Source organism: Salmo salar, chromosome 27 (assembly GCF_965601325.2).
Source record: "Salmo salar chromosome 27, fSalSal1, whole genome shotgun sequence".
Lineage (NCBI taxonomy): Eukaryota > Metazoa > Chordata > Actinopteri > Salmoniformes > Salmonidae > Salmo > Salmo salar.
In genome coordinates, this window is record NC_138317.1 from 14,277,210 (window position 1) to 14,421,388 (window position 144,179).

The 144,179-nt window shown below is 42.0% G+C and overlaps 7 protein-coding genes and 1 pseudogene across 11 annotated transcripts in view; 3 read left to right on the forward strand and 5 right to left on the reverse strand.

Annotated features, from left to right (window-relative positions):
• Positions 1–17,692: 17,692 nt before the first annotated feature.
• On the reverse strand, positions 17,693–35,536 carry LOC123730890 (CMP-N-acetylneuraminate-beta-galactosamide-alpha-2,3-sialyltransferase 1-like; annotated as a pseudogene).
• Positions 35,537–38,694: 3,158 nt separating this feature from the next.
• Positions 38,695–40,998, reverse strand: LOC106588314 (ras-related and estrogen-regulated growth inhibitor-like protein). The gene is made up of 4 exons (XM_014177162.3): positions 40,672–40,998; positions 40,412–40,465; positions 40,213–40,289; positions 38,695–40,039 (listed from the first exon to the last, which is right to left on the reverse strand). Exons 1-4 carry the CDS (start codon positions 40,784–40,786, stop codon positions 39,623–39,625), a joined length of 663 nt encoding a protein of 220 aa, XP_014032637.1. The 5' UTR covers positions 40,787–40,998; the 3' UTR covers positions 38,695–39,622.
• Positions 40,999–53,299: 12,301 nt separating this feature from the next.
• thap7 (THAP domain containing 7) lies at positions 53,300–65,763 on the reverse strand. Of its 2 annotated transcripts, none has more exons than XM_014177161.3 (5): positions 64,665–65,763; positions 63,815–63,915; positions 57,141–57,296; positions 55,812–55,940; positions 53,300–55,630 (listed from the first exon to the last, which is right to left on the reverse strand). In XM_014177161.3, exons 2-5 carry the CDS (start codon positions 63,892–63,894, stop codon positions 54,016–54,018), a joined length of 1,980 nt encoding a protein of 659 aa, XP_014032636.1. In that variant the 5' UTR covers positions 63,895–63,915; positions 64,665–65,763; the 3' UTR covers positions 53,300–54,015. The 2 variants fall into 2 exon arrangements, with proteins under 2 accessions (XP_014032636.1, XP_014032634.1); XM_014177159.3 differs by having other exon boundaries at positions 64,677–65,762.
• Positions 65,764–79,263: 13,500 nt separating this feature from the next.
• Positions 79,264–87,295, reverse strand: s10ae (S100-A14). Its single transcript, NM_001165284.1, is given in 3 exon segments — positions 79,264–80,076; positions 83,751–83,882; positions 87,202–87,295. Coding segments are annotated over 3 exon segments (315 nt in total). The 5' UTR covers positions 87,214–87,295; the 3' UTR covers positions 79,264–79,905.
• Positions 87,296–110,454: 23,159 nt separating this feature from the next.
• LOC106588275 (uncharacterized) lies at positions 110,455–113,487 on the forward strand. Its single transcript, XM_074112243.2, has 5 exons — positions 110,455–110,539; positions 110,713–111,039; positions 111,153–111,452; positions 112,420–112,536; positions 112,697–113,487. The coding sequence occupies exons 1-5, from the start codon at positions 110,500–110,502 to the stop codon at positions 112,750–112,752; spliced, it is 840 nt and encodes a 279-aa protein (XP_073968344.1). The 5' UTR covers positions 110,455–110,499; the 3' UTR covers positions 112,753–113,487.
• A 1,385-nt stretch (positions 113,488–114,872) lies between these two features.
• On the forward strand, positions 114,873–119,660 carry LOC106588274 (Ig mu chain C region). The gene is made up of 5 exons (XM_014177107.3): positions 114,873–115,026; positions 117,306–117,641; positions 117,902–118,204; positions 118,383–118,505; positions 119,450–119,660. Exons 1-5 carry the CDS (start codon positions 114,972–114,974, stop codon positions 119,485–119,487), a joined length of 855 nt encoding a protein of 284 aa, XP_014032582.1. The 5' UTR covers positions 114,873–114,971; the 3' UTR covers positions 119,488–119,660.
• A 1,307-nt stretch (positions 119,661–120,967) lies between these two features.
• Positions 120,968–128,293, reverse strand: LOC106588521 (uncharacterized). Its single transcript, XM_014177636.3, has 7 exons — positions 127,749–128,293; positions 127,098–127,454; positions 126,544–126,642; positions 124,023–124,053; positions 123,894–123,934; positions 123,397–123,440; positions 120,968–121,845 (listed from the first exon to the last, which is right to left on the reverse strand). Exons 1-7 carry the CDS (start codon positions 128,032–128,034, stop codon positions 121,780–121,782), a joined length of 924 nt encoding a protein of 307 aa, XP_014033111.2. The 5' UTR covers positions 128,035–128,293; the 3' UTR covers positions 120,968–121,779.
• A 5,060-nt stretch (positions 128,294–133,353) lies between these two features.
• The window catches only part of sema4ab (sema domain, immunoglobulin domain (Ig), transmembrane domain (TM) and short cytoplasmic domain, (semaphorin) 4Ab), a 50,354-nt gene continuing 39,528 nt past the window's right edge, over positions 133,354–144,179 (forward strand). For 2 of the 4 annotated variants that reach the window (XM_014177152.3, XM_014177157.3), the window contains exon 1: positions 135,010–135,287. The gene's annotated coding sequence lies outside the window, so the exon portion shown is untranslated. Of the gene's footprint in view, positions 133,635–135,007; positions 135,288–144,179 lie in introns of those variants that run through there. The other 2 variants (XM_014177155.3, XM_014177153.3) reach the window with 2 other exon arrangements.

The window sequence follows — 144,179 nt, forward strand, 5'->3', positions numbered from 1 at the left end:
ACCATCACATAAAAAAGCTTTACGTCAATGAAAAGGTGCAATGAAATATTTGATCATACTGTGTGTGAATATGTAATAATAATGACATTTGAAGTGAAGGATCCTTTTTATAAATGTTAAAAGGGGACATTTATGGGCTGCCAGTCAGCTGTATTTTTGTGCTGATAGTGGTAGTACTGCATGTCCACGTATATTACCAACATTTATGCATGCGTGACGTGAATTAGTACGTTTACAGAGCCAGGAAAATTAAAGCAAATGATTCGGTCAACTCGGGCATCTAATGATTCTGTCCGTTTTAACTAGTTGAATTCACCAGACGGCTAATTATTTTGTCTACTTGTAAGTAAATTTGTTTGTCTACTTAAAAATCAATTTGTATAACTCAATTACATCAATAGTATATATTAAGGCCAAGCCATTTGAAGCTATTCAACCAGATGCGAATGGAACTATAATAGATATGTGTACTCAGCTGTCAGACACAGCAGTGGGATAAAGCCAGTCTAACTTTCAAACAGCTCTTTTTTTTTTAAACCTTTGACTTTCTCCTTTATATACAGTGCCTTAAAGTATTCATACCCCATGTCTCACCCATCTACACACAATACCCCATAATGACAAAGTGAAAACATGTTTTTCTAAATCTGTGCTAAATTATTGAAAATGGAATACAGAAATATCTAATTTTCATAGGTATTCACACCCCTGAGTCAATACTTTGTAGAAGCACCTTTGGCAGCGATTACAGCTGTGAGTCTTTCTGGGTAAGTCTCTAAGACCTTTCCACACCTGGATTGTGCAATGTTTGTTCATTGTTCTTTTCTAAATTCTTCAAGCTCTGTCAGATTGGTTGTTTTCATTTCTAGACAAACATTTTCAGGCCTTGCCGTAGATTTTCAAGTAGATTTAAGTCAAAACTGTAACTTGGCAACTCAGGAACATTCACTGTCTTGGTAAGCAACTCCAGTGTCGATTTGTCTTGCGTTTTAGGTTATTGTCCTGCTGAAAGGTGAATTCATCTCCTAGTGTCTGGTGGAAGGCAGACTGAACCAGGTTTCCTTCCTCTCCGGCAACTGAGTTAGGAAGGACGCCTGTATCTTTGTAGTGACTGGTTGTATTGATATACCGTCTAAAGTGTACTTAATAACTTCACCATTCTTAAAGGGATATTCGATGTCTGCTTTTTTTACACCCATCTACCAATAGGTGCCCTTCTTTCCGAGGCATTGAAAAACTTCCCTGGTCTTTGTGTTTTAATCTGTGTTTGAAAATCATTGCTCGACTGAGGGACCTTACAATTATATGTATGTGTGGGGTACAGCGATATAGTCATTCAAAACTGATGAACTTTAGGCTTGCCATAACAAAGGGGTTGAATACTTATTGACTCAAGACATTTCAGCTTTTTATTTTTTATGAATTTGTAGTGACAAAAAAAAATCTCTATTTAATCAAAGGCTGCAACACAACAAAATGTGGATAAAGTCAAGGGGTGTGAACTTTCTGTTAACAGGGCAACCAGAGAATTGTGCTCTTAGTCAGTGTGCCGTTTGGTCTTGTCTTACTCATTCTCCTTGACACACTAATTGTGGACATGATTTCTGGTATGATCTCATCTTAAACTACTTTGAGAGCCCTGAATCACACTGTAGACGTGTAACTGTCGATGATTCATGCTCAAATCGCAGACTGTATAATAATGTATGGTTTTGTAAATCAAATTTGAACAGTTTTGATGAGAATTGGAGCGTTTGTTACAACTATTTTCCTCAGTTTGTGAGGATGTTTTTGTAGCCATGTGAAGATGTTTGAAATCTTGTCTTTATATTAATGTACCACAAGTGCTGAGGCTTGGCCGCTGTGTGGAGAAAATGTTTTTACAAAATAAATGCCTTTTAATTTAAGCTCTGTCGGCTCTATTGTACAAGTGTTGAGGGTTATTCCAATGTTGTTGACTGCTATGACTCAAGCATTTTTACATTTCAGACTTTAGACATTTAAAAGACGCTATTATCCAGAGCCATTTATAAACAGTGAGGACTTTACTGTGCCCTGAGGGACACCAGTAGTGAGACCATCCTTCATTTGACCGATCTTTGATTAGAAAATGAAACGAGCAACATGGTGGATGTTAGAATACCTGTCCAGTTATTAAATCTGTCCAGATCATTTTCAAATCAGTGCAGTCTGCAGATTAAGAAAAAGAGATGAAGAAAGCACGCCATTTCAATATTAACCTGCCCCTAATGGCGGAGGTGTGTGGGAAGGCCATTCTTTGTGTGTAAATGAGAGGCCCTGATCTAATACAGTAATCTGAACATTTCATCCCTGTAGCCTTGAACAGAACATGTTGTGACTGGTCCCTCAACACCACAGTGATATACAGTACTTTCAGAAAGTATTCACACTCCTTGACTTTTTACACATTTTGTTGTGTTACAGACTGAATTTAAAATTTATTAAATTGAGATTTTGTGTCACTGGCCTACACACAATACCTCAATGTCAACGTGGAATTGTTTTTAGTAATTTTGACAAAAATATAAAAAATGAAAAGCTGAAATCTTGAGTCAATACGTTTTCAAACCCTTTTTTATGGCAAGCCTAAATACATTCAGGAGTAAAAACGTGCTTAACAAGTCGCGTAAGTTGAATGGACTGCAAATAACAGTGTTTAACATGATTTTGTAATGACTACCTCATCTCTGTACCCCAGACGTGCAATTATCTGTAAAGTCCCTAAGTCGAGCAGGGAATTTCAAACACAGATTCAACCACAAAGACCAGGGAGGTTTTCCAATGCCTCACAAAGAAGGGCACCTATTGGTAGATGGGTAAAAAAAAAAAAACAGACATTGAATAGCCCTTTGAGCATTATTTATTAATTAGTTATTAATTACACTTTGGGTGGTGTAGCAATAGACCCAGTCATTACAAAAGTGCAGGCGTCCTTCCTAACTCAGTTGCTGGAGAGGAAGGAAACCGCTCAGGGATTTAAGCATGAGGCCAATGGTGACTTTAAAACTTACAGAGTTTAATGGCTGTGATAGGAGATAACTGAGGATGGATCAACAACATTGTAGTTACTCCACAATACTAACATGAATGACAGAGTGAAAGGAAAGAAGCCTGTACTGAATAAAAATATTCCAAAACATGCATCCTATTTTCCAATAAGGCACTAAAGTAAAACTGCAAAAAATGTGGCTCAAAAATTAACTTTATGTCCTAAATACAAAGCGTTATGTTCGGGGCAAACACAATACATTACTGAATACCACTCTTCATATTTTCAAGCTTGGTGGTGGCTGCACCATGTTATGGGCATGCTTGTCATCGGCAAGGACTAGAGAAGGTTTTTTTTTAAATTAAAAGAGGCCTGTAGCACTGTATAGTTAAGATTCATGTGTTGGTGGCACACATGCTACAATAAATGTAGCCTATGCTCCAGTCTTTTGTTGACAAGTGCGATTTTTAATAGACGCACAACTCTGCTAAGAAGCTTCGAGCTTCTGCTATTTGCCCAAACTAACCAGGGAAATAGAGTGATAACGAGCATAGAATGATTTTGTTTAAGCTCAACTGACGCTGAATATACATGTACACTACCGTTCAAAAGTTTGGGGTCACTTAGAAATGTCCTGGTTTTCCATGAAAACATACATGAAATGAGTTACAAAATGAATAGGAAATATAGTCAAGATGTTGACAAGGTTATAAATAATGATTTTTAATTGAAATAATTGTGTCCTTCAAACTTAGCTTTTGTCAAAGAATCCTCCATTTGCAGCAATTACAGCCTTGCAGACCTTTGACATTCTAGTTGTCAATTTGTTGAGGTAATCTGAAAAGAGTTCACCCCATGCTTCCTGAAGCACCTCCCACAAGTTGGATTGGCTTGATGGGCACTTCTTACATACCATACGGTCAAGCTGCTCCTACAACAGCTCAACAGGATTGCGATCCGGTGACTGTGCTGGCCACTCCATTATAGACAGAATACCAGCTGACTGCTTCTTCCTTAAGTAGTTCTTGCATATATTGGAGCTGTGCTTTGGGTCATTGTCCTGTTGTAGGAGGATATTGGCTCCAATTAAGCACCGTCCACAGGGTATGGCATGGCGTTGCAAAATGGAGCGATAGCCTTCCTTCTTCAAGATCCCTTTTACCCTGTACAAATCTCCCACTTTATCACCACTAAAGCACCCCCAGATCATCACATTGCCTCTACCATGCTTGACAGACGGCATGAAGCACCCATCCAGCATCTTTTCATTTTTTTCTACGAATGTTCTTCTTTGTGATCCAAACACCGCAAACATAGATTTGTCTGTCTATAACACTTTTTTCCAACACTCTAATGTACTTGTCCTCTTTCTATTCTGGTTAGAGCCAGTTTGCGCTGTTCTGTGAAGGGAGTAGTACACAGCGTTGTACGAGATCTTCAGTTTCATGGCAATTTCTTGCATGGAATAGCCTTCATTTCTCAGAAGAAGAATAGACTGACGAGTTTCAGAAGATAGTTCTCTGTTTCTGCCCATTTTGTGCCTGTACTCAAACCCACAAATGCTGATGCTCCAGATACTCAGCTAGTCTAAAGAAGGCCAGTTTTATTGCTTCTTTAATCAGCACAACAGTTTTCAGCTGTGCTAACATAATTGCAAAAGGGATTTCTAAAGATCAATTAGCCTTTTAAAATGATAAACTTGGATTTGCTAACACAACGTGCCATTGGAACACAGGAGTGATGGTTGCTGATTATGGGCCTCTGTACGCCTATGTAGATATTCTATTAAAAATCATGTTTCCAGCTACAATATTCATTTACAACATTAACAATGTCTACACTGTATTTCTGATCAATTTAATGTTATTTAATGGACAAAAAAAGAAGCTTTTCTTTAAAAAACAAGGACATTTCTAAGTGACCCCAAACTTTTGAACAGTAGTGTACACCCTACTGAAAACATGTCTACTTCATGCAGGCCCTCTTATCAACACAAGAGTACGCCCCTGTTCAGTTAATGCATGAAGGACAAATTATACAATTGGTTATTGTACACTGTTGCATATCTACTGTTATTTGACATTTATGAGAATCAGATAAGGAATGTCAAGAATGGCGTGACTTCCAACTCATCAGAATAGTATGCGGTCATAGTCAAATAGTGGTTCGGTCATAATCCGAGCAATGTTTGACGACGAGAAGTGTCGGATTTGATGAATAATATATCAAAGTGAGCATGCACGGCGCGTGCGTGTGTGCGTACATGCATGTGGACGTGTGTGCGTGAGTTTCGCCCAGGAATTCTCAGTCAATAGGTGAAAGGTAACTGTCAATATACGGTGATAAGCACTGCATTGAACTGTATTTAACCTCCTAACCCTAACCCGCCCAGCAGTCAGGAAGTCAGGGATGTCTGTAGATAACAGGTTAAAGGTCACAGAGAGGTACTTAGCCATTAGTTAAGTGTATCTGTGTGCCAGAAATAGGGCTGAAGACCTTTTTGTGAAATCACTTGTCAGTATACTATTATACTATTATAGTATATATTATTATTGTAATATTATATTATTATTATGTATAGACAGTGTTGACTGCATAATCAATCAATCATCTGGTTTGATCTGAATGAAGTTATCTTAAGGGATACTAGGGGACGATAAGTCTAAGGTGAAGCTTACAGGCTACCGTGTAGTAACAGGTAGCCAACAATTGTGTTGAATTATTTGAAGCGTGTACCAGAAAGATTCCGTTCCTATCCACGTCATTTTTGCGTAACTGAAATATCCGTTATAATCCGGTGTATTATAAAGTATCAGCTGAAACGGTGTTACAACTCGATGTAATGATGCATATGTGGAGGAGGTTATTGAGGTTGGGGTTTCAGGGCGTTTGACTGAAGTGTTCATCATGACAGTCTTGTACCTGCACCATCCTGACGTTCTTTGAAAGACTTAGCAGGTACAGTGAGTGACCGGTATTTATCCATGGTCAAACATAATGCATTGCTGAGTACTGTATGAACTCTTGTGATGATTAATAACTGTCTGTCTGTCTGTCTGTCTGTCTGTCTGTCTGTCTGTCTGTCTGTCTGTCTGTCTGTCTGTCTGTCTGCGTGCGTGCATTTGTGCGTGTTTTGTCAAGTGTGTACAGTTTATATAAACTTTTGTGACACTAGAACTGAATGCCTTGACAACTTGAAGGAACCAAATAGCAAACAATTCTTTATGTCTTTGGTCACATGTTAGCAGAGCATTGATGTACTCTATAAATTCGTGTTCAGCGTGTCTGGAGGAAGACCCTGAACAACACGCTGCAACCATGAGAGTATTTCATGTTTTTGTTTGGGTACATAATGTGATGTTCTGGGGGACCTTGAACAACATAAGGACAGTTGATGGCTGGCTAAATGGTTTTGTGTTTTGCCTTTTTGTGTTTTTTGTCCCTATGCATGTGTCTGTGGTTCTGTGCATTGTGTTTGGGGGGGGAGGGGGGGGGGGGGTGAGTTTGCTCATGTCTATGTGTGTAATTGTATGCATGTGCGTGATAAGGATATTTGTGTAGCTACCAACCAGCATCTGTTGTGTCTTGCATGTTATCATGTATGAGAGTGTGACATTCTGTGAATTATAGTATAGCACAGGGGGTTGGTGGCACCTTAATTGGGGAGGACGGCTCGTAGTAATGGCTGGAGCGGAATCAGTGGAATGGTATCAAATACATCAAACACATGGTTTCCATGTGTTTGATGCCATTCCATTCACTCCGTTCCAGCCATTAATACGAGCCGTCCTCCCCTCACCAGCCTCCACTGTAATATTGGTGATATAGATGGAGATCCTTAATGTTTCTATGAAGTGCCCATTTACTCTCATGGTTGCATACAGTTTGACTGGCTGTGTTTGAGTGTTTGTGCTTGTATGAATGAGGAGCTCCTGTGTGTGTGTGTGTGTGTGTGTTCCCCCTTCTGCTCTCTTGTTTATATCAGTCTGAATCAGCAGCTGTTGATTACTCCTACGCTCATTCATATTTTTCACTCTCTTTCTCTCAGGTTCTTTCTCTCGCCTCCTCTCGCCTCCTCTCTACTCCTGGTGCGTATGTTACACTCACGTAGAGTGCATGACGACAGAACGGAGGGGGTACTATGCCATTAAGAACAGACTCAACAAGTATGCTGCCGGAAACCATTTTCTTTTGACCTTCTCTCTCTCTCTCTCTCTCTCTCTCTCTCTCTCTCTCTCTCTCTCTCTCTCTCTCTCTCTCTGTCTCTCTGTCTCTCTGTCTCTGTGTGTGTTTAATGTGTCCAAACGCAAATTTCACTTGTATATTTGTGTGTGTGTAAATACAGTACCAGTCAAAAGTTTGTAAACACCTACTCATTCAAGGGTTTGTCTTTATTTTTACTATTTTCTACGTTGTAGAATAATAGTGAAAACATCAAAACTATGAAATAACACATATGGAATCATGTAGTAACCAAAAAAGTGGTAAACAAATCAAAATATATTTCAGATTCTTCAAAGTAGCCACCCTTTGCCTTGATCACAGCTTGGCACACTCTTGGCATTCTCTCAACCAGCTTCACCTGGAATGCTTTTCCAACAGTCTTGAAGGAGTTCCCACATATGCTGAGCACTTGTTGGCTGCTTTTCCTTCACTCTGCGGTCCAACTCATCCCAAATCATCTCAATTGGGTTGAGGTCGGGTGATTGTGGAGGCCAGGTCATCTGATGCAGCACTCCATCACTCTCCTTCTTGGTCAAATAGCCCTTACACAGCCTGGGGATGTGTTGGGTCATTGTCCTGTTGAAAAACAAATGATAGTCCCACTAAGCGCAAACCAGATGGGATGGTGTATCGCTACAGAATGCTGTGGTAGCCATGCTGGTTAAGTATGCCTTGAATTCTAAATAAATTACAGACAGAGTCACCAGCAAAGCACCTCAACACCATCACACCTCCTCCATGCTTCACGGTGGGAACCACACATGCAGAGACCATCCGTTCACCCACACCGCGTCTCACAATTACACGGCGTTTGGTGTCCTTTAGTACTTGTTTCTTTGCAGTAATTTGACCATGAATGCCTGATTCACACAGTCTCCTCTGAACAGTTGATGTTGAGATGTGTCTGTTACTTGAACTCTCTGAAGCATTTATCTGGGCTGCAATTTCTGAGGCTGGTAACTCTAATGAACTTATCCTCTGCAGCAGAGGTAACTCTGGCTCTTCCTTTCCTGTGGCGGTCATCATGAGAGCCAGTTTTATCATAGCGCTTGATGGTTTTTACGACTACACCTACATTTTCCCAGTTGACTGACCTTCATGTCTTAAAGTAATGATGGACTGTCATTTCTCTTTGATTATTTGAACTGTTCATGCCATAATATGGACTTGGTCTTTTACCAAATAGCGATATCTTCTGTATACCAGCCCTACCTTGTCACAACACAACTGATTGGCTCAAATGCATTAAGAAGGATAGAAATTACACTATTTAACTTTTAACAAGGCACACCTGTTAATTGAAATGCATTCCATGTGACTACCTCATGAAGCTGGTTGAGAGAATGCCAATAGTGTGCAAAGCTGTCATCAAGGCAAAGGTGGCTACCTTGAAGAATATAAAATATAACATGTATTTTGATTTGTTTAGCACTTTTTTGGTTACTACATGATTCCATATGTGTTTTTTCATGGTGTTGATGCCTTCACTATTATTCTACAATGTAGAAAATAGTAAAAATAAAATAAAAACCCTTGAATGAGAAGGTGTGTCCAAACTTTTGACTGGTACTGTATGCGTAAGCCCATATCCTCATGCCACCTGCCAGTGTCTTTGTTATGGATTTCAATTAAATTAAATTCCATTCATTCAAAATAAGCTGGTTTGTTTTTCCTCTCATTCAAGCAGCATCCCTTTCCCACTGCTGTAAGTGTTTCAGGGCCTAATTGACTTATTACTCAATGGGACGCTTTTAGCTGAAATTAATTGAATCTCAAAGACAATCAGACATGTGGCATGAGGACAAAGACAGTTCCCCAAAAATGTAAATGGTTTCCATTCCTTAGAAGTGTCCCCAAGTCAAGCTGTGTTTAAATTCCACAATATGTTTCCCATGGATCTAATTAGCACCATGGTAGTCATTTTCCTGTACCATACATAATGCAGTGTTATGCAGGGCTTGAAGCAGCATCCTTGTAGTTACATCCTGAGCCATAAAGAAGCAGACCTCTTAGCAGTACACTTACATAGAGGCTACAATATCTCACATTTCTGTTCTCTGCAAAGACATAATGGACAATAAAGTATTCTTCTTCTCTTATCTTCAGACCTAAACCTCTCTCATCACTGTCCCTATATGTAGTAGTGAGTGTAATTAAGACCTGCTTTATACAACCAAACACTGGCAAAGGACAAATTAGTACAGCGCCTCTTCTGAGCTCTGATTGAGGTCAGTACACTGTGAGCCGACATTCATTTTCTTCTTACATTTAGTACATTATTGTCCAGTTGCTGTGTTTAGATGTGTGCGGACAGAGTGGAAATCCCACCTGACCGAGGCGTGAACTCACAACCTTGTGCACCGTAGTCAAGAAGCACTGTCCATACCACTGACCCAGAAAAGTAAAGGCATTTTTGGATCGGCGACAGTACTTCCAGGTTTCAGAAAGGAAGTCTTTCTTTCTTCCTATTCAAGTTTAGTGCCTTCCCACTGGGCACACATTGGTTGAATCAACGTTGTTTCTACGTCATCCGCATCTGCAGTGAAAGGTGGCAGAGCTACACCTTTCTACACGGTGTTTGTCAGACCATGAGACGTCCTGAAAATCGGTCTTCTCACGGAAACGTCTGTAGTGTCCGAACGGTTTGACCAACAAACTATTGACCCCCTCTATGGAAAGATGAGTGTCACGAACACCATGGTGTTCTCCAATTTGCTCTACGACCCCCAAAAGCATCACGGGACACGTCTGAAGTCGGTACCACCGATATGCCAACTTCTGTCTGTAGCGTCTAAACAGTTTGTTCTACAAACTAATATGACTCACATACACATACATGTAGGACGGCGACAAGGTATTCCAGTACCAGTTTAAAAACTGTATGCAAATATACAGTATATGGAAGTAGTTTAGTGCCTAACAAAATGGGTTAAATGTGTGTCAAAAATGTATAAATCATTTTTATAGATTATGGCTACCTTGGGCAAATGTATTTGATAAATGCAGATCTTCATTACAGGAGAGGGAAGATCAGTGAGTACAGCGAATACCATTCATCAGACACTGTTTCAATTTCAACCCTTTCACAGGCAATCTGATCTTCAAAACGTCACCTGCAGTCCCAGACGTGTGCGAGATGGTAACACGATGCGTACTGTTGATACATAACCCTCAGTGCACCATGTGAATCACCATCCACGGTTTTGCATGTCTGACTGACGTCTTCCTAGAACTCCCATCTCACTGGGCAGATAGGAGTCACCTGTTCTGCAGGTGGCTGCACACTCAAATCCATTATGTTGTGTTTGGACTTCCTCCCAAGGGGACCCGCTTTTTATCGCCAATCCTGAATGAATGTGTTCCAGCGCTGGGATCCTGCTGCTTCTTATCTTCCCAGGCAAACATCGCTATCTAATCGCTGTGGCGACAGAGATCAACAGTGGAAAGAATGGGGTATTTTTGTCCCCGGCGCTCGGTTTGCGCGAACCATACCCCCACTTGTACCTGGTCGATGTACTTGCTTGGGGGTGGCACACAAAGCGAGAGGGGTGTGCGTGTGTGAATTGTGCATGGGTGTGTGTGTGTGTGTGTGTGTGTGTGTGTGTGTGTGTGTGTGTGTGTGTGTGTGTGTGTGTGTGTGTGTGTGTGTGTGTGTGTGTGTGTGTGTGTGTGTGTGTGTGTGTATTGTGTGTGTGTGTATTGTGTGTGCCTGTATGTGTGTGTGTGTGCCATCTTCAAGCAAGGTTTACAAGTATATTGTCACATTATGTGGAGGTAATTTCCTTCAATCAGTTCATCAGCATTTATCATTTCCCTTTCTCTATCAATCTTCCTCACAGTGTATGCTCACTCTCCCACTTAGATTGACAGCCGAAGATGACCTGCAGAGCTGTTAAAGGAAAACCACAGGCCAGTGACAATGTATCCATGGCGACACATTGTACAACATGCGACTGACTCAACCTGGCCCTGTATGGCAGCCTGCCAGGCAGCACGCTTTGCGGATTGGCACCTCCTCTTTAAGTGACAGGGAAGATGACTGGCCGAGAGTGAGAGTGAAATAACGGTTTGTGTAATTGTGCAAATGAGCCATTTGGGTTACATAACGCTCAGGACAGGCCAGGTTTGACCTGAAGCTGTCACCAAGTTGTCGCTGAGCCACCATGTCCTCCCATGGGACCATTCGCGTCACCGATAAGCCTGTAACCACAGCGACCAGATCTCTGGTGACACGGTTGAGAGTGGAACGCCTTAATAACTACCTCAGTCGTCTCAGCGGCAGTCTTCCAATCGAGCCAAGCTGTCATACATGCTCCACAGGATTCCCCGATGTTTTGTGTCCCTTTCTTTTCATTGATACTATCATCGCTTGTTTTCACTGCCTTAATTCCCCTCAGAGTAAAATGAGTGTATTGAATCTGAGAAAACAAGCACTCCTGACAATGTGACTGCATGATAGTTGCAAGATCAGGATGGTATGTACAATTATGGAGAAGTGGAGGCCATTCTGCATCTGAGAGGCCAGACCCGGAGGGGACTCTGAATGCCAGCCAAAACATCTTCTGCCATTTGAGTATTTTCTATTTTCTAAGAGTTCAAAATAAGGCAGCTACGTACCCCAAATCAGGCTGTGTCCTCAGAGTGGTGTGGACATCCTGCCCCAGTTAGGGCTATGTGTGGGGAAGAATTTAGTGACCCCGGGTAGCCAAGGTAGTCATAATGACAGATGAACCCTTGAAGTCCAAGGGTTACCTATTGACTAAGTTCAGGCCTACAGTATATGTGGTTTCAGGATGATTATATTGACATTTCTTTTGGAGAGATCTCTTGCTTGTTATCCAAGCAGCTGAGCTCTATCTGTGTGTTACAGAGACAATTACCTTGGTCCATTTTTATTCATTTTTTATTTCACCTTTATTTAACCAGGTAGGCTAGTTGAGAACAAGTTCTCATTTACAACTGCGACCTGGCCAAGATAAAGCAAAGCAGTGCGACACAAACAACAACACAGAGTTACACATGGAATAAACAAACATACAGTCAATAACACTTTAGAAAAAGTCTATGTACAGTGTGTGCAAATGAGGTAAGTTAAGGGAGGTAAGGCAATAAAGAGGCCATAGTGACGAAATAATTACAATTTAGCAATTAAACACTGGAGTGATAGATGTGCAGAAGATGAATGTGCAAGTAGAGATACTGGGCTGCAAAGGAGCAAAAATAAATAAATAAATAAATAACAGTATGGTATGAGGTAGTTGGATGGGCTATTTACAGATGGGCAGTGTACAGGTGCAGTGATCGGTGAGCTGCTCTGACAGCTGGTGCTTAAAGTTAGTGAGGGAGATATGAGTCTCCAGCTTCAGGGATTTTTGCAATTCGTTCCAGTCATTGGCAGCAGAGAACTGGAAGGAAAGTTGGCCAAAAGAGGAATTGGCTTCGGGGGTGACCAGTGAAATATACCTGCTGGAGTGCATGCTACGAGTGGGTGCTGCTATGGTGACCAGTGAGCTGAGATAAGGCGGGGCTTTACCTAGCAAAAATGTATAGATGATCTGGAGCCAGTGGGTTTGGCGACGAATATGAAGCGAGGGCTAGCCAACGAGAGAATACAGGTCGCAGTAGTGGGTAGCATATGGGGCCTTTGTGACAAAACGGATGGCACTGTGATAGACTGCATCCAATTTGCTGAGTAGAGTGTTGGAGGCTATTTTGTAAATGACATCGCCGAAGTCAAGGATCGGCAGGATAGTCAGTTTTACGAGGGTATGTTTGGCGGCATGAGTGAAGGATGCTTTGTTGCGAAATAGGAAGCCGATTCTAGATTTAATTTTGGATTGGAGATGCTTAATGTGAGTCTGGAAGGAGAGTTTACAGTCTAACCAGACACCTAGGTATTTGTAGTTGTCCACATATTCTAAGTCAGAACCGTCCAGAGTAGTGATGCTGGACGGACGGGCAGGTGCGGGCAGCGATCAGTTGAAGAGCATGCATTTAGTTTTACTTGCATTTAAGAGCAGTTGGAGGCCACGGAAGGAGAGCTGTATTGGCATTGAAGCTCGTCTGGAGGTTAGTTAACACAATGTCCAAAGAACAAGCACTCCTGTGCATGGTAATTAAGTTAGGGCAGATTCTATTTTGATTACTGTGAAATCAATTGGCCCAGGGATTTTCCCACAGGTATATTATTCAAGACTGTATACTACAAACAGGATGTTTCATTCATTAGCAACACACTGTAGATAACAACAACACCTGCTGGAGATGAGCATAACAAACCCCCAAAAATGTACAGTCATGATATGAAGTGCTCTAGTGGGGCCGTGATGTCAACCTATACACTTTCATATTTTATATTGAAATTAAATAGAGTAACCCTTGAGTACATTGTGAGGGTGACCCTCACACCGTACCCAAACCGGCCGTGCGCGTGGGCCATCGTGGGCATCGTGCGCAAATTGATTTTGTCCCCCAACACCAAACGCAATCACGACACACAGGTTGAAATATCAAAACATACTCTGAACCAATTATATTAATTTGGGGACAGGTCCAATAGCATTAAACATTTATGGCAAATTAGCTAGCTAGCTTGCAGTTGCTAGCTAATTTGTCCTATTTAGCTAGCTTAGCTAATTTGTCCTGGGATATAAATGTTGAGTTGTTATTTTACCTGAAATGCACAAGGTCCTCTACTCCGACAATTAATCCACACATAAAACGGTCAACCAAATCGTTTCTAGTCATCTCTCCTCCTTCCAGGCTTTTTCTTCTTTGGACTTTATATGGTGATTGGCAACTTTCATAGCTACCACGACGACCAACCGAACTCAGTTTATCTTTCAATCCCCCACGTGGGTATAACCAATGAGTTGATAGCACGTGGGTATCTGCTTCTATAAACCAATGAGGCGATGGGAGAGGCAAGACTTGCACCGCGTTCAGCGTCACAAATAGAACTGACTTCTATTTTAGCACTTGGCAATGCAGACACTTCTTGGCGCACGCGAGCAGTGTGGGTGCAATAATTGAATAACATGTACGTTTAAATTTATTTTGCAGCGCACGCGATGCGAGCGGTGTGGTCAGCATGTTAGTCCCATCATGTAGTAGGCGGTGGGTGATGATGTGTCTTCTCTCAATCCCAGATGGTCTGGTTGTGCCTACATGAGGCATGGAGCTCCCTGTCAAGGATCGATGACACAGAACGGTAAACAGAGAGGAGAGATGGATAGATAGGAAGGGGAGGCGGCAGGCTTTTTTTTCCACAAACCAAGCATAGAACTCAGTGACACAACATCCTCCCCTTTCACAAACTGTGGTGGCAAAACACGTCCAACTTTAACTAATATGGATCAAAATATGGTGTAGAGCCATTCCCAGTCACAAATTGCCTGCACTCTCTGTCTTTCGCTTTCTTCACAATAGCCCATAAAAACAAAGCGAAAACAGGTTTTTAGACATTTTTGTAAATGTATGAAAAATGTAAAACTGAAATACCTTATTTATATAACTATTCAGACCCTTTGCTATGATACTCGATATTGAGCTCAGGTGCAAACTGTTTCCATTGATAATCCTTGAGATGTTTCTACAACTTGATTGGGGTCCACCTGTGGTAAATTCAATTTATTGGACATGATTTGGAAAGGCACACACCTGTCTATGTAAGGTCCCACAGTTGACAGTGCATGTCAGAGCAAAAACCAAGCCATGAGGTCGAAGGAATTGTCTGTTGAGCTCCGAGACAGAATTGTATCAAGCCAGTGATCTGGGGAAAGGTACCAAAAAATGTCTGCAGCACTGAAGGTCCCCAAAAACACAGTGGCCTCCATCATTTTAAAATGGAAGAAGTTTGGAACCACCAACACTCTTCCTAGAGCTGGCTACCCGGCCAAACTGAAAAATCAGGGGAGAAGGGCCTTGGTCAGGGAGGTGACCAAGAACCCGATGGTCACTCTGACAGAGCTCCGGAGTTCCTCTGTGGAGATGGGAGAACCTTCCAGAAAGACAACCATCTCTGCAGCACTCCACCAGTCAGGCCTTTATGGTAGAGTGGCCAGACAGAAGCCACTCCTCAGTAAAAGGCACATCACAGCCCGCTTGGAGTTTGCCAAAAGGCACCTAAAGGACCCTCAGACCATGAGAAACAACATTCTCTGGTCTGATGAAACCAAGATTGAACTCTTTGGCCTGAATGCCAAGTGTCACGCCTGGAGGAAACAAGGCACGCTCATCACCTGGACAAATGCCATCCCTATGGTGAAACATGGTGGTGGCAGCATCATGCTGTGGGGATGTTTTTCAGTGGCAGGGACTGGGAGACTAGTCAAGATCGAGGGAAAGATGAACGGAGCAAAGTACAGAGAAATCCTTAATGAAAACCTGCTCCAGAGTGCTCAGGACCTCAGACTGTGGCGAAGGTTCACCTTCCAACAGGACAATGACCCTAAGCACACAGCCAAGACAACGCAGGAGTGGCTTCGGGACAAGTCTCTGAATGTCCTTGAGTGGCCCAGCCAGAGCCTGGACTTGAACCTGATTGAACATCTCTGGAGAGACCTGAAAATAGCTGTGCAGCGAGGCTCCGCATCCAAACTGACAGAGCTTGAGAGGATCTGCAGAGAAGAATGGGAGAAACTCCCCAAATACAGGTGTGCCAAGCTTGTAGCGTCATACCCAAGAAGACCCGAGGCTGTAATCGCTGCCAAAGGTGTACATTTGAGATTCTCTCACCATAGGCCTGAATTATCCCTTTAATCTTTGCACTGACACATCTGCATATCCTGAGAGTCCTCGGCTATCGTAACTGTTCTTACAACTAATTGCCTGGTGACGTCATCCCGGCGGATTCAAGCTTCTACAGCCCAACGTAACAGAAAAGCATGGTTCTCATGCGCTTTGGGAGCCATGCTTGACGTCTTCACTGTTTTAGTAGGACCGGAGCCCTGGTTCTTCTCATCATTGAGCAATGACTTGATGTTGCAGACGCGGGTCATGGAGGCTGCTGGCTGCTCTTAACCACATCTTGTCTGTCACTCTTCTTATGTAAGGGCTTGGGCGGTTCCACAGCCTTTATAAAGGATCTGAAGCTGAGGGTGGCCCGATTTAGCGTCAATGGCCCATTTAGTCTGTAGGCTAAAACAACATGTTAATGCATGCTGAAGACATTGTTTTAGAGACTTCCTAATCTACACATATCCAAATGTTGAGTTGTGGTAGGTTTAATCTCTGGGGAACAATCAACAATGTGTGCGTGTACTGTACAGTCCAAAAAGTCACTCTATCATCACAGTCTTCTGTAGCCTAATGTCCTACCACGTCTAAGGGTGCATGTCCCGTTGCATTTGTATCAAGAAATCAGATCTATCCGCCAGAATCTCTGACCATAAAATAAATAATGGAAACTCCGGAAAACCTCTAGCGTACATTCCCCACAACTACAGGGACAACTCAAGTGTCAGCTTTTTGACTCAATTAAATCATTTATGAAGGAGAAATGCTGTGGAAAAATAACCTTAAACCACCCTTCTATCCTATCGTAGGAGAATGGACATTTTTATCTCTCTTGACATTTTCCCACTATGGTGCTGCTGACCCGAACCAAACTGCTTAATCGGAAGATATTATTATTTTAAATGTTCCTTTTAAGCATGGTTCCAGGAACTGGTGGATGCGTAACCAGGTCAGCTCAGTGTAGCTGACTTGGCTCAGCTAAGTTTGGCTCCTGTGTGCCACTTCTGGAACAGAACTCTTTTAAGTAGTTTACCAACCACCTACACTCCTAGACCAGATCCTGAAGGGCACGTACACTGCATTTTGAACCTAGTTGATAAAGCAGCGTTTCTTGTTCCCAAACTTTGCATGACCCCTCTGTCTCCAAAAAGAGCAACACACGAGTAACTTGAGGCCTCGCTCTACCCAAATGAGCTGACATTCCTGAGCTTTATAATTGTTGTTATTTTGACCCACTGACCTCGATTTTTCTATCTGCTACTGTGCCAAATATCTTGGGTACTCTGGACAAAATGTTTTTCCCTTTTCGGTCATCAAAAGCTCGAGCAATGTCAATCTTTCTTAATAGCACTGAGACAGTGCAAATTGGGGTTGTAAGAAATAATCATATGATCATGAGTCCAGATTAAAAGTGTTAGAGAGACAATTATAAATTGTCTCACAAAGTCTCTGTAACCATACTCCAGGTCAATAATGTAGTGAAGTCAGGTAAACCCCATGGACGACTTCTCGGACACAGAGTAATCTATTCCTACCCGGAAGTGGGAACTATGTCATTTTAATTCCAAATGATCCCACTCACTCTTTAACAGCGACATTACTGCCCCTGAAGTCAGGGTTAACTATAGAGGTCTAATGTATTTAACACCCATTTGATTCTGCCATTAAAATATATTTGTAGCAAACACAGTTGTATGCTAGTGAACTAATATGGATGAATTATCAACATCCTCTAAATACGTGTAGTTTGCGTTTTTCAGAGAGCTTCATGATAACATTGTACTCGTAGGCTCCATTGAGCTTGCTTTTTAGTCCAGGAATAGGCTTAATCTGTATCTGGGAAACCGGCCCTTTGTGTTCTTGTCCAGTATCAAACCTTTTGTCAGTTAGTGTTTAATGTAGTGGTGCCAGTTCCCATTTATGTCTTTCCCAAATTCATACACATTCACCTCGTCACAAATGTTTAAAGCAAATATCAAAGCCATGAATCCAGTGGATGTTATAGTCAAGCCAGATTTCATGAACATATTTCATGAAAACAGGATTCAGAACCAATACCAAATCTTTCTTGGCTTTAATTTTGGGTTTAGGATCAGTCACTACGCTGAGTAGCCACTGGAGATCCAGAGTCTTGAAATTAAAGAGCAGGAGACTAGTGGTGCTGTCCAGATCTCTGGCAGTCTTTGGGTACATGACGTGATGGCTGGTCCTGCTCCCCACATCCTCCTCATAGCCCTTGGTAAATGCCTTTTACATTCTGATAATGATATCATTGGAGTTGATGAGGTCTACATAGTTAGAGCATTTGATGTACCCAGTGTTCTCCACCACAGCACATCGTCCACATAGAGGTCAGAAGTACTTCTGAAACTAGAGGTCATCGTCCGGCTGTGTCGTACATTTGAGACAGTGATGTGCAGAGCTACTGTACTGGAAGTCCAGCAACCGGAGGGCATTTAAAAAAATAAATAGGATGGCTGTCCAAGATTAAAAAAACAAAACAAAGATAGTGGTGATGCAGAGTAGAACGGTGAGAAGCCAACCTTTTCTGATCACGAAGAAATGGATTTTGTGGATAGTTTTACATTGAGGTTGCAGCCACATTTTTGGGGTGGTTCTAATTCTCCCAAAGTGCCCACCAGAAATCTCCCCACCACTGACCTAACAATACTGGAAACTCCATCTAGCCAATGCTTTTAAATCCATGATGGGGAGTGTGAAAGTGCACACCCCCAGGAGGAGCATGGAGACCCACCACACCAATCAACGCAAATATATTTGCAATGGATCTGAAGCACAAACAATCTAAGTATACAATATGAATCGTACAGCTACCAAATATATAGCCCTCAAGATCAACACATGACAAAAGCTAAAAGATACCTTCGCTCCCGTTGGAATACAGTGAAAATAAAATTCTAATTATTCCTTTGCATCTTTCCACTCTAAAAATGCACAGCTAGTTACACTAGAGCAGCAGTTTGGGTACGGCATTCACTAATACATTTGACTGATAAAATTCAGCAATTCTACGAATGGTGGTTCTCTAGAGCTTTGGACTGGTAGTATTCTGGTAGTCATTTTCCCCGGAAAAGGAAAAAGTTGGGAACCACTGGTCTAGCAGATCTCTAGCAACAAATTTGTTCATCGAATTGAGTTGTCTAAATATAGAGCGTGGTTACTTTTCACCCACGCTTAACCGAGTTGCCTAATACTGAAGCGATTGGCTGTGGCTACCCATCCCTATCAATTGCTATAAGTGGGTGGAAGGTGGAAGGTGACATCCACAATAATTATTAATAAATGTATCTTCATAAATCTACTCATACAAGTACTTTATTTTTTTAAGTCAAGTCAAACTCAGGAAGCAGTGTAGCGTGCTTAAACCGGAACCTGTGCCCACAGGCTTATTTTGCCTCTACACTCTTAATATCTTCTTCAGGCTTAGTATGGTTACCCAGTAAAAACGGCAGAATGGACATCACAAACAGCGGCAATCTCCGTGTTGCATCAGACGAGTGCCTACAGGGGGAACATAAACAGCGGTAGAGAAGACGGGGGATTCAGAGGGAGTTGTCCTGATCTTTCTACTGGGTTAACGAAGACCATGTTTGAAGCTTTGGTCAACTAGAACTTCTGAGCATTGGGAGAGAGATGATGATGACACCTAAGAAGCTGTAGTGGTGCTCTGAATTTACAGGATATTGACACAGTGAAGCTAGCAACTTGATATAATACTCTGTAGAGTTAGCTGGGCGACTGCCTTCTGATATGAAGAGAACAAAAAACGGTACCCAACTCTCTCAGGTGGCGAAGGCCCTATAAACGTGATGTTTAGATCGGAGTCACGTTACTCTCCTTGGAAAACAGGCTTTTAGGGTTTGCCTAATGTCCAAAACACCCACTTAACCACATAAGACGATTAACGAAACCCATCTTATCCCTCTTCATATAACCCTACCCCTTTAATGGTTTTACATGGCAAAGAATTCCCTAATCTGGCTGCCTCTTTAAAGTTTTCTTTGGCTACCAGTGCCAAGAGCTCGGGACAAGGCTATTTTTTCAGTAGCACGTGAACGACCATGTCAACCCCCTCTATGACCCTGGCCACCATGTTAAGGCTGGTGCACCGGGGTAATGAGTGGCACCGTCATAGGATGCCACCTTTCCAACAAGTCAGTTGGGGAAATTTCTGCCCTGCTACAGCTGCCACGGTCAACTGTAAGTGTTGTTATTGTGAAGTGGAAACGTCTAGGAGCAACAATGGTTCAGCCGCGAAGTGGTAGACCCCACAAGCTCACAGAACGGAACCAAGTGCTGATGTGCGTAACGCGTAAAAAAAAATCGTCTGTCCTTGGTTGCAACACTCACTACCGAGTTCCAAACTGCCTCTGGAAGCAATATCACCATGTGCAATGCCAAGCATCGGCTGGAGGGGTGAATCACGCCTCACCATCTGGCAGTCCGACAGACAAATCTGGATTTGGCAGCTGTCAGAACGCTACCTGCCCAAATGCAAAGTACCAACTGCAAAGTTTGGTGGAGGAGGAATAAAGGTCTGGGGCTGTTTTTCTTGGTTCGAGATATGCCCGTTAGTTCCAGTGTAGGGAAATCTTAACGCAACAGCATACAATGACATTCTAGATGATTCTGTGCTTCCAACATTGTGGAAACAGTTTGGGGAAGGCCCTTTCCTGTTTCAGCATGACAATGCCCCCGTGCACAAAGCGAGGTCCATGCAGAAATGGTTTGTTGAGATTGGTGTGGAAGAACTTGACTGGCCTGCGCAGAGCTCTGACCTCAACACCACAGAACACCTTTGGGATGAATTGGAACCCCGACTGCGAGACAGGCCTAATCAACCCCAACATCAGTGCCCGACCTCACTAATGCTCTTGTGGCTGAATTGAAGCAAGTCCCAGGAGCAATGTTCCAACATCTAGTGGAAAGCCTTCCCAGAAGAGTGGAGGCTGTTATAGCAGCAAAGGGGGAACAAACTCCATATTAATGCCCATGATTTTGGAATTAGATGTTCGACAAGCAGGTGTCCACATACTTTTGGTCATGTAGTGTATGTTTCTGACTGGGGGTGAACATGTCATTTCCACATTTCATTGTTATGTCTTCTTGTCAAAACTCTGTCAACCCTGCTGAAAAAATAGCATAGACCAGCATATGCTGGTGACGAGTGCTGGTTTTGCTGTTGACCAGCCCTCGCTGTGTTTTTGCTGGTGCCTTCGCTGTGTTTTGAACACTGGTGACCAGCCTTCACTGTGTGTTTGCTGGTGACCAGCCTTTGCTGTGTTTTTGCTGGTGACCAGCCTTTGCTGTGTTTTTGCTGGTGACCAGCCTTCACTTTGTTTTGGACACTGGTATATGGTATATGCTGGTCACAAGAAAATCCAGTGTTAAGTCACATTATGATGTTTCATTCCTATTTGAACTTTTATTCACCCACAAATTGCAAGAAAATAATGATTGTCAGGGTTAGAAAATTAATAAATTAGACTACCTAAATAATCTAAACTGGAACAACCATTTCAGTAACGGGTGCAACAAGTCCAACTAACTGATTGAATTGGTTTAGAAAACTGTATGTTATTTATCTTTGTGTAGCATGTGCCAAAACACAGCAAACAAAAACATATTGAAACAAACAATTCTAAAAATATAACTGCAATAGAGCACGCTGTGAAATATGATAATGATGGGTGTGGTTATGAAGACCAACTTGACCAGCTGGACCAGCATGGACCAGCTTGGTCACCAGCATCACCAGCATAACAGCATAAGCTGGTCACCAGCATACCAGCATCACCAGCATTCCAGCATTAGTTGGTCACCAGCTTGACCTGCTAGTCAGCCAGCCTAACCAGGTAGACCATGCTGGTCAGACCAACTTGACCAGTATCCGACCAGCACAGGCCAGCATGGACCAGAATTTATGCCGATCTATACTGTTTTTCTTATGCAAAGAAATTTAGACCGGGGGTATTAAAGTGGCCAATCTAATGAGAACCATGTGTTACAGGTTTCTGGCTCATACTTCACTTTGTTTTGATCATGTGCTTATTTTATGTGTAATGTGTGTGCATGTGCAAATCAAGGTGTGTACATCATGACAGGGGGACTGGTAACTTTCCCCTGTCCAATAACACCCTGTAAGGTGTTCTTCTATTGGCCAGTCACTTTGGGCAAGGTGGTCCTTCCCCATGTGCCAAGTTAATTTACGTCATTTTTAAAGAGCTTCCATAGCCCTAAAACTCTGTTTGGTCGTGCCAGCGTTCCATAGTTTAAGCTGAAGAGGTAGTTTAGACAAACATTGCTTTGTCTAAAAGTATTGGTTTATTCAGCTGAAACTATGGAACGCTGGGGCGACCAAACAGAGTTTTAGGGCTTTTGCAAGCTCTTTAAAAAGGTCTTAAATTAACGTAGGACATGGGGAAGGACCACCTTGCCCAAAGTGATTAGCCAATAGCACAACACCTGACAGGGTACGGTCGATGTTTGGCTTGCAGTATTCTGTGGCCTAACCTGTAAATATACTGTATGATGCAAACGCTTAGTACATCTAGGCCTTACACCAGGCTTCACCAGAGCCCTTCGATGAAAACGATAACTGACACCATGAGAGCATGATTGGTTGGCCTGGTAGAATGTCATTACGGGGCCACCTATGGCCAGTGTTTGAGAACTGAATAGTAATTTAGAAACTTATGACAACGAGCCTCCAATAACCTGTCATAGACCTATAGGCATGGAAGATTTCCTGTTAATATCGATTCAGACGCTTCATGTTTAAGTTGTGACTGTGTGTGTAGGCTGATCTGTGTAAATGAATGTCTGTATGAGTGAGAATATTCGTTTATGTTGTGTGTGCATAACGTTCCTTTTGTTCGAAAAATGCAACATTACAAAAATGTAATATACTTTTTTTGTCAATGTGTGTAGATTAGATATGCAAATATATGTATTTGCTGATGTGAGTGAGCATGTACCTTTGTGTGTTGTGTCACACGTTAGACTAGACTGCCATTCTGCCTTTATATTTCTATTAGCAGCGTGTCTTTTGATTTTGCCATCATCCCCTGTTTACCAGGGCATTTAACTCAAGTGTGTTATTGACCACGATTGCATTCACCTTCTGACATCCTCGCGTGTAAAATTGAATTGCATGAACTATTTGTTTGTTTGCACGGTGTGTCGTGATCTCCCAGATTGGAATAGACTATGTTGACTTGAGGTAGCTGTTGCCAATTCCCTTTCACCTCCTTCCTCCCCAAACGAATTACTATACACCCACTAAGGATGGCAGGTAGCCTAGTGGTTAGAGCGTTGGGCCAGTAACTGGAAGGTTGCTGGATCGAATCCACTAGCTGACAAGGTATTAATCTGTTGTTCTGCCCCTGAACAAGGCAGTTAACCCACTGTTCCTAGACCGTCATTGTAAATAAGAATTTGTTCTTGGCTGATTTACCTAGTCAAATAAAGGTTAAATAAAAAAAACTAGTTGAACTGGAGCTTACTTTCAGAGTGCTGTTTTGGACAGACTAACATCCACCTTGCTGCTGCTGTTTGCATGCTGTGGGAAGAATCACAAATCACAATGCTCTCTATAGCACTACCAAAGGAAAGTGATTGACTCAAATTCAGGGGAGGACGGCTCATAATAATGGCTAGAACGGCACGAATGGAATGGCATCAAACCATGTGATTGATATATTTGATACGATTCCACTGATTCCTCTCCAGACATTACCAGGAGACCGTCCTCCCCATTTAAGGTGCCACCAACGTCCTGTTCTCTAATTGTTGGTCAGTACATGCTCTAATTGTATGTTTTGTGTCCCCTGTGACTGCAGACACTGAGGACACACCTGACGCAGCTGCTAGAGTCTACACCCAACGTTACCACGCCGCCAGGCCAGCGAGGAGCGAGGGACAGCCGGCGACCTGCCATTGACAACCGAACCAGCCATCGACTACTGGACCAGCCATCAACTAACGACCCCTGCTCGGGAGGAAGAGACGAACCCTGGTCGGGTAGAGCCAAACGAACGAACCCTGGTTGGGTAGAGACGAACGAACAACCCCTGGTCGGGTAGAGACGAACAAACGACCCCTGGTCGGGTAGAGCCGAACTAACCCTTCCCAATACACACAAATCTAAATTACTTAGATTTGTGTGTATTGGGTATATGTTGTGAAATTGTTAGATATTATTGCACTGTTGGAGCTAAAAACACAAGCATTTCGCGACACCCGCAATAACATCTGCTAAACATGTTTGTGACCAATCAAATTTGATTTGATTTGATTTTTAGAGCCGAACGAACCCTGCTCGGAAAGAATCGAAGGAATGAACATTGGCCACCGCTCCGCGAGTGAATGAACTGCTGTGTTAGTTTGCCCCGGTGCTCATACAGTTGAAGTCGGAAGTTTACATACACCTTAGCCAAGTACATTTAAACTCAGTTTTTCACAATTCCTGACATTTAATCCTAGTAAAAATTCCATGTCTTAGGTCAGTTAGGATCACCACTTTGTTTTAAGAATGTGAAATGTCAGAATAATAGTAGAGAGAATGATTTATTTCAGCTTTTATTTCTTTCATCACATCCCCAGTGGGTCAGAAGTTTACATACACTCAATTAGTATTTGGTAGCATTGCCTTTAAAAAAATGAACTTGGGTCAAACGTTTTGAGTAGCCGTCCACAAGCTTCCCACAATAAGTTGGGTGAATTTTGGCCCATTCCTCCTGACAGAGCTGGTGTAACTGAGTCAGGTTTGTAGGCCTCCTTGCTAGCACACACTTTTTCAGTTCTGCCTACAAATGTTCTATAGGATTGAGGTCAGGGCTTTGTGATGGCCACTCCAATACCTTGACTTTGTTGTCCTTAAGCCATTTTGTCTTAACTTTGGAAGTATGCTTGGGGTCATTGTCCATTTGGAAGAGCCATTTGCAGCCAAGCTTTAACTTCTTGACTGATGTCTTGAGATGTTGCTTCAATATATCCACATAATTTTCTTCCCTCATGATGGTATCTATTTTGTGAAGTGCACCAGTCCCTCCTGCAGCAAAGCACCCCCACAACATGATGCTGCCACCCCTGTGCTTCACGGTTGGGATGGTGTTCTTCGGCTTGCAAGCCTCCCCCATTTTCCTCCAAACATAATGATGGTCATTATTACCAAACAGTTATATTTTTGTTTCATCAGACCAGAGGACATTTCTCCAAAAAGTACGGTATTTGTCCCCATGTGCAGTTAAAAACCGTAGTCTGGCTTTTTTTTATGGCGGTTTTGGAGCAGTGGCTTCTTCCTTGCTGAGCGGCCTTTCAGGTTATGTCGGTATTGGACTCATTTTACTGTGGATATAGATACTTTTGTATCTGTTTCCTCCAGCATCTTCACAAGGTCCTTTGCTGTTGTTCTGGGATTGATTTGCACTTTTCGCACCAAAGTACGTTCATCTCTTGAAGACAGAAGGCGTCTCCTTCCTGAGCGGTGTGATGGCTGCGTGGTCCCATGGTGTTTATACTTGCGTACTATTGTTTGTACAGATGAACATGGTACCTTCAGGCATTTGGAAATTGCTCCCAAGGATGAACCAGACTTTTCTGATGTCTTGGCTGATTTCTTTTGATTTTCCCATGATGTCAAGCAAAGAGGCACTGAGTTTGAAGGTAGGCCTTGAAATACATCCACAGATACACCTCCAATTGACTCAAATGATGTCAATTAGCCTATCAGAAGCTTCTAAAGCCATGACATCATTTTCTGGAATTTTCCAAGCCGTTTAAAGGCACAGTCAACTTAGTGTACATAAACTTCTGACCCACTGGAATTGTGATACAGTGAATTATAAGTGAAATAATCTGTCTGTAAACAATTGTTGGTAAAAGTACTTGTGTCATGCAGAAAGTAGATGTCCTAACTGACTTGCCAAAACTATAGTTTGTTAACAAGAAATGTGTGGAGTGGTTGAAAAATGTGTTTTAATGACTCCAACCTAAGTGTATGTAAACTTCCGACTTCAACTGTAGTTAGCCTGTATCCCTAAATCCCAGCCTTTTTATACATTTCTAATAGTGATACTCTGTAATGTCATCGTTGTAAAAGATGAATTTATAATAGAGAACCTTTTGATTGTATTTTGGCCTGCCTATGTGATTGTGTTTTTCCGTGGAATTTTAGAACTTTTGATACGTAAGTTTGCTCACAGTGTGTCTGAGCACATACTGTATGTATGTGCGTGGATGCGCTGTGTGTGGTGTTGCCGTCTCCTCCAGCATATGTCCTGTTGTCTCGCTCCAGCTAACGGCCAGGAGGGCTGCGCCTCTACGTCTCCCTGCATGTGCCTCAGAGTTCCACTGTAGTGTTGATGTGGGTGATGGCCCTCACCTGTGGAAAGATATTCCGGCCACAGAAGATAAACCTCAGTCAAGGTCAAAAGGTCAGATGCCCCTCTTATTAGAAATGGCAGAGGGTCGGACATCTCGGCACGTGATTTTAATTTAGCTGCCAGCGTAACGATCAGCTGATCTGAGGCACAGGTGCGCGAAGCGACGCTAGCGATCCGCGTCGATTGAGCCGCTCACCCTTTGGCAGCCCAGGTGCGCCAGGAGTGAGAGGAGGGCTCTGTGTTCCCCTCCTGCGCCCTGTGTGGCATGAGGAACCTGCTATGTGTGGAATGCAGGACCGGAGGGGGCCGACGTGCCCCCTGGAATGCCAGGAATAGGGGACAGTCAGAGGAGCAAGCTGACCTCAGGGCTGTTTATTTGCAAACGGCGTGGCGTGGTTGGTTTCGACCAAGTTGTTTTTCTAAGAGTCCTTCTCTCACTTAGAGAGTCTCTGCCAAGAGGTCACTCTGGTTAATCATTAGCCAACCAGCTCCTTGTTTGTCCCCTGCTGCTGTCCAGGGGGGTGATTTGGAGCAAGGTTCAAGTTGATTGTGAAGTTGGTCTACTTATGAGGATAGATTTTTTAACTGCTGGCTTTCTGTGGCCTGGAGCCAATATGCGGTGACTTCCGAGTTCAACCAGGACAGATATGCAGGCTGGAGTTTGTCATTAATTGTCAGGTCAAAACAATGGATGTTTTTAGCTCATACTAGCCAAGCCAGGGGAGAAAAGTCTTAACTGAACAAGACCGCTGAAGCACGTAGTCTGCTATACCTGCTTTATAAGGAAAAGGAGTGATGAGAATTTTGTCACTCTCAGTATTGCGCAACAGGAAGTGGAGTGGATGGAATGTGCATGACTAAATGTTTTATTTTATCCCTTGTTTAATATAGGTTATCCCTCGTTTAACTGGACCTCAATTTTAATAAAAACGTAACAATAACTCGTATGCACTTAAATCATGTAAACAACTGATGGAATTTGTGTTAACCTTGAGCCAAAAACATACTGTAGTACATTTTTGGAACCCTATGGTTACATCACCTTCCATATTACGAGGCAGTTCATGTAGAACCTTTCACAACACGCAAGCTCCCAGGTGTTCCTCTCATGTCCAAAAGGGTTGTTTTAAAACGGGGAGATGTATTAAGATAATGTAGTGTGTGACAGACTTAAGTTTCTCCATAACACATACAGTAATCTATCCTCCCAGCATGATGATTTGTTTTGGACCACTAAAGAGAGAGTCATGCATTTTTAGTGACTACAAAGACACCCGTTAAACATCCCATCCGAAAGATGTCACCCTACCCAATCACTGCCCTGGAGCATTGGGATTTATTTTTTTAGAACAGAGGAAACAGTGCCTGCAACTGGCCCTCCAGCACCACTTCCAGCAGTATCTGGTCTCCCATCCAGGGACCAACCCCGGTTAGCTTCAGAGGCAAGCCAGCAGTGGGATGTTCATCCTGGTAGATGACTTAGATGACCTGTCTCTGTAAATGCTTTCAACCAAATTACTCTGTCCTGTGTGTGTGTTAAGGTTCAAAGTGTAAATGGGACATTTCAGTATGGGAAATGTCTCTACGGTGGGTGTAGCTATGTTTTGCTGTGAATGGTTTAAATATAGAGGGATCAAAGGATTTACTGTTCTCCCCTCCCACATATAAACACCATCATTAGGTTTGCTGACGACACGACGGTGGTAGGCCTGATCACCAACGACGATGACACAGCCTATAGGGAGGTCAGTGACCTGGCTGTGTGGTGCCACGACAACGACCTTTCCCTCAACATCAGCAAGGCAAGAGAGCTGATTGTGGACTACAGGAAACGGAGGGCCGAGCACGCCCTCATCCACATCGACGGGGCTGGAGTGGAGCGGGTCGAGAGATTCAAGTTCCTCGGTGTCCACATCACTAAGGAAATAACATGGTCCACTCCACACACACCAACACAGTCATGAAGAAGGCACGACAACGCGTCTTTCTCCTCAGGAGGCTGAAATGATTTGTCATGGGCCCTCAGATCCTCAAAGTTCTAGAGCTGCACCATTGAGAGCATCTTGACTGGCTGCATCAGCGCTTGGTATGGTAACCGCTTGGCATCCGACCGCAAAGCCCTACAGAGGGTAATGTGTGTACATGCCAGATAGTGTCAGAGGAAATTGTCAGACTCCAGCCACCCAAGTCATAGACTGTTCTCTCTGCTACCACACGGCAAGTGGTATCGATGCAAAATCTTGAACGAACAGAACCCTGAAGCGCTTCTACCCTGAAGCCATAAGACTGCTAAATAGTTAACCAAATAGCTACCCGGACTATCTGCATTGACCCTTTTTGCACCAACTTTGACTCATCACTGCTGCTAACATTTGTCTATCCTGTTGCCTACTTTACCCCTACCTATATGTACATATCTACCTTAATTACCTTGTACCCCTGCACATCGACTCGACACTGGTACTTCGTGTACAGTATGTTGCAAAGTTAGCGTTACTCATTGTGTATTTATTCCTTGAATAATTTTTACAAAAATTTTTGTCGGTAAGGGCCCGTAAGTTTCACTGTTAGTCTACACCTGTTGTTTACGAAGCATGTGACAAATAAAATGTGATTTGATAAACACCACAAGGTCCTTTCAATCTCAATACCAGACACAGGCAGGAGGCAGACAGTCTCCACTGTTATTTAATATATTTTCTCAGTATTAAAAAGGGGGCTACAGGATAAAATCAATACACAACAAAACACAAGGACAGGCCTGGCACACTCACACCACATATACGCTAGAGTCCATAGGTGGCAGGTAGTTTAACGGTTAAGAGCATTGGGCCAGTAGCCAAAAAGGTTGCTGTTTGCATGCCAGAGCCGGCAAGTTGGACAAATCTGCCGTTCCGCCGTTGAGCAAGGCAGTTAACCCCACCTGCTCCCTGGGTGACATGGACCTCGATTAAGGCAGCCCCATGCACCACTCTGATTCAGAGGGGTTTGGTTGAATGCATTCAGTTGTGCAACTGACTAGGTATCCCCTTTCTCTTTTCTGGAACATTCGTATCGTGGGCATCATGGGGTTCCGATGCAGTAGCCGTGGCCTCTGCAGTCTTGTCGTAGCATGCCACGTCTGGAGGGTGGAGAAAGTGTCACACGTCGTTCAACTATTCATCCCAAGCAGGGTCACACTCATCCGGTCCCCAGACACAGTAGTAGTAGTGGTGTGTGTGTGTGTGTGTGTGTGTGTGTGTGCGTGTGCGTGTGCGTGTGCGTGTGCGCGTGCGCATGCGCGCAGGTAGAAGTACAATAAATCCTGCGATCCCTCTCGTCTTCTCTAGGGGTGAGGTTGTAAAAATATATCTGTACCCAGCAGTAGTACTTCCCAAATAAGCTGAAATAAGACTTTAATAGGTTTCGTAGGTACAGTACATCTCTGCATTCACGCGAGTACCGTGCACCGAATGTCCATACCTAACGGAGTATGGTAGTGAAAATGCAGACGTGTCTAGCAGAGAGCTGTCTGCAGTGTGTCTGTTTTTGGGCCTGCATGTCCGTCCAGCTACCATGAACAAACAGCAGCTACATTTGTTTGTTTCTTGCTGGGTAGTGCATGGAGCTCACGGCAGGGTGCGAGTGGTACCGAGCACATTCCAGTCAATTGAATATGGAGCTTAATGATTAGCGGACTCTGCTAGGGGTCCACCACTCTCCATGGGAGGGTAGCTATTGGGCTGAGTCATCGTCTACCAAACAGAGGAGCTTTCTAATATCTCAGCCAGGGAACACTGAAACAAGGCACCTTACTGCTGAAATGGACATTCTAACACTCAACAGTCTGGATTTCCAACATAAAAGAACGCATGTACAAAAGGACATTTTGACAGTCGTTATCTTGACATAGGCATGATGGATGCCAAGATGCATCCTGGGGGTTGGGCTCAGAGTGCGCTCCTTCAACAAAGAAAGTGAGATCAGCAAACGTGAAGGCCAATCCTACCAGATGACGCAGACACTTGCTACCCGAAACCACTTTCTTGCGATTATGGGTTTTACACAATCAGCGATGCTTCACAAAAAAATGACTCACGCACGTGTCTATTTGTCTCGAAGAAAGTGAGCTTGACAGAAAGGCTGAGGTTACGTATACAGAGGAACACTACACGCTGATGGCAAAGTATTATTTTCTCTCTTCAGCTGCTGAAATCCACATTGAGAAATGAAATTAGCCTACATGAACGGCAATCCAATGGATCCTTGATTAATTATTCATTTGTACAGTAAATGGCAGCAGTACCACTAGACCATCCTCCGACACAGGACCACTTTAACATTTGATAGGGAGAGAAAAACTGCAGAAATTATGGCATTTTCTGACATTTATGATGATTATGATATTATCTTATATTTCAGTACTGTCATCTGCTCTCAGCCAGTCAATAGAGTCAGTATCATACAGTGTACACTGTCCGCTGGGTGACTCAGGCTACATGTAACAAAGTGCCTGTGTAGGTCAGAGGTCAAGGGTCAACCCAGATGCAGATCAGACAGCTCAATAGACAGAGTCACTGAGGTGTCCTGATTGCATCTCAGGAGTCAGACACTCACCCAACAAAGCCTTTTCAAGGAGCCAATCCCTAAATGTGAGAGGTCAAGTCCTGTAAAAACCATGGGTGTGGAGATAAGATGTGTTTGATCAGGGAGGTACCTAACAGGAGGAAGTCAAATAATAGAGTCATAGTAACAGACATGTTCAAATGCTCACACGCACACTCTCACTCACTCTCAGCGGACCTTTCTCTCACACACGTGTAACCGGTGTGAAATGGCTAGCTAGTTAGCAGTGTGCGCTAGTAGCATTTGAATCGGTGATGACACTCGCTCTGAGACCTTGAAGTAGTTGTTTCCCTCCGCAAGGGCTGCGACTTTTGTGGTGACGATGCTTCGAGGGCGACTGGTTCAAGCCCAGGTTGGGGTGAGGAAAGGGATGGAAGCAATACTGTTAGACACACACGCACACTCACACACAGTAAGACACAATCAGAGTACAAGGCAACAAGGACACAATGACACAAGTAGTTCATCTTCTTCGTGCGTCAACAGACCGTTAAGAACCTAATCATTTCATATCCTGCCATCCACTCACCTTAGGAGTGCTCCAGTGTGTGGGAGAGAGAGAGAGAGAGAGAGAGAGAGAGAGAGAGAGAGAGAGAGAGAGAGAGAGAGAGAGAGAGAGAGAGAGAGAGAGAGAGAGAGAGAGAGAGAGAGAGAGAGAGAGAGAGAGAGAGAGAGAGAGGAGAGAGAGAGAGAGAGAGAGAGGCAGCTGAAGAGAGAAAATAAAACCTTGCACATAGAGTGGCAGGGTCTCTATAGACAAATCTGATTTGGAGGGGCATTACAATCTGTGCACGTGTCTGGAGAAAGACACAGATGGCCCTCAGGCACACCGAAGGCGAGTGCTGGAGTGATCCGTTTACTCCACACTGTGTGTGAGCGTCTGTGTACCTTCCTCTTGCACTGTAAATAGGCTTAGTCAGCTAGCATCCTGTTTTCATTCCATTTCAGTTTCCTTTTACCCTTCAAAAATATAAGGCAATATAAGGCAACGTTTTTATGACCCCCTTTCAAACAGCCCCTTGTTTACCACTTTCTTGTAGGTATACAGCTTTTCTACATGTCAGCGGATAACTGGCAAATTGGGAGGGGTAGGGGTTGGGGGCTGCATTTCAGTTTAGGAAGTTGTTAAACAATGGAAGTGTTAATGGATTTACCTGCAAAAAAGCAGAGAACTGTTCACACAGACCAGATTCCTTTATTTTGGTTACAGGTTCTGTGAAAATACAGGAATCATGGCTTTTATTTTCCCTTGTTTTTTATCCCCCACCTCTTTTAGATATACCAAAAAGATGGTATAAACAAGCAGGAATGGTAAAATACGGTGATTTTGTGTATGAAAGGGCTGCTAACTGACATAGGTTTAAGGACACAAGTTACCAAACAGCTCTGTCTAAATCAATCAATCTTTATTCTCTATTAATATAGACAGATGGGTTGACGACGTCACAACAATACTGCATGCACAACTCAGAGGTAAAAAGCTGTATGGTAGATGGCTCATTTCAGCTAGTTTTAACTTGTTCTTGATACCATCTCTTGTTTTGAAGTGTTTTGACTGTTGCCACATCTCTGCTAATATGGCTATGTAAACTCAGCAAAAAAATAAACGTCTTCTCACTGTCAACTGTGTTTATTTTCAGCAAACTTAACATGTGTAAATATTTGTATGAACATAATAAGATTCAACAACTGAGACATAAACTGAACAAGTTCCACAGACATGTAACTAACAGAAATGGAATAATGTGTCCTTGAACAAAGGGGGGTCAAAATCAAAAGTAACAGTCAGTATCTGGTGTGGCCACCAGCTGCATTAAGTACTGCAGTGCATCTCCTCCTCATAGACTGCACCAGATTTGCCAGTTCTTGCTGTGAGATGTTACCCCACTCTTCCACCAAGGCACCTGCAAATTCCTGGACATTTCTGGGGGGAATGGCCCTAGCCCTCACCCTCCGATCCAACAGGTCCCAGACTTGCTCAATGGGATTGAGATCCGGGCTCTTCACTGGTCATGGCAGAACACTGACATTCCTGTCTTGCAGGAAATCACACACAGAACGAGCAGTATGGCTGGTGGCATTGTCATGCTGGAGGGTCATGTCAGGATGAGCCTGCAGGAAGGGTACCCTATGAGGGAGGAGGATGTCTTCCCTGTAATGCACAGCGTTGAGATTGCCTGCAATGACAACAAGCTCAGTCCGATGATGCTGTGACACACCGCCCCAGACCATGTCGGACCCTCCACCTCCAAATCGATCCCGCTCCAGAGTACAGGCCTCGGTGTAATGCTCATTCCTTCAACTATAGACGCGAATCCAACCATCACCCCTGGTGAGACAAAACCGCGACTCGCCAGTGAAGAGCACTTTTTGCCAGTCCTGTCTGGTCCAGCGACGGTGGGTTTGTGCCCATAGGCGACATTGTTGCCAGTGATGTCTGGTGAGGACCTACCTTACAAGTGGCCTACAAGCCCTCAGTCCAGCCTCTCTCAGCCTATTGCGGACTGTCAGAGCACTGATGGAGGGATTGTGCGTTCCTGGTGTAACTTGGGCAGTTGTTGTTGCCATCCTGTACCTGTCCCGCGGGTGTGATGTTCGGATGTACCGATCCTGTGTAGGTGTTGTTATACATGGTCTGCCACTGCGAGGACAATCAGCTGTCCATCCTGTCTCCCTGTAGCGCTGTCTTAGGCGTCTCACAGTACGGACATTGCAATTTATTGCCCTGGCCACATCTGCAGTCCTCATGCCTCCTTGCAGCATGCCTAAGGCACATTCACGCAGATGAGCAGGGACCCTGGGCATCTTTCTTTTGGTGTTTTTCAGAATCAATACAAAGGCCTCTTTAGTGTCCTAAGTGTTCATAACTGTGACCTTAATTGCCTACCGTCTGTAAGATGTTAGTATCTTAGCGACCGTTCCACAGGTGCATGTTCATTAATTGTCAATGGGTCATTGAACAAGCATGGGAAACAATGTTTAAACCCTTTACAAATGAGATCTGTGAAGTTATTTTGATTTTTTCGAATTATCTTTGAAAAACAGGGTCCTGAAAAAGGGATGTTTCTTTTTTTGTATTTGAGAGACAGCAAGTGCTTATTGGGGAAATGTACGTTTTCAGTAAACATTTGCAGACGAACTATAGCTTACATGTTGTCAATAATCCTTAGATTGTAAACCAACTCCGTCTGTTTTGGCCTCGTAATAGTGCACACATCGGTTTTGTTGGTTAACACCCCACCCGTCTCTATAGCATTGTTTGCAAATACATTTGTTACATGCTTAGAACAACAACCCAGACTTAAAGCCCAACTGGGAACACTGTTTGATTTAATGTTGTTTTCACGTCATTTCAATAAAATTATGTTAAACCAACGTGGAATTGACGTTGAAATGATTTCTGTGACCAGTGGGAAGGAAAATCTCCTTTGGAAGGAAGCCATCCTCCTCGGCTGGCTTGGTGGAAGTACAAAGTGCAGATGAACATTCTTATGCATCCCTAGAGCGGTTCATTTTGTGTGATTGCAAGATAAGTTAAGTAATGGGATGAAGCAAGTGGCTCAGGGCCTCCAGAGTGACGACGCTGCAGGCTGACTTCGGTCGTCAGTTGAATGGTGTTTCCTCTGTCACACTGGTGAAGCTGGCTTCCGGATTAATCGGGCGGGTGTTAAGAAGCGCGGTTTGGCAGGTCATGTTTCGGAGGACATGTTTTCGACCTTCACCTCTCCCGAGCCCGTTGGGGAGTTGCAGTGATGAGACCAGATCTTAATTGGATCACAATTGGATATCATGAAATTGGGGAGGAAAAGGGTGTAAAAAAAAATATAAAAGCCAGTGGCTCAGATGGAACTATCCAAGCAGTATATACATCTCCTTTCAAATGTTGATAGTTGGTTGCATTGTCAACCAAACACAATTCAATATTACTTTTGTAATACAGTAAATAAACGTTCTAAATGGATTTCACCCAGTGACGTTTGAGGGGCAAGGCTGGACATTGCTCTGTTTTACTACGTGTCCGATAGTATTGACATGGCTGTCATCCATGTTGTTGATGCCTGTCTGCCTTCTGGTCGTTATTGATTGGTATGTGTGTGTGTGTTAACGACGTGTGTTAACAACGTGCCTGCAAGAAACTGTGAGGTGTGTTTCTGTGCTCCTCGTTCGCTGGCACAGGTGAAACCCCCAGGGGCTTCCAGAGAATCCTCGCTGTGATTCTGAGAAAATAAAACACCCACTATCTCTCGCCAACATGACCCTAACCTCCCAACCCCCCCACAGCTGATCGGAAGTAGAGTTCATTCTGTGGGATCTTCCCGGTGGTGCGTGCTTGATTTCTTGATGGCGTGGGGAAGAGAGCGTGGGCAACAGTGACAGCACTGGTTGCCATGGACACCGTGTTTCCCTTCTCCATTCCGTCCCACAATGATGACATCGTGGCAGCTCTTAGTCTGTGTGGCACAGCAACCTGTTCTCCAACTGGCTCGATCCCTCCCACTTCTGACAGACAAGTGTCAACAATGGTGGTGTTGTTGCCATGCACCTTCACATCCATATTCATGAATATTGACTGAAGCACTGAAGAACCCAGCGTTTGTTGTTGCTTGCGTCACATATTTCGGGAGGATGGAAGGGAGTGGGAGGGTGTGGATTTCAGAACAGTCGAGACAATGCTCTAAACGAATGGACCTCATAACATTTCATTTGCGTATCGGCACGGAAACTCTAACCAAATAGCCGCATTTACCCCACCCCTTCTCCCAGATACATTACATCACATAATGTATGGCTGTACTGTACATTAAGTATTATTACGTATGTATGCAACAGGCCTTGGAAAAATAAGAGTTGCCATGGTGAAAAAGGGAAATGTTCCACTCCCACCCCTGCCAGAGCTGTACATTCCCCGTATCGATGTGGGTCTCCATGGACACCGTTAATAACAGTATGGCATACTGATAGTACTTAATTCTAAGTACCAATTACAAGTACTTGAACTGTACACTGAGCACACAAAACATTAAGAACACCAAATCTTTCCTTGACATAGACTGACCAGGTGAATCCAGGTGAAAGCTATGATCCCTTATTGACGTCACTTGTTATATCCACTTCAATCAGTGTAGATGAAGGGGAGGAGACAGGTTAAAGAAGGATTTTTATGCCTTGAGACAATTGAGACATTGTGCATGTGTGCCATTCAGAGGGTGAATGGGCAAGACAAAATATTTAAGTGCCTTTGAACAGGGTATGGTAGTAGATGCCAGGCGCACCGGTTTGTATCAAGAACTTCAACGCTGCTGGGTTTTTCACACTCAAAAGTTTCCCATGTGTATCAAGAATGGTCCACCACCCAAAGGACATCCAGCCAACTTGACACAAATGTGGGAAGAATCGGAGTCAACATGGGCCAGCATCCCTATGGAACGCTTTCAACACCGAGTAGAGTCCATACCCTGACGAATTAAGGCTATTCTGAGGACAAAAGTGGTGGGTGCAACTCAATATTAATGTGTTCCTAATATTTGGTGTACTCAGTATATATAACGTGCATTATTATACAAGTGTGGTCCTCCTTCCTGAGATTATTCACCAAAATTAAAAATTGGTTTCTTTACCCTCTAAGCAGTCTATGGACAAGGTATGACAGCAATCCATGCTTTGGTTTAGATTCCCTGGCAGTGGCTGGCACTGTTTCCAAATGTTAACATTTTAGTCCCATTCAAGTCATGGGTCTGATATTAGCGTTTTTGTGCATCATGTTCAAATCATCTATAAGTGACGTTGTTGAGCTTCACAATACATTTGAGATACTTTTGAATTATTTGGACATGAGTGAAAAATGCTAACATGACTTGAATGAGATTTGCGCCCCAAATGCTAAAACATAAGCATTTGGAAACAGTTCCAAGGAAACTAAACCAAAGCATGGATTGTTCTCATACCTTGTCCATAGACTGCTTGCAGGGTAAGGAAATCAGTATGCCTTTTTTGTAATTTGGGTGAACTCTCCCTTTTAGTTAATCCTGAACTCCATGGACATGTGTTGGTAATGTATTACAGTATTATGTGTATGAGATATGATTTGGATGTGTATGATATCTGTTTTCATACAGCATCATTGTGTGTCCACAACGAGAAAGGGAAGCTCATTTAGACAGTTTAGACTCCCCCCTTCCTTCTCTCTCTGAAAGCATTTTCTTGTAAAGGTTAAAGAGAGCCTGGAGGAGACCTGGTGATCCCAATGTGGTTACGTCTGAGGAACGGGACCTAAACGAGGAGTGTCAGTGAAGAATAGGTTGTGAACTTGTGGCAACCAGTGGTGGTAAGGACAGGAACACGTGAAGAAGAATGAGAGGCTCTGTACTACAGAAGGTGGGCATGGACTTTTTGCTTCTTTAGCCCTGTTTATACCTGGTTGTAACATGCATCCTTTATCCTGATCCACATTCTGATTGAGTCCAGATTTTAAGACAGGTGTAGATGACTAAAAGACAAATTGTGATCTGAATGTGATCTGATCTTCCTGCCCAACTCAAGAGGTAGTCAGGCACGCACTGTCACTAGATATCTTAGTGGAGACAGATCTGGAAAGTAAAACCATTTAAATAATCATTATCCCACCCTCTAAAATCATTGACAGCTGGAACAATTGACAGCTGCAACAATGTCTTAAAGTAAATAAATATTATTTTCGAAAGACTCAAATAATTTGCATAGAGGGACCAGGGAATATGCTCACAATGAGGACAGTGGACATATACAATACACGTTTTAAAACCGTGTGTAGACGTGGACTCAAGTACCTCTGGGGACTGTCTCAAGCGCAGTGTCTGTCATTGTGGGATCCCCCATTGCTTGTTATTACAGGAGGCTCACCCTCCTCCTGGAAAACTACTGGGTATTCAGGACTCTTCTGCAGTCCTGCTGAACACTAACACCTGATTGTACTATCAACTGCTCATCAGTACCTTGCATACATAGCCTTCCTGCTGGATGTGCATCTCTCTACTCACAGCATTATCAAAGCACCCCACATAACCTCCCTACCCTTTAAACCAAACTGTCCCTTGAGACGTGCTTTCTGCTGGGGCTAGACATGCGATGCCCCTGGTGTTGTGACTGGAGAACGCCCATGTTGGGCCACAACAGTCAGCATCCCACATTTAGATCCTGTCTGGTCCCACAAGGTCAAATGTATGAGTGAACCTGTGAGTAAATAAGGGGGTAATGAAGTGGCACGAGCTCCCCTCTTTTGATGTGAACGAGGATGTTTGTTCCTGTTTCATTTGGTCAGAGAAGTCGAATGCAGTGGATGAAATGGCTTTGAAGGCAGAGCTGACGTGCCAGGGCTTCAGGGTGATTGACCTTTGTTAGGTCAACGATGATCGGGGCTGGCTGCCGTCCCCATAGTGAGTCTATGGGTTTTAGGTTTGGTAAGCTCAGTTCTGCGATCTCGGCGCTGCATTGACAGAATGAGAGATTTAAGAAAGCACTAAAGGATTTCTCTCTCCGAATATCCTTGGAAACCTTGGTTAAGATTTGTCAGTAATTTGTTAAGGATCCGGGGAGAGGAGTGAGATGTGACTTGGTTAATCTTTACCTCTAGTTGGATTGTGTGAGAAGATGTTCCCCTCTTACAGCACAATAAAGATCTCCAGCATGGCTTGACAAATAGTGCTTGAAAAAAAATATGAAGACCTCACTTAAGCATTCATTTCACATTTTATTATGAAATCGTAGGACCAAGTTCTGTAGTATGTACACTTTGTACAGTTAAAGTAATGACTTGTATAACAAACATGACTTCAGTTTTCATAATTCATGAAAAGTTACCAAAAAAAACGATAGAATCAGTAGTATGCTATTGAAATAGACATGTTTGTCCACTGCATTAACACCCCTATGAAAGTCAAGTAGGCCTCAGCATTCTTCAAAGACGTGAAATGTACAGCACTCTCAGACAAATAGAGGGTATTGACATTAATGAACAGAGAATGGTCCCCCACTGGCTGACCTTTCAAAACACCTTAAAGGTCTGATTGATGTTGGTGCTGTGGATGGAAATGCATCAAAGCTACTGGAGTCTATACTAAGGGAGCAAATGTAATGATCACACCATTATAATGCTACACATTCACTTATCTGTCTTGCATACATTGTCAATAGTCCAAGGGATTGTGCCAATAAGGCCAAGCAGACCTGACCCGTAGAACATTCTGCATGCTGATACAGATTTGTGAAGAGAAATAAGTTGTCTATTGCACATAGGTTTTCCACAATACTTCTTAGAGGAATTTAAACAAGAACCCTTCTGCTTTACAGTTGGCAATTGTATGGCATGTTGCAAGGCAATCTAACAAGTTGGCAATTTAAGGGCATTTTTCTGCTACTTTAGGCCACCTGACCTCAGACACATAAGAGTACTTAATCCTGTCAGGTTGATAGAATTTGATTGTCAATCATCTCATTTGAGTAACAATCCAACAGGCTTGAGTTCAGTTAGGCCTACATCAGAGCTGTGCACGGACCTATTCCAATATGGAAACATAACCATCCACTTTACCCAAGGACAAGTCCTGGGCTGTTTAGATGCAGTACAGTAACATCTCAATGTCTCTAGTATTAAACTATAGTGGAACTACTCAGTCCTCTTCCTTCCGAAAACGGCAGACATGCTTCTCACAATCCCCTTGATCCCAGCTGCGCCCTTCTTGAGCGCCCTCGCCTCTCGGATAAGGTCGAGCAGTTCGTGAAATACCAGCTGTACCTCGTGGTATGTCTCCGCTACAGAGATCTCAAAGAAGCCACAGTCTGTGGAAAGAGCGAGGAGGCGTCCTTCCTCGCTGGAGACAGTGCGGCGATGCTGGAGGTCACGTTTATTGCCCACGATAATGATGGGATGGGCTCCGGGGGATTTGCTTTTGGCTTGCTGGATGCGCTGCACTTGTTGCCGCACCACGTTGAAGCTGGCACGGTCGCATATGCTATAAACCAGGATGAAACCGTCCGCCCACTGGAGTTGTCTGTCGCTGATGTGTCCCTCGACCTCACCATTCTAAAACACATGAAGACAAAATACATGTACTTAGTCAACCCTTTAAACCTCCTTGTTGAATAGAAAAACTCCAGTATGCTCTGCCTGTTTGAGTATCCACTAATCAAAGCCTGTCGTTACCATTATAAAGTTGTTATCATGCAGCCTAAATTATTTAGAATGTTTTCCCTCACCTGGGGGCAAAGCGAGTCCCAGATATTGAAACTGATCTCCCGTCCTTCTACTCGGTCAGTGTGACTGTAGATGGATTCTGTAAATGCAACAAAAAAAAATTCCGAACCATTTATATATTTGGTTTAATCTACTGTAACCTACTGATTTGATTGTAATTATATAATAAGCAATGGATCAAGTCAAAAGACCAGCACTTACCAATATCGCCGTATTCGCCGATAAACCTTCTAGTGAGAAACCGCACCGTGAGAGCTGAGGACACACAATTGCGTAATTAATGAGACATGTTGATCAGTAAAATGCATTACACCAGGAAATACATTTCACAACGCATTTGGCCGTCATAACGCCTGTCTACTTTCAATGATCACAAAAAGTCCCTCTTCGCAGTGCAAAGACTGTCAACGTCATGAATGAAAGTGCAATTCAATTTTAAGGATTCATTCAACTATGCTCACCAGATTTACCGACGCTTTCAGCTCCAAGTAGTAAGACATTAGCCTCCACCTTTTGCTGACTTCCTTCCATCGTTTTGCTGTAGTGGCGAGTTGGCTGGTTTACTTGGACAACCATTTGTTAAAAGGGCGCAGCGGTTTCCGTGTCCCTGCTCAACGTGTAGGATACACAAAGTGAAGTAGCTCTAGAGTTGTGCCGTCTGGCAATTTATAAGGGGTAGGCGGGCCCTGCTCGCTGATGGACAAAGAGTACGGCCAATATAGACTGTGCGACTGTCTGCGGCCAATGCGCTTCGTCTAGAACTCCGTGCCCAGGGATTAAACACACAGAATAGCATACATTCCTAACCTTCAAATGTATCGATTTTATCGTCACCATTGTTGTTGGAGTTTAGTTATTAAAATGGACACAAATTCATAATCCAAAGATGATGGTTTCTTAACAGAACAATCTATACCAAAAAGACAAGAAAAAAAAAACCTGCGTGTAGATGCTAAAATAACTTGTAATTAAGAATTATCCCACCCCGTAGTCATAAGAGCAAAGACAAGGATGTATAGAGCTATTTGAAGCTATATTGGAGAATCAACATTGTCAATACACTGATGACCAATGCTACCTGCTGGTGGTAATATTATGGACGTTTTGACTTTACCATGGTCCTGTTTGAATAGTTCCCAGTAAGATTATCACTGAGTTATGACATTTACCAAACTTAAATGAAGACAAAAATCAGAGATAAGATGCACAAGTATTTATTGTAAATAGACAAAAGGTGAATTAAATCCCAAACGTCAAACCATGTGCAACATTGTTTTCATTCCCAGTGTAAAAATCAGGTTTGCAACAAACTTGTTGGCACCCTTGCACTTCTCAAATAATGCCCTATTTCTTTGAAAAATTGAGAACTTTGTCTCCAGACCTTGGGTTCTAGAATGTTGAAAATCCATTACAGCCTTGGGCCAACTGCAAACGCTTCCTGTACCGTCAATGAGCTTGCTGCACCCTTCTCCTGGCAATTTGGCCCACTCTTCACAGCAAACCGCTCTTATTCTAATTCTTCCAACTACTGTTTTCAGCTCTTACCATAGGTTCTGGATGGGATTTAGATCTGGAATCTTGGCTGGCCACTCTAGAACAGTCCAGCATTCAATCAGGCTTTCTTGAGTCTTCTTCGGCAGTGGGGACTTCCTATGTTGACCAACAACCAAATTAAGCCTTCAAAGAAAATAACCACAAACATAGGGAAGGTTTGATAATGCTGTGGGGTTGATTTGCTGCCTCTGGTACTTGAACATGAGCAAAACATCATGAAAACAGCAGATTATGAAGGTGTTTTGGAGTGCAATGTTCAACCCAGTGTCCAAACACTGGGTCTCTGTTGGAAGGTTGATGGTATTTCAGCAGGACAACAACCCCAAACAAACAAAGGCACCCTGGAATGATTCAAGAAGAAACGCTGGACTGTTGTGGAGTGACCAGATCTGAATCAAATTGTATTTGTCACATGAGCCGAACACAACACCTTATAGTGAAATGCTTACTTACGAGCCCTTAACCAACAATGCAGTTAAGAAAAAGAATTGTTAAGTAAAAAAAATGTAAACTAACAACTGGCGAGGCTATATACAGGGGGTACTGGTACAGTCAATGTGCGTACGTACTGGTTAGTAGAGGTAATATGTATATGTAGGTAGAGTTCAAGTGACTATGTATAGATAATACACAGGGAGTAGCAGCAGCATAACAGAGGTGCGGGGGAGGGGGGCAATGAAAATAGTCTGGGTAACCATTTGATTAGCTGTTCAGAAGTCTTATGGCTTGGTGTAGAAGCTGTTAAGAAGTATTTTGGACCTAGACTTGGCGCTCCGGTACAGCTTGCCGTGCGGTAGCAGAGAGAACAGTCTATGACTAGGGTGGCTGGAGTCTGACAATTTTTAGGGCCTCCTCTGGCACCGCCTGGTATAGAGGTCCTGGATGGCAGGAACGAGGCCAAGCATTTGCCACATCCATAACCTACGGCGAGAGCTGACAACGGCAGTTGGTGGAGGATACCCCTCAAACATGAAAGAATTAGAGCAGTTTGCTTCTGTCTGAAGGCTGAGTAAAATCACCAGTAATAAGATGCAGCCAGCTTACTGATGGCTACAAGAAGCATTTGTCTGCAGTTCTTGGCCAAAGGCTATGCAACCAAGTACTTATGAATCATTGTATGTGCCAAATTGTAAACTTAAATTTACCAAAATAAAATTGGTTCTGCAGCAACAGTCCCCGTATCTGGACGATGTTAAGAGAGCTAAGGAGAGGGAGAGTCAAAATACAATATTTCTCTAGTCAATGCAAGACAACTGACTAACATCAAACTGCAATTGTATATCTGACACACACAATTGAAAAGTCATACTTCATTAAAGGGACCAGTCATTTGTCAGCAACCTACTTGGCAATAAACATTCCAGTGAAGACCGTCACTAACATTCTTTATTAACATTAAATTCACATCAATATTCAAAGTCTTGTGATTATGTGTGACATTTTAATAGCCAACACTATCTATGGCAATACTAAAAGAGGGATGCTAAGGATGTGCATGCATAAATGAGGTAAGTTGCACTTGTCGATTACCTTTCCTGGTCTGTAGAGGACAATGCTGGACTTTTTGCATGAAAGGACAAGCAGTAGGCACTCACTCATATCTCTGTAGGGGCGACCCCAAAGGGTAAGCAATGGTTCACACACATGTTTCCCAACTTCAGTCTTTCAGTACCCCAAACAGCACACATGTTTGTTGTAGCCCTGGACAAGCACACCTGATTTTAACTTGTCAACTAATCATCAGGCCCTGAACGAGTTGAATCAGGTGAGTTTATCTGGGGCAACAACACAAATGTGTGCTGTTGGGGGAACTGGAGTTAGAAACACTGCTGTAGACTACACTGGACAAAAACACCTTGAGTGGCCAAACTAACAGAAGCAATGGTGATTTAATGGCCAGACTAAAAAACTGTGGGTTGGATGAGTGGGTTAAAATAACCACTCAAGATCCGGTCACATTAGAAATACATGGTTTACATTTTGATTCTACCCTTGTCTTTTTCAATTCAAAAATGATTTCCTGGATCTAAAAACAGACCATCTCCACTCAAATAGGATCAGGGTCAATAAGTACTAGATGCGGACACAGCAAACAATACCAGACATGTTCATAGAACTGGGCATGCACAGACGTACGTACCCAGATGCGCATATTCCAGGTGAAAGGTAGCAGACGTGCCCAGACATGCTCTGCGAAGTAAAAAAGGCTCACCATTTGGTCAGGAGGACTCATGCACAGTTCCTTGTCGGTCCCACTGTAGTCCTGCAGCAACGCCAGATCAGAGGTCCCGGCACAGCAGACACTGTCAGCACTCACAGGGAGAGCAGCATCACACACACCAGGCCAATACAGAGACAAATCTCAATGCTTTATTTGGGCCCACAGTGAAACATCTTTCCACACAGGGGCCCACATTTTCAGAGATCCACATACAATACAGATTGAAATAAGACATATATTATTGAAGTAATAGACACGTAATTTTGCTGAGAGTCACACTTAACAGCTCATGGGGGGGGGGGGGGGGGGGGTGGAGACAGCATCAGTAGGGGAGCCTACTGTACAAATGTTGCTGCTTTATGCAGACAGACAATGTAGGCGCACTTTGCAGAGGGTTCAGATAACGCAACAATTCTGTTCTTTAATAGAAATTGCAAATTACCTTAATTCAGGGCTGAAAAAAAAATACTATGTTCATTCAGAATGCAATTAACTTGGTTAATTAAAACAAGCTTACGTGGATAAGGCATAGATGGGCGGAATGTGACACTTCCTGTGGAAGCTCCGTCCACACGTGACACACAGGGGTGAGCTTCCTCCTGGCCAGGAGGGGGGGGGGTCGTCGTAGCTGGAGGGGGTGCGCCTCAGACTGTCTGGACTCAACATAGAGGAGCAAGGAGACTCGGGCTGCTGGAGGATGTATAAACCAGTGAGCAGGAAAATCTGACATTAACACAATCAAACATGCAGTTGGTGAAATCAAATAGTTGGCCTTACCAGCACGTCCGCCTGGCTCACCTGAACGTCAGTTTCCTGCCCTTTGACACCTGGGAGGCGGTGGAAGCGGGTTGGCGGGGCACCGACAGGAGTACCAAGGATGGGTATCCGAAGCAAAGACACCTGCAGAAAACTACAGAGCCCTGCACAGACGTTACACCCCATGATGGTGCACACAATATGACGAACGCGTGCATGTACAAACTCAATATTACACTACACACCACCATACTGAAGTCATGCACAGAATGATTTTGTAACCTGCTATTAAGCCCAACACACCTGGCACCCAGTCTCCAGCACAGACAATCATCCATATTGTTATCACCCTCCTGTATGACAGCAAGAGAGATAGGCTACATTTACTATTGCATGGGGGAGAGAGAGAGAGAGACTCATCCCTAGTGCTCAGATTTTATAAACATTTTTAAATTAAGGAAATGTGCCATAAAAATGCTTCAAATGAAACTAGAAACAAACACCATTAGAGTATAGACTACAGCAAGAAGAGTTTAAATTAAAATGCATATATACACAATATTTCAAATTTTGAGCAGTATGAAGGTCAAGAGACTGCAGAAAGGCTGTACACACTTCATTAGTCTCTCATTCACAATTTGACAAGCACTTGACAATGCCTCAAATTTCACGGCGGCATCCCCTTTCTGGCCATAATGCACCCCCCCCCCCCCCAAAAAAAATCCATGCCTTTTGCAGCCAGTGGCTGTTCTTTCTCACAGGCTACAAGTGAAGACAGACACATTGGGGATGCAAATGTGTGCATATTGAAGATATTGGAAGAACTGTCCACATTTAATTTGTCAGCCAACAAGTAGGCCTAAAGAACAGGCAAATGCACTAGCCTATGTCAATCTACTATCCCCCATAGTACAAAAGTCAACCTATTCTATTCAAGAAATAAATATTCCAAACATAGTCTGGGACAGCTGTGGGATGAAAGAGCCCAAATGAATACAACCACTAGCATCAAAACCTTTTTTACACAATGTGGCTGACACAACAGATCAGAACATTTAGCTTAAAATGTTGATAAACTATTAGGCTATTTCTTCATATTATAAAACGCAGCAATGCACACATGGCAGTAGGCTATAAGCATGAATGTTCCATTAGCAGGAAAACAATCAAAAATGAATGTAAATGCGATTATGCATGTAATGCTTTTATTATAAAAGATGCATTTTTATAGTAAAAATTATCTTCAGCAACAAACTTGAAACTCACACGCTGCTTATGTATACCAGTTAGGTTCTAAACCCCTTGTAAAGTGGATTAATGTGCTTAATTTTAAGAATGTATTTGGCCACTTTAGTTGTGATACAAACCTTATCAAAACATATAGGCCTATGGGCTAGGCTACATGAGGTATGCGTCTATGATTCGAAAGTCTTTATGCAGGGCATCATTCACAAGTAATATATTTCACAAGTGATAGGCTAATATTGTCAACCATCAGACTATTCTTGATTTAATCTTGTCTTTACATACACTAAATAATGTGTGGAATTTTGATTTAGAATGGACCATTATCATGCACCTGTATCGAAACAGGGGCAGTGGGGGAAAAAAAAATAAAAAATCATCTATGCCGTGGTTTATTTTCATGCCAGCCAGGTAGGCTATACTCCTGTTGTAAATATAAGCAATGTGCTTAATATTTTTAAAGTTGAGAAATAAATATAATAGAAAGAGGATCCCATAGAAAGCTGATGGGATCCTCTTTTTATTAGCAGCCATCACTGTTGTTTTCTCGCACAACATGAGCTATCATGAAGTGTTTGAATAGATTTCCGAACACATTTGCATTGATGTCAGAGTGATTAAAGGGACAATAGTGCTGAGTACCAGGCAGTTAGCAAGTTTGGAGAAGCAGAGCTTGGAGAAGCCTAATTATCGTGACTAAAGGGTCACGTAGAATTTGACTGCCTTCATGACTCGTGACCGCCGGTAATACGGTCACAGCAACAGCCCTACACTGGCCAAATTGACATCGTCATTGGTGGGTACCACATCGGATTCATTGGTGGTTGACATGTCGGTCTGAACAATATCTGAAGTCAGTTGGGGCTTGGGTGCCTCTGCACAGTCTGCATAATGTCAGTAAGGACAGTTCCACTGTGCACTGGTTCCACAGTTTCAGTCAGGACAGGGTCTGTCTGCACAGTTTCAGTCTGGTTAAAGTTCGACAGGTCAATTTCATTCAGCACAGTTTCAATGAAAGTTGCAGTCTGCACAATTTCAGTCTCAGCAGTGTCTCGGGCTACACGATTTCAGTCTGGTTATCAGTCTGAAGAAAGTTGGTCTGCACAAAATCCCTTTGTACAGTTTGTTACATGAACCATTTCTGTATGGACAAGGTCAGTCTGGACAGTTTCAGTAGGTAGAGTGTCAGGCATGATCACTCTGATGGACTCCATTAGCCCTGTAACTGATAAGCTGTCTGTGGTTGGCGGTTCTTCCTTGATTATAATCCCAGATACTTGTGTGCTTACGTTGACAAAGTCAGTCTGTCTGCACAATGTCGCTTTGGACAGTGTTAGTTTGCACAAAGTTAATCTGAACAGGAACAGTTTGGGCAGGGTCAAGCATGTCTGCCCACAGACTCCATTGGTCCTGTAACTGTCCGTAACCTTTATTCCTCCTTGATTCCTATTACTTGAGCACATGTTCGGCCTGGTTGGTCTCATTCTGGACAAAGTCTGGCTGGGCAGTTTTATTCTGGACAATGTCTGTCTCAGTGGTTTCTTCAACAGCAAAGACTGTCAGACTAGGGTTGGCCAGAACGAGGTCAACGTCTGTCTGGGCAATTTCCATTTTCACAGTCTGCCTGGACAGGAGAACGGAGGCGGATTCATCCTTTTTGAACAATCCTGACTGAGCAGTGCCATCCTGGGTGGGCTGCTGTGTCCTGAACCGTTGAAATATTCTTCTTTACCTGTCGAATAATTCTGATTGGACCAGTGGACTGAGGAGCTTCCTGTTGAGAGGGTGTGATAGTGCCTTATTAATGCGAATGTAAGACTATATCAAAGGCGTGTTCGTACTTAACAATTCATAAAGAAATGCTTTCAAAAGTTTCCAATTACATTTCAAAATGCAGTTGTGATTAATTACTCAGTTGATCTACAATTGTTATACTTCAGATAATGCAACACTACAGTAAGTAGTCCTTCCGAAGATAGCCTAATTGTGATTTAGCAAAACGTTCAACTTTCCATTATTTTCTCAACTACACAATACTAAACTGAGGATACTACAAAATAGGACGATCGGCAAATAAAATTAGATTTGGGAGACCAACAGACAAAAGATGGATTTGATAGGAAGGAAAGATGGAGGCAAAAGAGAACACAGATGAACTACAATGGGATAGAGGAACGACTAGGAGAAACTATAGATGAGGGAAATAAACAGTAAAGACCTTGTTCACAACTAACCATTGTGCTCTTTGGAGAGGTGAGGTCTGGCAGACCTGGTGGGCAGGGTCCTCCTGGGACAGAACCAGCTAGCACTTGGTTTTGACCTCCAACAGGGGTCAAGATGTTGAAAAAGGGCATGTCATTATGGCTGAAGACCAGGGTTCCATTGTCAAGGCTGCTGTTACGCACACCTCTTGGAGGAGGGAAGGCAACACCCTGCTACACTCAACTCCCCGTAGAGTGAAAGAGGTATGTGACTAGGTGCGGGTAAGGATGACAGAGAGAATTTGACCATTAAGAGGGAATTTATTCCTTCACATGGTAATTTTGGGAAAAAGGGTCTGGACAGAACCAAATCAAAGAAAGTTAGAGAGCCCCCTCTCCTACCTTACTAACACCACCTGGCGCACTAACCAAAATACAGGGGATGGTCCGCCCAGGTCTTACCTAGTGTGCATAGCCAGAGTACATACTACGGGTATATGTATGCCCGCAGGCCTCTTGCCTAAGCACTCCCTAGGTGCCTTCCCCTTCCCCCCTGGGAACAAAAACAGAATACTAACTTAACGTGAACAATTTCAATAATCATAACAGTCCTTGTGACAAAAACATACCGCAGCAGGACCGGCTACAAAATATTTTACAAAAACTGTCTGAGCAACAGCCAACACAGGACATCAAAGGAGCTCTCTCTGAGCAGCAACCAACTCATGACATACCTATAAGCATCCTCTCTGAGCAAAGGAACACTGGCTTATATACAGCTGGAGAAGGAGTCTGTAATTGCAGACAGCTGTATCCCCTGACGAGAGGGCGGAGTCAGCTCCAATCTGCAATGGGGCCGACCAATCAGCTGCTTGGGGGAATCCAGGAATCATTTCCTGAAACACATACAAACCCACAACAACACAGAAACTGGGGAACGTAACAGCTGCCCACAGTGCCAGTGGAACCAGAACCTGGGGCGCTGTTGGACAAAATTAAGTTTGGAGGGAGTGTTCACAGTGCCAGGGGAAAAAATGTAAAGTGCCATTAGCTGATGACATGCCCCAAGTTGATGGGAGTTTCCCGTAACAGGGAGTGTGAAGGGAGCTAAAAACCACCTGATTGCCGTCTTGGCACTCCAGCCAACATCCTGATTTGATTGATGGCTGCCTGAAGCCTTAGTAGCTTTTTGTCTGTACATTGGAGCCATTGCATTCTGATCCGTGATGGTGGGCGCAGCTTCTCTTTCCATGACAACTGTAGCAGCCACGTCCACAGCCCGCTTTTCAGCACCTACAGGGGGGGAACCCTCTCACAGGGGGAGTCCGCTGGTACCTTCAAGGTCCTCAAACAACTTTGGACCCACATTTTCATCCTCCGCTTTCCTTTTGACATGAAAGGGCCAGGAAACAAGTTCCACCATCAGGTCAGACTGAGGAGCCACCCTGATACGGGACAGGGGTGTCCTGCGAAACCCCCGATAATGACAACCTGTCATTGTTTCCCGTGTTCACAGCACTTTGATAAGATTGCTGGGGACCTGTTGCATTCACAGCAGACGTAGAGGACAAGGACAGAGGGCTGTGAGAGCAGGAAGAGGATAGTGCCTGTAAAGAGTCTGCGAGGGTCAGGGGAAAAGTGGTACAATGACAGTTTCTCTGGTTCATAGGGATAGGGAAGGGAAAGCGAGCACATTAGTGTTGGTTGCCATCAGGAGGGAGCATTTCCCTTTGATGTACTGGAGGTTTCCTGGGATGAAGGTGACAATGATGAGGATGCTGTGCTGTTTCTCTGCTGTTCCAGAGAACATTAGGGAAGATTGATTTGAATGGGACTAACCGCGGTTTCTCAGGTTTAGCCGAGCAAACGGGACCTCCTTAGTCAATTTCCCCTGAATGCAAACAGAATGACAATTAAAAGTACAACTACCACCATTTTACTCTGAGATAACATTAAAATGCAATTGTGTTGGTTGTCCGTAGCTTATGCCCGTCCAATGCTAACTAGCATTCGCACAACGACTAGAAGTACCATTGCCAAAATCCTGAAGTATCCCTTTAATAGCCGGGCATCGGCACACATTGAAACAAATAACCGCCTGTTTCAAATAAACGCTGGGTCTAAATGAATTGTTTACGAGGTTACCATGGACACAGCGCTGATATTCCCATAGTAACTTTATTCGGTCAACGTTGCTAGCCATGGCGCCACGAAGCGGTATATGATAGGAAATCTAGTCTTTGCAAGTCTGATCTGCGTGTTAAGTTCACCATCTTGTGGGCTGCCACATGCTGCACACCAACCAGCCAGACTCATCACAACCCACACACTGCGAGAGAGAGAGAAAGGGGCATCACATCAGCTTTCATTCAAAACCAACAGGTTACTTACTGCATGTATACATTGAGTGATTAATATCACCATTTTATTCACAGTAGCATCCATCCACTACCTATCAGAGGTTTTGAATCATTGGGGAAGTTAGAGGAAAGGATTGTCAATGATTTTCTAGGAGAGAAATTGAAGTGACATTACATTCACAGGAGGGACAGGAATGCTCGTCTGCCGTCACTTTGTCAAGTCTTGATCAGACTTCAAACCGTACTTGTGGTAAACGTGTTATTTGCCCATGTGTGACATACTTTAATTATTGGACCATGTGTATCAGACTGATCAGAAACTCTTCAGCCTAGTTATAACAGTACTAAATATAACCTAATCACTGAAATTAAAAGTTTTACAGTGATGTCATTCAATATGGTTTATCGGTCTTGAGGGAACACAGGTAAGCATGGTAGATTTGCGTCAGGCTTCAATTCCGTACAACACAAACCACAACCACAGTCAAAGGTGCCACAAAGGGCGCGCAGTTACAGGCGAGGTTGTCCCCGTCAGTTCTGAGATACCGTTAAACCAAACGATACAAAAAACGGTCTACCTTCGTAACCATGAAACAAAAAGGCGAGAAGTCAATAATGAAGAGTAAAATGCGTACAATGACACGAAGCATTAACCTGGAGTCACATTGGAAGTTTTATTTTAGCATATCGAACGTTTGCTAGCTAAATGGTTTATGGCCGTGTCTTATTACCTTTGTGTGAGACTAGCTAGAAGCAAAGCCCTCAAATTAATTTCCAAGCGACCGTTAGCTAATGACAGAGCCACTTAAAGTCTAGCCATTCGGCTTTAACCTACATTAAAGCAATTGTTAAAATTGGCCATAGATTACTTACCTCAGACTCCACGGGAGCAGACAAAAGTTGTCTTGTCTGTGGCGTTCTCGCGACTGTCTAAGACCGAATCTCGATTGAAGAGGCAATCTGCAGTTCGAACAATAACAAAGCAGGGTCCCCGCCACTGTTTCGGTAAACAGCTGAGGAATTGGAATAGACAAATGTAGCCACTCAAATTCATAGACCTATGTATGCAAGGACTGACCATCCATGATATATTTTTACATTTGTAACAATGTTGAGGCTATACAGGGTTTACAATTACACATTGTTTACACACAAAGGAGTAAAACAAGCATACACTTTGGGTTGATGGGGTTGGACAGTTGAACTAAGATCATGAGGCATTTCTAAGTTATAATCTTTAAGAATCAATGGCTATATATTATGAAATTAAAAGTCAAATGTATGTAGCAATCAAATGGCCCCTTTAAAGACTGAGGAACAATTATGAGGGGGTTGTGTGGAAAGCCACCAAGTAGGCTTCCTCAATAGCCACCTTTCTTTGGGGCTAGTCAAGTGTATCCTACCCATAGATAATGATAAAGGCCTCTAGGGTCCAAAAGGCTGTATAAGGATGGACAGCACCATTGAGTGCTTCTACAATTTTAATGTAGTCAACTGGGTATTAATGTGTGCACCTGGCCTGCTGTAAATTAAAATTAAATAAACAAGCAAAATGGTGCAATCTGGTTTGCTTAATAATAAGGAATTTTAAAATGATTTATACTTTTGATAAAGTATATTTGAGCAATTCAAATTTACTTTTGATACTTATATTTAAAACCAAATACTTTGACTTTTACTCAAGTAGTATTTTACCGGGTGATTTTCACTTGAGTCAATTTCTATCAAGGTATCTTTACTTTTACTCAAGTATGACAAATCGGGTACTTTTTCCACCACTGCTTATAGTGTTACCTATATTTTGCTAACTTAAATTTGTTTGCATCACTTTACGTATTTATTTTGGGATCCACCCCTATAAACGGAATTTGTCTGATGACGCGCGAGTGGAGGAGAGTAATTTCATACAAGCACATTTTCGTTGACTTTCCCTCTCTTCGCCGCCTCTCCTCGATTACCTTTTTCAAAAGGAGGCGAGAGAGGACGGAGGAATTGAAAATTGCGAAAAAGCCCTAGATTTCAAAAGTCTAACGCAAAGGATTCAGGTAGGGTACACACTGTTCTCGATGAGATTTGGCTATTGAGGAGGGGACACTTCCGTTCACTTACAGACAAATTGACATCTCCTCGACCACTAATCGGTTTCTGGGTCAGAGGGTGGAGGACAGAGGGTGGAGAACTGACCTTTTCTAAATGAGAAAAGGCCTAGGCCTTTTCGAAGTTAAAACAGACTGCCCACAATGCATGAATTTAGCTGCGTAAAATGTTAAATATAGCAGGTTGCCACTAGTTTCTTGAGTGTGAAGAATAATCAAACCACCAGTTGAAGGGGTAAAGGTAGAACACATTTTTGGGGAAAAAAAAACATTCCAAGTCTGGAAAGACAGAGGAACAAGATTGTGAGCCGATTGTTGCATGTTGTTTAGGACAGGGCACCCTAATTAAAGGGATGTTCCACTTAATACAATCTAACATGATTTTCTCACTTATTTTGCCTGTACCGTATTGCCCAAGACAATATTTTGGATGGGTTTTGCGTACCTAGATTTTGAGTCATTTGGGGTCATTGCAGTGACCCACACACTTCTGTACTATTTGTGAATAAACTAATAGAAATGTCTTAAAATAACTAAATATCAATTCCAGCAACCTTTTGGCAGCCCCTGTAATATGGTATAAATTACATGCATGCCAAATGTAATCAGTTACATGAAATGTGTAAGCATGAACAAAGTCTTAAGGTTACAGATGGTGAAATTATTATACGTTATTTTATTAATACTGTAATAATTGTATGTACAGGCAATGAAAAGTGTAACTGGGCATGATTTACAATGTATTTCATTAATTCTGTGATGTATGCTTTGAAATGTTTTCAATTGCACTTTATATGCTCTACTACAGGGGTTCCCAAACGTTTTCACACTTCCTGCATTGGGGAACATCACGCTGTGCATGCGTGCACCACGTCTATTTTTTATGGGCACAATTACAACAGAAATTGCCTGGTTAAAAAAAACCTAGCTAAAAACAAAGTTAGCTGACATGGGCGAGTTGATTTCTAACAAGTAAGTTGTAAATAGCTCTCTATGGTATGCAAGGACTGACATGACAAGAGGAACTGATGATGAACTTCCCAATTTCGAAATTGCACCTTGCGCCCCCCACCGACCTCTCGGCGCGCCCCACAGTTTGGGATCCACTGCTCTACTACACAAGCCTAAGTGGAGTAAATGGAATGTTTTTGTATTTTTATTAAGCATTTTGGGTTGCATTCTGGGCTAACAAGCTGGTAAGAATATGAATGACTGATTTGTCCTGCTAAATGGTTCTGTTGACTTTCCAGCCTGATTTAAGTTATAACATTCCACCATCTTAGCTGATGTATATAAAACGCAACAGTATGCTGACACCTTTGCACTCTACATGAAGGCTTTCACACTTTGGCTCTTTAATATGATACAGCCTTCAGTCCATAAACTCACTGCTAAGCTGGAGCTGAAACCCCTCCAAGTGTTCTTTCAACCGCTCCCTCACGTCACCGCTCACCACAGTAGTCCTGATGTCTGAGTGGTGGCCTCCCTGTCCATCAGTGGGCAATATAACCCTCAGCCCTGTACCCCCACCCTCCAAGCACAGCCCCTTTTTCTCCTCCACCAAGTCTCTCGGAAATCCCACCTCTGACACTAATATGGTTTGTGCTCCCACCTCTTCTGCCACTCCCTCCATCCCAACTGTGCCCTTCAGCCAGTCTTCAGAGGGCACAGGCACTAAGAGCAGTTGGCCCTCCTGCATCCAGAACACCGGCTCCTCCAGCTGCTGCTGGCTGTCCACTGGCTCTGCTTCTATTGAGTTCAGGTCTGTGACGAGTAACCCTTGCTGGGAGGCTGGGCAAGGCTGCAGGAATTGAACCCGGCTGTGGGTATCCTGCAGTGCTGCTCTGCCTGAGGGCTGCATCTGCTGAAGGCCCACCGGTGATTGTGTTTGCAACAGGGGGATGGACAGCTGAGGGTTGCAGTGAAGTTCCACCCCAGTTTTCACCCCTTTCTCAGGTGGCAGCTCCACCATGACTACCTGCACATCTTCACCACTCTCAGACGCGCCACAGTGATAGTAGTAGCTTTCATAGCTTTCCTGTGGCGCTCCTGCATATGTTGTGGCCTCTCCAACCTTTCGAATTCGAGCCTTCTTTGGAATTCTTCTTCCTCTACGACCATCTCTGTCCCCCTCATCAACCTGAGAGCTCCAAGAGCCATCATCCATAGTTCCCTGTCCACCTTTCCTTATCTGAGAGCTTCCCCTGGACACTTTTACCCCATCGTCCTCTCGCCCTCTTCCACAGTAGAAGCAGTAACCTCCCTCCTCTTCCAACCCAGCTTTAGTCTCTGTAGTCCGGACCCGCCCTCCCCAGTCAATCGGTTCCCCAGGTCCATCTTCATATAGCCCCAAGTCCTCTGGCACTCCATCCATCTCAGTCTCTTCTGGCTCAGCCAGGCTGGCACCTCCTGCCTTATCTCCATGTCCTCTCCTCTCCAACCCCTGTATTCGACCTCCCCTGCCCTTAGCTCCGTCCCGGGAGCGAAGCAGGGTGTGTTTCAGACGATTCTCTCTGAGACGCAGGAGCGCATGCCGCAGCCGGTTCTCCCTCCGCCTGGCCGCACTAAGCAGACGCAGAGACTTCTCCAGGCTGTCGATGGCCCTGTCGTAACGCTTCCGCCACACCAGGGGGCAATGCTGAGCATAGTTGTGTTCCTTGGGCAGGTAGAAGCCAGGAGGTGGGGGTAGGCGCAGCATGTATCGCGATGGGGAATGAGGACGGGGAGAGCATGGAGAACCAGGTGGGTCTCTGGGTGAAGAGCCTGATGGTTGTTGAGGGGAACTCTGTGGTGTTTCGACAGTCGGCGCAGACGTTCCTTGGGGGGAAGGGAGGGCCTGGGCTTTGCCCAGCTCTATCCGGTTATTAGGTTCCCCATTGGGTGTCTCAGAGCCCTGAACTTGTTCTCCACTAACTATATTTTTCGCTTCAATTTCTTGTTGTGCGCTATTCTGGCTGTTTTGTTCCACTTTCAGAGAGCGGGACCTCCTTAAAAAGGAAAGATGACATTTAACATGCATTCCAGCTCTGATCTACATGTACAATAGTGACTCATCGTTTCTAATCATAAAGTGTACGACTAAAATCAAATTGCACACTGTGCTACATGTACTTCCATATATATGATAGACAATATAACAAATACATTTGATTTATTCAATTTTCTTACCTGGTCTGTAGGCTTATGACATTCTGTTTGCCCTTTCCTCTAGGAGTTTCCCCCCCTCCTCTTCCTCCTGGCTGCATGACCATTTCGAAGACTGTGGGCAATGCATCGTCCTTCAGCCTTCGGTACCCACTGTGTAAAGTTAGAAGGCAAGATGACGATCATTTCAAATGCTGGCAGTTATCCTTGATGCACTGTTACATACCGTATATTTTCATACACTACATGTGGACACTTGGTCGTCGAACATCTCATTCCAAAATAATGGCCATTAATATGGAGTTGGTCCCCCATTTGCTGTAATAACAGCCTCCACACTTCTGGGAAGGCTTTCCACTAGATGTTGGAACATTGCTGCGGAGACTTGCTTCCATTCAGTCACAAGAGCATTAATGAGGTCGGGCACTGATGTTAGGCGATTAGGCTCTGTGCAGGCCAGGCAAGTTCTTCCACACTGATCTCGACAAACCATTTCTGTATGGACCTCGCTTTCTGCACGGGGGCATTGTCATGCTGAAACTGGAAAGGGTCTAACCCAAACTGTTGCCACAAAGTTGGAAAAACAGAATCGTCTAGAATGTCACTATGCTGTAGCATTAAGATTTCCCTTCACTGGAACTAAGGGGCCTAGCACAAACCATGTAAAACAGACCCAGACCATTATTTCTCCTCCACTAAACTTTACAGTTGGCACTATGCATTGGGGAAGGTAGCGTTCTCCTGGCATCCGCCAAACCCAGATTCATCTGTCGGACTGCCAGATGGCGCTACAGCACTCGGTGGTCCCGTTCTGTGAACTTGTGTGGCCTACCATTTCGCGGCTGAGCCGTTGTTGCTCCTAGACGTTTCCACTTCACAATAACAGCACTAACAGTTGACCAGTTTAATTGTTGGAAAGGTGGCATCCTGTGACGGTGCCACGTCGAAAGTCACTTCAGTAAGGCCATTCTACTGCCAATGTTTGTCTATGGAGATTGCATGGCAGTGTGCTCGATTTTATACACCTGTCAGCAACGTGTGTGGATGAAATAGCCAAATCCACTAATTTGAAGGGTTGTTCAAATATACTTTTCTATGTATAGTGTCTCTGTATCAATATCAACAGCACTAAGCTTACTTTGCAATTTATTGCATTTTCTTTCATTTCAATCATTTCAATGTTGATTAAAGAGTTAGACTATAACACTAACCATCAATACATAATCACCGTGACAGTTAGGCTGAAGTTTTTCCAGTGGAAACTAGGCACTAGAGATACAGTACATTATCACCTAACCTTTGGAATTCTGAGGTAAACACTGCCCTCTATCAGTTGGAAAAGACACTACATACCTGACTCCTGAGAGTTCAAAACTCTCTGGGGTGAAGTGCTTGGAGCAGAAATAGATGAAGTTGCTCTGGGGGTCCCATGGCCCCTGGCCTTGTGGGCCCTTGCGGTGCGAGTTGATGATCCATAGGTCCCGGCGTGGGGTTCCGCGCTTTGGCAACCTGGCAACCACAGGAACTTAATGAAGACTTGCAATAATGTGCATGGCAAAGTAATACATGGTTAAGTAGAAGGTCTGTGTTTATTTAAAACCTCTCTGGGAACAGGGGCAGTATTGAGTAGCTTGGATGAATAAGGTGCCCTATGTAAACTACCTGTTACTCAGGCCCAGAAGCTAGGATATGCATATGCATGGTAGTATTGGATAGAAAACACTCTAAAGTTTCCAAAACTGTTAAAATAATGTCTGTGAGTATAACAGAACTCGTATGGCAGGGGAAAACCTGAGAAAAATCCAACCGGGAAGTGGGAATTCTCAAGTTTGTAGTTTAAGTGAATGCCTATCCAATGTCCAGTATCTGTGGGGTCAGATTGCACTTCCTAAGGCTTCCAGCAGACGTCAGTCTTTAGAAGTTGTTTCAGGCTTCTATTGTGAAAGGGGAAAGAATAAGAACACTCAGAGTAAGTGGCTCAGCTGAAAGCCATGAGTTGTTTACAGCGCGCCGTTCGTTCTCTTTCCTTTCTAATGAAAACGGTATTGTCCGGTTGAAATATTATTGAATATTTATGATAAAAACACCCTAAGGATTGATTAGAAACATCGTTTGACATGTTTCTACGAACTTTAATGGAACTTTTGACTTCTCGTCTGGATGTTGGGACCGCACTTTTTGCATATGGATTACTGAACTAAACGCGCAAACAAAAAGGAGGTTTTTGGACACAAAGAGGGACTCTATCGAACAAAACAAATATTTATTGTGTAACACGGACTCGTGAGTGCCATCCGATGAAGATCATCAAAGGTAAGTGATTAATTTAAATCGCTATTTCTGACTTTTGTGAGTTCTGTCCTTGGCTGGAAAATGTCTTTTTTGTGGCTAGGCGCTGACCAAACATAATCGCATGGTGTGCTTTCGCCGTAAAGCCTTTTTGAAATTTGACACAGTGGTTGGATTAACAAGAAGTTTATCTTTAAGCCTATGTATAACACTTGTATCTTTCATCAATGTTTATGATGAGTATTTCTGTAATTTGATTTGGCTCTCTGCAATTTCACCGGATGTTATTTGAGACAATGCATTACTGAACATAACACGCCAATTTAAACTGAGGTTTTTGGACATAAAGAGGCACTTTATTGAACAAAACAAACATTTATTGTGTAACATGGAGTCCTGTGAGTGCCACCAAATGAAGATCAATGGTTAGTGATTAATTTAGTCCTCTCCTTAGCTGGAAAATGGCTGTATGTTTTTTTTGTGGCTAGGCGCTGACCAAACATAATCGCATGGTGTGCTTTCACCGTAAAGCCTTTTTGAAATCGGACACTGGTTCGATTAACATGAAGTTTATCTTAAATGGTGTATAATACTTCTATGTTTGAGGAATTTTAATGATGAGATTTCTGTTGTTTGAATTTGGCGCCCTGCAATTTCACTGGCTGTTGTCGAGGTGGGACGCTAGCGTTCCACTGATCCCAGAGAGGTTAAAAATCTTCTGTATACATGACAAACATACAAATGTTCAAATGGGTTTGGAGTTTCCAAAACAGTGGGCTGGTGATGATTGCCAGTTCATAACTTAACACAACTTTTCTGACATAGAAGGCTAATCCTTTACAGTGCATTCATAAAGTATTCAGACTCCTTGACTTTGTTACATTTTGACGTTACAGCCTTCTAAAACTGAATTTCTTTTTAAATAATTAAGTAATGCATCAATCTACACACAATACCCCATAATGACAAAGAAAAAAAAAACAGGTTTAGACATTTTTGCAAATGTATTAAAAATAAAATAAACTGAAATATCCTGAGTTGTCTTAGCTGTGTGCTTAGGGTCATTGTCCTGTTGGAAGGTGATCCTTCGCCACAGTCTGAGGTCCTGAGTGCTCTGGAGCAGGATTTTCATCAAGGATCTCTCTGTACTTTGCTCCGTTCATCTTTGCCTCGATATTGACTAGTCTCCCAGTCCCTGCCGCTGAAAAACATCCATACAGCATGATGCTGCCACCACCATGCTTCATCGTAGGGATGGTGTCACTTTACCATAAAGGCCTGATTGGTGGAGTGCTGCAGAGATGGTTGTCATTCTGGAAGGTTCTCCCATCGCCACAGAAGAACTCTAGAGCTCTGTCAGTGACCATCGGGTTCTTGGTCACCTCCCTGACCAAGGCCCTTCTCCCGAGTGCTCAGTTTGGCCGGTCGGCCAGCTCTAAGAAGAGTCTTGGTGGTTCCAAACTTGTTCCATTTAAGAATGATGGAGGCAACGGTGTTCTTGGGGGCCTTCAATGCTGCAGACATTTTTTGGTACCCTTCCCCAGATCTGTGCCTCGACACAATCGGAGCTCTACGGACAATTCCTTCGACCTCAAGGCTTGGTTTTGCTCTGACATGCACTGTCAAATGTGGGACCTTTATACAGACAGGTGCGTGCCTTTCCAAATCATGTCCAATCAATTGAATTTACCACAGGTGGACTCCAATCAAGTTGTAGAAACATCAAGGATGATTCATGGAAACAGGATGTACCTGAGCTCCATTTCGAGTCTCATAGCAAAGGGTCTGAATACTTCTAGATATGTTTTTTATTTTTAAACATTTTGAAGAAATTATAAAACCCTGTTTTTGCTTTGTCATGGGGTATCCAATTTAATAAATTTTAGAATAAGGCTGTAACGCAACAACATTTGCAAAAAGGGAAGAGGTCTGAATACTTCCAGAACGCACAGTACAAGTCACAGGGCTCTATTTTAACAAATCTAACACAAATAAATCATAATTGCTCCCTGTGTGCGTATAATACAGACAAGGTATCTATAGAGGTATCTATGGTAGACTATGGAGGGTTTGATGCACATCCAAACTTTTCAAAGGGGCTGGATAAAGATCCAATATAAAGACAGAGGGAATGGCCACTCACATTTGCGAGCATTATAACATTAATGTTTTATAAACATCATGGAACCATCTTACAGATCATATTTGCACTTCTCCAGAAATAGCGTTACATTCGAGCCATGTACATTCACACCATAAACCCATGAACGGTGAATCTTTCTAATAAGTTAATCTTTTAATTTGACTAAAACCCTGTTATTTCTAAATAGGATCGGTCATAAAAATGATTAATTGCTTCTCTCGTTCCAAGGCACTCTGTGCACTCACAGGCCTAAATATCTTTACGCAGAACATTCACACGTCTATACAAAATAATAGGCTCCTGTCAATTGTATCGTTGCCTATGTGCGAGGCAGATTCTTTAAAAAAACAGTGGCATTATAGGAGGACTGAATAGTTTGGACTGGAGCACGTCTTTGGTAATCCGACAAGGGGCGCTCTTTGAAAATGGGGATGAACAAGCAAAATTATGTGAATTGTGAATAATGAAAAAGCACGAGGGCAAAAACCTCCATAATATTTCAAATATTAAGGTAGACCATTTAAAACCCTTTATTCATAGGCTACTTGGCCAGGATAAAAAGACACCTGTGCGATGCTGCTAAACCAGCATTTATTAAGAGGAGGGTAGGCTATGCTTGGTTTTTAATCAAATTAAACAAAATGGGGGGAAACCCTTAGTTGGTTTCTAAATACAAGCTTATGAAAATCACCAGTACAAAAAAAACTTCTCATTCCATGGGCACTGTGTATCATGGCTGGATCGGCTACGCTGCCACTCTCAAAATACATGCCATTATTAACTGCGTTACGGTTACCTTTTTGTGGGTCTTAAAACTTCCCATTAGTGCTGCATGAAATTTTCACTTTGGTGCATGTTTTTAAGGACACACCTCAAATATTGCCGCATCTGCCACCTCAGCGCAAGCGAGCTGACATTATACAGTGGGTTTATACAGCTTACTTTGTAGAACAACCTTTTGCAGCAATTAGAGCTGCAAGTCTCTTGGGGTATGTCTCTAAGCTTGGCACATCTAGCCAGTGGGATTTTTGCCACATTCTTCAAGGCAAAACTGCTCCAGCTCCTTCAAGTTGGATGGGTTCCGCTGGTGTACAGCAATCTTTAAGTCATACCACAGATTCTCAATTGGATTTAGGTCTGGGCTTTGACTAGGCCATTCCAAGACATTTAAATGTTTCCCCTTAAACCACTCGAGTGTTGCTTTAGCAGTATGCTTAGGGTCATTGTCCTGCTGGAAGGTGAACCTCCGTCCCAATCTCAAATCTCTGGAAGACAAGAATTGCCCTGTATTTAGCGCCATCCATCATTCCTTCAATTCTGACCAGTTTCCCAGTCCCTGCCGATGAAAAACATCCCCACAGCGTGATGCTGCCACCACTATGCTTCACTGTGTTGGGTTTGCATCAGACATAGCGTTTTCCTTGATGGCCAAAAAGCTCAATTTTTGTCTCCTCTGACCAGAGTACCTTCTTCCATATGTTTGGGGAGTCTCCCATATGCCCTTTGGCAAACACAAAACGTGCTTGCAAATGTTTTTCTTTAAGCAATGGCTTTTTTTCTGGCCACTCTTCCGTAAAGCCCAGCTCTGTGGAGTGTATGGCTTAAAGTGGTCCTATAGACAGATACTCAAATCTCCGCTGTGGAGCTCTGCAGCTCCTTCAGGTTAATCTTTGGTCTCTTTGTTGCCTCTCTGATTAACTTTTTAGTGACGGGGGCAGTATTCGGAAATTCGGATGAATGACATGCTCAAAGTACGGTGCGAGTTGACGATCCATAGGTCCCGGCGTGGGGTTCCGCGCTTTGGCAACCTGGCAACCACAGGAACTTAATGAAGACTTGCAATAATGTGCATGGCAAAGTAATACATGGTTAAGTAGAAGGTCTGTGTTTATTTAAAACCTCTCTGGGAACAGGGGCAGTATTGAGTAGCTTGGATGAATAAGGTGCCCTATGTAAACTACCTGTTACTCAGGCCCATAAACTAGGATATGCATATACTTAGCATTGGATAGAAAACACTCTGAAGTTTCTAAAACTGTTAAAATAATGTCTGTGAGTATAACAGAACTGATATGGCAGGCAAAAACCCAAGGAAAATCCATCCAGGAAGTGGGATTTATTTTGATGCGAGTGGTTTTCCATTGAATGCCTATTGACTATGTAATTGGTTAGGGCTCAGATTGCAGTTCCTATGGCTTCCACTAGATGTCAAGTCTTTAGACATGGTTTCAGGCTTGTTTTCTGAAAAATGACGAAGAAAAATACCTTTTGGTTAGGGGACTGGGGAAGCATGCAGTATTGGTTTGCGTGCGTGACTGTGTGTGCGACCTTCGTTCTTTTTCCTTTCTATTGAATACGCTATTATCCGGTTGAAATATTATCGATTTAGATAATTGACACCCTGAGGATTAGTTATAAACATCGTTTGACATGTTTCGACAAACTTTACCGGTACTATTAGGATGTATTCGTCTGCATGTTTTGACTGCCTTTGAGCCAGTGGATTACTGAACAAAACGTGCCAACAAAACTGAGTTTTTGGGATATAAAAAGGGACTTTATCGAACAAAACAACTGGGACCCTTCGGATTGCAACCAGATGAAGATCTTCAAAAGGTAAGTGATTAATTTTATTGCTATTTCTGACTTTCGTGAGTCATCTGCTTGGTTGGGAAAATGTTGTATGCTTTTGTGTGGGGGGCGCTGTCCTCAGATAATCGCATGTTATGCTTTCGCCGTAAAGCCTTTTTGAAATCTGACAAAGCAGCTGGATTTACAAGAAGTTCATATTTTAACCGATGTATAACACTTGTTTTTTCATTAATGTTTATTACTATTTCTGTAATTTGAATTTGGCGCTCTGCAATTTCACCGGATGTTGTCGAGGTGGGTCGCTAGCGGCATGCCTGCGCCAGAGTCTGTGAGTCCCTCTCTTGGCAGGTTTGTTGTGGTGCCATAAGGAATTAATTATGCGCTGTTGGATGTTCAAAGTTTCTGATATTTTTTTATAACCCAACCCTGATTTGTACTTCTCCACAACTTTGTCCCTGACCTGTTTGGAGAGCTCCTTGGTCTTCATGGTGTTGCAGACTCTGGGGCCTTTTCGAACAGGTGTGTGTATTTTTACTGAGATCATGTGACACTTAGATTGCACACAGGAGGACTTTAACTAATTATGTGACTTCTGAAGGTAATTGCTATGAAGCCCCTACATAAGATCTGGTGCAACCAAAGGGGGTGAATACATATGCACGCACCACTTTTCCATTACATTTTTTTAAAACAAGTTATTTTTTTTCATTTCACTTCACCAATTTGGACTATTTTATATATGTCCATAACATGAAATCCATTTAAATTACAGGTTGTAATGCAACAAAATAGGAAAAAAGCCAAGGGGGATGAATAATTGTGCAAGGCACTGTACAGGTAAATTGCCACACCTGGTGTTAGAGCTTGAAAATGCCAGCGCGACAATTTTTACATGACAAAATTGCAAACTAACGTGCGTTTGACACTTGCGCCTCCTCAGCGCCAGCTGAAAATAGAGGCCACAGTCTTAATGCTTAGGTAAAATTAGATTGGATCCACTTACCTGTGAAAGGTAATGCCAGCCTTACGATTTTCCCTGGTGTCACGGGATTTGCATCCACCTGCAGAGCAGTGTCTAGGCATCTGAGCAGGATAGCTGGAAAGCTGAGGGGGAAAACATTTGTTATTCTAGCCATCTATTGATAAACCATTCTCTGACATACCCTACACATTAACTTATATGGTAACTAATTAGTTTGAATAAAATAATGTATTTAAGGGTTAAATAAATTAATAACATGAAACATACTGATTATTTGACAATGAAGGTACCTATACTGTAGTCAAATAACCAAATATTAAACCGTGTGCATTCATTCGTTATTATGGTCCATACTATTTACATTTGTGCTTGCTGCACTAAATAAGAGTATGTGCACTCGATTTAGGTCACAGCCCGACGTGCCAGCCGATGGACTGGTCCCAAACATTTACCACGCCCACCCGGCTAGCCTTCCAAGCTAAATCGAGCATATCTTGTCACAGTCAAACTCGCACAATTTGCCTTGCCTGTCCAGGGAAGAAAAGCGCTTGTTTCATCATAAAAATTAGACACGAATGATGACCCAGGAGCTCATTAGGTTGTTAACTATTCTTAGCAAGCAAACATTGCCTGTTATTTTTCACAGTGGCAATATCATCGCCACAAAACACATTCATTTCCAGCAGTCAGACTGTTAGCTAGCTAACGTACAGAAGTTGTAAGCCAGCAAGCTAGCTAACGACTGGCTAGCTCAGAAACGACTGTGGTTGAAGCTGACCGCCGTCTTTGCCGTCCATAATTCAACAACAGTTTGACTATTAACACATATAGTATACCGTTGTGCAGTTTATATATTTTTTAAGTTCCTTACTTGAAGAATTACCTTAACACGCAATCTTTCGACCTCACGAAGATGGCCGTCTTGCTCTTCCTCCCCTGCGACGACGACTAGTCTATCATAAAACCCGCCTCCTTTCGATCTAGCCAATGAATGTATGTAGGTGGTAGGCGAGATAGTTTACGTTTGTTAATATCCAATCAAATTGTTTTTAAAGACCTGTTGCTGGTTTTGGTTCAACGTTCGATCCTGAGAGTTTTTAGTGAAAACGGTGCCGCATCAGAAGCGTATGTACCTTTTCAGACAGTAGAATTCTGTCGAACGCAGTTTGGGTCTTTGCCTGTCAAAAAATAAATACACATTTAATTTGACACGTCAAATAACACAATTATATTATAGAATGTAGTGTGTGCTGAATTTGCATGTACAAGCCAAGCGCCACCATTATGATCACTGCTGTACATTACTGCGTTGGTAATAAGGCGTTATTTGTTCGACTGAAAGGGAAAACGTCTGTGTGAGCATTTGAAATTAGATCAGGATCAAACGAGCAGGGTAAACAATGTTTTCAAATATCTTTGATACAGACGTTATTAGCAACTTATGGGGTAGCTAGCTTTAGCTTGGTACATAGCTAGCACAAATGACCAGTAGAAATTGCAGTAATTTTCAATATTCTTAGCAATAATTTAGGAATCCATGTGAGCAAGTATTAGCTAGGTAGCCACTTTGTTTTCCTATTGAAATAACTAGCTAGCCAGCTACCCTGTTTGTTGCCCAAAGCTAACGTTATAAGCAGCCAGCTAGCTTCATCTGTCTGGTATGGCTTGACCGGACGGGGTTATGTGTTGTGAAGCTAGCCACAATTAGGATTAGCCACACAGTGGAATTTGCGTTTGGCCTTTCGTAGCTCCTATTGCGGGACTTTGACTGTGGGAAATCACCTCCCCAGTTAGCCTATTGTGCGTATTGACATTCATATTGCACTAAGGATTGGGGATCAATGAAATGGGGTATCAGTCTACAAGGCGCGGCAGGTAGCCTAGTGGTTAGAGTGTTGGGCCACTAAATAAACAAATTGTATTTTATTTTGGAACATTCCAACCTCGTTTAGCATGATCTATTCCATTATGGCATGATTCCACTATTTGTATTAATTTGCATCACTGTCAATGAGATACCTCTATTTTGAAGGCAAACCGCAAATTCCACTGTTGTGACTAATCCTTATTGTGGCAAGCTTCACATAGGTGGGTCCGACCACCATTAGTCAAGTAAGAACTGTCTTATAAATTAGGGTTATTTTAGATAGGTCAGACCCACCTATCTAGCTAGTTATCATCTAAAATAACCCTAATTTATAAGACGGTTCTTAATTGATTAATGGTGGTCGGACCCAAAAATGTGAAGATAGACACAAAAGTGGAATTTGCGGTTTGCCTTAAAAAAAAGTATCTCAATGAAAGTCATGCAAATAATTAAAATAATGGAATCATGCCATAATGGAATAGATCATGCTAAACGAGGTTGGAATGTTATTATATAAATTCAACAAAAGCATATACCTAACCTTAATAAAAACAAATAATATTTGGTACTCTAGGGAGTGTCTTGGAATTTATAAGAAATTACATTTATGAGTACAATGGGTAATACTTTCCAATATGGTTTCATTTCTAAATGGTTTCTAACCCGTTTGTAATTACGTTAAAAATGGTTATTTAATCATTTGTAAATGCATTATAAACCATTATTAAATGGGTTATAAAACATTGGTCAAAATAGTGAGCTAGCCAGTCAGTGCTTGCTTAATAGTGAGTCACTATTTACCTCCAGCTATTAATCATTTATAAATGGACATAATATTGAACCTGTATGTACACTACTGTTCAAAAGTTTGGGGTCACTTAGAAATGTCCTTGTTTTAGAAAGAAATGCACATTTTTGGGCCATTAAAATAACATCAAATTGATAAGAGATACAGTGTAGACATGTTAATGTTGTAAATGACTATTGTAGCTGGAAACAGCAACTCGTCAGTCTATTCTTGTTCTGAGAAATGAAGGCTATTCCATGCAAGAAACTGAAGATCTCGTACAATGCTGTGTACTACTCCCTTCACAGAACAGAGCAAACTGGCTCTAAACAGAACAGAAAGAGGAGTGGAAGGCCCTGTGCACAACTGAGCAAAAGGACAAGTACATTAGAGTGTCTAGTTTGAGAAACAGACGCCTCACAAGTCCTCAACTGGCAGCTTCATTAAATAGTACCCGCAAAACACCAGTCTCAACGTTAACAGTGAAGAGATGACTCCGGGATGCTGACCTTCTAGGCAGAGTTGCAACAAAAAAAAGCCATATATCAGACTGGCCAATAAAAAGAAAAGATTAAGATGGACAAAATAACACAGGCCCTGGACTGAGGAAAATTGTAAAAAAGTGTTATGGACAGATAAATCTAAGTTTGAGGTGTTTGGATCACAAAGAAGAACATTCATGAGATGCGGAAAAAATGAAAAGATGCTGGAGGAGTGCTTGACGCTGTCTGTCAAGCATGGTGGAGGCAATGTGATGATCTGGGGGTGCTTTAGTGGTGATAAAGTGGGAGATTTGTACAGGGTAAAAGGGATCTTGAAGAAGGGAGGCTATCACTCCATTTTGCAACGCCATGCCATACCCTGTTGACGGCGCTTAATTGGAGCCAATATCCTCCTACAACAGGACAATGACCCAAAGCACAGCTCCAATATATGCAAGGACTATTTAGGGAAGAAGCAGTCAGCTAGTATTCTGTCTGTAATGGAGTGGCCAGCATAGTCACTGGATCTCAACCCTATTGAGCTGTTGCGGGAGCAGCTTGACCGTATGGTATGTAAGAAGTGCCCATCAAGCCAATCCAACTTGTGGGAGGTGCTTCAGGAAGCATGGGGTGAAATCTCTTCAGATTACCTCAACAAATTGACAACTAAAATGTCAAAGGTCTGCAATGTTGTAATTGCTGCAAATGGAGGATTCTTTGACAAATGCAAAGTTTGAAGGACACAATTATTATTTCAATTAAAAATCATTATTTCTAACCTTGTCAATGTCGTGACTATATTTCCTATTCATTTTTCAACTCATTTCATGTATGTTTTCATGGAAAACCAGGACATTTCTAAGTGACCCCAAACTTTTGAACGGTAGTGTATCATCATGCAACCTTATTTTCAGTGGTGTAAAGTACTTAAGTAAAAATACTTGAAAGTACTACTTAAGTAGTTTTTGGGGGTATGTGTACTGTATTTTACTATTCATTTTTTGACTACTTTTACTTCACTACATTCCTAAAGAAAATGAGGTACTTTTTACTCCATACACCCAAAAGTAATCATTTCATTTTCTAGTGCAATCCCCACTTTCTCTGCTATTCTATGTTATGTTAGCTTTTACCCAATTTTTTATCTGGTTGAATCTTCATCCTTCAGTCATCTTTGACCCCAAATCCTGTTGTTGCAAGTGAGATAAATACATTTCCTCTTACATGCTGACCACACCGCTCGCGTCGCATTGCAAAATAAATGTACACATACATATTATTCAATCGTTGCACCCACACTGCTTGCGCGCACCAACGAGCGTCTGCTTTGCTAAGCTTTAAAATAGAAGTCAGTTCTATTTGTGACGCTGAACGCGGTGCAAGTCCTGCCTCTCCCATCTCCTCATTGGTTTATAGAAGAATATACCCACGTGTCGTCTCTTCATTGGTTATACCCATGTGGGTAATTGAAAGATGAACTGAGGTCGGTCGGTCGGTCAGTTGTGGTAATACACCTTATTATGAAAGTTAGATGCCAATCACCATATAAAGTCCAAAGAAGAAAAAGCCTGGAAGGAGGAGAGATGACTAGAAACGATTTGGTTGACCGTTTTATGTGTGGATTAATTGTCGGAGTAGAGGACCTTGTGCATTTCAGGTAAAATAACAACTCAACGTTTATATCCCAGGACAAATTAGCTAGCAATAGCAAGCTAGCTAAATAGGACAAATTAGCTAGCAATTAAATTGGCATAAATGTTTAATGCTATTTGACCTGTCCCCAAATTAATATAATTGGTTCAGAGGTTGTTTTGATATTTCAACCTGCGTGTCATGATCGCATTTCGTGTGGAGGACAAAATCAATCTGCGCACGATGGCAGACGCATGCGCACAACCGGTTTGGGCATGATGTTAGACAACATGCATTTATTTGTGGGGAAATTCATTGGGTTTGTATGTTGCTTTGATTTAGTCTAGAATTACTATTTTTGCTAAATAGTTTTTTGTCAAAAATTTTTTTACAATACAAATGACTTGACCATGTCACTAGTAAATAGTCCCAATAGTACTATCTCCGAAATAATATTATTTTTGTCTAGATGGTGGTCAGTTGAAGAGATATATTTCAGTATATTTTGTGCCAGAGAGTCCGATTTAACAGTAGACAATGAGCAAAACATAAGAATCAAAAGGGGTGAGGGTATTGATGATAAACTTCCTTTACCTGAAAATATATCAAGTTAGGTCATATAGGCTACAAGCCATGATTTAAAAAAAGGAAATGACAACGGGATCATATTTCTGTGTATGTATATACAGTTGAAGTCGGAAGTTTACATACACTTAGGTTGGAGTCATTGAAACTCGTTTTTCAACCACTCCACAAATTTCTTGTTAACTAATTATATAGTTTTGGCAAGTCGGTTAGGACATCTACTTCGTGCATGACACAGGTAATTTTTCCAACAATTGTTTACAGACAGATTATTTCACTTATAATTGACTGTATCAAAATTCCAGTGGTTCAGATGTTTACATACACAAAGTTGTCTGTGCCTTTAAACAGCTTGGAAAATTCCAGAAAATGATGTCATGGCTTTAGAAGCTTCTGATAGGCTAATTGACATAATTTGAGTTAATTGGAGGTATACCTGTGGATGTATTTCAAGGCCTACTTTCTAACTCAATGCCTCTTTGCTTGACATCATGGGGAAATCAAAAGAAAACAGCCAAGACCTCAGAAAAAAATCGTAGACCTCCACAAGTCTGGTTCATCCTTGGGAGCAATTTCCAAACGCCTGAAGGTACCACGTTTATCTGTACAAACAATAGTACGCAAGTATAAACAGCATGGGACCACGCAGCCGTCATACCGCTCAGGAAGGAGACACGTTCTGTCTCCTAGAAATTAACGTACTTTGGTGCGAAAAGTGCAAATCAATCCCAGAACAACAGCAAAGGACCTTGTGAAGATGCTGGAGGAAACGGGTACAAAAGTATCTATATCCACAGTAAAATGAGTCCTATATTGACATAACCTGAAAGGCCGCTCAGCAAGGAAGAAGCCACTGCTCCAAAACCGCCTTAAAAAAGCCAGACTACGGTTTGCAACTGCACATGGGGACAAAGATCGTATTTTTTGGAGAAATGTCCTCTGGTCTGATGAAACAAAAATATAACTTTTTGGCCATGATGACCATCGTTATGTTTGGAGGAAAAAGAGGGAGGCTTGCAAGCCGAAGAACACCATCCCAACCGTGAAGCACGGGTGTGGCAGCATCATGTTGTGGGGGTGCATTGCTGAAGGAGGGACTGGTGTACTTCACAAAATAGATGGCATCATGAGGACCAAAATTATGTGGATATATTGAAGCAACATCTCAAGACATCAGTCAGGAAGTTAAAGCTTGGTCGCAAATGGGTCTTCCAAATGGACAATGACCCCAAGCATACTACCAAAGTTGTGGCAAAATGGCTTAAGGACATCAAAGTCAAGGTACTGAAGTGGCCATCATAAAGCCCTGACCTCAATCCTATAGAAAATTTGTAGGCAGAACTGAAAAAGTGTGTGCGAGCAAGGAGGCCTACAAACCTGACTCAGTTACACCAGCTCTGTCAGGAGGAATGGGCCAAAATTCACCCAACTTATTGTGGGAAGCTTGTGGAAGGCTACCCAAAACGTTTGACCCAAGTTAAACAATTTAAGGCAATGCTACCAAATACTAATTGAGTGTATGTAAACTTCTGACCCACTGGGAATGTGATGAAAGAAATAAAAGTTGAAATAAATCATTCTCTCTACTATTATTCTGACATTTCACATTCTTAAAACAAAGTGGTGATCCTAACTGACCTAAGACAGGGAATTCTTACTAGGATTAAATGTCAGGAATTGTGAAAAACTGTTTTTAAATGTATTTGGCTAAGGTGTATGTAAACTTCCGACTTCAACTGAATCATATATATATATATATTCTGTTGGCCAGAATTATTTCAACATTTGTGTTGAATGCAGTTATTTAAATTGTGTAACATGCATTATTTATTGTTTTTTTCAAGTTAGTATTTGAATGATCCTGGTTTGATAAGCATCATAGGGTGCAAAACAATGGGAGTGGTAGGACCTTTGTAGCATAATCCAAATAACATGCCTAAATCATCTTGTTAAAAATGAGAACTATGAAGATATTGGGTTTTTTTCTAACCAAGTTTTGGTTTTGTCAGGTACAGACTGCCACCAACTGAAAAGACTTTACGGGACCTTGTCTGCGGTCCAAACACTTACAAGACACACCCTATCCCCTCAGCCCTCTAATTAAGTGGACACTTCTGATAACGTATCATGACGTCTAACGAGTATACCCTTGCAGGGCAAGGGGCGAGGGAGGAAGGAATGATTTTTAAATGGATCACCCTTGGCCGGAAATTCGTCACTTGTTCATCCCGCGATGATTGTGTTTTCAGCCACCGGTAGCTTGTTGGGTGCTTTTATATGCGCTATAGCCAATTATTTGTGCATGTCTACTTATATTAAATATATAATGATTAATATATGCCTACTGTATGATAGCTAGCAAATGAGTTAGCTAACTAACGTTAGCCTGCCTAGTTGGAACTTCTGAAGAAGGAAAATATTTTATTTCTACAATTTTCAAAAGATAACCAAACAAAAACAAATGTACTTTTTACGAGACGTGTTTGTACCATCGTGCATTAGTAGCACAATTTCTAACTGATTTGCATTCGTATTTACTTACACTTATATGTTGACTTCTCCATTGATGCTGTTTTTAAGTTTTCGCTGACTTTTCTTTGCGGATGTACAATCGTCGCAAATTTTATTATGGGGAGTTTCAGGCCCCGGTGTGAATATAATTGTACACTCGCAAAGCCGACTCCAAGGGCATAAGGCGAGGGTAAGTGGACGAGTGTGTCTTTTAAGTGTTTGGACCACAGCCCTCGCCTCCTCACTAACATCCTCAAATGGTGCTAGATCCAGTGCTGATTTAGATGATCATGTCAAGCCTGGGAAAGTCTGTGCAGTGCCCGATAGTGCCATGTTGTGGCCCATGAAAGCCCTTATCACGTCTAAGTAACAGTGTTGACTGTTTGGAAATGTCAGTGGTAGCCATATTATAGTAAGAAAGTACTGTGATGGTGGTTTGAAAATAATTTGGTCCCTTGTTCGACCAGAAGCTAAGTTACTCATTTGGTGGTGAAAGTAAAAGCATGGCTATTAGAGGTTGTCTCAATGTCTTTACACTCCTCAGGGGCTCTCATACCTGTTTAACCAGACAGACGTGTGGTACTGGTGGGTCATGGCAGTGTTGGGGTGGCCAGACTGGGGAGTTATGGGCTAGAGGAACTTGCCAAAGTCATGGAGGCCATGAAAACAGATGATAGGCATCTGCAGACTCTCAGCCTGGTGGGCTGTGTGCTAGGAAAGGACCTCCAGTTTGCACAGTGGCTGCTACATGCGCTCATATCCTTCAACATGGAGACCAAACTGCACCTGAGGAGCTCAGCAGTATCTGTCAGCCCCACCCGAGAGAAGGTGACCAGAGAGGAGGGGGTCTGGAGGCACAAAGACGGCAGCAAGAAAGTAATCGCTCAGCTGGACCAGAACGGTAACCTGCTGACCAGAGTGGAGGGTGCGACGGTGTGTGGCGTTCTTTTATGTTTTTAATTAGTACACTGTGTTTATAAACCATCTGTCAACGATGGTTTTACAGTGGTGGGGTGTTGGACTGATCTTGTTGATCATGTACATACTCTACAAACTGACAAAATTATGAAAACGCTGCTGGCAGCAGAATCCAATACAGCAGAAAGTTCCTACTACAATGCAACTCAAACACAAATGCGATGGATATCCCAATGGCCTATCTAATCCCTGATTGTCTGCGAGTGGATTATAAACCCAAATGCAAACATGGAAAACGCGGGGGAATCAGACAAATAAAACAAAGACCTTTACCCACCAATGCCCAGTCACTGAGGTGGAAAGCGGATGAGCTGTCAGCGAATCTGCACTTCCAACACAAATACCAGGGGGCCTCATTTCTGGAGTTTACTGACACTTGGCTAGAGGCCCAGTCAGGGAAGTGGAGCCGGCCGGCTTCACACTGGTCAGAGCGGACCGGGATCTGACCGCCACAGGGAACATCACGGCGGGAGCGTCTGCCTGCTTGTCAGGGACCAGTGGTGAAAATGGACCCTACTATCTGCCCCGTGAGTTCCCTCAATAGTTTTTTACTGTTGTGTACGTTCAACCAAAAGCTAATATAGCAAAAGCATCAGATTATTTATAATCTCTCACAGAAACTGGAATCTATCTCCCCCGACGCACCCACATTTATTTTAGGGGATTTTAACAACTGTACTTTGCACAAGGTCCTGCGCACGTACCACCAGTATGTGAAATATCACACTAGGAAAAATAAGACACTTGATTTGTGCTATGGAACCATACCAAATGCTTTCTCTGCCACCACCAGACCTCCCCTGTGGACATCAGACCACAATGTTGTCTACCTCAGGCTAACCTACTGTCGACTCCTGGAGAGGGAGAAACCTACAGTTAAAACTGTCCAGATCTGGAACGACAACAGTATCACTCGTCTCCAAGGGTGATTTGACTGTACTATGTGGGAGGTATTTGAGGACAGCAGCTCTGATCTTGATGACAGATGTTGTTTCAGACTATGTAAACTTCTGTGTTGAGTCGGTTGTGCCTACTAAAACCTGTAAAATCTTCCCTAAAAATAAGCCTTGGGTATCAAAACATCTAAAATAACTACTTAATAGGAAGAAGGCAGTTTATGCTGAGGGTGATAGACAGGCTTTAAGAAATGTACAACGTGAGATCAAAAGACCGATACTGGTGGACAAGGAGGCAATCAAGCAAAGGTTGGAGAGGACCCGCTCCTCAGGAAACTCGAAGGTGGCCTGGGTAGAGATTAAATCCATGGCTAGTGCCCCCCACATAGGCGAAGGGAAAAACCAATGCTGACCTTGGGAGACATGAGGGCCAGAACATGGCTAATGAACTGAATGTTTTCTTCTCAAGATTTGAATCTGACGACTTTGTGTCGGAAATAAAACAAATGGAAGCGTCATTACAAATGTTTGAGAGGGTTGTTGTTTAACAGGCTGATCAGGGGCGAAAATCTGATATCAACTTTGGGGGGGACAATTACATGAAATGTTCTCAAGAGCAATTCCTGAGGGGGACACCAAAAGTAGTGCTGTAACACATAGCCTACATTGTAATATGGTAAATGTATATTGAGGAACCAAAGAAATAAGGTGTTTGCCGTACTCCTAACTACCGGTACCCAAAACTACACAACTACTCACAACAGCAATACCATTGCCTTTAACAAAGCTTAGTTCAGTCACCAGTTTAAGTTGAGAGTGGGGGTATCCATGGCATTTTCCAATTATGTTCCTATTTTACAAGTTTAAAAAATGGAGAACCTTTCATAATGTTGCCAAACAAAGACTCAACAAATTTACCTGAGACTCCCTGTCTCTGCCAGTCTGTCCCTGCATATCTGTCCCCAACTCTGCTGTCTGTGTGCCATCTGTTGCCTGCTCTGCCTAATGACATCATTGTGAAACATTTCCATTAGAATTTCATTTCTTTCTTATGAACATTTTATTTAACTAGTCTTTGAGATATTAGGCTACTAGGGTTCTTACTTTGCTTTTTGGTGTACTGAAAAATACTCTGATGTCCGTCTTTTATTTTTCTGCCATTTTTCTACCTGGCTGGCTGGCTACACACACACACACAGTGTGTAGGTTATTTACAGTAGGAGATGGGCTTCTATCATCTTATCTTTTATCATTCTATTTGGGCTTCGATCTAAAAGGTAGCTAGCAAATGTGAAACGGATTAAAATGACAAGAGTTGACAGCTGTATGAGTTCACCATTTACACAACATATGCTGCAACCTTTTGTAATTTTAATAGTTTGTTTCATATTGGCTGGCTTCCAACAATAGCTGAATTTGCAAAGCTAGCGAGCACCAATTCAGTTTCAGTGGTGTTTGCTATAATCTTTGCTACCCGGGTTAAATAAAATAAATAAATAAAAGTTCCCTTGCGACAATTTAGCTTTTGCAACGAGACCATTAAATATATTTAAGACAATGGTAGAAGAGAGTGTAATTCTGTTCAGTTTGGACTTCAGTTTATCGCTAACCTTATCACAGGGACTTTGAAGCACTAACTTACATCATCTGCATGCTGATCTCGGAATAAATTGACGATAGCAAAGATTCCATCTTTGACGAGGCCACATAAATGGAATAGGTACTAGCTAGCTTAATAGTTCATATTTGCGCGCTAGCTCTGCATATTCAGCTAGTGTGTGTGCGCGATTGACTGGATTAACCTCACGTCAGTTACGTTCATTGAGTGCCTTTCAGACAGTGGCTACGACCCCTCTGTTACCTTGCCAGTGGATCAAACCATTGTGAGGAAAAGGGTGGGGGGGTCGCAATCTTTTGAAACTTAAAAACGCGCTATTAAGTGTCTATAATCAGCACAATTGCTTTCATTGTGTATTATTCATATTATTTAAATTACATAGTTATGTTTCAGTGATATATTGGGGGGGACAAATCATATTTTTCCCAGGATGGGGGGGGTCGTGTCCCCCCCGTCCCCCCCCGCGATTTCCGCCCCTGAGGCTGATGTTTTGAAGTTGTTCAGGGGATGTAACGCACACTAAAGCCCAGTCCCAGACAAAATAAGTGGACCTGTGTTAAAGCATTTTCCTGAACAATTGGCTGTTGTTTTTACAGACATTTTCCAATTCTCGCTCGACCAGCAACACGTGTCAGTATTGTGGAAAAACTCAATAATTATACCCATTCCTAAAGCATCTAATCCCTCTGTGGTGAATGACTACTGCCCTGTCGCCTTGACATCCTTAGTAAAGAAATGCTTTGAGAAAATTGTGACAAGTAATTTTCAGCGTTTGTCTATCAGCCCACCAGAGGAGTTGATGATGCCATTCTTACTCTCCTCAACATGGTCTATAGACATCTAGAGGGTGTCAAATCCAATGTCAGGGTTCTGTTGACTTTACTTCTGCCTTCAACACAATCCAGCCTTACATTCTGGCACAGAGACTCATTAGGGACTTATCCTTAGATTCAGGGCTGGTTTTGTGGCTGTTGGACTTCCTGAGCCAGATGTCACAGCGAGTCAAAGTAGTTCCCCACGTGTCGGAAATACGCACGGACATTCGCACCACCAACACAGGCTCTCCTCAAGGATGTGTTTTGTCCCCACTCCTGTACACCTTGTACACTAATAGTTGTACTAGTTCCCATCCTGACAGACACCTCGTTAAATTCGTTGATGACACTGCCTTGATCAGCCTGTTGCATGATGACAAGGAACACCATGGCCCAGTCCTAAATGACTTTGTAGAGTGGTGTGACAAATCACTCTTGGTCCTCAATATCAACAAGACCAAAAAGATGTGCATAGACTTCAGGAAGCATACAACACCTACCTCTGCAACATCTATCAGAGGTCAGAACATAGAGCTTGTAGAGGAATACACATATCTGGGTGACCTCTTGGACAATAAGCTTCAGTTGCATAAATGTACAGACCTGATCTACAAAAAGAGTCAACAGAGACTGTACTTTCTCAAAAAGCTGGGATCTTTTAATGTTGACTATACTGACTCTGTTTTACAAATCTTTCATTGAGAGTATTTAAAACTTTTGTATTGTTTGTTGGTTTGGCAATGCCACTGTCAGCCAGGAGAATATGCTGAGAAGGATTATCACCACAGCAAGCAAGGTCCTTGGAGTCAAACAGAAAGGCCTAGATTAGATATTTAAGGTCAGGCTCACAAAATAAATGTAGACCCAAGCCACCCCCTGTACCCGGACTTTGAATTACTCCCCTTTGCGTGCAGGTATTAGGCACAGCTCGGTAGGAAAAACAGAACTAGACAATAATTTGAGTCATATCCCTCCCAAACAGCTCTGGCTAATGTTCCTATCAACCCAGTAAGGCCAGCAGGCTAGTTTTTTTTTATTAGTATGAAACTGTTATAAAAGTTATCAATTTGTTTTGTATTTAAAACCCCACTTTAAATGTATGCATGACACTGTCTCAAAATATCCCCATGGGGACAATAAAGTCAGTAAAGTAAAGAGGAGAGGCCATTCCCAACTACCAGGGGCACGCCCTATACATACAGACTTTAGAATGGCCGATCTACACTCAAATGTTTGTCTCAGCAGACTTGCGTAAGAAGTACACCTCCATTGACTGGAGGGGCTTACATGTTCTTTGAGGAGAATGAACTAAGGTGCGCTCCAGATTATGTCCCAGTGCACAACCGGGGGAACCTCCCGACCGTGTGGCTGACTGACCACAAACCCATGGGAGACATTCCCATCAAGCACCTCACCACCATTCTCGATCTGCTGGTGGAGATCAGGTACAACTCCAGGGATGACCGTTTTTGAGTTGTATTACGTTCTGAACGACTGCATTCAAGGTGCATAGGACAACCTTCTAGTACATTCATTCTAACCATCTGGAAGAAGTTGAGAAATTCACTTATGTTTTCCGGGATCAGAAGGAGCACTATTCCCTCTGAGAGCTTAGACAGGGCCTCAAGGCATCCGAATTTAACAACTTCTGTCGCCAGATGTTCCAGCTGCATCAATGTATCCGGGACTGCGAGCGCTGAGGCCACTACTTCATAGCTGCCATGTTCTTTGCATCCGGCTGAAACTTTCGCACCTTCTCGCTCTTCCTCATGAGTGTTATCGCATGCAAGGTGGTCCGGTCCCAAGGCTCTGACAGCCTTTGTTGGGGATGACCACTGAAAGAGAGCGACCCGGCTCTACATATTTAACTGGTTTGTGACTCAATGACACCGCCCCCCGGTTAGAGGGGAATAAAGCAGCCCAAGAGTTAACACACACGGGAACTTTAACCACACACAGCTGAAGATGAATATGGGGATGTACATGGAAATGGTTTTTAGGCATGCACTCCATCCCACAAGTCCAGAGATATGAGTGAGTCCAGTAATTGATGGGCATAGACAGATGTTGCTCTCTGCCACTGGCAGGGAGACTGCAAATATTGGGAGACTGCAAGTATTGCGTGACCTTCAGAGTCAAGAGGATGGGCAGATATCCAGCCCCTTAGTAACCTCCCTAGCAACCTATCAGGGCACAGGTCATTCAGGTCAGAGAGAGTTTGAGAGGCAGGTTTTTGGTACTGTCTAGACTTGCAGGCTTCGGTCCTGGGGGGATGGGGAGTGGAGTGTGCAGCTCAAGGTTGTGAGGTGCTGATAACGGTCACCAGAAGGGAATTTGTTACAACCACCCTATGCTAGAGGACGACCCTTGGCCCCAACGTGGTAAGGTCATGAATAAATACGTGTTTTCATCTTTTTAATTATTTCGGGGAACACCAGAGGGGAAGAAGCTGGAAAAAGGATGCAGAGCATGAGGATGGAACATGGCTGCTAGATGACTTAAACCCTATTCATTGAGATTTCAAAATTGTAATCGTCATTACAGTGGTTCTAGTTAGTATTGGTACAAGGTAATTTACACAAAAATGTACAATCATTTCAAAGGTTGATTTCTGTACTATCTTTTAAATATTCATCCATCTGGATTTATCCATTGAGTACAGTTCTACAATAACATGAAGTTGCTGGGTTGGCTATGTTCCGTAAGGTATCCAAAGGCCTAATCAAGTAAGTAAGTAGCTGGGTTGGCTTGTTTATTTGAATAATTGGGGCATTGGGGTTTCAGAGTGGTAGTTCAGAATTTTAAAATGGCATTCTCCGTACAGGGATTCACTGGAATTGCTAGCACTCGTGCAAAAATAATGCTTTCTAATAGCTTTCATGGAAGACCGCGAATCTACAAACTGAACGTTTAGATAAGACATTGCCATTGAACAATTTAAAATAAACAGATTAATTAGACAGTGTGATGTTCATAGGTTGTATGAAAATGTGTAATAGGTGCCATTTGCCCAATAGAGTTAGTTTGCCTAAATTATAACATTGTGGTAAGAGTGTAACAATTACACACTGAATACAAGAGGTGTGCTGTATAGTGGTGACAACCATTCACCTTCTAGTTAATACACTGAAATATGTCTATGATTCTTTATTTTTTTCATCACAAAATGTATTTTGTAAAATGCTTATCTGTCAGTGGGTAATATGTTGATTAATGATTCGAGTAATAATTCAACAAAAATAAATACAAATAACCGAGTTCACCATTGTTGCAATTTCTTTTGATCTTTATTATATCATTTCTTGTCATGTTGTAGTATGTTATCACACGGGCCAGAATAAAGAGAATTTGAAAATATAAACACAAAACTGCAATACCACAGTGGTGTGAAAACATTGTTTAAAGAAACATGCTATGGGCACTCTGCAATACCAGTACTGTATGTATGTGGACTACTGGTGGCTCAAAGGAGCTTTCCACTAACGCGTACTGCCGTGTGTAAATACATGTTTTCATTGTCTAGTACCTAAATCTTGCACATGGCTTTCTGATTTCACTTTGGGTCATATGTCATCTAAGGGTTATTTGTAGTGGTTAGACTGGTAGTAGGCCTATAGGAAAGCCTTTCAAGGTTTAAGAAAGGGGATATTTCAATAGAAGGGATATTTGGATGGAAACAACACCACCGTTAACACTAAGGGAGTACAAAACAAATCCTGTAAACCAAGTGGCATAGAACAAAGAGATGAACACTGCTGACATGGAGCACTACCAAGCATGGAGAATGTACATAAGAGGCCTGTAGTGGAAGGGTTGAGGACTACGTGAGTGTCCAGGGTTGGATGGGAGCAGTGTGGTGAGAAGGGGTACTGACACTGGGTGGCATACTATAAGGCTGTCTGGTTCCCCCTGGCTCACACCACCGTCAGAAGGCATGGCCTTCACAGAAGCACACAGGAGCACTTGGACATCTCCTCGCTGCTGCGTAGACCATGCTGTGTGGTGGCCAGTGACTGGATCAACCTCCAGAAGTGGTTGAAGGTGATTCCCTCGCCGTCCATCACACCCATTTGTCTCATCACCTCTCCCAGGCCCTGCTCTGACGCTCCAGTCTGGGGGAGGGAGCACAAAAACAACTCTTCACTATATGTACACGGTATTTAACTTACTGACCAGTTAATAAGCAATTAAGTAATCATGCATAGACATGAATTAGCAGAAAGTTAGCAATTAGTCTATTACACTTTTGAGCGTATACTCAAAGTGCGGAGAAATACCGGTCACTCGAAAATAACGTGCGCAAATACATAACCCGGCAAACATAACCAGCCGACAAGTACCGCCATAAACAATCAATTAACACGCATACTAACATGTGGGAAACAGAGGGTTAAATAATGAACATGTAATTGGGGAATAGAAACCAGGTGTGTAGAAAACAAAGACAAAGCAAATGGAAAATGAAAAGTGGATCGGCGATGGCTAAAAGACCGGTGACGTCGACCGCCGAACGCAGCCCCAACAAGGAGAGGGACAGACTTCGGCGGAAGTCGTGACAACAGTACTAATATCTTCAGCGGTAATTATTGTATCAATAATTCAGCTGAATAACTCCAGTCAACATGTTTGACTTCATAATCCACTATTGGCCTCTTTTCAACTGTACTGTATGTGTCAGGGATTTCGTCGTCGTCAGACGATATAGCGAAATCATCGTCGGAAAAAGAGGACCAATATGCAGCAGAGTTGAGATAGTTCATTTTGAACATTTAATAAACTCAAAAATGAACATACAAAATAACAAAACGAACTCACAATTACTAGACAGTCCTGTTAGGCTCACACACGCTAAACAAGAAACAGTGCCCAAAAACCCCGGAATACTTAAATCAAATGCCCTTTTAGAAAAAACACCACCCCGAACCACATAAACCAAATACCCTCTGCCACGTCCTGACCAAACTACAATAACAATTAACCCTTATACTGGCCAGGACGTGACAGTATGCAGCTGAATAAACACATCATGTGTATACTTTGTCAACTAACTGTCATATGTTTCAGGCTTTGCTAACCTCTAGTGGTTATACATCCATGGCTCTTGTTCTAGGAACATTTTCATTTGTATCGATGTTTGCATATACAGTTGAAGTCGGAAGTTTACATACACCTTAGCCAAATACATTTGAACTCAGTTTTTCACAATTCCTGACATTTGATCCAAGTAAAAATTCCCTGTCTTAGGTCAGTTAGGATCACCAGTTTATTTTAAGAATGTGAAATGTCAGAATAATAGTAGAGAGAATTATTTTTTTCAGCTTTTATTTCTTTCATCACATTCCCAGTGGGTCAGAAGTGTACATACACTCAATTAGTATTTGGAAGCATTGCCTTTAAATTGTTTAACTTGGGTCAAACGTTTTTGGGTAGCCTTCCATAAGCTTCCACAGTAAGTTGGGTGAATTTTGGCCCATTCCTCCTGACAGAGCTGGTGTAACTGAGTCAGGTTTGTAGGCCTCCTTGCTCACACATGCTTTTTCAGTTCTGCCTACAAATTTTCTATAGGACTGAGGTCAGGGCTTTGTGATGGCCACTCCAATACATTGACTTTGTTGTCCTTAAGCCATTTTGCCACAACTTTGGAAGAATGCTTGGGGTCATTGTCCATTTGTAAGAGCCATTTGTGACCAAGCTTTAACTTCCTGACTGATGTCTTGAGATGTTGCTTCAATATATCCACATAATTTTTCTGCCCCATGATGCCATCTATTTTGTGAAGTGCAGCAGTCCCTCCTGCAGCAAAGCACCCCCACAACATGATGCTGCCACCCCCATGCTTCACGGTTGGGATGGTGTTCTTCGGCTTGCAAACCTCCCTCTTTTTCCTCCAAACATAACCATGGTCATTATGGCCAAACAGTTCTATTTTTGTTTGATCAGACCAGAGGACATTTCTCCAAAAGTACAATATTTGTCCCAATGTGCAGTTGCAAACCGTAATCTTGCTTTTTTATGGAGAGCAGTGGCTTCTTCCTTGCTGAGCAGCCTTTCAGGTTATGTCAATATAGGACTCGTTTTACTGTGGATATAGTTACTTTTGTACCTGTTTCCTCCAGCATCTTCACAAGGTCCTTTGCTGTTGTTCTGGGATTGATTTGCACCAAACTACGTTAATCTCTAGGAGACAGAACGTGTCTCCTTCCTGAGTGGTAGGACGGCTGCATGGTCCCATGGTGTTTATACTTGCGTACTATTGTTTGTACAGATGAAAGTGGTACCTTCAGGCGTTTTTAAATTGCTCCCAAGGATGAACCAGACTTGTGGAGGTCTACAATTTTTTTTCTGAGGTCTTGGTTGATTTCATTAGATTTTTTCCACGATGTCAAGCAAAGAGGCACTGCGTTTGAAGGTAGGCCTTGAAATATATCCACAGGTACACCTCCAATTGACTCAAATGATGTCAATTAGGCTATCAGAAGCTTCTAAAGCCATGGCATAATTTTCTGGAATTTTCCAAGCTGTTTAAAGGCACAGTCAACTCAGTGGATGTAAACTTCTGACCCACTGGAATTGTGATACAGTGAATTATAAGTGAAATAATCTGTGTGTAAACAATTGTTGGAAAAATTATTGTCATGCACAAAGTAAATGTCCTAACTGACTTGCTAAAACTTTAGTTTGTTAACAAGAAATTTGTGGAGTGGTTGAAAAACTAGTTGTAATGACTCCAACCTAAGTGTATATAAACTTCTGACTTCAACTGTAGCAACCTTTGTTTGGTATTCTTGAGGTAATCAGTATTAGTATCTGGGTAGCCAATCTTATCTACAGTAATTTCATTCTGAAATTGTATAAAGCTGTCAGCCAGGCAGATGCAAACACTGTGGATCCTTCTGTCTGCTGGAAACAATAGGAAATTGATTTGGGAAATGATTTCCTGGCCTGAATGCTGCTCCACAGCTGAGACAATATAAAGAGCTGTTTGCAATGGAATCCCATTTGAATGATGTGATCATTACTTTTTCTTTTAAAGAGATTCTGGTTTTATTTAAGTCTAAGACTGGATGTAATGAAAAACATATTTACTTGGTAATTAAGCATAGTATTTACTTCAACAGTTGAACAAATATTTCCTAGCTGTTGTGACTAACTATTGTGTAGCATAAATACTCTACTTGGTTGTCGAGTTTATGGTGGATGAAGTCAACTTGGTGCAAGGAGTCATATTACAATTACATATTTTTTGCTACTTTGTTCATAATGGAAACTGTTATTTATCTGTCCGTTTGTTTTTCCCCCTCTAGATGAGCGAACAACCTTGACCCTTCCTCACTCGCTCATGTATTTGAACAGGCCTTTTCCTGTTTTTCAGAAGCATAGCTATCTTTGTCACCCTCTGGTAAATTCAGACTCGTCCTAGAAAACAGGCTTGGGCCTCAGACAACTAAGCAACCAGTTCCAACATGAAGACAAAGCAAGATCATTTAGCCTTTTCAGTGATTCAAATAAAGCAGGTGTCAGATTCAAATAAAGCATGTTTAAAACTCAATTGGTGACTGAGCACACATTATATTACAGCAAATTTTGGATTTGCATCGAACCTGGCAATTGACGCCTCAAAGCTTTTCCTGAGTGTTTGTTTGGGAGTTATAGGAGGTGGTGTGTACTGTATGTTTGCGGCTGAGTGTGAGGGTAATAAGAGTCAGAGCCATGCCTTACTGGTAGAATCAATGGGTGTGGCCGGGAAGGGTGGGAGCAATGTAGCCGGCCATTGCAGATTACGTACCGTAACTAAGTTGGGCAGCTGGGAGGATAGGAGGCCTCTGAATTCTTGGGTTTGGAGCGTGGGACCATTATTGGCCGCAGCGGCATGGAACTGTGTGACCAAAGTGTTGATGGCATTTTCCAGGTCTGAGTGCTGCGCCAGAGGTGGAGAAAAAAAAGCGTGTTAGATTGGGGAATTCAAATAATATAGCAATTAGAAAAGCGTCATCTGACAGTCCTTTGAAGTTTATTATGTGAAGTTTATTATTATAATAGATCATTACGAAAGAAAGAAAATTAATATATTCATGAGACAGACTCCCCAGGTTTTTGCCAAAGTGTACCGACCTCCACTCAATTTAGTCCCAAATACCAACATTTTTTCAGACACACTCACATCCGTCCTCAAGTGCATATCTTGCATGCCTCCACGTGTCCGAAGTCTACGCAGAGATGGCACTCTGATGTTTAACTTGTGTTTGTATCAGACCTTTCACAGTATCAATGTCACGGAACGCTTAGTGGTCAACCAAAAAATTGTGAGAAATAATATGCTGAGTGAAAAGTTACACTCCAACAAGAACAGTTATACTTCTAGGTCGCAAGTCACCTTTAAAAAAAAAGTTCAAAAGTAGACCTTATGTTTTGCAGTGGCATATGAATCTGTGTCACACAGACTGGTTAGTCTGGTCATTGTGAAGTACATCATTCCATACTCTCTTTAAACCAAGAACCAAACATCCAATCTATTGCAGCTGACAGGTTTTTCTTCATACTACTTTTTATTTCTATCCTAAATCACAAACATTAAATAACTGTAAAGGAATTTTGCTATGTCACTTACTCCTATTCAAATTGATATTTTAACATGCTATTGAAATGTGGGCGATCTGTGGTTTGGGTGGGGAGGAGTAAGCTTAAATAACGAGAGACTGAGTGTCCTACTGTTATTGGAAGGAAAATTCAGACAACTTGTCTACATGGAGAATGTACATGAAATACCTGCAGGTTGGGGTAGCTATGACAGATCTCCCTGTCACTGTTTATCTTCAGGGTGTGCTGGGGAGGACAGGACATCTGGCATTTTGGGCAAATGCTAGATGGGCTGGTCAATATTTTGCCCATTGGGCCTGTCTAACTTAGGTTTTTCAAGCAAAATGATCTGTCTAATAATGGAGGCCTCAAGTGGAAAAATGTACCAGTGTGGGGCCCTTGAGGAAAAAAAATTGCCGGTGTGGGGGTCTCAAGGCGACGGTGTGTTAGAAATGCCATGGCCGAGTTCTGTGCCTGGGGCGTGCACAAGAACCTTGGGCAACAGGGAGAGGAATCAGTGGTGACTTCAAACTCTATTTACCCATTTCCTAAACGCTAAACCAAATTCATTGAGACATCCAGAAACAATTTAGTTGTTTCAGTTGTCAGGGTAGGATATAATAAAGAATAAAAGTCTTACTCACTAGGCCTAGGCTACCACTACAGTGCTCCATTTTATGATGTTTCCACAGATAGCTCACTGCAGCCAAAAAATGTCATAAAATGGATACAGTAAGCAACAATGGTAAGGCGCTTGCTCGCCGACAGTGAGCATCTCATTCTGTCTGTCTGTCTTTCTGTTCGTCTAGCTGTCATCCCTCACACAGTAGTCTATCTCCAAAGAAGGTCTCTGTGTCATAGGCCATGGGGACGGAATGAGAGGGGACGGAATGAGAAGGGACTAATTGACTCCCAGTGCTTTTCATTTCCACACAGTCTCTGCCTTAGACACAACTGAGAATAGCTTCTTGCTCCATAGTCAGCATATGGCCTAGATTCATTTGTCATTGTCCATTATTCTCTGCTGTTCCAGCATGCACACTGATCAGTGCATTGAAATTATTAGTTATAAACTCACGTTAAGCTGGCAAGAGTGCAAGGAAAGTAGGCTTTATGCAAACGCGACAATAGGATTTAACTCGATGTCCGCTCCCCACGGAAATCAAATTAGCCGAATAAAAAATACAAAAGCAAAATCTGTTAGTTTAAGTTAGAGACAATTTCTGTTTATAACTAAATCAAGATAGACCACAGCCTTTCATTTCCAATGGGAACAAATTAGTCATAGTGGGCAGAACAAGCAAGGAGTTGGGCATAGCCAACCACAAGCTAGCGAGATCCTATTGGCGCATTCTAGCAAACATCTGAATATTTCAGTTAGGGAACGCCAACTCTGTGAAGTGATCATGTGCAATAACTCAATTCGCCTTTGCACTCCTTCTAAAAAAAACTAGATTGTTTTTTACTTTTGCAAAGAGTAAAGTCTACAAAACGTAGTCCACTATGTTCATAACAGTTTTGGGAACAGGAAACTGTATTGAGATCAAATGTTTCATCGATGAGAAAATGTGCAGAATGTCGGCCAATATCCATCTTGTTCAATCTTTTCCCACTGCCGGCCACTGGGCTTTCTCTCACCACCATATTTGGTAGTGAGTGGAAAAGCCAAGAGGATGCTTCACATTCATACATCTTGTGAAATATCTGTCTCATTGTTCTATGTGTGCTAGAGATATACATTTTTTTTTTTTTTTTTTGCATTGGATACGTCTCAATCCACCACATCCGCTTATGATGCACTACTGCATATGCAGTGAAAAGGTGACAGAGCTAGAGCGGTGTTTGTCAGACCCTGAGACATCCCATGATTTCTCGCAAAATCATCTGTTGCATCCGAACAGTTTGGGCTACACACTAATATGACCCCTCTGTGTTTTGCTCTAGGATGCCCACAGGCCTCACAAGATATGTCTGAAGGTCCCCCGGTACCAGTTGAAACATTTTATGGAAGTATATAAGGAGACTGTTTAGTGCCAAAAATAAGGGGTTAAATACATGTAAAAAATTCCTGATCTTTGTTATATCTCGAAGATTTAGGATAGACACTTATTAAGAACAAACTTCTTTTAGATAATATTTTGGGGACTGTTGTTCCATGTAGTGAATCAGTTATTTAAGGCGTTTGTATGGGCTAATAAATAGCAGTAAGGCCAAATACAATTTTTCATCATTTTCTTTTTTATATTTTTTTGATACTTCAAGGGGTCTTAAAATTCTAAATGAAATAACAAAATGATCCTTGGGTATGACCTTCTTAAAACAATTCTATATAGCTTAGTAGAACCCCCACCCCCCTCCCTGTCCCCCCCCTCCCCAGTTTAGACAGGGCTTTGACTATTTTAATATGATCTAATGGAATATGTAATGATAGAAATTGGATCGCATAATGTCTATGGAATGTTGGTTAAACTACATCTGTGCCACTTCCAAAGATAACCAGAACGACGCCTAAGTGTGGGGGAAGTTATCCCCCAAATAATGCTCCATTTGATGCACTAAAAGAATGCTCCATTAGTTGCTTCTAAGATGAGTAAAGCCACCATCTCTTCAAGTGCAACGTTTTGACAAGTGTTGATATTAAAATGGTATAGTAGACCTACCTGTTCTGCCATTTGGATCGTGTTATGCTGTCCTTCTTCAAAGTAAAGTTTTCTCACTGCGACGTTCAGTAATTGTTACTTTTCTTGCTCAGCGTTCCATTGCTTCAGTCACATATTGGCAAGATTCCTAAATCCTCCCACTCAGGGAAAAAACATGTAACTGGATTCCACCTTCCGTGTCAGTCAGAGAAAGCTGTGGGGAAAATTAAAGTGCACTGTCTAACCCGATGCATTGGGACTGTAAACTTCAGGAGGCAGCGAGTCTACATGCGAGTCAATATAGGCCAACCGACCTTCTATTAACTATTATTGTATTAAAGTATTCAACGTCAGAGTAGTTTACATTGTTGTGCATTTAAAATTTAGGCTATTCAAGAATAGAGCCCGCGAGTGCTTCAATCAACATCTGGAAACCTTTAGCAAAAGTTGGAACAGTCTGCAAGTTTAGGCAGGGTTTTTTCTTCTTTATTGTCGCAATTTTTAACCCCTCATATTGGGCTGCATATTTTCTGCAGTTTCTGTAAAGCTTTGAATATCCACCCAAAATAATAGATTCATTTTATGAACCATGCATGGGCAAGTTTTTTTTCGAGGTCGTTTATAATTAAAGTCGTTTGTAATTGTCCATTCCAATTTCTATTAGGCCTACATTCATTTTGACAGTCGTCAGAGGTTGATGAGGACATGCGAACCAAAAAGCGATGCGCGCACAATGAACAGGCACGAGCACATTCTTGAAAGACGGATTTTGGACTTTTGACAGAGAGATGGGTACACTCGATATTGTCATCGGCCTACTATTTTACATAAAAACTAGTCAACCAGGATCTTCATTATGCTACCACAATGTCAGTGGTGTAAAGTACTTAAACAAAAATACATTAAAGTACAACTTGAAGTATTTTTTTTAATGTATCTGTACTGTACTATTTATATTTTTGACTACTTTTTCTTCACTACATTACATACATTCCTATGGAGGATTGTTCCAACTGGGGGGTGCCAATGTGGCCAACCCGTGGCTTCAAAGCCTCTCAACAATGGCCAATACATAGCATCAGCAAAACAGGGTTTATCATTGGTCCAAACCCGTTGCTTCGCACTACCACCCACCCCTGTTAAACATATGATTGTAGAAGAAACCCGCACACTGCTCTTGATAGTATCACTGCTCTTTAATAAGCTTTACGTATTGGCCTCATGGCCTTCGTCAGATGTGTGAGTGCCTTTTGAATTTTGAAAAACATATGATTGTAAAAACGAATTCATGTCATAATCAAATACCGTCCCCGGTAAAACGGTTCATGTGTCCTCAGAATGCGCAGCTGCTTGGTTTCACAAGTGGGTTCTGTAGCGACTTATATCCCTGGGGAGAAGGGCGTGTCCTCCCGTCAGAGCTTTCGATGTCCTGCTCTCTCGCCACTCCTCCTCGCTGTCTTCCAGAAAAAAAACAGACACCACGCCCACATTTTCGAAGCCACAGGATCAGGGAGCTAGGTGGACACCACAACTTTCAAAATCCTAACATCGCTGAGCCTCTCACACTAAATGTCTGTCTTTCCTGTATTTTCTTTTGTGTTGCCAACGTAGTGAGGCGCACACTAAAAGATGTGTCACAGACGGTGGTCACAGACTACACGACTCTTCACTTGGTCGTGAGGATTCTCGATATCACACTGTCTCGTGAAAACAATGACGTGATTAGATGTAATGTAGCTACGAGCTGTGGCTCAAAGCAACCTCCTAAACTTTCAGTCAAACATTCATGCTTGCCATACAGAGTTGAAATACCTAGCCAACATTTTGAATTAAATAACAATGCTTGTGAACTTCAGAACTGTAACAATTTGACGCTTTAGTTAAAGGCAAGTACGAATGCATACTAGCAGTCATCGCTCCTGCTTGAGAGTCTACACATCCTGGGTGATGCGAAACAACGTCATCATCTGCCGAGCTCTCATTGGCTATTGCTGATCACTGTTCTCAAAACTTGTCGTTGCACATCTCACACTACAAAAGCATTGCAGATTTTGTGCGATAAAATCAAACACGTTGGATAAGAGCGTCTACTAAATTACGTAAATGTAAATGTAAATGTTAATATTGGGAATTCTGGGACTGCGTCTCTGACCCGCTCACATTAAACAAGCGTCGGTGACAGCCGCGCACCCCGAGTAGGTAACGACATGGGTGTAATACCCTTGATTGAATCAGGTATTGAGTTTATTTGTTATAATTAATTGGTTATATATTTGAAAGATAAGTGAATAGTTTGTTTTACTTTGAATTGTAAGTTTTGACCAATAAGGTCGCTCGTTAAGTTGTGGCCAATGGGAGTTGACCTGGTTAACGGGAGGTCTGGGAAAAGAGAGGGAAAAAAGACGTTGATGAAAAGAATGGACGTTTTTACCTTAGGATGGTTGGTAAAGAAATTATAAAAGAAGACGACAGAACTAGAACAAAACCCATACCTACTAAGACATGAAGGGAAATACATGTTTTATTTTATAAAAGAGTTGTTATAATTTTGTTAAAACTTAGTAAAGACTGAAGCTACCTTCTCGTCGTGGAGGTATTTGTCAGCATTGAGGTTAGCCTAGCATCGTGGGACACTGGGAGATAATTGCTTGGGAAGCTTAACGAGTTCGTGTTCCCATGGGATATCGGTTACGGCTAAGGAGTACTGTCTGCATGGGTAGCTGTGCTTGCCTTGGACTTTGTGAGGAAACCTGCATGGAAACTGCCATACTTCACTGAGGGAATATCTACCAAGCAGTGAGTAACCACAACGTGAGGTGCTTCAGGATATTTTTGGGTGTCATCATTTTTTGAGCTCCAACGCGCGCCAACGGTTTATTTAAGCAAACTTGAAATAATTTGGACTCATTGGGGTTTATTATTTTCTATTTCTTTTGTTGTCTCTTAAAATGTATTTATGTTTAAAAATGTTTTAATACACATATGGAACGTTATGTATATTGAGTTGGTGGAGTCATTGATTGTCTCAATTTAATTTAATGCATGGGATGGTCCAGCCTGATACAATAACAGAAACCTATAATCATTTATTCTGAAGTTAATACCCTATTGTCATAACCCTAGATAGTTTACAATAGGAATTCTTATTGGAGATGTCCTTCTCACCTAACATCCCATGCTGCTGAGATACTCTGCATAAGTTAATATTGTGAGAGTCATATTCGAGCCTGGTGAGAGGGTTACATGGGGATTTTGTCTCCGATCTCAAAAACTTGTCTGGAACAAATCGGGGCCAAACTCGTGTAGTGTTCACACGGATTAAGGGGTCTTCGCTGAGGTTTAACGGCGGTTGGCATCCAATGAATGTATAACAGGAAACAAACAGGAGTATAACTCCCTTATACTTTGCTTAGAAAACAGCCAACAGCCTGAAAGGGTGTCTGCAGCTGCCAACACAACCTCAATTTTCTGTGACTTACGTTCCATGCCTGCAGTACAGTACAGTTGATAACCATTGCTATAAATGATAAAAACCCAATCTTACTAAAGTGTATATCACTTGTTGGCCTATCTCTCTGTACTGTTACAGATCTACTACTCGCACCATTCCTCTCAGGATCCCTCCCCCTTGACCCATCTTCCTCTACTTTCTTCACTACTCTATCCATGGTAACCTCAACCTGCCTCTCTCTCACCGGACATTTCTGATTCCCAGCCCCATGGGCACCTCTACAATTAACACATACCACTACTTTCCCCAATGCTACACATACCTTTTGTCTCATGCCCTTTTGCACACTTCTCACACCTAGGAACCTCCCTCCTACAAACTGCTGCAACATCCCCATAAGCTTGACACCTGTATTAACATAATGAATTCGGCACAAAAGCTTGTATGGGATAACTTATATATCCTAACATCACTTTGTCGGGCAAAGACCAAAACTCAAAAGAATAGACAACGCCTCTTCTGTTTCACCGCTCATGCCACCCGGTCTGCGTCGCACCGAACAATGAGCATCACAAACACCGTGAATCTTCACCTTCAGTTGGTCCACTTCCACATTTACCTCTACCCCAGTAATCACTACTTTCAATAGCACCCTTTTCTTGAGAGCAAATCAATTGACATCTCTTGTCCTCAGTAGTTTGATGCGGAGCGCCTGCTCCCTCTGACCAGCAGAAACACACAACCTAGTGACATCATCTGAGCGTGACGTATGTTTGTTGTTGAACGCTGAACGAGAGATCTCGGTTTATTGTTTTTGTAAAGTTGACAATGTTTTTATTTTATTTTGGATCCTGCGGCTCTTTTGGGCTTAGTTGCTGTACGCGTTGCTGTCTGTCCCGGGATTCTGACAAATTCCGCATAGGGGGAGAGACACGGAAGCCGAGCTTGCCTAGCTGGCTCGGCGGTCTCAAATGGAAGTCACTATTGAACGTTTCCAGCCCTGCAGGAGCTGTGTTTACTTTGCTTTGTTCTGGGACAATGTGGACTCTGTTGACTTTCAATGTGGCAACTGCTTCCTTAAGGAGGACCACAGGGGAAAAGTGGCTACTCTTAGCAAGCAGGTAGCAAACCTACACAAGCTACTGGGGAATCCACGCCCACCTACTTTTTATTTTTCTTCCACCCCAGTAGCCCGACACTGCTCTGGTCTGGTGGAAATGTCACCACCGTGTCGGCTATCCACAGCCGACTGGCCGGTACTCAGCAAGGATCCATCCCCGAGGGGGATCTCCCCATTCCCTGGAGAACAGAGCTGTTCTCGACCCAACCAACCAGCCATGGAGATATGACACTCGCCGTGGAAGTCGAAGAAAGCATCCTCTGGTAACGGGAGTCTTCTTGGAGATGATAAGCCCAGACCTGACACAGACCAGAAACGTCTTTGCCGCCCTGGATCCAGAGGTTCCGGCACCTTCTTCTTTAGGGGCTTCCCATTCCAGATCGGATCCGGAAGTACCTGTGTCTTCGTCCTTAGTTCTGTCTCCCTCTTCAGTGGCTTCTACCTTGGTTACAGATCCTCAGAGCTCCCACCCTCATCAGACCGTTAGACTGCCTGAGAGATCAGCCCATTCAACATCACTAGCTGTCATCATCTGCAGCTCTATGATGAGAAACATCTCGGTTCCCAATGCAAAAACCCTGTGCTACCCAGGAGCACGAGTACAGGACATAACAAGGCTGCTTCCGACTATTCTACTGGAGATGCCGGGAGCTGACGCTGTCGTAGTCCATGTGGGGTCAAACAACATCAGGAGGGCTAGCTCGGAACATCTGAAAATGGATTTTAAAGAAGTGATTTTAGCATTAAAAGACTCCAAAAAACAGCCAATCATTTCAGGTCCAGTACCATTGATGGGCCGCAGGTGAGAAATATTCAGCAGGCTACTGGCATTACAATATCTGGCTAAAAGATTACTGAAGCTCAGCTGGAATCACTTTTAGAGATAACTGTGACACCTTCTGGACACAGAAGATACTCTACATCCAAATCATCTTGGCTCCTGGACTCTTGGCTCAGACCACTGTGTGCAGCTCACCCTGCATTATCAGAGCCAATGTAAATAACATGAGCAAGTCTACTGATAACCTTCCCAGTAAAGCATTAAAAACAATCAAGCAATCCAGAAAAGTTCTAAAATAGCCCATATTAACACATGCAGCCTGAGAAACAAGGTCCATGAAGTCAATAACTTGCTTGTAACATCTCTGAAACTCACTTTGTTAATACATTTGATGATACGGTGGTACATGGTTATAACATCTACCGAAAGACAGAAATGCCAACAGGGGGCGGTGTTGCGGTCTATATTAAGAACCACATTTCTGTAAAGCTTAGAGACGATCTCATGTTAAATACTGTTGGAAGTAATATGGCTACAGGTTCATCTGCCTCACCTTAAGCCCATTCTTGTGGGAAACTGCTATAGACCACCAAGTGCTAACAGACAGTATCTGGTATATGTGTGAAATGCTTGATAATGTATGTGATAAACAGAGAAGTATATTTTGACTGGCTCTCATCAAGCTGCCCACTCAAGAAAAAACTTCAAACTGTAACCAGTCCTGTTTCAGGTTGTCAGTCAACCTTCCAGGGTATTTACAAAAGCCACAGGAATGAAATCATCAACATGTATTCATCACATCTTTACTAATGCTGCCGAAATGTGCTTTAAAGCAGTATCCAAATCCGTAGGATGTAGTGATCACAATATAGTAGCCATATCTAGGAAAACCAAAGTTCCAAAGGCTGGGCCTAATATAGTGTACAAGAGGTCATACAATATGTTTTGTAGTGATTCATATGTTGATGATGTAAATAATATTTGCTGGTCTGTGGTGTGTAATGAGGAGCAACCAGACGCTGCACTTAACACATTTATCAACTTGCATATTCCAGTTTCTAATAAGCACGCACCCATTAAAAAAATGACTGTACAAACTGTTCAATCCACTTGGATTGATGAAGAATTGACAAATGGTATGGTTGAGAGGGATGAGGCAAAAGGTATGGCAAATAAGTCTGGCAGCCCAACTGATTGACAAACATGCCTCAAATTAAGAAATCATGTTACTAAACTAAATAAAAATACAAATAAACCATACTATGAAACAAAAAAAATGATACAAAGAATGATAGTAAAAATCTTTGGAGCAACTTAAATTACATTTTGGGTAAAAAGGCAAACTCTGCTCCATCATTCATTGAATAAGATGGCTCATTCATCACAAAACCCACTGACATTGCCAACTACTTGAATTACTTTTTCATTGGCAAGATAAGAAAACTTAGGTATGACATGCCATCAACACACGCTGATACTACACATCCAAGTAAATTCAGCAAAAAAAGAAACGTCCCTTTTTCAGGACCCTGTCTTTCAAAGATAATTCGTAAAAATCCAAATAACTTCGCAGATCTTCATTGTAAAGAGTTTAAACACTGTTTCCCATGCTTGTTCAATGAACCATAAACAATTAAATGAACATGCACCTGTGGAACGGTCGTTAAGACACTAACAGCTTACAGACGGTAGACAATTAAGGTCACAGTTATGAACACTTAGGACACTAAATAGACCTTTCTACTGACTCTGAAAAACACCAAAAGAAAGATGCCCAGGGTCCCTGCTCATCTGCGTGAACGTGCCTTAGGCATGCTGCAAGGAGGCATGAGGACTGCAGATGTGGCCAGGGCAATAAATTGCAATGTCCGTACTGTGAGACGCCTAAGACAGCGCTACAGGGAGACAGGATGGACAGCTGATCGTCCTCGCAGTGGCAGACCACGTGTAACACATGCACAGGATTGGTACATCCGAATATCACACCTGCGGGACAGGTACAGGATGGCAACAACAACTGCTAGAATTACACCAGGGACACACAATCCCTCCATCAGTGCTCAGACTGTCCGCAATAGGCTGAGAGAGGCTGGACTGAGGGCTCGTAGGCCTGTTGTAAGGCAGGTCCTCACCAGACATTACCGGCAACATCACCTATGGGCACAAACCCACCGTCGCTGGACCAGACAGGACTGGCAAAAAGTGCTCTTCAAAGACGAGTTGCGGTTTTGTCTCACCAGGGGTGATGGTCGGATTCACGTTTATCGTTGAAGGAATGAGCGTTACACCGAGGCCTGTACTCTGGAGCGGGGTCGATTTGGAGGTGGAGGGTCCATCCTGGTCTGGGGCGGTGTGTCACAGCATCATCGGACTGAGCTTGTCATTGCAGGCAATCTCAACGCTGTGCGTTACAGGGAAGACATCCTCCTCCCTCATGTGGTTCCGTTCCTGCAGGCTCATCCTGATATGACCCTCCAGCATGACAATGCCACCAGCCATACTGCTCATTCTGTGTGTGATTTCCTGCAAGACAGGAATGTCAGTACCATGGCCAGTGAAGAGCCCGGATCTGAATCCCATTGAGCACGTCTGGGACCTGTTGGATCGGAGGGTGAGGACTAGGGCCGTTCCCCCCAGAAATGTCTGGGAACTTGCAGGTGCCTTGGTGGAAGAGTGGGGTAACATCTCACAGCAAGAACTGGCAAATCTGGTGCAGTCCATGAGGAGGAGATGCACTGCAGTACTTAATGCAGCTGTTGGCCACACCAGATACTGACTGTTACTTTTGATTTTGACCCCCCCCCCCCCTCCTTTTGTTCAGGCACACATTATTCCATTTCTGTTAGTCACATGTCTGTGGAACTTGTTCAGTTTGTCTCAGTTGTTGAATCTTATGTTCATACAAATATTTACACATGTTAAGTTTGCTGAAAATATACACAGTTGACAGTGAGAGGACGTTTCTTTTCTTGCTGAGTTTATATCTGACCAAATGGTGAAAGACAGTCAGTGTGGAAGAGGTGAAAGAGGTGAAAAAATGTATGACAAGCCACCGGTGTGTCTATGTATGCGGATGACTCAACACTATACACGTCAGCTACTACAGCAACTGAAATGACTGCAACACTTAACAAAGAGCTGCAGTTAGTTTTGGAATGGGTAGCAAGGAATAAGTTAGTCCTAAGTGTTTCTGAAACTAAAAGCACTGTATTTGGGGCAAATCATTCACTAAACCCTAAACCTCAACTACATCCCGTAATGAAAAATGTGGAGATTGAACAAGTTGAGGTGACTAAATTGCTTGTAGTAACCCTGGATTGTAAACTGTCATGGTCAAAACATATTGTTACAACAGTAGTTAAGATGGGGAGAAGTCTGTCCATAATAAAGCGCTGCTCTGCCTTCTTAACCTGTTTGGGATAGGGGGCAGTATTTTCACGGCCGGATAAAAAAATGTACCCGATTTTAATCTGGTTACTACTCCTGCCCAGAAACTAGAATATGCATATAATTAGTAGATTTGGATAGAAAACACTTTAAAGTTTCTAAAACTGTTTGAATGGCGTCTGAGTATAACAGAACTCATGGCAGGCCAAAACCTGAGAAGATTCCATACAGGAAGAGCCCTGTCTGACAATTTGTTCTCCTTCTGGGGCATCTCTATCAAAAATACAGCATCTCTGCTGTAACGTGACATTTTCTAAGGCTTCCATTGGCTCTCAGAAGGCACCAGAGAGTGGAATGACGTCTCTGGGCGAAAAACAGCAGGAGTTTGTGAGTGGTCAGGCAGCGAACAATGACACTGGAGATGCGCGTCCACGAGACGACTTCATGTTTTTCTTTCAGTCTTTGAATGAATATAACGTCGCCCGGTTGGAATATTATTGCTATTTTACGAGAAAAATAGCATAAAAATTGATGTTAAACAGCGTTTGACATGCTTCGAAGTACGGTAATGGAATATTACCGTACTTCGAAGCGTCACCCTTCGGTAGTGACCTCAACGCACGAACAAAACGTAGCTATTTCAATATAACTATGGATTACTTCGAACCAAAACAACATTTGTTGTTGAAGTAGAAGTCCTTGGAGTGCATTCTGACGAAGAACAGAAAAGGTAATCCAATTTTTTTGTGAGCACCAAACTTGGTGGGTGTCAAATTAGCTAGCCTGTGATGGCTGAGTTATCTACTCAGAATATTGCAAAATGTGTTTTCACCGAAAACGTCACGAATTATGTTGTGGTGTTGCAGGGAAGACCAAAATGCAGCGGGTATATGGATACTCATTCTTTTAATTCACAAAAAGAGTAAGGCATCCACAGAAAAAACTAAACAATAAATGATACTCACAACTAACAACCGTGTGGCAGGCTCAACAAGCAGTGCTCACAAACACACCCTAATATATGGGACTCTCAATCAAAGGCAAATAGACAACACCTGCCTTCAACTGAGAGTCCCAACCCCAATTAACCAAACATAGAATACATGAAAATCAAACGGTGCCCAAAACCCCCAGAATACTTAAATCAAATGCCCCTTCAACAAACACACCACCCCGAACCACATAAACCGAATAACCTCTGCCACGTCCTGACCAAACTACAATGACAATTAACCCTTATACTGGCCAGGACGTGACAGAAAAGCTATTTTAAAATCTGACACCGCGATTGCATAAAGGAGTTCTGTATCTATAATTCTTAAAATAATTTATGTTTTTTGTAAACGTTTATCGTGAGTAATTTAGTAAATTCACCGGAAGTTTGCGGTGGGTATGCTAGTTCTGAACATCACATGCTAATGTAAAAAGCTGTTTTTTTTTAATATAAATATGAACTTGATTGAACAAAACATGCATGTATTGTATAACATAATGTCCTAGGGGTGTCATCTGATGAAGATCATCAAAGGTTAGTGCTGCATTTAGCTGTGGTTTTGGTTTTTGTGACATATATGCTTGCTTTGAAAATGGCTGTGTGATTATTTTTGGCAGGGTACTCTCCTGACATAATCTAATGTTTTGCTTTCGCTGTAAAGCCTTTTTGAAATCGGACAATGTGGTTAGATTAACGAGAGTCTTGTCTTTAAAATGGTGTAAAATAGTCATATGTTTGAGAACTTGAAGTTATAGCATTTTTAAGGTATTTGTATTTCGCCCCACGCTCTACCATTGGATATTGGTGAGGCGTTCCGCTAGCGGAACGTCTGTCCCTAACAACACTATCAACAAGGTAAGTCCTACAGGCACTAGTTTTAACGCCCCTAGACTACTGTTCAGTAGTGTGATCAGGTGCCACAAAGAAGGACTTGGGACAATTGTGGTTGGCTCAGAACAGGGCAGCACGGCTGGCCCTTAAAAGTACACGGAGAGCTAATGTTAATGCATGTCAATCTCTCATGGTTCAAAGTGGAAGAGAGATTTACTTCAACACTACTTGTTTTTGTAAGAGGTGTTGACAAGCTGAATGTACCAAGCTGTCTGTTTAAAATACTTGCACACAGCTCGAACATCCATGCATACCCCACAGCATACCCCACAAGACATGCCACCAGTGGTCTCTTCACAATCCCCAAGTCCAGAATGGACTATGGGAGGTGCACAGTACTACATAGAGCCATGACTACATGGAACTCTATTCCACATCAGGTAACTGATGCAAGCAGTAGAATCAGATTTAAAAAAACTGGTAAAAAAATACAACTTATGGAACAACGGGGACTGTGAAGAGACACACACAAAGGTACAGACACATGGATACACATACATTGTGATATGTTGTATGATGGTATCAAACATTTTGTATTGTAGATATGTAGTAGTGTAATAATATTATATGATGTACTGTTTTATCTTTTGTTTTATATGTAATGTAAGTGCCTTAATTTAATGTGTTTGGACCCCAGGAAGAGTAGCTGCTGCCATGGCAGCAGCTAATGGGGATCCCTAATAAATACAAACACAAACAATTATCACAAGACCACTTCGGGTTACCTTCACCGATTCCACAGCACTTAATTCAGTTTTCACCCACCCTGAAACCACAAATGGATCTGCCAAAAGGAAAGGGTCCACTTTTTCCAAAAAACTTCACTCCTACTGTCACAGACTCATCTCTATCCTGACCCTCAGTGCAAGCCTTGGGCTCCGAGAACTTCACCACACCTACCACCAAAGATACTTCGCCCTCATTCACTTCCATTTCTCCTCCTGTCTTCAATCCGGTCTTCAGCTCACTCTGCTTACACTTTCTACCATTCTTCTTTAACAAACCATGTCCCCTTTTTCCACAATCTTTTACCTATTCAAGCTCACCCTCTTCCTCCCTCTCTCTCTTCGACCTCCTCTGCCTCTCCTCTTCCCTCTATTCCTCTAAGTATATGTCTCCTTATGATAATACTGCACTTCTCCGGGCATACATCTCATGCTTGCCTTCTCAAGGGACGCCATTCCCAGCTATAGCTTAAGGGATGGCCTACAGTGCCTTGCAAAAGTATTCATCCCTCTTGGCATTTTTCCTATTTTGTTGCATTACAACCTGTAATTTAAATGGATTTGGATTTGGATTTTTCATGGACATACACAAAATAGTCCAAATTGGTGAAGTGAAATGAAAAAAATAACTTGTTTCAAGCAAACGGCACCATGAAGACCAAGGAGCTCTCCAAACAGGTCAGGGACAAAGTTGTTGTCACGCCCTGACCATAGAGAGCCATTGTTTCTCTGCCCAGGCCAGGGTCGGTGTCCAGTCCTGCTCCATGGCAGGAGTCTTCCTAGGCATCGAGATCCAGTCCAGGCTCAGTGTTCAGCCTGGGTCCATGGCTGGATCCGCGGGATGAACGGTTTCTTCGGCCCGCACCAGAGCCACCACCAAAGATGGTGGATCCGCGAGCTGAGCGGGTTCTTCGTCCCGCACCAGAGCCGTCCCCGATGCTGGTGGATCCGCGGGATGAGCGGGTACTTCGTCCCGCACCAGAGCCATCACCGACACTAATCACCCCCCCACCCTCCATATTTAGTTTCAGGTTTTGCGGCCGGAGAGACATTGTTTCTCTATGGTGAAGTAGGTCAGGGCGTGACTGGGGGGTATTCTAGTTTATTATTTCTATGTGGGGTTCTAGGTTACTATTTCTATGTTGGTGATTTGTATGATTCCCAATTAGAGGCAACTGGTAATCATTGTCTCTAATTGGGGATCATATTTAAGTAGTTATTTTTCCCACCTCTGTTTGTGGGATCTTGTTTTGTGTAGGTGTCTGTTTGCACTTCACTGTCTTCACGGTTCGTTTGATCATTTATTGTTTTTGTATTTTGCTGAAGTTTCACGTTATAATAAAGATGTGGAACGCTACTCACGCTGCACCTTGGTCCAATCATTACGACAATCGTGGCAGTTGTGGAGAAGTACAGATCAGGGTTGGGTTATAAAAAAATATCAGAAACTTTGAACATCCCACAGAGCACAATTAAATCTATTATTAAAAAATGGAAAGAATATGGCACCACAACAAACCTGCCAAGAGAGGGCTGCCCACCAAAACTCACGGACCAGGCAAGGAGGGCATTAATCAGAGAGGCAACAAAGAGACCAAAGATAACCCTGAAGGAGCTGCAAAGCTCCACAGCGGAGATTGGAGTATCTGTCCGTAGGACCACTTTAAGCCATGCACTCCACAGAGCTGGGCTTTACGGAAGAGTGGCCAGGAAAAAGCCATTGCTGAAAGAAAAACATTTGCAAACATGTGGGAGACTCCCCAAAGCATGTGGGAGACTCCCCAAACATATGGAAGAAGTTACTCTGGTCAGATGAGACTAAAATTGAGCTTTTTGGCCATAAAGGAAAACGCTATGTCTGGCGCAAACCCAACATCTGTCATCACACCAAGAACACTATCCCCACAGTGAAGCATGGTGGTGTCAGCATCATGCTGTGGGGATGTTTTTCATCAGCAGGGACTGGGAAACTGGTCAGAAATGAAGGAATGATGGATGGCGCTAAATACAAGGAAATTCTTGAGGGAAACCTGTTTCAATCTTCCAGAGATTTGAGACTGGGACGGAGGTTCATCTTCCAGCAGGACAATGACCCTAAGCATACTGCTAAAGCAACACTTGAGTGGTTTAAGGAGAAACATTTAAATGTCTTGGAATGGCCTAGTCAAAGCCCAAACCTCAATCCAATTGAGAATCTGTGGTATGACTTAAAGATTGCTGTACACCAGCGGAACCCATCCAACTTGAAGGAGCTGGAGCAGTTTTGCCTTGAAGAATGTGGCAAAAATCCCACTGGCTAGATGTGCCAAGCTTACAGAGACATACCCCAAGAGACTTGCAGCTGTAATTGCTAAAAAAAAGGTGGCTCTACAAAGTATTGACTTTGGGGGGTGAATAGTTATGCACACTCAAGTCTTCTGTTTTTTGTCTTATTTCTTGTTTGTTTCACAATAAAAAACATATTTTGCATCTTCAAAGTGGTAGGCATGTTGTGTAAATCAAATGATACAGACCCCCCAAAAATCTATTTGAATTCCAGGTTGTAAGGCAACAAAATAGGAAAAATGCCAAGGGGGGTGAATACTTTCGCAAGCCACTGTACACCAGGTCTATTCAACTATATTCTTACAGGGGCCAGATATAAAAGAAAAAAAATACTAGGTTAATTGCACGGGGGCCGGACATTTTCCACGTGATTATTCTTAGGAAGCACCTTTCTTAAAATTAAATGGTTCTAAAAGTAATTAGGAAAGAAGTGGAGGGCGCTTAACCAACATGAGTCCAGGTGCAACCAAAAACTGATAATCATTAAAAAGGAAAAGGCACAACACTTGCTCACCATTTTATTATTTTATTAAAAGGTTCTTAAAAGTAATTAGGTGATTCCAGCCTGAAAGAAGTGCAGTGCATTCGGAAAGTATTCAGGCCCCTTCCCTTTTCCCACATTTTGTTACGTTACAGCCTTATTCTAAAATGGATTCAATAAAAAAAAATCCTCATCAATCTACACACAATACCCCATAATCTAGAAATGTTTACAAATGTATTATGAAATACAAAATAGTACATTATTTACATAAGTATTCAGACCCTTTGCTATGAGACTCGAAATTAAGCTCAAGTGCATCCTGTTTCCATTCATCATCCTTTAGATTTTTCTACAATTTGATTGGAGTCCACTTGTGGTAAATTCAATTGATTGGACATGATTAGGAAAGGCTCACACCTGTCTATATAAGGTCCCACAGTTGACAGTGCATGTCAGAGCAAAAAGCAAGCCATGAGGTGGAAGGAATTGTCCGTAGAGCTCCGAGACAGGATTATGTCGAGGCACAGATCTGGGGAAGGCTACCAAAAAAATGTTTGCAGTATTGAAGGTCCCCAAGAACACAGTGGCCTCCATCATTCTTAAATGGAATAAGTTTGGAATCACCAAGACTTTTACTAGAGCTGCCGGCCTGGCCAAACTGAACAATCGGGGGAGAAGGGACTTGGTCAGGGAGGTGACCAAGAACCCGATGGTCACTCTGACAGAGCACCCGAGTTCCTCTGTGGAGATGAGAGAACCTTCCAGAAGGACAACCATCTCTGCAGCACTCCACCAATCAGGACTTTACAAGAAACAAGATTCTCTGGTTTGATGAAACCAAGATTGACCTCTTTGGCCTGAATGCCAAGCGTAAAGTAGGGAGGAAACCTGGCACCATCCCTTCGGTGAAGCATAGTGGTGGCAGCATCATGCTGTGGGGATGTTTTTCAGCGGCAGGTACTGGGAGACTAGTCAGGTTCGAGGGAAAGATGGACGGAGCAAAGTACATAGATCCTTGATGAAAACTTGCTCCAGAGCGCTCAGATTGGATTGAAGATTCACCTTCCAACAGGACAATGACCCAAAGCACACAGCCAAGACAATGCAGTAGTGGCTTTAGGATAAGTCTCTGAATATCCTTGAGTCCAGACTTGAACCTGATCCAACATCTCTGGAGAGACCTGAAAATAGCTGTGCAGCGACGCTCCCTATCCAACCTGACAGAGCTTGAGTGGATTTGCAGAGAAGAATGGGAGAAACTCCCCAAATACAGGTGTGAAAAGCTGGTAGCGTCATACCCAATTAGACTCAAGCCTGTAATTGTTGCCAAAGGGGCTTCAACAAAGTACTGAGCAAATATGAATACTTATGTAAATGTGATATTTCAGTTGTTGTTTTTTATACATTTGCAAACATTTCTAAAAAACTGTTTTTACTTTGTCATATTGGGGTATTGTGAGTAGATTGATGAGAAAAAATACAATTTAATCAATTTTAGAGTAAGGCTTTAAGGTAACAAAATGTGCAAAATGTCAAGGGGTCTGAATACTTACCGAATGCACTGTATGTTTGAATTAAATTCCCTCAGTCATTAAGTGCGTTTTTTTTTACACACTCCCTTCTAACCACAGGAGGTTGGTGGCATGTTAATTGGGGAGGATGGGATCGTGGTAACGGCTGGAGCGGAATCAGTAGAACGGTATCAAATACATCAAACACATGGTTTCCAAGTGTTAGATGACATTCGATTGGCTCCGTTCCGGACGTTATTATGAACTCAGCAGCCTCCACTGCTTCTAACGAGTCCCTGTGAGCATCAGAGAGGAAAACAGAAGGCGTGTGTGTGTTCCTGAGTCATAGCTTTCAGGAATGGGCTCACAATATTTTTTAGCTTACACCGCTCAAACGCTAGAGCCAAATCTAAAAAAGAATCAACGTGCCACATAGGCACTAGATCCCACTAGACGCCACATTAGCTCTCACAGTCTCATGTCAGAATTAGACGTTCACCCATGTTTCTCAAACATCACATTTCAAAAGTTCTTCCAAGTGTCAAATTTCAAAGTGTTTAAGGTTAAATTTAGGTTTAAGCATTCATTCAAGAGGCATGAGGACTGCAGATGTGGCCAGGGCAATAAATTGCAATGTCCGTACTGTGAGACGCCTAAGACAGCGCTACAGGGAGACAGGATGGACAGCTGACCACGTGTAACAACACCTGCACAGGATCAGTACATCCAAACATCACACCTGCGGGACAGGTACAGGATGGTAACAACAACTGCCCGAGTTACACCAGGAACGCACAATCCCTCCAACAGTGCTCAGACTGTCCGCAATAGGCTGAGAGAGGCTGGACTGAGGGCTTGTAGGCCTGTTGTAAGGCAGGTCCTCAGCAGACATCACCGGCAACAACGTCGCCTATGGGCACAAACCCACCTTCGCTGGACCAGACAGGACCGGCAAAAAGTGCTCTTCACTGATGTGTCGCAGTCTTGTCTCACCAGGGGTGATGGTCGGATTCGCGTTTATCGAAGAAGGAATGAGCGTTACAGCGAGGCCTGTACTCTGGAGCGGGATCGATTTGGAGGTGGAGGGTCCGACATGGTCTGGCGCGGTGTGTCACAGCATCAACGGACTGAGCTTGTTGTCATTGCAGGCAATCTCAATGCTGTGCATTACAGGGAGACATCCTCCTTTCTCATGTGGTACCCTTCCTGCAGGCTCATCCTGACATGACCCTCCAGCATGACAATGCCACCAGCCATACTGCTCGTTCTGTGTGTGATTTCCTGCAAGACAGTAATGTCAGTGTTCTGCCATGGCCAGCGAAGAGCCCGGATCTCAATCCCATTGAGCACTTCTGGGACCTGTTGGATCGGAGGGTGAGGACTAGGGCCATTCCCCCCAGAAATGTCTGGGAACTTGCAGGTGCCTTGGTGGAAGAGTGGGGTAACATCTCACAGCAAGAACTGGCAAATCTGGTGCAGTCCATGAGGAGGAGATGCACTGCAGTACTTAATGCAGCTGGTGGCCACACCAGATACTGACTGTTACTTTTGATTTTGACCCCCCCTTTGCTCAGGGACACATTATTCAATTTCTGTTAGTCACATGTCTGTGGAACTTGTTCAGTTTATGTCTCAGTTTTGAAATCTTGTTATGTTCATACAAATATTTACACCCTTTCACGACTTCCACCGATGTCGGCTCCTCTCCTTGTTTGGGCGGCGTTCGGCGGTCGACGTCACCGGCCTTCTAGCCATCGCTGCTCCATTTTTCATTGTTCCATTTGTTTTGTCTTGTTCCCCGCACACCTGGTTCACATTCCCTAATCACATTGTATATATATATATATATTCCTCTGTTCCCCCCATGTCCTTGTGTGGAATTGTTTTGTTGCATGTTCAGTGTGACGCTCCAGGCTGGTTATTTCCCCCCTGGGTATTCTTGTGTAACCCATAGGAGGTTGGATTATTGACGTTTGTTTTTTGTGACTGTATTTTGCGCATTTCCCTTTTGCATTTTGGCTGGAGGTTTGTCGCTGGTGCGTCCGTTTATTGTGCTTCTGCCCAATAAAGAGTGCGCCTGATCACAACTCTCTGCTCTCCTGCACCTGACTTCAACACCAGTAGCGCAGACGCTGACACACATGTTAAGTTTGCTGAAAATAAACGCAGTTGACAGTGAGAGGACGTTTCTTTATTTGCTGAGTTTATGAAGTAATTCTTTGTTGAACAATGAAAATGTGTGACGATGTGCCTGAGTCATTTCCATTCAGTTTCCCCACACAAACTGAGTAATGTTCATTTTAATGTCAAGTGTGTAATGGTAATGTCTTTCTAGGGTGATTATCACTTAATGTATCTGTTTGATTGTCTGAGTGGTCTATGCCCGGTTAGGGCAGGTCCTAGGATACCCGTTCTCCTCATTCAGGGGGAGCTGCACTAATAGTAACATTTACTTACAGGTCTCTATCAGATTATACTCAGCTGTGTGTGTGTTTTCATTGACAGAGTCAGCTATACACAAAAAGGGTTCCAAAATTGTTCTTCGGCTGTCCCCATAAGAGAACCCTTTTTGGTTCCAGGTAGAACCATTTTGGGTTCCATGTAGAACCCTCTGTGGAAAGGGTTCTACCTGTAACCAAAAGAGTTCTTCAAAGGGTTCTCCTATGGGGACAGCCGAATAGCTTAGGTTATAAATAGCACCTTTCCTTTTTTTTCTGAGTGTACTATTTTGGCCAAGTAAGTTTATTGTTTTTGAAGTGAATTATTTTTGTCAACTATTTTCATTAAATCTGTACATTTTGTAAATACTCAATGCTAGATCCAGTCTTCTTCATTACTCCCTGCACTGTAAATAAATACCACCTATTTTTGCACCTGAACCTCTGACTCAGTCTCACATGTTGCTGCTAACACTGCTACCAAATATTATAGAATAGATCTGCATCAAATTGGTAAATTGAACTTGATCTATTTACAAAGTATATACAGTACATCAGTTGCTATGGGCTATTGTTTTGTTAAGCAAAAGCACACAGTAGTAAATGCATTTTACTTGTGACAATTACCCTTGATCCATTGCAGTGTGGACTATTGTACCTTGAACTGAAAAACAGTAGCCTAGTACAGTGGTTCCCAACCTTTTTTGGTTACTGTACCACCAACTGAATTTTGTTCTGCCCGGAGTATCCCTGAAGTGCCCCCTCATGTGCATTTTACCAGTAAGCCTATGGTAAAGTACCCCCCCATGGATAGGCCTGGTTGGGAACCATTGGCCTAGTACATGCCAGAATCCCTCACTGTTACGTTTGTTGATTGTAGCTCTACATATTCTGATCCGTCATTACTTTGTCACTTTTCTAGCGAGGGCCTCATATTGTTGGTGAGAACAGTCAGAGTCTCTCTCCATCTCTGACCACACGACCTCACATCAAAGACAAGGGTATGCACACTGCAATGGCCTGCCTTTCCAGACCACTACCTGTTTGAAGCAGCAAACACAACTGACTATTACGACATAAACACATCAGTAGAATCCTTGCATCTCTCAATTACAGCTACAATTATTACTAACTGACAGCTCTTTCTTGGTATTTTAGTTTCACCATTGCTTTTTATATAGCAGCTGCATACAACTACAGTCCTCGTGGACCACAGTGTTCATGCCTTTGAATTGGTCTCTGGGAAATTAGTGACAATCAGTCAAGTGCAGGGGGAAATTAAAAACAGCAGGATTGCAGTGCCTGAGGATTGGAGTTGGGCTTCTTTAGATAATTATATAACAGTGATAATGCTGCTTGTTCTGTATTTAAATTGTACTACCCACTATTGCCCTGTAGGGTGCCTCATGTTTCTTCAAGTGTAAAGGATGAGGGTAGCAGGAAATCTATGAGTGCATCTCAATAATCTAAAGCGCTTTCCTCTTCAAGTCTCCTTTCCTTCGTTTGCACTGATGTGAAAGAACTGGACAGGTGAGAGTATATTCCTGGTCGGTGCTGAGCCACACATACATTGCAGAAATGTCTATGGCCAAGTATGTAAACAATACAGGAATATAGTAAATTCATTATGCTGCAAGTTTTAACAGGTTCTGGAATTCCATAATAATGACGTGACTGAAGCGAGAGTAGAAGTGGTTTAGCCGGCGTTTAAAAAAATGGAACAGTATCTCTCTATCGCTCTCACAGTGTAACATAATTCCGATTTAAGATATAAATGAGATGAAGTCCTTGTGGAAGCAATCAAAATATTTACATATTTGAACAACCTGGTAAGCACTACAAAAAAAGTTGAAATACTGGGAGTGTGGTCAGCCTGTTTGCCTTGAGAGTGAGACCAGGAGTTCGATACAAGCCCCCAGAATCGCTGCACCATATCTCAACTATGAGACTCAGTCATTTAAGGACTAATGACCATACATGTCATATTTTGTCAAAGAATTGAAAGGTAGTTCAGGGACTTAAAATTAACCCAGTTCAAGTCGCTTTTTCAGGCTTGTCAAGTAAACTATTTTACATAAGGTTTCAACTGCAGTAATGACAAGAATTCTGTCATAGATGTGACACACATGTACACATGTACACGCACGCACACACACACACACACACACAGGTTGACACACCAATACATGCAGAGACAGAGGAATGAGACCACATGTAATGACACTATTACAACACAAAGGGCATGACTGTCTGAAAGTGAATTATGTAGAAGACTAAGAATGCGTTGAATTGCCTGTGCCACAGTGTGTGCCTGTTTCCTTCCCAAAATCATATCTGTATATGAGTAGCTTGTATAAGTAATGTACTCCTACTGAACTTTCGTTCATTCATAGGGAGTTTTTAATCTTGAATGAATGCTTAAAAAAAAACTAAAAAAACAAGTCTTCAAATCCACCGATGCATTTGCATTACTTGACAAAAATGATAAAAGCAGTTGCGGGACAATCAACTGATTCATATCTGTAACAAGGATTATTCTGATATATTTCGCTTATTTTGTTGGTTTGTGTATTGACCACAGTACTACAGTCTTTCTAAATCTATTCATGTGGGACACAGAAGGCCTAGCTCTAACACACCTGGCTCAACTACTTGACTAATCACTAATCAGTCAACTCTTGACTTGTTGAAGCAAGTGTGTTAATAGTGCTGGGCTAGAACCAAAATGTGACTGAGTACGACAAATAAGAACAAACATGCATAGTGGTTATTTATTGCATTTGGATATACAGTCCCTTCGAAAAGTATTCTGACCCCTTAACTTTTTACACGTTTTGATAGGTGACAGCCTTATTCTAAAATTGATGAAATTGTTTGTTTCCCTTATCAATCTACATAAAATACCCCATAATGACAAAGAAAAAACGGGATTTTAGAATGTTTGCTAATTTACTAAAAATAAAAAACTGAAAAATCAGTACATAACTATTCAGACCCTTTACTAAGTTCGATTACAGCCACGAGTCCTCTTGGGTATGACGTTACAAGATTGGCACACCTGTATTTGGGGAGTTTCTCCCATTTTACTCTGCAGATCCTCTCGAGCGCTGTCAGGTCGGTGGGGAGCGTTGCTGCACAGCTATTTTCAGGTACCTCCATAGATGTTCGATCAGGTTCAAGTCCAGGCTCTGGCTGGGCCACTCAAGGACATTCAGAGACTTGTCCCGAAGCAACTCCTGCATTGTCTTGGCTGTGTGTTTGGGTCATTGTCCTGTTGGAAAGTGAACCTTCGCCCTAGTCTGAGGTCCTGAGCGCTCTAGAGAAGATTTTCATCAAGGATCTCTCTGTACTTTGCTTCGTTCATCTTTCCCTCGATCCTGACTAGTCTCCCAGTCCCTGCCGTTGAAAAACATCCCCACAGCATGATGCTGCCACCACCATGCTTCACCGCAAGGCATTCAGTCCTCAATCTTGGTTTCATCAGACCAGAGAATCTTGTTTCTCATGGTCTGAGAGTCTTTAGGTGCTTTGGCAAACTCCAAGCAGGCTATCAGGTGCCTTTTACTGAGGAGTGGCTTCCACCTGGCCACTCTACCATAAAGGCCTGATTGGTGGTGCAGAGATGGTTGTCCTTCTGGAAGGTTCTCCCATCTCCACAGAAGAACTCTAGAGCTCTTTCAGAGTGACCATCGGTTTCTTGGTCACCTCCCTAACAAAGGCCCTTCTCCCCCGATTGTTCAGTTTGGCCAGGCCGGCAGCTCTAGTAAAAGTCTTGGTGATTCCAAACTTATTCCATTTAAGAATGATGGAGGCCACTGTGTTCTTGGGGACCTTCAATGCTGCAGAAATGTTTTGGTACCCTTCCCCAGATCTATGCCTCGACACAATCCTGTCTCGGAGGTCTATGGACAATTCCTCAACCTCATATCTTGGTTTTTGCTCTGACATATACTGTCAACTGTGGGACCTTATACAGACAGGTGTGTGTTTTTCCAAATCATGTTCAATCATTTGAATTTACCACAGGTGGACTCCAATCAAGATGTAGAATCATCTCAAGGATGATCAATGGAAACAGGATGCACCGGAGCTCAATTTCGAGTCTCATAGCAAAGGGTCTGAATACTTGTAAATAAGGTGTTTCTGTTTTTTATTTTTAATACATTTGCAAAAAATTCTAAAAACCTGTTTTTGCTTCGTCATTATGAGGATTTTTATTTATTTAATCCATTTTAGAATAAGGCTGTAATATAACAAATGTGGAAAAAGTAAAGGGGTCTGAATACTTTCCAAAGGCACTGTAAATGCATTCATTGTTAGGCACATTAAACAATAGGACATATAGTACAATACACTAACACAATGCAATTTCCTGTAGTTGGCATAACTCTAAAACGATTAAAATGCTCAACATTCAACATCAACCACCCTTAAAGGACACAGCAAGACATTAGAATTCAAAGAAGAAAGTACAGTATACAATTAGTGTACGCTTGTTTGTGTGGTCAATACTTGCTCATCAGCCTTGCTTTAACCAGTTTTTCTGTCATACATTGTGAGCAACTAAAACAAGAAAAGAGTTGCCAGCTAATAGTTGCTAGTTGTAGCTGAAATGTGAGATGCGATGATGCTACCGAGGCGTTTCCTTATGTTGTAATAGTCAGTGTGTTTGCTGCTTTAAACAGGCAAGTGGACAGGAAACGCAGGCCCATGCAGAGAGCACAGCCTTGTTTTGATATGAGGTCGTGTGGTTAGAGGTGAGGAGAGACTCTGATCTACATCTTACAAACACTGTGAGCTCCTCCATAGGAGCCTGTACTGTTTTGCAAACACATACAGTACATAAACATGAATAATCTTACTTACAAGGAAAAGTCTGTGATAATTACTGAAATATCCATTACTAACCATTATACCATATTTCGATGGATGTGTTGAGGTTTATCTATCATGACAAATACAAAAAAATGGAATTAGAGTCAAAGTGCTCCTTAAATGACTCCCAAAATACTCCCTAAGAATCCCTAGAAGTTGTTTTTTATGTACTATCAAGCATTGGTGTAAGCTTTTAATCATACCTCTTTTATCTAACATAGGGACACTTGAAGGTGTAAAAAAGGAGAAGAAAAAAAGGTTTCCGGTATTTCGATTTGAAGAGTATATATATATGGTTAAAAAAGCTATGAGACAGTCATTCTTCTGATGTGTCAAGATGCGTGCCTGCCTTTTTCTGTTGTGGAGTACTCTCTCAGGTAAATTAATTTCCAAGTCTTGTGTTATTATCACTTCAACAATGCTTCCTTTATGGCAAATTCTTAACCCAAACATTAGCAACAAAAAAAAACATGATTCGCTTTTCCATCACAACTACCAATCAGACAGTTTGCATTATTCTGAGTTTCATAATTCATGTTTTTGCTTACAGCTACTTGGACAAACCAAATAATTGTGACCCAGACACCTGGTATGGTGAAGATGATAGCCGGTGGCACGGTGACTTTGAAGTGCCATGTTGATCAGATTCTCGCCTTTTGCCACTCAGTGACTTGGATGAAAGTAGACGCCAGGACTGGAACAATGAGCACAAGAACTAACGTAAAGATGAATACGACCTCTGAGGCAGGGAAACGGGACAGAGTATGTTCAGCAACCATCACCAACGCATTACTGAGCGACTCTGGCATGTACTACTGTTTGGCTGTTCACTCCAAGGCGGTCCACAACGGCAACGGATCCAATCTAATCGTCACAGGTGAAATACAACTATGCATTTGCTAATATCAACACCATATAAGCTGCACTGCAAATAACAAGGCGGAAGGAATATCCCCAAATGATAATTGAAAGTTATTCTTCTCATTACAGAGAGCAGCACTGAATCCCCAAACATCAAAATTGTCTCATCAGACAGTGACGGCTCTTCCGCCGCTCTGCTGTGTTTGGTGTCAGGAGTGGTCCCGTCTCAAGTCCATGTGTTCTGGCTCATAGACGGGAGAGAGGACAGTGGACTTACTGAGTCCACCTGGACAGACAACAGTGATTCAGCCACAGAGTTCACTAGGAACCAGATTCTAGTCCAGGCAGAGGAGTGGGACAGAGGGGTGCAGTGTACGTGTGTGGTGGAGTTTGAGGGAAATTCTATCAACAAAACTGTGCAAAGAATAGGTACGTAAAAAATATGCTTTTTGGGATATTATGGTCAACATTCCCCTCCCAATTGCACCCTTGCAGTGAACAAAACGACTGTTTTACTGCTAGAGAATTCTCTTAACAATGTCCATGACAAGGCACAGAATATTTATGCAGATTACAGTTACCTTACTTACTTACAGTGAGGGAAAAAAGTATTTGATCCCCTGCTGATTTTGTACATTTGCCCACTGACAAAGAAATGATCAGTCTATAATTTTAATGGTAGGTTTATTTGAACAGTGAGGGACAGAATAACAACAACAAAAAAATCCAGAAAAACGCATGTCAAAAATGTTATAAAATTATTTGCATTTTAATGAGGGAAATAAGTATTTGACCCCTCTGCAAAACATGACTTAGTACTTGGTGGCAAAACCCTTGTTGGCAATCACAGAGGTCAGACGTTTCTTGTAGTTGGCCACCAGGTTTGCACACATCTCAGGAGGGATTTTGTCCCACTCCTCTTTGCAGATCTTCTCCAAGTCATTAAGGTTTCGAGGCTGACGTTTGGGAACTCGAACCTTCAGCTCCCTCCACAGGTTTTCTATGGGATTAAGGTCTGGAGACTGGCTAGGCCACTCCAGAACCTTAATGTGCTTCTTCTTGAGCCACTCCTTTGTTGCCTTGGCCGTGTGTTTTGGGTCATTGTCATGCTGGAATACCCATTTTCAATGCCCTGGCTGAGGGAAGGAGGTTCTCACCCAAGATTTGACGGTACATGGCCCCGTCCATCGTACCTTTGATGCGGTGAAGTTGTCCTGTCCCCTTAGCAGAAAAACACCCCCAAAGCATAATGTTTCCACCTCCATGTTTGACGGTGGGGATGGTGTTCTTGGGGTCATAGGCAGCATTCCTCCTCCTCCAAACACAGCGAGTTGAGTTGATGCCAAAGAGCTCCATTTTGCATACTTATCTTTTGTATGGTATGTCATATCCTCAGATCTTGGCGTGCTATGTTACGTCACAGTGTGGATATACAGACTCCTGGGAATAACTGCCTGGCTTCTGCTGTTGATCATGGCTACCACTGTGGCAGCATGCAGGGGCAAAAATAGAGGTATGTATAAATACTGACATAGGTCCTGAATGACCCAAATACATGAATAGAATAGCATGTAATAATACAAATATACAAATGTACTGTACGTTGTAATGGTTCAGTTAAACTGTAGAATAATTCACCTGTTTTGAGTCTTTATTTAAATTTTGTGACTTAGGTGTTCAGAGGAATGATACCTCAAAGAACATGGGACGAAGGCATAATTCATCATAAAAAGGTTTTATAGTTTGTCATTTGTACAAAGTCATTTTGGTAGCATTGACATGTGTTAAGACCATTGGGAAAAGTTGTTTCTTTTTGTTGTTGTTGTTGCTTGCTTAACTGTTGCTAACTATTCAAAAATGGAAGTGTACATTGGAAAAAAGCTCATTAGAATTTCAAATTGCAGTTATGTTTTTCTCATAGAACATATTCACATTGAATAATTATCCACTGTAAATGCTCTCTCATTACAAGTCCTGGGTCAGATATCCACTTTTTTTCTTATTCGAAACATTTGAGCGAGTGATTGAAATGTTGTTGAATTCCTCTCTGTGAACCACACTTTGCTAGGCTTCATGCAGGCAACTGTGTAGTTACAGACTTCGAATGAATCCATTTCAAGAAAAAATGTCCATGTTTAAAAGATGCAATGCAATAGTATTGCTTCATTCCTTATTCACATGCTATGTTGTTACTGGCTTATTTGCTAAAGTAAGAAACTTTCCCAGAAATCCTCACCATCTGTTTTGACTACTAACTTGTAAAGGAGAGACATGATACCCAACTCTTTCTCTTAACAAGTGCATATCAGATAATCAAATCAAATCAAATTTTATTTGTCACATGCGCCGAATACAACAGGTGTGGACTTTACCATGAAATGCTTCCTTACGAGCCCTTTCCCACCAATGCAGAGTTAAAACGTTTAAAAAAATGTGCTAAATAAAAAAAGGAAATAATAACAAAGATTCGTGCATATTTTTTGCTAAAATAATTGCAATTGCTGTGTAATAACTGTCCTTCAAATGAAAAGGTGAAACTTTGGAAGTAAGCAGTGTGCAGCAGCGTCGCTTATCCAAATCATCTTATTTAGTCCAACAGACTAAATGTGTAAACGTGTCCTATGTGAGATAGGGCGAGATTATTGCTGGTCTCTGTCGTTTTGCTTTCATCATTGAAAGCAAGCCAAAGTAACTTTAAACCAAGTCATTAAGCTTCACAAACCCTTTCAGAGACCTCCTGTACCCCCTGTTCACCCACGACTGTGTGGCCAAGCACGACTCCAACACCATCGTTACGTTTGTATTGGGCTATTGTGTGTATATTGATGAGGGGGGAAAAAATGATTTAATCAATTTTAGATTAAGGCTGTAACGTAACAAAATCTGTAAAAAGTCAAGGGGTCTGAGTACTTTCCGAATTGCTGAAAAGAATGTGAGATCTGTAGCTGAGTATGAGACTTAGTGGCAGAGTAGACATAAATTTGTCTTGCGTTCTGTTCATAATTGTGCCAGAGCAGTGGACAGAAAGAAACACACATCAAGTCAGGAGGTACAGCAGCGGCTTGTGGTTTGAAGAGGCGACACTGACTGAGGTGGGCTTTCAAGGTAAATCTCATTGGTTGACTTCTGAAGAAATCATGCACTCATGAAGAAAAAAAAATCCCCTTTTGCAATTGTTGTGACATTTTGTGCTTTTGCAAATTATTTGGAATTATTTGTCACTAGGGGGTGTTTTAGAAACCTTTTTTTATCAACCCCAACTAAATCATTTTGAAAAAAATACAGCGGTATTGATCATCATCATCATTTGTGTCAATTCCATTTCAATTAAATATATATTTTTTAGTTATGCGACTAGCGTTGAAACAATGAAGACCACTATTTTAAAGAGTAAGTTTGTCTGAGGTTGCTAACCAGAATGGTAGCATCAGTTGTCTGCAGTCCATTTTTACTCAGTGGCATTGCCTCACAACCTTAATCAGGTCAAAGAAAAGACCACCATATAGCACATTTAGGTTGGAGAGCATTTCAGTCTGTGTCAGTCAGTCTTTTGATTCAGTTGTTGTTGACATGCCAAATGAATAAAGCCACTTTGAGTTAGCTAAAGAAGAGTGTATAAACTGTAAAGATGTACCGTGTAAAGATATACTGATGTAAACAAACCATTTCTGCTTATAATTACTTGGACTGAAAAATGTACTGATATGCCTTAGAATATAACATCCTCCTGAATCTGTCACGGACTGCATCGAGAGACAGCCTTCTACAAAACTACATGAATGTCTCTGTAACATCTTTCAGAAATTGTTTGGAAATTAAAAGCACACCTTCATTGTCATTCTGTGTGTGTGTGTGTGTGTGTGTGGGGGGGGGCTGAACTATTCTTCCATCCTGTCAAATGTCTTTATTACTTAGCTGAAGGAGCGAGCAATTTCTCTCAACCCTCTGATGTTCGACATGTATACTCCGCTTCTGATTCTGTGCTACATGCCTATTTTGAAAGGTAAGCTAACATCTAATTGTATTCACTAATTGTATTTAATTGATCTACACAATTCAAAATGGATTTACATAAGTATTCAGACCCTTTACTCGGCGTTTACAGCCACGAGTCTTCTTGGGTATGATGCTACAAGCTTGGCACACCTGTATTTGGGGAGTTTCTCCCATTCTTCTATGCAGATCCTCTCTGTATGCCTATGTAGATATTCCATAAAAAATCAACCGTTTCCAGGTACAATAGTCGTTTACAACATTAACAATGTCTACACTGTATTTCTGATCAATTTGATGTTATTTTAATGGACAAAAAATGTGCTTTTCTTTAAAAAAACAAAGACATTTCTAAGTGACCCTAAACATTGAATGGTAGTGTACATAATAGGCGGTGTCAGAGGAAAGCACATAAAATTGTCAGAGACACCAGTCACCCAGGTCATAGACTGTTTTCTCTGCTACCGCACGGAAAGTGTTGCCGGAGCGCCAAGTCTAGGACCAAAAGGCTCCTTAACAGCTTCTACCCCCAAGCCATAAGACTGCTGAACAATTAATCAAATGGCCACCAGACTATTACATTGACCCCCCCCCTCCCCTCCCCTCCCCTCCATTTGTTTTGTACACTGCCGCTACTTCCTGTTTATTATCTATGCATAGTCACTTCACCCCTACCTACATGTACAAATTACCTCTAACCTGTACCCCCGCACACTGACTCTGTACCGGTACCCCCTGTATATAGCCTCGTTATTGTTATGTTATTGTGTTACTTTTTATTATTTTTAATGTAACTTTGTTTGGTACATTTTTTCTCAACTCTTCTTGAACTGCATTGTTGGTTAAGGGCTTGTAAGTAAGCATTTGACCGGTAAGGTTGTATTCAGCGCATGTGAGAAATAAAGTTTGATTTGATTTGATTCGTTTTTTGTTTGTTTTTTGCAAAAATGTCTGCAAACCTGTTTTTGCTTTCTCATTATGGGGTATTGTGTGTAGATCGATAAGGTAAAACATTATTTTATCAATTTTAGAATAAGGCTGTAACGTGACAAAATGTGTAAAAAGAGAAAGGGTCTAAATAATTTCCCAATGCATTGTATTTTCAAAAGTATGTGGACACTCCTTAAAATGAGTGGCATTGTTGCTGACAGGTGTATAAAATCGAGCACACGTCCATGCAATCTCCATAGACAAACATTGGCAGTAGAATGGCCTTACTGCAGAGCTCAGTGACTTTCAACATGGTGCCATCATAGAATGCCACCTTTCCAACAAGTCAGTTCATCAAATTTTCTGCCCTGCTAGAGCTGTCCCAATCAACTGTAAGTGCTGTTATTGTGAAGTGGAAACATCTAGGAGCAACAACGGCTCAACCGTGAAGTGGTAGGCCACACAAGCTCACAGAATGTGACCGCCGAGTACTGAAGCGCATAGCGCCTAAAAATCGTCTGTCCTCGGTTGCAACACTCACAACCGAGTTCCAAACTGCCTCTGGAAGCAACGTCAGCACAATAACTGTTTATCAGGAGCATCATGAAATGGATTTCCATGCACCCGCATACAAGCCTAAGATCACTATGTGCAATGCCAAGCGTAGACTGGAGTGGTGCAAAGCTGGCCACCATTGGACTCTGGAGCAGTGGAAGCAAGTTCTCTGGAGTGATGATTCACGCTTCACCATCTGGCAATCCGACGGGCGAATCTGGGTTTGGCGGATGCCAGGAGAACGCTACCTGCCCCAATGCATAGTGCCAACTGTAAAGTTTGGTGGAGGAGGAATAATGGTCTGGGGCTGTTCATTCTTGATGATTCTGTGCTTCCAACTTTGTGGCAACAATTTGGGGGAGGCCAATTTCCTGTTTCAAAATGACAATGCCCCTGTGAATAAAGCAAGATCCATACAGAAATGGTTTGTCAAGATTGGTGTGGAAGAACTTGCCTGGTCTGCACAGATCTCTGACCTCAACCCCATCGAACACCTTTGGGATGAATTGGAACGCCAACTGCAAGCCAGGCCTAATCACCCAACCTGACCTCACTAATGCTCTGGTGGCTGAATGGTAGTAAATCCCTGCAGCAATGTTCCAACATCTAGTGGAAAGCCTTCCCAGAAGAGTGGAGGCTGTTATAGCAGCAAAGGGGGGACCACTCCAAATTAATGCCCATGATATTTGGAATGAGATGTTCAACAAGCAGGTGTCCACATACTTTTGGTCAATTAGTGTATCACTTTAACCCCATATGAATCTATGCAAGGCATTTGGTTCAGTATCATGTTTCCATATTCAGTTGTAGGGTCCATCATGTCGGAGGACTCAACAGTGATCCAGTATCCACCTGTTGTTGAGGAGGTAGTTGGCGGCAACATCACCATGAACTGCATTCTGGAGGGGTTGACTTCTTACTGTTATACTGTCGCCTGGATAAGACTGCCCAAACAACCTGGGGCGCTGCGATTCCCCAAGAACACCGTTATCAACACCAGATCTGAGTATGAAATCTTCAACAATATATGCCCAGTGTCCATCTACAACGTATCTGTCACCGACTCTGGGATTTACTACTGTGCTGTCATATATGGCCAGCAGATCTACTTAGGCAACGGCACCACAGTGATTGTTAAAGGTTAGTATTATAGCATTTTATGTTGGTCCTATAGCATTTTAACTATCAAACCCTTCATAGACCTTTTTATTGTAAACTGATTTCGCATTATCTTGATGTGTTGTGTCTCAAGCTTTAACTTGTGTTCTGTAAGAGTCACAGGCATGAGCTATATCACTGATGCAGTATTTGTAATGAAGATCAAATCAGTTTCCAAATGATCTAACATCATTTTTATTTACTTCCCCAATTTTTCCCTTTATTTCCATTTTTTCATGTAGATGAAACCAAAGCTCCTCTAACCATCGAAATCCTGAAACCGCAGAACAGCTACCATTCCTCTGTCTCTCTCCTGTGTTTGGTGTCAGGAGTGGTCCCGTCTCAGGTTCACATGTTCTGGCTCATAGGCGGGAGACAGGACAGTGGACTTACTGAGTACACCTGGACAGACAACAGTCATCCAGCCACAGAGTTCACTAGGAACCAGATTCTGGTCAAAGCAGAGGAGTGGGACAGAGGAGCAGAATGCACGTGTGTGGTAGAGTTCGAAGGGCAGTATATCAACAAAACCGTGCAACACAATGGTAAATGCTCTTCCTCTTACTATCATTAGTTAGCACTACTGTAATAATATTGACCGTATGTTCATGTAGTAAGTAGTAACATTAATTTGACAATAAATGCAGTGAATTTGAAGATATTGAAACTTTTTGTATTGAGCTGTACCATTCCCTTTGATGAGATGTTATTGTGTCCTGTCAGACTTCTCCACGACGTGTTACACCATAGTGAGTCTCTACAGGGTTCTGGGAATTGTGTCCGCTCTTCTTCTTCTCCTTACACTGGCTGCATGGGTACAACTATCAGGCAAGAGCAACAATTCAGGTAAGAGGTATTTTTGTATGATAGTTCATTATATACTGAACAAAAATAAAAACGCAACATGCAACAATTTTAACAATTTTACTGAGTTACAGTTCATATAAGGACATCAGTCAATTTAAATAAATAAATAAATAAATAATCTATGGATTTCACATGACTGGGCAGGGGCGCAACCATGGGTTGGCCTGGGGGGGCATAGGCCCACACACTTGGGAGCCAGGTACACCACTGGGGAGCCAGGTCCAGCTAATCAGAATGAGTTTTTCCCCACAAAAGGACATTATTACGGACAGAAATACTCCTCAGTTTTATCAGCTGTCCGGGTGGCTGGTCTAAGATGATCCTGCAGGTGAACAAGCCGGATGTGGAGGTCCTGGGCTGGCGTGGTTAAATGTTCATGGTCTGTGGTTGTGAGGCTGGTCGGACATACTACACAATTCTCTAAAACGACGTTGGAGGCGGCTTATGGTAGAGAAATGAAAATTACATTAATCTGGCATCAGCTCTGGTGGACATTCCTGCAGTCAGCATGTCAATGGCACACTCCTTCAAAACATGAGACATCAGTGGCATTGTGTTGTGTGACAAAACTGCACATTTTAGATTAGCCTTTTATTGTTCCCAGCACAAGGTGCATATGCCACACCTGTCAGATGGATGGAATATCCTGGCAAAGGATAAATGCTCACTAACAGGGATGTAAACAAATGTGTGCACAACATTTGAGAGAAATATGTTTTTTGTGCATATGGAACATTTCTGCTGTCTTTTATTTCAGCTCCTGTACATGTTGCATTCATATATTTGTTCAGTATAGTTACATGTGTGTGCATGAAACAAAGTTCGATGTGAATACACACACGCTTTTTTGTTTTACATTTTTCTTTCTTTTTTACTTTTGACTAACTAAAAGTGCTAACTGGGTTCATTTGTTTTTTCTTCAGGCAAGTGTAAGAAAAGCAACAGAAACCCCCCAAACTAAAGAAGAGGAGGGCTTTGGGATTCTGTCTTCATTGTGAAAACTGCAGGAAACCAACATTCAGAATTTGAGTGCTTTGAGTGAATCACAGTGCTTCATACCAACTAGGAAGACGTTAAGTATGTAGTACATTTTCACTGGGTGTCGAAAGGCTATCGAATATTTTTGTGTGACTTCTTTTCAATTTTTTTCCTATTCACTTTGCTTTTGATTTCATTACATGAAAATTGTCAGATAAGCAATATGCATAAAAAATAAAATGTGTTAGAATAGCCTAATGCTTCCATAAAGTGATATCCTTAAAGTACTGTAGTGGTGAAATGTGATTTTTTTTCTCATCTAGTGGCACAGTCATCTTGTGTCACCATCTCAAAACATCCAGTAGATATCAGTGTTTACTCAAAATATACAATCTACCCTTCCTCTCACTTGTGCGTCCATTGTAGTGACACTGATTGAATGAAGAATGGCGCCGAAGGAGATGGCTGCCATTTTATAATCCCGTAACCAATTGTGCTATTGTGTATGCTTTTTTTTTTTAGCTATTTGTAACTTTTTAAAAGGTAAGCATTTCACTGTAAGGTCTACACCTGTTGTATTCGGCGCATGTGACAAATACAATTTGATTTGAGATAGGCTGGAGCTTTTTGAAACTATTCTAAAACATCAGGTAGGAAACTCCATTAACCAAGTTATCTGCATCAACATTAAAACAAACTAGCCATCATTTTTTACAAAATTATTATTTCTGTGATGGGTCTACATTGCTTTATGCTGTATCATAGTGTAAATGTTTAATTGTGTTTTTTACAGTTTACTAAAATCAGTGTAACTTTCTATTTAACAAAAATGACTACTGTACTTTGTATTGAGAGTATTAACATTTCATACCTAAATTGTAATACTTTTGTTCAGTCTTGCCATTACTTACTTGATTTTACCATGACTTAATCCAAACACATAATTTTCATTAATTAGCAAGGGTGCTTTATTTTCCATTCAGGACTAAGCAGGAGCATAACTATTTTCCAGCCCTTTAAAATAATGTTGTTGTGGAAAATAAACTGTTACAATAATAACAGTACATTCCATCTATTGTCTGAGTTTCATTGATATCGTAAAAGCTGCTGAGGTTAGGTTAAGTGATAGCTGATAGCATATCACAAAAGTAAAAAGGTTCATCTCTCATAATGTGCTATTGGGTGAAAAAAAGCCTGCAAATAGAATTTGCTAGTAGTTTGTTATAAGCAAGGAACAGATTTGACCAAAGCTGTGTCTGCCCATAGGCATATCATACTGAGAATACCACATCTCGCAGAGAGAGCGAGAGACAGACTGAGTGTGTGTGTGCAGGAGAGCGTTAGGCAGCTAAAGTTTAAACTACTGTGGTATGGTGGTCAGCTTCTGTTCTAAAGGCTACAGTCCTGCACCTGTCACACTTTCTCATATGTTACACAATCTGAAGTCTGTGCAGGATCAAACAACTCACAAGTGTCAAAAACAGTGAGCCTTCTCATTTTGGTCAGAGAAACGAGCTGTACAGAGTTCGTCAAAGTGCCTTTCAGATTGAGAATTTGAATGTATTTTTTTAGCATTCAAGCAAAGTTTTTAAACATGTGTTCAAAAAAACATAGGCAGTGTTGGCACCAACAGATCCAGGAAAATTGGAAATAAGATAAGAGGTAATGAAAGAGGTAATAAAATGAAAACAAAGAAAAAACCAAGTCATTCATTTACAAATAATCCCTGAGGGTGACACAGGATAGCTAAGAACATTTATTTCCAATGTGGTCCTCAGTGTAGGACAAAACCAGGACAAGATAAAAAATCTGTTGTTCTGCCCCTGAACAAGGCAGTTAACCCACTGTTCCTAGGCCGTCATTGAAAATAAGAATTTGTTCTTAACTGACCTGCCTAGTTAAATAAAGGTAAAACAAAAATAAAAAATACACAGAAAAACACATGGGCCTATAAGCAGCCAACTAGCCTACACCTCAAAACATACATCATCAATACAAAATTCAAGACTATTTCAGTAATTTTCCTGTGTAGGCTTGTACACGTTTTCCCATGGAAGGGCTCTAACCTGACCATTGAAAACATTTTAGGACTGGGACAGCTTAATGACTAATGGGAGGCTATTCCACAGTTGAATTACAACATAAAAGAAAGAGAGAGCTCTGTGTCGCGCTATTGGCTCTGGGCACTTTGCAATTGCGGACACTTGCTCTTGCTTTATACACAAATATATACATAATAATCTGAAAACTCTTACGCAATTTCTTCTTCAGAATATTATTGGATAATTGTATTTGGGCGTCTCCCAAGCTTGATGTGGTCCAAAGTCGCATACTGGACCTCCTGTGGAACGATCAACACCAGGGAGTTCATTATAGGAGCGCTGTTTCTCAAGGAATCAGAAATAGGTATAGCTGTTGCTGTTGCTTTAAATACAAAATGCTTTAATACTTCATGTGGACTGAATTGGGGCAGCAATACTGCAAATGTAAACCAGGGTCTCATATGTGACTATTCACACCATAGAAAGGATAGTCAGTCAATCTCAATCAATACATTCACAATGAAGATAACTGAGTAATAATCTAAAACAATCATTCTAAGGGTGAGAGTAGGTTTAGCCTCAATTCGTTAGAGTTTGTTTACAAATATAATCCATATAAAAATGCCACTCTGTATTTACACAAACCACAAACAGGTATATTGCCAATAAGTACTGTAATTACACTACACTTACCAAGTAATACGCCAGTATGAGACATGAGAAATTTTCAGAGCAGTATGTTCGGATCATAACACTACGGCCAGGCACCACACCCTAATAGGGTATCCCCCCTTAATCATATCACAATACACTTTTACCAGTTGAATGTGGACACAAATAAGCGTTTCTGTTTTACAACTTTTCTGAAATATTGTATACAAATATGCAAACTAAGTGGTAACTCATTAAATATGCTCATATTTGCATATCACGCAAATACATTTTTCTGGACACTGGATAAAGTCAGCCTAAATATTTTGGTTTCATTTTGTTAGGACAATCCAGGACCGGACTTACACACAGCCGATTGTAGATAAATACTTTCTTACATCTTTCTATTTGTGAAATACTAAAGAAAGTGACATAAAAAGCATTTTTGGTAAATTTTTCAGAAGAAAATGTCATCTAGAATTAACATTTGACAACATATTAACAATCCGGAGAATACTTCTAAGGACAACAGACACAATTTGGTGAATGCAGATGCTTCTGAGGATGAGAAAAATGAATTGGCGGGTAGGAGGAGTCTGACTTTTGGGAAATAGCATTTAAAGACAAGGTCACTGAAATTTAGACTACCAATTTAGACCCAATCACCCTCTTGTCCAGTTTGCAATATTCTCTGTGAAATGGGCTTTGAAATGATGTGTGATTCAATGTAGTGAGCTTTGCAATTATGTATGTATATGTCTATTTAAAAATGCGGTAGTATGATAAATTAATGAAAATATACATTTATCAACTTTTTGACATTTTTACTTTTTGAAAATAATGGACCAAAATACAAAAAATTCTCTAAATTGTACATGCAAAAATGTAATTTTAGCCTGTGGTGCCTGGCCTCACAGTGTTTTTTCAATTTGGATACACTATGGGCCAGTTCCATATTAAGCCTACTTCTGGACTGAAAAACAATCTCCATAGAAAATGTTTTTAAGTCAAAGACTATTGGCTTAGTCGATATCCAGGATTGGAAACCGACCCCAAGAGTTAAATTGGGCCGAAATGGTGATTTAAAAGTTCTACCTGAGAAAATCTGATAGCACGGCAATGGATTATAAAAGTATGCAGCATAAAAAACATTTGGCACCTTCACCAAAAATTCTGAACCAAATACAATAGCTACTTACCGAGATGGATGATCTAACTGCCTTTCTTGCTTCTCCAAGTCTCCCTGCAAACGTTACAAGTCAGATCATGACAAACACCAATACAGCCATGACATCCCCAATAAACTAGTGTACTTCAAAATGTTTTGGAATCCTTCAATCAACCAACCCTGCAAACTCAGTCAAGAGATGCTGTGAGAACTAACGGTGTCTCAAAGTGCGCCAATGTTACCCCATTTACTTCTCTATGAAATATTTTGATCTCATCTCTCACACTCAAATGTAAAATAGAGTCCCTTAAAAAATGTCCCAACTCCTCATTCACAGCAGAAATTTGGGGAACAAAAAAATGTAAGCTCATTTATTCAATCTATTTCAACTGAATAGTTAAAAAGATAATGAAAATGCAAAAAAAAATTTGCTCACTAAATACCACCAAGCTGATAAAAGCTATCTTAAAATCCTTCTAAAATCATTGGCTGTTGTAATCCTAAAATAGAAAAATTATAACATTTTACCAGATTGATGCTGCCTGCTCTCAGGGCCTGTGCCTCTTTGTCTGAAATTGAAACAGAGTATTTCACATTAGCACTCCAGCGTTCACTGACTTCTCAAATTAAATGTTAGATTAACGGTCAGACACAAACCTTGTATCCACATCAGTAACCACGGGATGTCCTATATTGAAAAGCAATAAAAATGCCACATTTAAAATCCAGGTTGATGGATACATTATGAATCAATGATAATGTTCTTTGCCATTTGTTCATATTCACTCTGTGATCGGATCTCAAAAGCAGAGGGAGTAAACTGTACAACTAAGGAAGAACTACTATAATTGCCTATTTCCAACATTCCTATTTCTGACATTGTTGTAGAGTGAATTAAGATACAGTAACTACGTCATTTGTGACTTTGGCTCAGTTTCTCTGATTTTAAGACTGAGTTCTTCTTTATCAATGTTGAAATAATTGGCAGTCAGGAGGGGGTAGGGGTATTACAGCTGCAGTTCAGCTGTAGTCAAATCAAAACTGCAAAAGCAGAACTGTCTATATGCCGCAGACACTTGACATAACGATCTCTATAACTATCACAGAAAGCTTAAGGAACAAAGACAAGAATAACCTTTCTTAACTTTCCTGTGCAAGAGAAAATATACAGTAGATATCCTTTTGCATTCCATTTGATCAGAAAAGGACATCATGGAACATAATCGTCACCCCCACATTTGGTCACCTATTCCATAGGTAGTAAAAACAGACACTTTATCTATATCTTAGTTTGACGACTGACCTGGCCTACTTACACACCTAGCCATTACCATAGGCATCACGTCATAAACCCTAAAGTTTTTGAGGGGGCAGTGATAAGTTACAAAATAAGCTACATCTTGTACATTTGTATCCTACAAATTGATTAAATGGATGAGGCATGTACAGTGGGGGAAAAAAGTATTTGATCCCCTGCTGATTTTGTACGTTTGCCCACTGACAAAGAAATGATCAGTCTATAATTTTAATAGTAGGTTTATTTGAACAGTGAGAGACAGAATAACAAAAACAATTCCAGAAAAACGCATGTCAAAAATGTTATAAAATGATTTGCATTTTAATGAGGGAAATAAGTATTTGACCCCTCTGCAAAACATGACTTAGTACTTGGTGGCAAAACTCTTGTTGGCAATCACAGAGGTCAGACGTTTCTTGTAGTTGGCCACCAGGTTTGCACACATCTCAGGAGGGATTTTGTCCCACTCCTCTTTGCAGATCTTCTCCAAGTCATTAAGGTTTCGAGGCTGACGTTTGGCAACTCTAACCTTCAGCTCCCTCCACAGATTTTCTATGGGATTAAGGTCTGGAGACTGGCTAGGCCACTCCAGGACCTTAATGTGCTTCTTCTTGAGCCACTCCTTTGTTGCCTTGGCCGTGTGTTTTGGGTCATTGTCATGCTGGAATACCCATCCACGACCCATTTTCAATGCCCTGGCTGAGGGAAGGAGGTTCTCACCCAAGATTTGACGGTACATGGCCCGGTCCATCATCCCTTTGATGTGGTGAAGTTGTCCTGTCCCCTTAGCAGAAAAACACCCCCAAAACATAATGTTTCCACCTCCATGTTTGACGGTGGAGATGGTGTTCTTGGGGTCATAGGCAGCATTCCTCCTCCTCCAAACACAGTGAGTTGAGTTGATGTCAAAGAGCTCCATTTTGGTCTCATCTGACCACAACACTTTCACCAGTTATCCTCTGAGTCATTCAGATGTTCATTGGCAAACTTCAGACGGGCATGTATATGTATTCTTGAGCAGGGGGACCTTGCGGGCGCTGCAGGATTTCAGTCCTTCACGGCGTAGTGTGTTACCAATTGTTTTCTTGGTGACTATGGTCCCAGCTGCCTTGAGATCATTGACAAGATCCTCCCGTGTAGTTCTGGGCTGATTCCTCACCGTTCTCATGATCATTGCAACTCCACGAGGTGAGATCTTGCATGGAGCCCCAGGCTGAGGGATATTGACAGATCTTTTGTGTTTCTTCCATTTGCGAATAATCGCACCAAATGTTGTCACCTTCTCACCAAGCTGCTTGGCGATGGTCTTGAAGCCCATTCCAGCCTTGTGTAGGTCTACAATCTTGTCCCTGACATCCTTGGAGAGCTCTTTGGTCTTGGCCATGGTGGAGAGTTTGGAATCTGATTGATTGATCGCTTCTGTGGACAGGTGTCTTTTTTACAGGTAATAAGCTGCGTTTCGGAGCATTCCCTTTAAGAGTGTGCTCCTAATCTCAGCTCATTACCTGTATAAAAGACACCTGGGAGCCAGAACTCTTTCTGATTGAGAGGGGGTCAAATACTTATTTCCCTCATTAAAATGCAAATCAATTTATAACATTTCTGACATGTGTTTTTCTGGATATTTTTTGTTGTTATTCTGTCTCTCACTGTTCAAATAAACCTACCATTAAAATTATAGACTGATCCTTTCTTTGTCAGTGGGCAAACGTACAAAATCAGCAGGGGATCAAATACTTTTTTCCCCCACTGTACCTCCTCGGTTTCAATGGTTATAATGCCTCTGCTGAGGACATTGACATACAGTACATTGTCTTCCACAAGGTAATTTGGTATTTGTTTCATACAGTTTTGACCAATTATTGATTAGTTGTAACTCACCACGGTACAGGCACACGGCGACAGTGACAGCCACTATAATGGTGAGGAGAGCAGCTGCAGATGCCCAATACAGCACCATTGTGCACATGCCAGTGGAATCTGTGGTGTAGGTCATAAATACATGTAAGAAAGAATACACAATGTACATAGTAAATGAGAAGTTGATAAGAGAACAACGTTTAAATCGGAAAAGGAAAATCATCACAAACTCTGTCACATTGGAAAAAAACAAATGTGACAGTACAAGTATGCTATTATTGAAATATAAATGATTAGGGTGGGGACACACTCTCACACATTATGATGTAACATAAAACACGTGTTTTCCAGTGTACGTGTATTGTCATTTATGTGAAACTATAATTGAGCCTGTCCTGTAGTATAATATGCTCATCCTAACCATCCTCAGATTTTCTCACATCTTTGTAAGAAAAGTTAATAGGCTACTTTTGATTAGAAATGCTTCTGATTAAGGATGATGGATGGCTTTTTGCAGAGGAGACTGTTGAAATTAACATAAAAAGTGAGTACTTGAGATACACTGATGCAATTACCATTGCACTTTATCAGGGTTTTGTTGATAGAATTTCCCTCAAACTCCACCACACACGTACACTGCACCCCTCTGTCCCACTCCTCTGCCTGGACTAGAATCTGGTTCATAGTGAACTCTGTGGCTGAATCATTGTTGTCTGTCCAGGTTGACAAAGTTAGTCCACTGTCCTCTCTCCCGTCTATGAGCCAGAACACGTGGACCTGAGATGGGACCACGTTCAACACCAAACACAGCAGAGGGATGAAGGACTCCGCTGTGTAGTGTAGAGTTGTCAACACAACAGACCCGTCACCGTCCGACGGAGAGAGGAGTTTGATGGCTGGGGATTCAGTGATGTTCTGTGTTCTCTCTCTCTCTGGGGAGAAGATTGTTAGAATTGTAAACATTTAAATGACTTGTTAAAATGATCTACAGGCTGTTCAACATAGCCTACACTCTGAATGCACGATTCTTCATTTTAGACCATACAGGCAACCTCATTCAATATGTTCAAAGTGTTACAGAAATTATATGCTATATTTACAATTGGCAATTTAGATTTTTCGAGCACAAGATGTATTTTTGTATGTGTATATTTTCATTTTTTAACACATCTGTGTATTGTTTTTATGTCAACTTTGTGAATGAAAATACCAGACATTCAATTTACCTGTCACAACAACTCTAGAACCATTGCCCGTGTGGATCATTTCGGATTGAACAGCTGAACAATAGTACATTCCTGAGTCGCTCACTGTTGCTTTGGCGATTGTAGCAGAACATAGTTTGTCCTGTTTCCCTTTTCCCTCCTCAGAGTCGTTATCAATCTTTAAGTTATCAATCTTAATCAGTGTTCCAGTCCTGGGGTCTACTTTCATCCAAATCACAAGGTAGCAGTAGGTGATAAGCTCAACCAAATAGCATTTCAAGGTCACTGTATCACCAGCCTTCACCATCACGCTCCCTGGCGTCTGGGTGATAATGGATGTGTGTGTAGCTAAAAACAGAAATAGGAATAACAAAAATATAACATATATTTCAACTAATTCCTGTTAGCATGTTTGGTGCATTTTCAGAACTTTGTTTTTCTGAACAGGAATATACCAAGCGTGGATGCCAAACAAAGAAAAAAAGGCTTACTCTCTGTCCACTTATAAAAAGATTTCGAAACTTTTATAGGCCTGCTTTGTCTAACCTAAGATGTGAATTATCTTGAAATTACTAGATTATAAAATGAACTAGCCCACATTACAGCCAGGATACAGATTCATTGACATGTTCAACATTTATTCTCACACATGTTTATTAAAAAGTAATAACTTACTAGAATACTGTGGTTAAGGGCTTATTTATTGCAATAAATGAATGTATGCATAGTGATGAGGAGACATAGGCTAAACCCCTTACTATCATTATTCGTTTTCCTCAATAAATGTACCTTTCCTACATTTATTCTCGACACATTGACAAAGTGGGCAGAATAGAGTCATACTTGCCTTTCAAAACATAGCTCCAGCACAGCAGAAATATCAGGGGCCATGGCATTTTAGATTCACGGAATTTGAAGGGCATCCTCTCTCATCATCCGTTCAGTCACCTTGACGAGATGAAGGTGTCTCGCACATAGCCCTGCTACGTCTCAGAAAGCGAGACCGACAACATCTCACCGGAAATGAACATATAAAGTGTCCTGCGTTATAACTCAAACTGTGAGCAAAGAAAGATAGGTCATATTCCAGCAAAGACCTCTACAACAAAAAAAATTGAATAAATGCAAAGTTGAGAAGATTGCACCGACTGAATGCAACGAAGATACATTTAAGAATTTACTCACTAAAGAACTGGCTATTTTTGACAATTACAGCCAGGCTATATTGGGATGAATGAATAAACATGATGACATCAAGGATTATTTGTTTTAATCAATTCACGTCCGTGATCTATAACCCCAATTTGTACAAAAAGTAATAAAATACGTAATTTTGAACAAAAAAAGAATGGAAGAAGAATGTAACTCACTCTGTAAGAATATAGCCTATTAGGCTATTGGCCTGGTTCTCTGTAAAGTAGTAGGCCAATTAACTTTTCAGAATTCTATTTGAAATTGGCTTAATTCAATATTATTATTAAGCTACGTTAGCTATTTTATCATTATTATAATAATTGTTTATCTTACCGGTAATCATCGTTAGCCAATTAAACAATACATCACTAAAAACGTTAGGCCCGTATGTCTATAGAGATATTATTATAATTGTTAACATTGCCTAATTATCTGAACATAGTATAATTCATAACGTCTGTTGTGATTCTGCCATGTGATGTGTGCCTTATCTCTAGTTATGGCGCTGGATTCTACTAATGATGGATTCCAAGCCAAAGTCAATTTACATGTTGGTATAAACTTTCATTACAGGCTGTTTTAATTCCAGAAGGGAAAGTAGAACAAGTGGTTAAGAGAAACATTAGAAAGGCCTACATTCAAATACAGATGGTTCAGTGTTACATAATGCTTTTATTTGGTAGTATATAACAAAATAACAATTGTAATGTTTAATTTGCACACTAAATAGGCTAGTTCATATTCAAGTGAGGGGGACAAACATTTTTAGGACTATTCCTAAAAACTAAGACCATACAGATTGATATAAATTTATGTTCGTAAACTCCTGCCATTTATTCTAACGTTGCTCACCTTGATCTAACTTCAAAGGGCGCAAGCGATGTTGCAACCGAGCGAGGAAAAATAGCTTGAGGCGGCGCCTACACAAACTACCGGTTTGCCATTGGGGTTTCTAGACCACTAAGCTCATGGAAACTGTGAGATACTGCTGACATTGCTGAACAAGACAGTCTAAACATATTCCCGGAAATCGACAAAAGGGGTTTGATGAAATGAAAATAAAATGTTTTAGGCTAAAACATGTGAGATTATAGGTCTGAGTAACGGGCGCATTTTGTCTTCGTGGTAAAGGCAAAGGCGGCATGTTGATTGAGCTAAATGCGTTGATGCTGTATTCGTGCATAAAACCCCACTTTTCTGTCTTGGTTAAAAATATCAGCATTTCTAACATAATTATGAGTTAGAGGCTGTCAAGGGGTAATATTTTGCATGAAGTCTTTGATGCAGTGTTTGACTGAATCTGATGCTGAACTGTGAACTCCAATATGTTCCCATAACATTCACAGATATGCTTCTTGTTGTTAGTAATTTGATTAAAATAAAAACATATGGACTTACAATGATTGGGAGTGAACTTGTAGATACAATGCCCTCCTTAATTGGGACAGTAAAGTATTTTTTATTTTCTTTTGGCTCTATACTTCAAAAGTTCATCCATATTGGGTGAACCATTTAGAAATTACAGCACTTTTTGTACATAAAAAGTATTGGGACAAATTCACTTGCATTTGTATTAAAACAGTAAAAAGTTAAGTATTTGCCCCATATTCATAGCACACGATGACTACATCGAGCTTGTGACTACAAATCGTGAATAACGATGAGTGAGAAAGTTACATATGCACAAATATCATAGGAGAAGGGTTAGCTAACATACTAAGGACTTGCAAAGTAGCTAAAAAGTTGTAAGTGGTTGAAAAGCTAACTAGCTCAAATGCTAAAGTTGTCCATGATGAGATTAGAATTCACAACCTTTAGGCTACTAGACGTTCACGTTACTTTCGTTTTTGCGTTAAGCAACCATCTGTCTTAAGTAACCATACCAAACATAACATATTATAATTAATCGAGTTCTCGGATTTACGGATTTACGTACAAAATAATACGAAATGCTCTGGGACCCCTGTTATCGTAATGGTGAGAGGTTATCATGTCTTGGAGGTATGACATGTGTGCATTGGTAACTTTCTCAGTCATCATTATTCAATATTTGTTCAGTATGATCCATAATCATGGTAGCATCCACATTAATATACACGTTTTTAGAAACATATTATTTTCTTATTTATAATAAAAGTGACTCCAAAATAACAATACATTATTTTCCATGTATTTTTATTGGGAACAAAATAATCTGAAACACAACCAAAACAAACAGCAAATGCATCCAACAAATGTGTTGAGTAACAAGCTTGATGTAGTCATTGCGTGTTATGAATGTGGGACCAAATACTTAACTTTTTACTACTTTAGTACACATTTGTCCCAACACTTTTTTGCCCATAAAATGGGGGGACTATGTACAGAAATTGCTGTAGTTTCTAAACGGTTGCAAGCGCCATGCTCTACCAACTAAGTTATATGGGACAATTTAATGCAATAAAGACCCGCAATGGCCACGAACAAGTGCGTTCGAACTCCAATGCGCGCACGCCCTCTTTTGGTAAACATTTATGCTATGCACGCAGGTTAGGCCACCATTTGCCTTGACTCTCGAGTTGCAGAGAGTCGGAAGACACTGCCATCACTTAGCCTATCAAATACAAATTATAAACGTATAAATGAACAGCCTACTTAGCTACAATAACATGGTATTTACTTTTAGATTGTAATAATTGCTTGAGTTTGCAGACCTAGTGAATAATGTGTTATGGCAACATGCACCGTTTATTTACCCTGTCAGATAAGATGTTGGCTATAGACCAATATATGTAGATTCTGTCAATACACTCACCTATCATTTTGTATATTTGGAAACTGTGCTAAGTCCTGCAGAGGCTTGAAACATTGCCATTCGCGCAAAGGGCTGTTCCAAGGTAGCTGCTAAGACTAAAATCTTAGGCTATTTTCCATTATTATCCATCTTACCAGCTCCTTTCCTCGCTGTGGTCATGACCTACTTATTGAGATATGGGAAATAAAGCTGTAGGGTACATTGTTAAATTCATTTTGGTATGGTCAACTACCAAGGTAAAATTTGTTTTATATTGGACATTCGCAGTAGCAGTGTGTGGGTAAAATCCATTTGCATGCCAAGCCCCCCCCCCCCCCCCCCCCAAAAACCCCATATTAAAGCCATTATGTGGTAATTGTGTTGTTTGCTCCATAACCTGTTAATTCATATGCCTTGCGGCCCTGATATATAGGCCTAAAGGCAGAGACAATAAGATGACAGTGGCAGAAAAAAATTCAATCACACCTTTGTTTTATCACAAAATTGGATAGCAGCCTCTGACCAATGAAGTCCATAGAGCATATTAAATGTACAGTAACAGACAGTTACATGACCTACAGCATGGTCAAGCAAGTTAATGTTTCCTTCATTTTCGGACCACTAAACAACTACTGATTTAGATCCACAGAGAGTTACTGCAAGTCGCAAAGAAAACAGGAGCTGCCTCCACTATTCCAGCACCATTTCAACTTCAACATTTCAAATCATCAAATCACCTCTGCTTAGTCTAATACAGTCACAACTAAAATATACCAAAAACAATTTAGTCCAGTCAATGTAAGCTAAATATGATGTGGCTGTCCATGTTTCTGATTTCTGTGCACGTCGTGCAAGTAGAAAAACGTGATGACTCGCCCTACTTGTAGAGAAACACCAATGCCATCCTCTCTTTCGTGCTGACAAAACAGTCTATAACTCTGTCATACAGTACATGCTTTTATTTTTTGTTGTCTTAGGCTACATGGCTAAAATGCTTGCTCGCTAGCCTAACTTTCATTCATGGGCAATGTTAGCTAGTTAACATTAGCCTTCTACATCTAGCTACATATTGAACTTCCATCCCCTCAGGCCAGGGGCACAACAATGTATGAATTAATGGGTGGATCAGAATCACCGTTATAATCATTGTCCTGTATGGAGAATTTAGTAAAACCACAAGTCTATCTCCATCCATGGCTAATTTAGGAAAGGGACAATTTTAGCTAGCTGGCTAGCTAGCCACTGGAGGACAACAACACCACAAGATGCAAGAATTGAAGTTGTTTCTGTCAATGAGGTATGCTCTCAATAGGAGTGCCACCAAATCCACACTGGCTTCCCTTCACACTTTTTTTTTTGGTGCGCCTGGACCATTCACAGTTGAGCTCGCTCAGTTTAGCTCAACGCTGATTGGCTTCCCTTGCCTTTAACGCTACGGGAGGCAACAACGTCATACTCGTTTGGACTACACAGCATCAGATAGACGACCTACACCTACAAAGACAGAAGGCGCTGTTTCGCTCGCTGGGATGCTTTCTCCTGTGAGATACATTCAGCAGCTTGCGAATTGAAGGGGAATGATAAAAACACAGAAACGAAAGATAAATTAGTTAGTTTTTTTGGGGGGGGGGGGGGGGGTTCTCAGCGTTGACACAGCGAGATATGTTTTAGCAGTTGTTAAACTGCCTCGAAATTGCCGCTGGCATAGGCATGAAACGCCCATCTGTCTATCCAAGATAGCGTCTGAGGTGGCAAATTGGTTTAAATGACACGATAAAAAAAATGATGGTTTGTTATAGTAAGCGTTTCTCTTGTTCCTTCTTTAATGACCTTCCGTAAACCGGCCCAACAAGAAGGCTGAGGGAAGAGCTTTTTCGAATTTTCACCAGAGAATTGCCAGAAACCGTTCTGTGGAGGGTGCAAGATCAAGTAGTGACCAGGTAAAACGGATTGTTGATCTACATGTCTGCACTTGTAATGAGCTCTGAGGTGCAGGGTTGCAGTCAGATGTTGTGGGTTAATGGACCCTGTGCTGTGTAAGTTCAGTTTTTTTTTTTATATCCAGCATATATCAAACAAATGATTGGATAAAAAAATGTAACTTTTTCCAGGTAATTTACTGACATGTTATAGGCTACAGTCATCCAGGTACCATCAGAGAAGTGGTTTTGACTGCAAGGTATGCGTGAAGAGCCTACCCAATGGTTTTTACTTGAATAGGCCAAAATTCTGTTTTACAAAAGCAGTGTACTTAATAGCTTAGGATATGAAATGTTTTTCTGTAATTTTATGGATATCATGTGGCCATCTTAGTTTCTGGTTTTGTTCAATTCAATTTGGCTAGGCCTACTTATTCCAAATGATAAACCTGATGGTTTGAGCCCTGAATGTTGATGGGTGGTTCGAGCCCTGAATGCTGATTGGCTGAAAGCTGTGGTATATCAGACCATATACAATGGGTATGACAAAAAAAGTAATATTTACTCGTCTAATTACGTTGGTAACCAGTTTATAATAGCTATAAGGCACCTCGGGGGTTTGTGGTAGACTATATGGCCAATATACCACAGCTACGGGCTGTATCCAGGGTTGCGTTGTGCGTAAGAACAGCCATCAGCCGTGGTACATTGGCCATATACCTCCTCGGGCCTTATAGCTTAATTAGAAACTGGGTGGTTGGAGTCCTGGAACCTGATTGGCTGACAGCCGTGGTATATCAGACTGTATATACCACGGGTATGACAACATTTATTTTTACTGCTCTAATTACGTTGATAACCAGTTTATAATAGCAATAAGGCACCTTGGGGGTTTGTGGTATATGGCCAATATACCACGGCTAAGGGCTGTGCCTAAGATCAGCTCTTAGCCGTGGTTTATCATTTGGAATATATATATTATATATATTTACATTACATTACATTACAGTAGACGTATTATAATCAGCATTGTTATTTACAAAAACCTGGATATGTGGAACAAACAGAGGGTCAAGTAATATGTCTGCCAGAATGCTCTGCTGAAGTTAGTAGTGGATGATGTCAGTAAAAGCCAGAATGGGCTTTAAGTTGACAAAGGCATTGAGAAAAATGTGTTAACATTAATTGTAATGAAGGGAAAATGTAATGATGTGACCACAAGCAACATAGTGGATTTGTCTGTATAGCCTATAGTATTGCGTTATCAGCAGCAGAGGATAATAATATTTGGTTATAGTCTTACCGGTTTCCTCCTATAGATGGCGCCTGTTGATCACCAGAGATAGTCTATGGTAATCTGTTGATCAACGGTGTGTTCACTTTGCTGAGCCGGGGCCATACAATTATATGGGAGGAGGCAGGCCAGGCAGACAAGCTTTTTTTCACGGGGAGCTCCAAGAGCAAATGTTTACGGTCAGCGGTTTCCTTTTGTGGGCACGACTTATTTCGTTCGGAAGCGAGAGCAGAGCTTGCTACCTGAGCGGCGTAAACTACTACACCAATCCGATTCAGCCTACCTGAACGCAAGGGTGCGCTGGACAGAAAAACGCTGGGAGAAGACACGCATAAACGCCTTCCGTGAAGATACCTTGTTCTCTGCCCTTTGAGATGTAGGTAAGAACGATGTGTCGAGTAGGCTTTTTTTCAATTTGTTTGCGCTAAAGCACGTTAGATAAGCTAGCTATGTACTTTAAATTAGTACATTTCAACCAGCACAACCACTTAACGTTGTTAGACTGAACATTTTTGCTAGTTTAGCTTTGTATTCAGTGAGTGTTTTGATTGTAAACAGCCCATGTTACTGCCAGCATAACGTTACTCTCGTGGTAGCCTTCATATGTTTGTCGAATTTGCATTGTAAATGGGAACGGAACAAAACAACATTTGTGATAATACACGCTTGTATTTTGCAAACGATTCTGAATGCCTTTTGCGCCCTGGGTGTTGTAAACCGAGAGAAAGCAACAATTATGGGATGAACTTTGGAAAACACGTGCTTGCCTCTGGCTGACTCGCGCTGTGGAATGTTTTGGGGGTGGAATGTGGGGATTGTTTTCCATTTGTCTTGTACTTTGTTATTTTAATGTTCTGAAATTCAGTTCCAGCGTTCACTCTGGAATCCAATGTTTGTGGGTGTCGAATAATATCAGCAGTGGAAAAATAAGCTATATTCACTAGTTGATAACCTTTGACTTGTTGTCTGTCTGTGTTTGCCCAGCGAAGTTGGCCAACCAAACTCATACAGCTTGGTGAAACTTTTCAGTTGTTGATATGACCGACCTTATTAGACCTAAAACACTCATTAGCTACTGCAGTCTGTTCATTTTCAAGCAGTTAGGCCGAGTAACCTGTGCCCCTGCACATTGATTCTGTACCGGTACCCCCTGTATATAGCCTCACTTCTGTTATGTTTACTGCTGCTCTTTAATTATTTAAATACAAAATTGTACTCCTATTTTTTTTACTTAACCAACAATACGTTTAAGAAAAATAAGTTAAGGGCTCGTAAGTGAACATTTCACTAAGATCTAGACCTGTTGTATTCGGCACATCTGACAAATATACATCTATTTATTTGACTGGGTCAATAACACCTTAAAGATGTAGGTTAGGATTGTCTACGCGCTCTCAAACTTGAGTCTACCTCCTGATTCCATTGTCACTGCTGCTCGTAGATGGAGAATACCCATGAAATGGCTACATTTGTGTAACAAAGTGACTTCAATTGTTCTGTGACAGATCTAATGCCAACGGAAAGCCATGCTTTGCTGCGAATATGAATGAAGTCATTGACTGACTGTTGTCTTTGTGGCAGAGGGATGGAGAGGGAGGGCTGTCTTGCTCTTACCCACTCAGGTGGAAAATTAGATAGTTGGTTGAAGTGTGCATCAGAGGCGCACAAACTATCCTGTCTAGTGTTGGGTGGTATCCAGATTTTCATAGTTATACCGCTTCTGTACCATACCAGGATATACTGTATTACTGAATGTGCACACAGGGGGTGCTATTTCACAAAACCAAAAAATTTGACAAACGCACAAAGGCAACAGGGATCTTGATCCATGAGGGGATTGAGTGAATGTCTCTGCTGTAACCAAGAAGCTTGATCTTGACATCTAGCCTCTTAACTAGCAAGTTAGCAAACCACATACATAGCTGGAGCCCTGAGCTGGATATCATTTATTTGACACATTTTATATATGCTACATGACCAAAAGTTTGGACACCTGCTCGTCGAACATCTCATTCCAAAATCATGGGCATTAATATGGAGTTGGTCCCCTCCCTTTGCTGCTATAACAGCCTCCACTCTTCTGGGAAGGCTTTCCATTAGATGTTGGTACATTGCTGCGGGGACTTGCTTCCATTCAGCCACGAGCATTAGTGAGGTTGTGCACTGATGCTGGGCGATTAGGCCTGGCTCGCAGTCGACGTTCCTATTCATCCCAAAGGTGTTTGATGTGGTTGAAGTCAGGGCTCTGTGCAGGCCAGTCAAGTTCTTCCACACTGATCTCGACAAACAATTTCTGTATGGACCTTGCTTTGTACACGGGGGTATTGTCATGCTGAAACAGGAAAGGGCCTTCCCCAAACTGTTGCCACAAAATTGGAAGCACAGAATTGTCTAGAATGTCATTGTATGCTGTAGCATTAAGATTTCCCTTCACTGGAACTAAGGGGCCTAGCACAAACCAAGAAAAACAGCCCCAGACCATTATTTCTCCTCCACTAAACTTTACAGTTGGCACTATGCGTTGGGGCAGGTAGCGTTCTCCTGGCATTCGCCAAACCCAGATTCGTTGGTTGGACTGCCTGATGGTCAAGCGTGATTTATCATGCCAGAGAGTGCGTTTCCACTGCTCCAAAGTCCAATGACTGCGAGCTTTACACCACTCCAGTCGATGCTTGGCATTGCACATGGTGATTTTAGGCTTGTGTGCGGCTGCTCGTGCATGGAAACCCGTTTCATGAAGCTCCAGACGAACAGTTGTTCTGCTGACGCTGCTTCCAGAGGCAGTTTGGAACTCGGTAGTGTGTTTCAACTGAAGACAGATGATTTTTAGGCACTCGGCGGTCTGGTTCTGTGAGCTTGGGTGGCCTACCACTTTGTGGCTGAGCTGTTGTTGCTCCTAGCTGTTTCCACTTCCCAATAACAGCACTTAGTTGACCGGGGCAGCTGTAGCAGGGCAGAAATTTGACGAACAGATTTGTTGTAAAGTTGACGGTGCCACGTTGAGTCAATGAGCCCTTCAGTAAGGCCATTCTACTGCCAATGTTTGTCTATGGCGATTGCATGGCTGTGTGCTTGATTTTAAATAACTGTCAGCAGCGGGTGTGGCTGAAATAGCTGAATCCACTAATTTGAAGGTGTCTACATATATATTTATTACACACACTATATACAATATTTTTTACGGTATTAAATCATACCGTCTGTATTTTGAAAAGAAACTGGTATATCGCTCAAGCCTCCTATCATTGGAGGAGATTCTCCACGGCTCTTGAAACCAAAGCCTGCACAGCACAATCATCTTGTTTGAAGTCAGCTTCAGCCTCTGGACATGCTGATGCTTTATAACCTGGCTGGTAGTCTGAAGTTGTCCAACCCTTTCGTCTGACAGTATTGTTCATAAATGGGGGCTTTTCCCTCAGATCCTCATATCATGAGTCAGTGAGGAATATGTGAAAGCAGATGAAGGTGCGTAGTGGGCAGAAGTGCCGGTGTCTAGTGGTTTCTGTCTATTGAAGAGGCTTTGTATGCTTCATTCGCACACTGGTGTCACCAGGCAGTCTCGGGGGGGGGGGGGGGGGCAGCAGTGTGCTGTTGCAGCCTAGTTAATTGGCTTGTTCTTGGAAAAACACAGTCGTGCAGCACCAATACACGCAATTAGACATGCAGATAAACACACTCAACCTCATCTAAAACCCTAAACCCCTCGTCAGACCTCGTAATAGAGTGGTGAGGAGGAGTCTGCTGTGTATGGAAGTGACTTCGCCATTTTTTTTCTGTATTCAGGTTCATTTATACCCCGATGAAGACGGCTTGTCTGTCGAAACGTTGGACATAAATATTTTGTATCTGAGCTCCTAGAGTGTGCGGCTCTCATTTTTTTAACTGTTCTACTACGCTAGCCAGCACCTCGCCTAAATAGGTGTGCGGTTCTTTCACCTCTAGATTATTCAGGTTCACTTAAACATAATTTGAAGCTTTGTTTTACTGTTGACAGTTACAGCTGATTTTGGTGTTGTATATTGATTCGTTCTTCTTATATATCTGTCATCTGTTTTTGTTTCAGTCTCTGAATTGTTCAATCAGACTTTTCGCCGCCAGCTCCAGATATCAGGGCATAAAAAATCTAACCTGTGTCCTTAGTTAGCCTAGTGGACATGTGCGCCCAGCTATATCCTGTGCCAAGTTTGTTTTCCCTGGCTGAACTAGCTGGCTAACTGAACTATGCTAGTTTCCGCCCTCATTGCTAAAGGTCATAAATACTGCACCCTACACTTCAAAACTCTGTTGCTAGTTATAAAATCATGTAACCAAGAAATTCGCTGGAAAGAAACTTAAATTATTTATTTAAATAGTCATGGCTGGTTTGAGGTATCTGTCGTGTCGTAAGACAACGGCGGCGAAGGATATCATTGCTACTTAACACGGATCCAAGTTCGGTTTTGAGATCCATTGTTGTAAGGTTAGCTGGAAGTTTCTGTTTGTTCTTGGAACTGTTATCGAGCCTCTTACCGCTTGGCTCGATGGGATATGTAGTGATTTTTGCCAACACAGCCAGATATGTAAACAGTATTGTACACTTAACCTTTTTTAAACGCACTGTCATAGTTGTTGCGGACTTTATTAGTTTAATGAGTAATCCAGGAATGGCACAAGTTAATTGACATGAGAACTTAATTGATATGAGGGTCTGTGGAGCTCCTCCTCCTCGCCACTCTATGCTCCGGGCTGGTCAGATCTGCTGTAGTCATGGCAACCCCACAGGGGCCTAGGGGATCAAAGTTTTTGCTGGAGATTTGCCTCGGTCTTTTGCCTTGCTCTCGCTTTCTCTTTCTCTCTCTGTCCCACTCTCTCGATGTCATATCTGTAGCCTGCTTGGACAAAGACGAGTCTTCTCTTTCTTGTCTTCTCTCTTTCTTTGCAGCTGGGGTTACCCCTACCACAATGAGTCCTAGTGATGTTTTCATATAACCCTATAATCTGTCTCGGATTATACCAGGCCAGAACTTTGATGGTTTTGACCCACACATTTTTACATTATAACCATATGAACGATTGTCGCTGTGGACGCAACTCGCATTCTTAATGAAGCAGTTCTCACACAGAAAAGCTATGCTTCTGTTTGCTTTGCTTATTCGCCTAATCCCTTTGTTGTTTTGGTGGCTCTGTTTTGCACCATTTATCTTTTGACTGATTTGGGAAAGCTGCTTACAAAATGTATTTTTATTTAAAGATAAAGTTCTGTCTAGCCCCAATTCAGACTTGCGCACCAAAGTAAACTTGTAAATTAGAATGGTACTGTGAAAGGAAAAGTATTTGACGATTATTTTTGCCTCTGCTTATAAATTAAAGGGATATTTTTTGTGCGTCTCTGAGCCATGTTCTATAGATTCCAGCGGTCATTTTGCGTTTTCATGTGCGTCTGAGATGTTGCCGTTCAAGCAGGCAGAAATTAGTCCGGTATGACACAGCATTGCCATAAAAGCCGCTCACTACACTGGAAGTTAATAGGAATTACTACTTTACATCGCAAAAATGTCTATCATACATGTCAGATTTCAATATTGGCCAATGTCATAGCTCAGGAGGTTGTCTTCTCTCGAATGATTTTTGCAATATAATTTAAGAGGGTCCACCACATTTCTCCTATTTGTCTGCCTCTTCAGTCCAGGGTGCATACATAAAGAGATATGAGGAATCATCTTTGTACCTGTGCCATTTATAGAATCTGTGACAGGAGGGGCAACGACATTGAGTACATTTTGGCTGAACCCCAACCCACACACACACACAATTGGCCTAACCCTCCTGATGACCTGGTTGGACATCACTCCAACAGGGTCACCAGAAGGGTTCAGCCAATGAAGTCAGAAGTCCCACCCAGTTGACAACATTAAAATGGTGCTGCCCATGCTTATTCTGCCATGTTCTCACAATATTTAACACTGTAAATGATAGGAATTTGTGGTTTTTGGTGGATTTTTTTTCCTTTAAGCCCACGTCCCCCTTTCATTTTAAAGGCACTCTGGCTACTGTCAGGGGCCTTGCTATATGCAGAATGTGGTCTTATAGTTTTCAGTACCATTTTACAATCCACTTAATATGGGTTTTATGCTGGCATGATATTGCCTGTAAAGTTATAACTCACCCTCTCCCTGAACAACTGGATCTTGCCGTAGTCTACCCTAAGGTTTGGGGGTGCCCCTGGGTGGCTTTGGTCCAAATCGGATGATGGGCATTATATTTAAGGCAGGGTGGTATACCATATTTTACTATATACCGGTATTGTTGCACAGACGAGTTTGGGTTTTTACTTTACCTCTTTAGTAAGGCCATTCTACTGCCAATGTTTCTCTATGGAGATTGCATGGTGGTGTGCTCGATTTTTATACACCTGTCAGCAACGGGTCTGGCTGAAATAGCCAAATCCACTAATTTGAAGGGGTGACCACATTTTTGTGTGTGTATATATGATGTATGTGTGTGTATAAACGCAACATGTAAAGTCCCAGGTTTCATGAGCTGAAAAAAAAGCTCCCAGAAATGTTCCATTAGCACAAGCTTATTTCTCTTTTTTTTTCACAAATTTGTAGACATCCCAGTTTTGCCACAAAACACAATGCCACAGATGTCTCAAGTTTTGAGGAAGCGTGTAATTGGCATGCTGACTGCAGGAATGTCCACCAAAGCTTTTTCCAGATATTTGAATGTTCATTTCTCTGGTCTGCGGCCTCACAACTGCAGACCACGTGTAACCATGCCAGCCCAGGATCTTCACATCTGGCCTCTTCACCTGAGGGATCGTCTGAGACCAGCCACCGGGACAGCTGATGAAACTGGGGGTTTGCACAACTGAAAACTTTCTGCACAACTGTCAGAAACAGTCTCAGGGAAGCTCAGCTGCTCCCTCATCGTCCTCACAAGGGTCTTGACCTGACTGCAGTTTGGCGTCGTAACCAACTTCAGTGGACAAATGCTCCCCTTCGATGGCCATTGGCACCTTTTTATAAGTGTGCACTTCACCAGTTTCAACTGTACCAGGCAGATGGCAGACAGCGTGTATGGTGTCGTGTGGGATAGGTTTGCTTATGTCAACGTTGTGAACAGAGTCCCCAATGGTGGCCGTGACAAGATCCTGAGGACCGTTGTCGTGCCATTCATCTGCCGCCATGGTTCTGCTTGATCATGCACGGCCCCATGTTGCAAGGATCTGTACACAATTCTTGGATTGCCCCAGTTCTTCCATGGCCTGCATACTCACCAGCCATGTCACTCATTGAGCATGTTTGGGATGCTCTGGATCGACGTGTACAGCAATGTGTTCGAGTTTCCGCCAATGTCCAGCAACTTCGCACAGCCATTGAAGAGGAGTGGGACAACATTCCACAGGCCACAATCAAAAGCATGATTAACTCTATGCGAAAGAGATGTAGCACTACGTGAGGCAAATGATGGCCACACCAAATACTGTCTGGTTTTCTGATCCACGCCCCTACCTTAAAAACATAATAAAAAAAGTGCCTGTGACCATCAGATGCGTCTGTTTTCCCAGCTATGTGAAGTCCATAGATTAAGATGTAATGAATTTATTTTGGTTGACGGATTTCCTTATGAACGTAACTCAGTAAAATCTTTGAAGTTGTTGCTTCTTGCATTTATATTTTTGTTCAGTGCATTTTGATAAAATAATTACATTTATTAGTGTGTCTTATGGTTGTGGAAAGCTTATACATTGCATTGAGAAAGTATTCACACCCCTTTTTCCACATATTATAATTACAGCCTGAATGTAAAATAGATTAAATTGAGATTTGTTATCGCTTGCCAACACACAATACCCCATAGTGGAATTGTGTTTTTCAAACTTTACAAAAAAACAAAAAGCTGATGTCTTGAGTCAAGTATTCAACCCTTTTTAATATGGCAAGTCTAGATATGTTTAGGAGTTAAAATTAGCTTAAGTTGCATGGACTTGTGCCAAAGTGCTGTAAGCATGATTTTTGAACGACTACCTCATCTCTGTACTCCACACATACAATTATTTGTATGATCCTAGGGCTGTTGCAGTGACCATGTTACCACCACACCGGCGGTCATGAAGGCAGTCAAATTCCACATGACCATTTAATCAAGGTAATTAGGCTTCTCCAAGCTCTGATGCTGGTCATCAGTAGCCTACCAAACTTTCTAACTGCCTGGTACTCAACACTCTATTGTCCCTCTAAATCACTCTGACATCAATGCAAATGTATTAAAAAATGTAATCAAACGCTTCGTGAGCGCTCATGTTGCGCAACATTTCTATAGGCTCTGCAATTGCGTGAGAGTGATGGCTGCTAATAAAAGAGGATCCTATCAGCTAGGCCTAGTATATTTATTTCTCAACTTTCCTAATATTAAGCACATTGGTTATATTTACAACAGGACTGTAGCCTACCTGGCTGGCATGAAAATGAACCACGGGAAAAGCCTCCATTCGCTATATAAGTGTATAGATTACGTGTTTTTTCCCCCCGCTGCACCTCTATCGAAACAGGTGCATGATAATGGTCCATTCTAAATCAAAACAAATTTCTCACACACTTATGTATGTGTAAAGACAAGATTAAATCTAGAATAGTCTGATGGGTGACAATATTTGCCTATCACTTGTGAATGATATATTATCAATTGTGAATTATGTCCAGCATTAGAAACAATGCCTTTTTTTTTCTCTCGACTTGTCCGAATCATAGTCACACACCTCATGTAGCCTCGCCCATAGGCCTATGTGTTTTAATAAGGTCTGTATCACAACTAAAGTGGCCAAATAACTTCTTAAAATTAAGCACATTAGGCTCTACACACCATGTAAAGCGGATTAACTGGCATACAGTACCAGTCAAAAGTTTGTAGTTTTTAAGGGGTTTTCTTTATTCGTGAAGACATCAAAAATATGAAATAACACACATGGAATCATGTAGTAGCCAACAAAGTAGCCACCCTTTTCCTTGATGACAGCTTTGCACGCTCTTGGCATTCCCTCCCTAGCTTCATGAGGAATGCTTTTCCTACAGTCTTGAAGGAGTTCCCACATATGCTGAGCACTTGTTGGCTGATCAATAACGTGCCACGGAATTCCACTGGCTGTTGAGTAGGTGGGACGATTTCGTCCCACATACCCTAGAGAGGTTAACTGATTTCCTTATATGAACCGTAACTCAATACACTTTTTGTAGTTGTTTCATGTTGAGTTTATATTAATGTTCAGTGTGTGTGTGTGTGTGTGTGTGTGT

What these genes read in the sequence shown, in the direction of transcription:
- LOC106588314 (XM_014177162.3), bottom strand. Translation starts at nt 40,786, where the DNA reads ATGGTTGTCCAAGTAAACCAGCCAACTCGCCACTACAGCAAAACGATG. An exon ending in TGAAAGCGTCGGTAAATCTG is followed by an intron (nt 40,466 to 40,671) that starts GTGAGCATAGTT and finishes GTGTGTCCTCAG; the next exon opens with CTCTCACGGTGCGGTTTCTC. An exon ending in GGGACTCGCTTTGCCCCCAG is followed by an intron (nt 40,040 to 40,212) that starts GTGAGGGAAAAC and finishes CATGTGTTTTAG; the next exon opens with AATGGTGAGGTCGAGGGACA.
- thap7 (XM_014177161.3), bottom strand. Translation starts at nt 63,894, where the DNA reads ATGCCTAGACACTGCTCTGCAGGTGGATGCAAATCCCGTGACACCAGG. An exon ending in GCTGGCATTACCTTTCACAG is followed by an intron (nt 57,297 to 63,814) that starts GTAAGTGGATCC and finishes TGTGGTTGCCAG; the next exon opens with GTTGCCAAAGCGCGGAACCC. An exon ending in TTTGAACTCTCAGGAGTCAG is followed by an intron (nt 55,941 to 57,140) that starts GTATGTAGTGTC and finishes AACTTTACACAG; the next exon opens with TGGGTACCGAAGGCTGAAGG.
- LOC106588275 (XM_074112243.2), top strand. Translation starts at nt 110,500, where the DNA reads ATGCGTGCCTGCCTTTTTCTGTTGTGGAGTACTCTCTCAG. An exon ending in GTTGTGGAGTACTCTCTCAG is followed by an intron (nt 110,540 to 110,712) that starts GTAAATTAATTT and finishes TTTTGCTTACAG; the next exon opens with CTACTTGGACAAACCAAATA. An exon ending in CAAAACTGTGCAAAGAATAG is followed by an intron (nt 111,453 to 112,419) that starts GTACGTAAAAAA and finishes TCATATCCTCAG; the next exon opens with ATCTTGGCGTGCTATGTTAC.
- LOC106588521 (XM_014177636.3), bottom strand. Translation starts at nt 128,034, where the DNA reads ATGGTGAAGGCTGGTGATACAGTGACCTTGAAATGCTATTTGGTTGAG. An exon ending in AACCCTGATAAAGTGCAATG is followed by an intron (nt 126,643 to 127,097) that starts GTAATTGCATCA and finishes CCTACACCACAG; the next exon opens with ATTCCACTGGCATGTGCACA. An exon ending in CAGTTAGATCATCCATCTCG is followed by an intron (nt 121,846 to 123,396) that starts GTAAGTAGCTAT and finishes ATCGTTCCACAG; the next exon opens with GAGGTCCAGTATGCGACTTT.
- LOC106588274 (XM_014177107.3), top strand. Translation starts at nt 114,972, where the DNA reads ATGTTCGACATGTATACTCCGCTTCTGATTCTGTGCTACATGCCTATT. An exon ending in CTACATGCCTATTTTGAAAG is followed by an intron (nt 115,027 to 117,305) that starts GTAAGCTAACAT and finishes TTCCATATTCAG; the next exon opens with TTGTAGGGTCCATCATGTCG. An exon ending in CAAAACCGTGCAACACAATG is followed by an intron (nt 118,205 to 118,382) that starts GTAAATGCTCTT and finishes GTGTCCTGTCAG; the next exon opens with ACTTCTCCACGACGTGTTAC.